Below are 144,179 nucleotides of genomic sequence, written 5' to 3'. Positions count from 1 at the left end.
GGCTTGTTCGCCTTTAATTGAACATTTTAGGCTTGTTCGCCTTTAATTGAACATCTTTAGGCTTGTTCGCCTTTAAGTGAACATATTAGGCTTGTCCGCCTTTCATCATTCATTTAGGTTTGTCCACCTTATAATAGGACTTCATCATTCATTTAGGTTTGTCCACCTTATAATAGGACTTCATTATTCATTTAGGTTTGTCCACCTTATAACAGGACTTCATCATTCATTTAGGTTTGTCCACCTTATAATAGGACTTCATTATTCATTTAGGTTTGTCCACCTTATAATAGGACTTCATTATTCATTTGGATTTGCCCCCCTTTTTAATGGGACGCGATGTTATTAGGTTTGTCCGCCTTATAATGGGATTTGATTAATTTATTTGAGACATGTCCGCCTTAAAATTGGACATATTAAGTTTTACAAAAACGCACTGATGTTGCACTTGCATTTGCACTACTTTTACCTTAAATAACTTTCGTACTAATCGCACACCAGCACCACTTTTATGTCAAATATTTTGTACCGATCTCGCACTTGCACAACTTTTATCTCAAATATTTTGCACTAATCTCGCATCTGCACAACTTTTATCTCAAATATTTTGTACGAATCTCGCACATGCACTGTTGCTTTCAAATGCCCTACATAAATGCTTTTAAACGCACTGCACATGTATTGCATTATTACTTTTAAATGTCTTGCAAACGTACTGCATAAATGCTTTCAAACGCACTGCACATGCATTGCATTATTACTTTCAAAGGTCCTGCAAACACACTGCATCAATGCTCGCAGACGCATTGCACCGCACCTGCATTGCTTTATTATTTTCAAATGCCCTGCGTATGCTCGCAGACGCACCGCACCTGCATTGCTTTATTATTTTCTAATGCCCTGCGTATGCTCGCAGACGCAGGGCATTTGAAAATAATTAATCAATGCAGATGCGGTGCAATGCGTCTGCGAGCATATGCAGGGCATTTGAAAATGATAAAGCAATGCAGGTGCGGTGCAATGCGTCTGCGAGCATACGCAGGGCATTTGAAAATGATAAAGCAATGCAGGTGCGATGCAATGCGTCTGCGAGCATTGATGCAGTGTGTTTGCAGGACCTTTGAAAGTAATAATGCAATGCATGTGCAGTGCGTTTGAAAGCATTTATGCAGTACGTTTGCAAGACATTTAAAAGTAATAATGCAATACATGTGCAGTGCGTTTAAAAGCATTTATGTAGGGCATTTGAAAGCAACAGTGCATGTGCGAGATTCGTACAAAATATTTGAGATAAAAGTTGTGCAGATGCGAGATTAGTGCAAAATATTTGAGATAAAAGTTGTGCAAGTGCGAGATCGGTACAAAATATTTGACATAAAAGTGGTGCTGGTGTGCGATTAGTACGAAAGTTATTTAAGGTAAAAGTAGTGCAAATGCAAGTGCAACATCAGTGCGTTTTTGTAAAACTTAATATGTCCAATTTTAAGGCGGACATGTCTCAAATAAATTAATCAAATCCCATTATAAGGCGGACAAACCTAATAACATCGCGTCCCATTAAAAAGGGGGGCAAATCCAAATGAATAATGAAGTCCTATTATAAGGTGGACAAACCTAAATGAATAATGAAGTCCTATTATAAGGTGGACAAACCTAAATGAATGATGAAGTCCTGTTATAAGGTGGACAAACCTAAATGAATAATGAAGTCCTATTATAAGGTGGACAAACCTAAATGAATGATGAAGTCCTATTATAAGGTGGACAAACCTAAATGAATGATGAAAGGCGGACAAGCCTAATATGTTCACTTAAAGGCGAACAAGCCTAAAGATGTTCAATTAAAAGCGAACAAGCCTAAAATGTTCAATTAAAGGCGAACAAGCCTAAAATGTCCTATTAAAGGTGAACGAGCCTAAATGCGGTGCTTTTGCGAACAATGATGATGTGCCTTTGCAGGGCATTTGAAAGTAATAATGTAATGCAAGTGCGGTCGCTTGCGATGATGCCCTTAAAAATTGTCCCAGTTACTGGCATAGCCTTATGCAGAACATCAAGAGGGCGGTGCTCAGCCCATGCAACATATAAAGGCGGTGCTCAGCCTTATGCAGAAATTCCAAAGGGGCGGTGCACAGCCCATGCAACATATAAAAGGCGGTGCTCAACCTAAAATGTCCTATTGAAGGCAGACTAGCCTAAAATGTCTTATTAAAGGCAGACTAGCCTAAAGTGTCCTATTAAAGGCGGACTAGCCTAAAGTGTCTTATTAAAGGCGGACTAGCCTAAGGTGTCCTATTAAAGGCGGACTAGCCTAAAGTGTCTTATTTAAGGCGGACGAGCCTAAAATGTCCTATTAAAGGCAGACTAGCCTAAAGTGTCCTATTTAAGGCGGACGAGCCTAAAATGTCCTATTAAAGGCGGACGAGCCTAATATGTCCTATTAAAGGCGGACTAGCCTAATGCAGTGCTTGATTTATGATTACTAAAATTAGTGCGGAGCGAAGAGCTTTTGTGATGCTTGATTCATATGCGGTGAGACGAGTTTGACGCAGTGCGTAATTTGCAGCAACGAATATTCATAATGCAGTGCCGGGGATTTGGGGACCTTCTACCCTGCCAAAATTTTCATCTAAAAAGTTCCCGCACTCAAAGAAATTTGTAAGTTTCAAATTTAATCAGTATTAAGTTGACTTTGCCCCTTGCTTTATCTGAATCTTGCGATTGCCGACTTGATACTGTGCGATATCCTTCAAGAATAGCTAAAATATGCCCCTGCGTTACTCAAAGAAAATTTGTTAGTGTAAAATAAAATGGTTGCCTTGCATTGAACACCAAAGCTTTGGCGTTGAATCTGCATTTCTCGTGGTGATGGCATTGCAACAATCTGGTGACGCTAATATATTGCTCAAGATTTCGATTCATGCTTTTGTCGAATAATGATAGGCCATTTGGAAAGCTGCCCCAATGTTGCTTTATGGGGAAAATGGAATTTTCAATATATTAAGACCGAACCCAACATGGGCGCCTACGTATCCCGCTACCAATAGGAATCAGGTCGAACGTAGTTCATACAAAGCTTTAGCAGAAATTACAAGAAGGAAAGCTGATCATGAGGCAAGTGGGTGGAGAATGCTAGTGACGGTAGATCCTTTCAATCATTTTAATTAGTTGCCCGCTTCCTTTTCAAATGTCTCGGTGCCAATTTTGATGGACCATCGGTAACAATAATTGCATTTGCAACTGGAGGGCCATCATTGTCGCACAATTTATTTTGTTGCACGCTTATCTTATCCTTTTCGATCATGTTCTGGATCTTATGCTTAAGTGCTGGGCAATTTTCTGTGTCATGACCTGGAATATTAGAGTGGTAAGCACAACTCTTGGACCAATCAAAATCTGGCGGTAGGATTTTAGGGATCCATCCTTTCTTTGGCTTCAGGAGTCCCATGACTTTCATTCTCTCAAATATGCTGGTTAATGACTCTTCAAGAGGAGTAAAAGTGCGGAATTTTACGTGCTCTGACTGTCGTAACCTAAACTTTGCTTGATCGGGTTGATATTGGAAGCCTCGTTGGTGAAGAGATATATGATCACGCGAAACTTGATAGTTCTGTCGTGATTGCGGCTGATATGTAGACCTGGCAGCTGAGTCGGTTTCTCTTTTTTTGCCTTGCAAGTTTTTGAATGTCTTAGCTTGAAAAGTTGCTTGTACTGATGAAGTGTCAACAAATAAATTCAAGAGCGAGCATATTACAAATAAATTCCAGTAAATCACTTAGCAAGTAAACACGTCCTAATATGCAGGGACCTCTTTATGCCAGAGGTAGGCCTAACGCCAAATATTCGAGATTATGATAGAGTAATCCAAGCCATTTAATTGAGACACTTGAGTTTGGAAATAAAAGGTCAAAATACATAAAAGGTGACAACCAAAATATGGAGAAATCTTAAAACTGGCCTACTTTTCATTGTATTGTTTGTTTGCTCGCTTATTTTTTCTCTTAAAGTTTATTTAGTTGTTGCTCCTAATGGAAAAACCATATATTCTTAAGCATCAGGATGAGACAGATTCTTACGTTTTCAGTGCTAAGCTCTCGTGTGCAAAGTTTTTTTTTTATATATATTTTTTTTTATGCTCTATATGGTACAAGGAACACATCTAGTCCACAATTCTTTTTTTTTCCTTACTTCAATGGAGGAGCATGAGTACCATGAGACAACTTTGGAATCGAAAGGAAAAAGTTTATCATGCGTATTGATAAGAAGAAAATAAAGTACACAGAGATGCTTCAGCTGTCAGTAGGCGTTTGTCCACGAAAATCAACATATAGCAAAATGTAGCAGAAAACTCAGCTCTACATATAGCCAAAAACTCATCCTTTTATGCTTGGCAATTACAGATCAAATACATGACATCAGGGACTTCAAAAGTAACAGCATCAAACCAACAGTCTTGTATAAACGTGCAGCCACAAGTTGGCTCAATGTGGCACCAGTATCTTAAAGTCATATGTTGCAGCAACCAGCAACCAAGTAGCAGTACTAGTTTAACTAAAAAAAATGGCTATGATGCTACATCATCTAGCAGTTTCAAAGTGTGGCATCTCAAAGGCAGTGGAAACTTTGCCCCAATTGTAGTAGACTCATGCCAATACATCAACAAATAGCAGTGGCAATCCTTCTTAGTTCAAGTGCAGCAACCACTGGATCAAAATACAACAATAGCAAACCAATCATAGCACTAGCCTTAACTTCCCAAATGCAGCCAACAGGTAGCTCAAATTCAGCCATATGCTTTACCTAAAGTAAGGCAACAATGACCTCTCATAATGATAATCACAAACCAAGCAGCAATAAAATATATCTTGAAAAGAAACATCAGCAGATTCTCAGATAAAACAGCAACAAACAGTAGCCTCAACTCAAAGGTGCATTGGCATTTATATGCCTTATCTGCTTCTCAGAGAACCATGGCAGTAGCAGTTGCCTCAAGGGATACGAGATCATTTGAGTTTTGAGATATCCCCTCAGGTCATGCAAAGAAAGAGGGGTGAAGAATGAGCATCCACAGATGGATTCCCAGCAAAACAGTAGCAAAATCAAATAAAAGTATAATTGCCTAGTCTTGGTTCAAAATAGGGCAGAATGACAAAGAGCTGGAGTTCCCAGGAAAAGATAAGCGCTTGAAAATTTAGTTTTAGCTTAACAAACATTATCTCAATCATGTTTTAAATCAAATCAGTGGGATTTTCACCAAGTATAGCAGTCTGTTCACTTTAAACTTAAAGGCCTCAAATACGCAATAAATAGTAGCAATAAGCAGCCATAGTGCGTAGCAGAACAACAATATTTCAAAAACAAATCAGCTCATTTGAGGAGAAGCAGAACAACAACAATATTTCAAAAACACCCACACACAGCCATAGTTGTTTGCCTCGAAATGTCTCATGAATGCAACTCTTTTAAACCTCAAAAGTGCAGCAGCTTATCCTTTGAAAGGTCGAGAGACTTTCATCTTTTAGCCCTAAAAAATGCAGCAACCATTTGCCAATAGTACAACAGTTCAACAAAAAATAAATATTAGCAGTTCACCCTCAAAAGAGGCAGCAGAAACACAACAGGCAATAGCTAAAGTGTGACAGCAAACTGTCTCTGAAATAGCAGCTCAAGTTCAGTATTTGTTCACTTCTTTTTCATTTCTGCCTCAAGCCCAAATCTCAACATACTGCAAAACAACTCGTTAAGATTGCAGCAGCAAATCGAGTGCAGTACTGTTCTTTGCACCGCACCTTCATTGCTTTATCATTTTCAAATGCCCTGCATATGCTCGCAGACGCATTGCACCGCATCTGCATTGCTTTATTATTTTCAAATGCCCTGCGTATGCTCGCAGACGCATTGCACCGCACCTGCATTGCTTTATTATTTTCAAATGCTCTGCGTATGCTCACAGACGCATTGCACCGCACCTGCATTGCTTTATTATTTTCAAATGCCCTGCGTATGCTGACAGACGCACTGCACTGCACCCCACCTGCATTGCTTGACTATTTTCAAATACCTTGCGAATGCTCGCATGTACATTGCACTATTACTTTCAACTGCCCTACAAACGCATCACATCATGCCGGCTTAGAAAGCCCCATTTCTCATAAATCATTCGGCTTAAATAGCCCATCCGATTTAAGGCCTCATTACTCATCACCCAAAAGGCCATCATTCTCTTGAATCATCGGCCTAGAATCTCATTTGCGTTAGCCTCAGCAAAGGCTATCATTTATTTTAATCATTGCAGTTTTATGGGTTTATTTTACACCGCTTTATTTCGATATTTATTTTACTGACTATTTTTATCTAGTTTAAAGTTTCGCAGGAGCTTTAGCGCAACGTGGAACTATTTTTTCGACAGCGAACTGGGGCAATGCGTCGGGAAGGAAAGCAGACTTTCCGACAAGGGTCAAAGATCTACCTCGAACACTCGGCTCCAACTCCAAACATCCCGCTCACATTCCAGCAGAATTTTCAAGTTGTACCATAATACCCAGTGTCATCATAATTCGACACTGGGACAATATTTTGCAAAGATTCGCACCAATCGGGATTTGTTATTCATAGGGGTCGTAGTCATCCCAGAACTACACACGGCCTGATTCTTGTGCAGCCCGAGATATGTACGCGACTCGGAGACCGGAGTTCGGCCGTAATTTTCTTTACCCTTAGTCCTCCAAAATCCTTTAGCCGGGACAAAATAGGCTACTAAGTCAACGTCTTTGCCCAAAAATTCTTTCATCATTACCGGGCAAAGAGGGACAAGTTGTTGACACCCAATTTTGTCCCACCTTTCCTCCGAAATACCTATTTTCGCTTCCAATATTTTGGCAACTTTAAAAAAAAAATTGCATTTTTTTTACTATAATTATTAGCTTTTATTAATACCGACATTTCATTATCCTGTCATTATCTTTTACTACCATTATTATTATTACTATTATTATTATTATTATTATTATTATTATTATTATTATTATTTGTTATTATTATTATTATTACCAGTATTATCATAATTTGCGCTTCAACATTTTTACCACCTTATGCATACGCATCGCATTTATTTCGCACAATTAAATAATAGCGTTTATTTATTTTTCAAAATATTATTGCACGACTATTACAACGTCATATAATTTTATTACCTGAGCACTAATAATTACATATTTCATTAAGTAGCACACTTAGTATACAATTAATTAAAATGAGTCTTTTATTTGAAATTTAACCCAAAACAATTTTTCATAGCCCACTACCCATTTTAATTCACCCCAGCCCACATTTAAAATCGACCCAGTCCATTAAATCATTTGACCCGACCCAATTCTAATTAAACAAAAAGGAACCACTAGGGTTCCTTTCATATTTTCCTTCTCATCCGCCGCACACCCCTATCCCCATCTCCCCTGTTCTCTCTCTTTCCCTTCCTCTCCTTCTCTCTCTCGTCTCTCCCTCACTCGCCCCATCCTTCCTATTCCCCATGCCTCTGCCACATCCACTCCTCATGTTCCCCACGTTGTCACCGCACACCCCCATTCCCTTTGTCCCCCCGCTCCTCTCTCTCTTCTTCACAAACGAAAAACCTATAAATCTTGGTTCTCTATAATAGAAATGGGTCCTCTTTTTTTAGCCGCCGGAAAACTCCATAGAATTTAGAAGCTTTTTTTTTTTGTTTTAGCCGCATAAAATTCCAAAAAGTTTTAATGCTCCGTGGTGGTAGCAGTTTCTGAATCGAGTGAAAAAAATCCGAGCATCGCAAGCTCATATTTAATGGTCTTCGAGTGTAGATCGGAGATTCGAGGCACCCACTTCGCTGCGCCCGAAGAAGCAAACGGAGTCTTAATTCGGGACTTTATCAAAACAAAGTCTCAAGATGAGACTCGGCATACCCGTCCATAGAGTCATCTCGTTTCGCAATTCTTAAATCACCTCGGGCAGGCGAAACTCGCTAGAGATCTCCTATAACATTTTATTCTTTTTTTCCGTTATCATTCATTTCCTCTCATCCATCTTTTACGATTGCTAATTTGTCTGTGTTTTGGATTGTGTGTGGTTTAAAATTAGGTGCAGAACCTATGATTCATGTGGGATTAGAAAGGGGTAGATTTCATCATTTAGGATTACCGCTCTGAACATTAAGTACTTATTTTCACCATATAGAGTGCATCATTCATATAATAACATTTTAAACTTTGTTAGTTATAAGTCATTATTTTTTTTTCAAAGCTATTTTCTTAAATTTTAAACCTTAATTAATTAACCTAAGCTTGGCCGGATAACCGTAGTTAACGGATTCTAAATGATGCCTAATCCCTTCCCTTTAGGATAATATAGAACCCTTTCCTAGAATCACTGATTAAGCAGACTATTAACGGAGGTTTAGTTAGCTTTACCTTAGTTAATAATTAGGTGCCCTAATTCACCTTAAAATAAATTAGGTGGCAACTCCTTAAAATAAAACAAATAGGAATCACCAAAATGTTGTACTCCGCTTTAACCCGGTTAAAATGCGGTATGACATCATACAGGAGCAATGGGGCACGGCATAGAAGAGTGCCACATATTCAAGCTCAAACTTGAACACAAGATCAGTACATGAGAGATCTTGGTCATCTTACCACCACAGTACAGAGAAGGAAGGAGAACGAGAAAGAGCGAGTTCGTAAGGACAGCGACTCGCAGAACTATATTATTGGGTAGATAATAGGTGTCCCCATTTTTGTATATAAAAAGTTACCCCCTTTCCCCATAAATATTGTAAGGAACTGCGCCGACATGATGTCCCTATGGGGGGATACGCAGGAAGCCCTAGCCGAGCCTGGTCTGGGGATGTCTTTAGTTAGGTTTAGCTTAAAGGATATTTAAGAAAGATATATGTCCTTCTTTTGTAAAACGAACTACCATAGGGCCTGATTTCTCCTGGTAGGATACGTAGGCAATCTACGTAAGACTCGGCCCCTACATAATATAAATTACAATCTCCTCCCCCCATTTGGTTAACAAGGAAGGTTTGCTAGAGTAAGTCAGTCATAAAGCCCATTGAATCAATATCTACCCAAACATCAAAAGCCCATAAACACTTGAACCTTTAGAACAAAGGATCAAGAGTGTTCAAGCTTAATATATGACTTTATGTGCTATGTGCGCTTTGAATATCAATATGTGATATCTTGTTTTTATACTTTATGCCAAGTAACTAACTTTGTCTACCGTTGAGTTATTCTTGTCTTATAGAACGAGGCCGATTAGTGCAGTACTGAAAGCTGACATACTTCACAAGATCCAAAGTCTCGTGAGCATCCTTAGCAGACAAAGGCAAAGAGAAGATGATAGAGTAATCCAAGCCATTTAATTGAGACACTTGAGTTTGGAAATAAAAGGTCAAAATACATAAAAGGTGACAACCAAAATATGGAGAAATCTTAAAACTGGCCTACTTTTCATTGTATTGTTTGTTTGCTCGCTTATTTTTTCTCTTAAAGTTTATTTAGTTGTTGCTCCTAATGGAAAAACCATATATTCTTAAGCATCAGGATGAGACAGATTCTTACGTTTTCAGTGCTAAGCTCTCGTGTGCAAAGTTTTTTTTTTTTTTTTATATTTTTTTTTATGCTCTATATGGTACAAGGAACACATCTAGTCCACAATTCTTTTTTTTTTCCTTACTTCAATGGAGGAGCATGAGTACCATGAGACAACTTTGGAATGGAAAGGAAAAAGTTTATCATGCGTATTGATAAGAAGAAAATAAAGTACACAGAGGTGCTTCAGCTGTCAGTAGGCGTTTGGCCACGAAAATCAACATATAGCAAAATGTAGCAGAAAACTCAGCTCTACATATAGCCAAAAACTCAGCCTTTTATGCTTGGCAATTACAGATCAAATACATGACATCAGGGACTTCAAAAGTAACAGCATCAAACCAACAGTCTTGTATAAACGTGCAGCCACAAGTTGGCTCAATGTGGCACCAGTATCTTAAAGTCATATGTTGCAGCAACCAGCAACCAAGTAGCAGTACTAGTTTAACTAAACAAAATGGCTATGATGCAACATCATCTAGAAGTTTCAAAGTGTGGCATCTCAAAGGCAGTGGCAACTTTGCCCCAATTGTAGTAGACTCATGCCAATACATCAACAAATAGCAGTGGCAATCCTTCTTAGTTCAAGTGCAGCAACCACTGAAATCAACTCATTCTCGGGCAATGGAGGGCGTATTTTTGAAGCTTCCAATCTCCATCGGATGGCATATTCCTGAAAAGACTCATGTGGCATTCTTTCTATCTCACGCATATCATAAAGATTTGGACTAACCCCGATGTTAAACTTGAATTGTTCTACAAAGTCGTGGGCCATGTCCTCCCATGTATACCATTTGCGAAAGTCTTGTTCTATGTACCAATCTAATGCTAACCCTGATAGGCTCTGAATGAATAATTTCATTCGTATGGCTTCATCTCGTCCAATTCCCATTAATCTGCTACAATAGTCTTTCAAGTGCGTAACAGGATTTCCTCCGCCATTGAAGGTGTTGAATTTTGGCACTTTGAATCCTGGCGGCAACTCAATATTTGGAAGCATGCACAAGCTTTCATATCTTAAACTTTGGACATTTCTTGCCCGCATCTCTTCTCCAACAATTCTCCTTGAATTGTGAAGCTCTCTATCCTAGTCATCCCAATTGGTTGCCTTCGTTTCATTTCTCAATCTCTTGTATGGGCATACCACTAGCTGATTTTGCTAGTTCTCTGTGAAGGGTGCTACAAGTGCAGGCTTTTGGACATTAGGCATCAACGTGACTTGCAAAGTTTCTGGTTTAATAGAGTATCTTGGCGGTATATATATAGGAGCTAGGTGAGGAGAAATAGTGAAGGAAATGTTTTGGGTTGAGCCGGAAGCCGAACTTATGCTAGGAAGAAGGCTGAAGGTATTTCCTAAATTGACCAACACGCTTCTTTGTACCACATTCTTCTCGCTATCCTCATTTTGCGCTTGCACCAATCCCACACCGATGCCGAATGATTCAAATCTTTTTGCCATTGTATCTTGTCCTTAACGCAGATTCGCAGCCAACACAATGTTCAATGCTAGGCAACCTCTAAAGAATTAAAACTAAACAAGTAGAAAATAAATTCAAGTAATTCTCTTAGCATCAAGTAATCGCAAATAAATTCAAGAGCGAGCATATTACAAATAAATTCCAGTAAATCACTTAGCAAGTAAACACGTCCTAATATGCAGGGACCTCTTTATGCCAGAGGTAGGCCTAACGCCAAATATTCGAGATTATGATAGAGTAATCCAAGCCATTTAATTGAGACACTTGAGTTTGGAAATAAAAGGTCAAAATACATAAAAGGTGACAACCAAAATATGGAGAAATCTTAAAACTGGCCTACTTTTCATTGTATTGTTTGTTTGCTCGCTTATTTTTTCTCTTAAAGTTTATTTAGTTGTTGCTCCTAATGGAAAAACCATATATTCTTAAGCATCAGGATGAGACAGATTCTTACGTTTTCAGTGCTAAGCTCTCGTGTGCAAAGTTTTTTTTTTTTTTTATATTTTTTTTTATGCTCTATATGGTACAAGGAACACATCTAGTCCACAATTCTTTTTTTTTTTCCTTACTTCAATGGAGGAGCATGAGTACCATGAGACAACTTTGGAATGGAAAGGAAAAAGTTTATCATGCGTATTGATAAGAAGAAAATAAAGTACACAGAGATGCTTCAGCTGTCAGTAGGCGTTTGGCCACGAAAATCAACATATAGCAAAATGTAGCAGAAAACTCAGCTCTACATATAGCCAAAAACTCAGCCTTTTATGCTTGGCAATTACAGATCAAATACATGACATCAGGGACTTCAAAAGTAACAGCATCAAACCAACAGTCTTGTATAAACGTGCAGCCACAAGTTGGCTCAATGTGGCACCAGTATCTTAAAGTCATATGTTGTAGCAACCAGCAACCAAGTAGCAGTACTAGTTTAACTAAAAAAAATGGCTATGATGCAACATCATCTAGAAGTTTCAAAGTGTGGCATCTCAAAGGCAGTGGAAACTTTGCCCCAATTGTAGTAGACTCATGCCAATACATCAACAAATAGCAGTGGCAATCCTTCTTAGTTCAAGTGCAGCAACCACTGGATCAAAATACAACAATAGCAAACCAATCATAGCACTAGCCTTAACTTCCCAAATGCAGCCAACAGGTAGCTCAAATTCAGCCATATGCTTTACCTAAAGTAAGGCAACAATGACCTCTCATAATGATAATCACAAACCAAGCAGCAATAAAATATATCTTGAAAAGAAACATCAGCAGATTCTCAGATAAAACAGCAACAAACAGTAGCCTCAACTCAAAGGTGCATTGGCATTTATATGCCTTATCTGCTTCTCAGAGAACCATGGCAGTAGCAGTTGCCTCAAGGGATACGAGATCATTTGAGTTTTGAGATATCCCCTCAGGTCATGCAAAGAAAGAGGGGTGAAGAATGAGCATCCACAGATGGATTCCCAGCAAAACAGTAGCAAAATCAAATAAAAGTATAATTGCCTAGTCTTGGTTCAAAATAGGGCAGAATGACAAAGAGCTGGAGTTCCCAGGAAAAGATAAGCGCTTGAAAATTTAGTTTTAGCTTAACAAACATTATCTCAATCATGTTTTAAATCAAATCAGTGGGATTTTCACCAAGTATAGCAGTCTGTTCACTTTAAACTTAAAGGCCTCAAATACGCAATAAATAGTAGCAATAAGCAGCCATAGTGCGTAGCAGAACAACAATATTTCAAAAACAACTCAGCTCATTTGAGGAGAAGCAGAACAACAACAATATTTCAAAAACACCCACACACAGCCGTAGTTGTTTGCCTCGAAATGTCTCATGAATGCAACTCTTTTAAACCTCAAAAGTGCAGCAGCTTATCCTTTGAAAGGTCGAGAGACTTTCATCTTTTAGCCCTAAAAAATGCAGCAACCATTTGCCAATAGTGCAGCAGTTCAACAAAAAATAAATATTAGCTGTTCACCCTCAAAAGAGGCAGCAGAAACACAACAGGCAATAGCTAAAGTGTGACAGCAAACTGTCTCTGAAATAGCAGCTCAAGTTCAGTATTTGTTCACTTCTTTTTCATTTCTGCCTCAAGCCCAAATCTCAACATACTGCAAAACAACTCGTTAAGATTGCAGCAGCAAATCGAGTGCAGTACTGTTCTTTGTCAAATCCCAGGAACACAATGGCATCCCCAAGCATAATATCTCACAAAAATACAGCAGCAAAGGTCAGCAGTATAGCATCACAGAGAAACATCAGCAACTATGTATAACAACCAGTCATAGTAGATGGGCATAACAACCCAAACACACAGTCAGGTTATTGCTTGTCAAGCATCAGCTTAAAATGGGCTTCAAGTATGAACACTCAACAGGTGGGCTTCAAGTATGCCTTAAAGTACAACAGCAAGTCCATTCAAAAGGTGGTCAACAAGTGTTTTATCATAAATACCAGCAATCAGATAGCACAACAGTCACAGAGAGCAGAAAACTGTCCACAATTCAACACACAACCCTTGTTCCTCAAAAGCAACCAAAGTACAATATTCTCAAAGGCGATAAAACGATTCACTTCATCTTAGTCAAGTAACACATTGTCACGCCCCAAAACCCACCCTAGACGTGACCGGCATCCGACGTCACGAACAACATCGGAAGAACCTAAACAACACAATAATGATACTTGAACCCGCCAGGTTCAACATTCGCCTCCAACAATTTATAAATTAAATGCAACACATCATGAACACATGAATTAAATCAGCGGAAGTCTTTATAAGTCATAGTCATAAACGTGGCAAACAGCCATTAAGTCGTACGAGACTTTGACAATCTACCCACAATTCTGACAACTATCTATGGAGCTTCTAAGAGACATAACAATCGTCAAACTTTGGGACGCAGCCCGGAAATCCAGAATAATAAACGAAACAGGAAGTGTCCCACGAACAAGAATGTGGGATCACCAAATCCACAGCAGTAGCAAGTCCTCTTAAGCGTCGAAAGTATCACGAACCTGCTCTTCTTCGTTACCTAACATACCATCAAAAACAACAATGGTATGCCTGAGTACTTTCATACTCAGTGAGTACCTCGGGGACAACAAGTGTTATGAAAATAAAATATAATAATATATAAAGAAATCAGTTCTGAAAAAGATAGCATAAAACAGTCATTCCGCTTTGTGATTCTCAATATCATTTATTAAACAGTTTACAAATCCATTAATCAATATATAAACAAGTATTCAACATATGCATCTCCATAAGAATTATCAAAACCGATTATGAAGTCTTTTGTTAAGTTACAACTTTTAATTATGCCTTTCAAGTGATCATGATTGTCAACAACAGTTCCATGAGATATTACGAATATTACACATGCCAACACAGGCCCAAGAATCAATCACATCGCGCATAGCGCACCACACATGAACATATATCATTTGTTTAACAGTTTATCAAGTCATTTCAAAATCCCAGTTGCAATTATGCTTAGTTCCATAATAAGGATGGATATCATAACCGCCCGTATAAGCCCAAATCAATATCAACAACACTACGTAATACACCGAAATATGAATTCACGGTGGCTACTCTTCCTCCCGAATAGCAAGGCACACTGCGCAATACACCGGAGTATGGATTCACGGTGGCTACTCTTCCTCCCGAATAGCAAGGCCATTAATGCACCCCAGGTAGCGAACCCGGAAGTGGCCACTCTTCCTCCCGAATGGCAAGGCAATTAATACACTAGGATCCATAGTGGCTACTCTTCCTCCCGAATAGCAAGGCAAACACATCGGAATATAAAAACCTCGGTGACCACTCATCCTCCCGAATGTCTAGGCATAAACATAACAATAAAGTCCATAGCATAGAAGCCGATTCACCAATTGTCTCAAAGCAGTCATACCGTCAATAACATTAAAGTTCATTACGCATATCGATCAACGAAAGACATATCAACTTAACTCTTTACCATTTACCATGCCAAACATTTCACTTACGAATCCAATATCACCACAAGCCACTCACAGGAAACAAGATATGAAGCAAGCCACTCATAAGCAAACTAATCAATCAATCGATACCCGGGTTAGGAAACCACGGAAGCTAATCGTCCTCTGAACTAGCACAACTTTCCTATACAGGCCCAAAAACATAAACAAAATACAAATCATGTCATATTACCAAATTATCAATCATGGCTTAGAGCCGAATCTCACTTCTCAAGTCATCATCTCAAATAGAGGCATTTCAAGTTACAACCGATTGAGAATCTTATTCAAATATCTTATTCAATTTCACGTTTAAGAAACCCATTTTACAACAAAACAAGTTGAAGGTCCAACCTTTTGAAGATTAAGATCAATAATCCAATAATGGGGAAAAAGCGAGTTTCACAAAGTAATATAGTTCGTGTAAGGTTCGATATGGGCTTGACCCTACGCACGCATGACCTTGTTTAAAAGAAATCATCTTTATAGTCAAATTATCATTACAGACCATTATGCCATATTGAAAGGATAAGTCATTCCAACCAATGTTTGAAAACGTATAACTTCTTTACGAAGGATTTCCATGTTTTAAATCATCAATGATAATATCATTACCAACCCTTAACCATCATTATTAAACATATCTTATAGAGGAAAACATTCATAATATCACATACATATATAGGGTTTGTTAAAATCTAGGTTAAATGTGGGTTTGTCCCCTCACACACATTAACCACTATTTAAACATGAATTAGAGTTCAAGGAACATGAAAAGATTGTTTTTTCCTTTCATTCATTAAAGAATCTTAAAATTTAATCCATCCTTAAATTACTCCCAAAATAGCCCAATATACCTTATATGCCAATGCTTGTATACACTTCTTTATTTCCGTATATCCATAGTATAACAATAACAACAACTACAGCCAATCCCACGAAACAGCTCATAACAACCACCAAACAGTTCCCAAAATATCATCAAAAAACAACCACGAAAATCATATAAAACAGTCCCCCAAAATATCTTCACAAAACAGCCCGGTATACGCTTTGTATACAATATCTTCATACACTTTATTCTTCCAAATTTCAAGAACAACAACTTATAAACAATATCAACAATTATTTTATATCAATATCCAACTAATCCTACCCATTTAATCATACCAAAACAGCCCACAAATCATTTGATATCCAAAAATTATAACCGAACTTCAAATGTCATTTTCTCTATTCTAACTCGTCAAATCTATCAATGATAAGGATAAAAACATCATTAAAATCTTAGGCATACCTTATGTGAGCAGATACCACGAAAACAATATCCCCCAAGTTCAATTTTTAGCTTAGAACGACGGCAACAACTTGTTCTACACTTTATCCTTCACGAGCCTCGGGATTCGGGGCCTTGAACTTGATCGATTCTCCACTTTCTCTCTCTAAATATCCTCTATCTCTCTCTCTAAAAATTCTGAATGTTTGGTATGGGACATGTGGCTGCTAGGGCTGAACATTTCCCTTAAATACCAAGGGAAATGGGCCTGACCCGGTTTTGAATTGGGTTGGGCCAACAGCTTGACCGTTCTGTCTTAAAACGTTCATATCTCCTTATCTCGATGTCACATGGAGTCCCACGACCTATGGTTGGAAAGGTATTTCAATTATCTACAACTTTCGTTCTTTGAGTTTTCCCAAATTCTCAATAAATAACGGGGTTATGGCCTCCCGAAGTCAGATCAGCCAAAAACGTACTTGACAGGCCAAGTTACGGCCCAAAGGGACGGTCCGTAACACGTGTTACGGCCCGTAACTTGGTGAAAATTTCCAGTGAGATTCTTGAAATTTTTGGGACGTTACGGCCCCAAGGGACGGTCCGTAACTTGTGCTACGGCCCCAAGGGACGGTCCGTAACGCAGACCAAATTTCCAGTGCGGACAGGCTTCAGTAAAACGGTCATAACTTTTTGTACATAGCTCCGTTCAAGACCCATAATATACCGTTGGAAAGCTCTTTCAAAGTTCTACAACTTGTATTTGAGGAATATTTTCCAAATTCTTAACAGATTTTCACGAAAATCGCCTAGAAGGCAGACCTATCAAAATTTAGGCGAATTTAAGAGCCCTTAAGAACTTCATTAGTTGGTTTGACTTCAAAACGACCATCCTCCACCCGAATTCATCAAGAATGGATTCATATAGATAAAATATCATCTTAACACTAGATATTTACATACTCACACCTAGTTCAAGTTTACGGGGTGTTACACACATGGTGGCCCCTTGTACAGCCACAGCGAAAACAACAAGAACTAATAGCAGCTATTCATAGCAAGTGCATGCCTCAGGAGGACAACAATTTGTATTAGTGGTCCCAGATTCAGTAGAAACTCATGATCATTTTGGGATTGGGATATTCCCCAAGTTATCCAAAGAAGAGGAGTGCAAGATAAGCATCCAAAGCATCATATTTTTTACCACATAAGACAACTCAAAAGAAACCTCAGTCATAACAAGAGCTATCAAAGAAGCCAAGAAATCAAAGCAAATTACTATGTAAAACAGTAAGCTTGAAAGGACGACATAGTGCATGGACAGGTAGATTGCAGAAATGGCCATTATTAGACTCTTATCATTTTATTCATCCAAGGACTTATCATTTTCTGGTATAATCAGCATAGCATGGGTATCACACCCTTTAGCACAGCAAGCCAACATCAAGTTCTTCTTTTAATCAAATGCAAATTATTGACAAAGATCAAGCTTCCCTATCTCCTAGCACACTCTTGCTTTTACTGGTTCAGACATCAGAAAATAGGGACATATGCTAGTGTATTGAACATCCTTGGAAGGAAGAAGGACATCAAATGGGGATTTTGAACATCATTAAAGTTATTCTTTACCCCAACATGATCTCAAACTGATCACAAGCAAATAAGTTGGTGATGAACACATTTATCATATTTTATTACTTTTGGCTAGACATGCTTAGGGAGGAAACTGTTTGAAAGAAATTTGTGTTCCAGAAAAGAGTCACTATTTTAAGATTTTAACATCAAATGCTTTGCACCATCAAACTAACATAGAGAACCACCCTGGTGTTCCACATTATTCACAAAATAAGAGGTAGCTAGGACTAAGCTTCAGAAGAAAGAAAAACTTGAGTGAAACTAGTGACTACTTATAAGCTGAAGTTTAATCCAGTCAGCACTTGTGCTGAATTAAGAGTTGTTAATCCATAAGGTCATTTAGCTAAGGATGAGCTCATTATGGGGGAACTTTAAAGGACAGTTAACTGATTAAACTCATCATACATCTTAAGGTTTCCACTAGATTGGTACTAAGTTAATCCTTCAAGCATATAATATACACGATTAATCAAACTTATCCCTACAGGTGGACTTTGGTCCTTATTGACACTAGGTGAATACACTTAGCAGGTCTTAAGACACACAAAGACTAAGTTAATCAAATTTGAAATAGATCACCATATGGAAATTAACAAATTGGCTACACTATCCTAGCAAGTGATCATTGAACAGTAGAGACAAAACCAATAAGGGCAACAAACTGATAGTAAGAATATTATTAATAGTAGGAGCAGTCATTGCAATCTTCATTAAATTGTTGCACAGCTAATTATCGCTAACTGGGCTCACTCAAAACCAAGATAGAAAAAACAATATTCTAGAGCTGGAAGGGATTTTGGAATGGTCATGAGGGCATACGCATACAACATAATAAAACTTTGACAAACCCAAACAAACTGGAAGCTAAATACCAAACAAACAAGCCATATTACATAGCTAAGTGACAATGTGAGGGAAGGAATTACACCATGTTGTTGACTACAGATTCACAATACCACCTTATAATCACATCACAAGGAAGAAATGAAACCAAGCTCTACAACTTCTAACTTAAGAAAAAATAGAACTACAATTACAACAGAACTAAATGACAGATATAGACTAAGATGAGGAAGAAAAGATTACTTTTTTTTTCGAGCAGCGACAGGGGCGACGAGAATTGAGTAGATCATTTTTCACCAACGACGACAACTAACTCGAACTCAAAAATATTTACTTGTTCCGATAATTCAAGGACTCGGTTCACAAGAGAAAATTTCATGTTTAAAGCCGAGCAATTACAAATTTCAGAAGTTGGGGGTGTGAAAAACCATCCTACAAAAGGAAATGATTCCCAAACTCGACATGTCATGGTTAGGCTTGGATCTTTCTATCATTATCACGTTACACATAATATGCTTGTTCGGTCGTTGGATTATGAAACCCGTCGACAATTTAGTAAGTTTCCTAATTGTGGAGTCGATACCAAGGACCGACCCACCTAAGGCTTATGCATGCATGACTTAATAAAATTGGTGGCAAAGCTCTATCTTAAGGTTTTTTAAGATTTGGCTTACTAGACGCAAGGTTCCCGAGCGGACTACTCGAGTGAGAAGGCTACGCGGTCACCGTTATTCGGACACCCCGCGCATACGCCAACTCTCCTAAAATTTGGATTCTACGAAGAAATTTGCGGGTGCGCAAAACACACCTCGCGTGTACGTGTGATAGTGTGAGTTTTCCAAAAATGGAGGAAATATGAACGGAATGCCAGTTTAAGGAAAGCAGTAACATAAAAAACTTGTCATAATAAAGCAGCCATTTAAAAGCACATAAGGAAATAACCAAGCAAAAATAAAGGCAAAATATCCAAACATCCGATTAATTAACCTAAGTTGTTATGGTTAAGAACCTGAGGTCCCCAGTGGAGTCGCCAAGCTGTCATACCCCATTTTAACCGGGTTAAAGCGGAGTACAACATTTTGGTGATTCCTATTTGTTTTATTTTATGGAGTCGCCACCTAATTGATTTTAAGGTGAATTAGGGCACCTAATTATTAACTAAGGTAAAGCTAACTAAACCTCCGTTAATAGTCTGCTTAATCAGTGATTCTAGGTAAGGGTTCTATATTATCCTAAAGGGAAGGGATTAGGCATCCTTTAGAATCCGTTAACTAGGGTTATCCGACCAAGCTTAGGTTAATTAATTAAGGTTTAAAATTTAAGAAAATAGCTTTGAAAAAAAAAATAACTTATAACTAACAAAGTTTAAAATGTTATTATATGAATGATGCACTCTATATGGTGAAAATAAGTACTTAATGTTCAGAGCGGTAATTCTAAATGATGAAATCTACCCCTTTCTAATCCCACATGAATCATAGGTTCTGCACCTAATTTTAAACCACACACAATCCAAAACATAGACAAATTAGCAATCGTAAAAGATGGATGAGAGGAAATGAATGATAAGGGAAAAAAAAGAATAAAATGTTATAGGAGATCTCTAGCGAGTTTCGCCTGCCCGAGGTGATTTAAGAATTGCGAAACGAGATGACTCTATGGACGGGTATGCCGAGTCTCATCTTGAGACTTTGTTTTGATAAAGTCCCGAATTAAGACTCTGTTTTCTTCTTCGGGCACAGCGAAGTGGGTGCCTCGAATCTCCGATCTACACTCGAAGACCATTAAATATGAGATTGCGATGCACGGATTTTTTACTCGATTCAGAAACTGCTACCACCACGGAGCATTAAAACTTTTTGGAATTTTGTGCGGCTAAAACAAAAAAAAAAGCTTCTAAATTCTATGGAGTTTTCCGGCAGGTAAAAAAAGAGGACCCATTTCTATTATAGAGAACCAAGATTTATAGGTTTTTCGTTTGTGAAGAAGAGAGAGAGGAGCGGGGGGACAAAGGGAATGGGGGTGTGCGGTGACAACGTGGGGAACAGGGAGGAGTGGATGTGGCAGAGGCGTGGGGAACAGGAAGGATGGGGCGAGTGAGGGAGAGACGAGAGAGAGAAGGAGAGGAAGGGAAAGAGAGAGAACAGGGGAGATGGGGATGGGGGTGTGCGGCGGATGAGAAGGAAAATATGAAAGGAACCCTAGTGGTTCCTTTTTGTTTAATTAGAATTGGGTCGGGTCAAATGATTTAATGGACTGGGTCGATTTTAAATGTGGGCTGGAGTGAATTAAAATGGGTAGTGGGCTATGAAAAATTGTTTTGGGTTAAATTTCAAATAAAAGACTCATTTTAATTAATTGTATACTAAGTGTACTACTTAATGAAATATGTAATTATTAGTGCTCAGGTAATAAAATTATATAACGTTGTAATAGCCGTGCAATAATATTTTGAAAAATAAATAAACGCTATTATTTAATTGTGCGAAATAAATGCGATGCGTATGCATAAGGTGGTAAAAATGCTGAAGCGCAAATTATGATAATACTGGTAATAATAATAATAACAAATAATAATAATAATAATAATAATAATAATAATAATAATAATAATAGTAATAATAATAATGGTAGTAAAAGATAATGACAGGATAATGAAATGCCGGTATTAATAAAAGCTAATAATTATAGTAAAAAAAATGCAAATAATTTTTTTTTTTTAAAGTTGCCAAAATATTGGAAGCGAAAATAGGTATTTCGGAGGAAAGGTGGGACAAAATTGGGTGTCAACATATGATACAGGTAAAATTTATTTCTGTTGGGCCCTAATGGCGCGGGCTCGTGGGGTGGGTCCATAGGTCTAATCTTCCTCAGACTAAACAGAGTTGAGAATATGTGGGCGTATGATTCCTCGAAGACCGTGAAATCGTATCGCTAGATCTGAGTGCCAGCTATGACTCCTTCTTCAAGGATAATAGGGCCATGAACTAGTAAGGTGTGCGGCCCCATAAAGTCCCAATGATCCTATCATCAATTAGACTACAAATTCTTCTCCTTAACCCTAGACACTCGTTCAGGTTATGACCAGCCTAGTTGCGGTGGAACGGACACCTTTTGTATGCGTACACCAACTCGGGCGGTGGAAACCTATCCCTAGTGGTGCAAGGCACTCTTGTGGCAACCATCCTCTCATATACCTCCTTACAAGTGACAGGCCGTGGGGCCACTCTAAATAGGGAAGAATGGGCTTTGAAGGCTATTCCCCACCAAGCAGGTTCAGAAGGGCCTACCCTTCCGAAATTCTCTGATGCCATGGTGGAGGTGGCAGGTACTAACATGGGTGAGGGTGCATAGAATTCAAATCCCTCGTTGGTTAGGGCATAATAATCAAATTCCTCATTGGCATCATTCTCCTCCTCTGCAAACTCAGGGAACATCCCAAATGGTTCTTCTTCCCCCTCAGCCTCTATGTCAATAGGCTCAATTTCCTCTTCCTCCATATTCTGAGGCTTTTCCTCTCCCTCTTCTGGTTGCTTCTCCTTAATGGTTCAGAGCTTCCTATTGGGGCTCTGACTCCTCTTGGGGGTTCGACTCTGTTACCGAATGATCTGATCTGGCTCTTTGGCTTTTATTCCTTCCTCCTGGAGTCCCTTCTCTAGGAGTCATGGGCCTCCTCTCTAAAGATATATAGTTCAGCACTAAATTCCTTGTTCCTTCTCGGACATTCCCATAGTATTGTTCCTGGGATATGCCCTCTGGCGGGTTTCCAACCATCTCCAACAATGGTCTACTCCCTCAATTTTCCTCCCTATCTCTTGGAGGTGCTTCTCCATTTGTAGTACTTTGCCTCTCAATATTTTCGCTGTCTTTCCCAGAGTCCGCGTCTCTTGTTCTCCTTGGTTTTCCATTGTAAGTCAACCTCTTATGGTGATAAATTTGGGTAAGTTTTAAGCTTTTGGTTTTTCTTTTGGTATGTGGCTTTAGATCATCGGATCAAATGTATTCAGGCCTTAATATACGATAACATACAAAACAAGTAGGCATGTGAAGCACGTAGAAAGAATTCATATAGTTCAGCAGATATTTATACTATTCGCGTTTCCAAAACCTTTTGAGTTAAGGCTCTTCTAATCGATTGAAGCATGCTAGTGCCATTTGTGAGAGTGAACCATTACCCCGAAAAATCATCATTAGTTAATAAACAAAAATATCTTTCCTGAAGGGATGATTACAAAGATGATGAAGCGACAAGGGGCTCAATATAAAGCAGTAAATCAGCAGGGTTCTCCTCCAGCGGCTGATGTCGAGGCCTGGCTTGTATTGGCCTTCCTGACCCTCCGAAGGGTGGTCTGAATCCAAAGTCGTGGTTGGTACATTTCAATCCTGACAATTACTGGATCTGTTTCTTCTAAATTATAGGCCAGGTGCTCATCCGTGCTTTCCAGACATTCCTTCAGAAGCTCCTCTTCTTGGGCGTCGTAAGGAGGTGTAGGCCTTAGGATAGATGCACGGGCCAGGTGCCCCAGTAGCCATTCATGATACCCTGGGTCGCACCCTGCTTCGAACCTATCTGAAGCTAAAGTGTCTGGACCCCAACTCACGTGGCCATTCCATTCTCTGAGGATCACCCCGGCGTTCTTGATCTTCTGCCCTGTGTGCTCAATGACGAATTGCTCAGGAATCCCTACCTGAAGTATCACTTGCCTCCTGCCAAATTGCCTTAAAACCCGAGATGGATAATAAGGACGGATTCCTCGAACTCCGGCTAATGGCACAAAAGGACAATTCTTGCCCCGAACCACCATATTTTATGATGAAGTTAGAAAACATCCACTGGATTCTACATTCAATCAATTCCTCAAAGAAGCTGGTTCACGATCCTTTGGACATGTTACCAAGGTTCGGGCAATAATTTGTAAGGCGGTCTATCGGGTGTGGTTGCTCAGATACTGAACTTCCTTAGCCATGTTGAGTGTTTGATAATCAACTATTGTAACAACATGCTACATCCTTGGAAGTATCAGAAACCATTCTGGCGTTTGTCCAAAGCCCAAAAAATATCTGCCAGGATGATGGGTGCTAAGTCAAAGTACCTCGTTTCTTGTCCTTAGTTATACCATAGAAGATAGCATGAGCTAATTAGATCACTCGGGTGTCTATTGCCATCGAGTCGCCCTATGGAAACACCATAATTCCTAGCAAGGCTATGGCGAACGCCAAGGGTCTAACAGCTTCCCACTCCTCTCTACTCTTGAACTCTATCTTATATAGAGTATATTCGGTGGCATCTCCGATACAGATCTCTAAAGGCTACGGTGGGCCCTCGCGCCCAGTGTGCTTCAGTCAGTGCATGGAACTTCATGATCTGGCCGACTGTGGGCCTTTGTGGAAATGACCTGTGGTGATTTGGTTTGTGTCGTCTCCTTAGGCAGGTTCATTGCTGTCTATGGCATTCCTAATCTCCACTAAGGTCGGAGTAATCTCAATTTCGCCGAAGCGGAACAATATTTCCTTATCGTCCGAATGTCTGGCTAACACCTCTATTAGTTCTGGGCGACTTTTCATCGTCATGATAGCTGGCAAGTGATCTAGAGTGCAGCTAATTGTCTTCTTGTAAGGATCCCCTAACCATGCCCACCAAACCCTCAAAAAATCCGGAGCTTCGACGATTATGTCAAAGCGGATGCGGCCTTCCATCTACAAAATAGGACACCGTTAGGATTCCCCCATCCCCACATGGTCAACGGTTCATCACATAGGCACTAAACATGCTTCCACATAGCATACAAATGAGATGCGGTGTTCTTCGGGTCATAGTCTGTCCGAGCACAAGGTGGTCTCTCTTAATGAGCTTTAGGTAGGTCTGAGATACCTAAAGCGCGTCTAGGTATGAATGCTCTGGTTCAATAGGGATTTGACTTAGGTCTATCCTAGTTTTACTAGAATGGGTCTTTCACAAAAGACCGGGAACCCGAACGGACAACTGTGGCTGAACCATTAGGGCTGTTGGACGACCACGAACCAACCCCACCTCATAACGGTTCCAAAAGGAGTATTTTGGTTTTTTAGTGAAGGTACGACCGCGTGGTCCGTGAAATCGCCTTTGGAACAAAATGTAAAATAAATGCCAGGAGTGGCGGAGTTATGATATGCATGCAATGATAGTTGATAATTGCGGGAAAGTAAACACATAAACAGTTAAAGCAAATATACCCACATTGTATTGGAACCCTTATGGTTAGAACCTTTAAGTCCCAGCAGAGGTTCCATCCGTAACGGTTCGCATTTTTGCGGGCGAGTTTAGCGCTCGAAAAATCTACTTCGAAATCGTTGGTGCTCTTTCGGACTTTGTTTTAAAAAAGTCACCACCTAATATTAGGAGGTTCCCAAATGAAAAGATAAGGAATTAATATCATGTATGCATACTTAGGAAAACATTTAAACAGACCATCGAATTAAAATAGAATGAGCCAAAAACCAGTATAAACTTTGAACAGCTTCAAGCTTTAAACCAAAACAGAGATGGGGATATACCTATGTATATCTATGGCATACATAGTCATACAAACCTATAGGGATTTTAAACTTGGTCAATTATAGGAAAGCTTTTACCCCTATATTCCCGATGCTGCATAAGATTCAAGGGGCTTCTTTGAACCCCAAGCATGGCGAACACCGGGGAGGGCTTAAGTTTGATCCTTTATGACCACTTAAACCTCCCTAATAATGTGTTAGATGGGAGTATGCTGTACAATATATATATATATATATATATATATATATATATATATATATATATATATATATATATATATATATATATATATATATATATATATATACTAGATGGCCTATGCTCGTGCTGTGCACGGGCCCAATACTTCGAATTATAGTGTATCTATGTATATGTAGTTGTGTTTAGATAGTGATAATACACATATATACACACACACACACACTGCGTTCAAAATACGATTAATATAACATTGTAGTTTGTGTTCCGTATCTAAAACTTTATTATATTCATGTTTGCTACAAAAATTTATTAATACTTTTTAAAAGAGAAGAATTGTTTAAAAGAAAACTATTTTCCTCTCTTTGAGATAAAATAATAGCAATATTTAAGCATCAGTTGATACTTTCAATTTTAATTCGATTAATTTAAAGGTGTAAAATACTTATTATTTTTTATCAAATTTTGATTTGGATAATTATAATTCAAATTATTGAATTAATTTTATATGTTTAAAACGAAACAAAGTAGAAATTGATTTTGTACTTAAACGAAGAAATGCTATTTTTTAATTTTTGATAAATATTCTCGGCTTACCTCATTTTACTTGTCATGTTGTCTTTTGCATGGTTTTTTAAGGAAATGTGAATTAGAATTGTAATTTGATTAATTTACCTTATTCATTATTTGACCTTCATTTGATATTAGTCTTTTTTCACATTTATTAGAGTAAGAATAAAAATAAAAAAAGTAATTAAATTGTATCTTATTTTTTAAATATATAAATTTTAAGTATATTTATTTTAGTAAACATAACAAATAAATGACATGGCGGAATAGCAAATACAACAATTAAATATTTTGAAGAAAAATATGGGGTCCATGTTTTTTGCTTGCAATAATTTCATTTGCTCTCACTAATGGGGTAATATGCATGTGGCAATGAATCCACTATTATTGACTTGATGAGGATACTTTGAGAATTACATGAATATTTTTTGATTTTTTAATATATGGGGTGCACGTTTTTTTTTTTTTTTTTTTGACGTTGCCTTTTTTTTTAATATGGGATCCACTTTTTTTTTCATGAGTTTGGAGAGAGTGGGGTCCACCTTTTTTTTCATGAGTTTGGAAAGGGTAGGGTCCACCCCTTTTTTTTTTTTAAGAGTGCCTGACGATGAAACATGGGTAAACCGAAACTTCTACATAGCCGAAAAATAGAAATATAATAAAGTATTTCCATCGACCTTTTAGAAGAGTTGGTAATATAAAATATAAAACATCATTTTTTTACCCTTAAATAAAAAAGTGGATGGGACCACAAAGCATTTTTTTGCCCTTAAATGAAAATGTAGGACCGAACACGGACGACGATCTTGCCTCTATAAACTGGATCTTCTATATAGTAGTAATAGTAAAGTAATACATATAATTTTTTTTTTATCAAATTTTGATTTGGATAATTCTAATTCAAATTATTATATTAATTTTACATGTTTAAAATGAAACAAAGTAGAAATTTGATTTTCTATTTAAATGAAGAACTTCCATTTTTTAATTTTTAGTAAATATTTTTTGTTTAACTCATTTTACTTGTCATGTTATTTTTTACACGGTTTTTTAAGGAAACGTTAATTAGAATTATAATTTCATTAATTTACGTTATTAATTATTTGATCTCCATTTAATATTATTTTTTCTTTTATGACATTTAATCTCTTTTCACATTTATTAGAGTAAGGGAAAAATGAAAAAGTAACTAAATTCTATGTTATTTTAATATATAAGTATTTTAAGTATGTTGTTGTACAATAATTTCATTTGCTCCAACTAATGGGTTGATACTCATGTGGTAATGAATCCATCATTATTGATTTAATTGTTTGATTTTCTAAGGACTTTCTTTTTTTTAACATTGTTTGTTTTTTTTAATATGGGATTCACTTTTATTTTATTTTAATGTTTCCTGATTTTGTTAATATGGGGTTCACTTTTTTTTCCCCGTGAGTTTGGATGTGGTGGGTTTTACTTTTTTTTCTGCGTTTTTTTTAATACTGGTTGGTGTTTAATATGGGTCCATGAAGAACTTCTATTTTTTAATTTTTAATAAATATTTTTTGTTTAACTCATTTTACTTGTCATGTTGTTTTTTACACGATTTTTTAAGGAAACGTCAATTAGAATTAGAATTTTACTAATTTACCTTATTAATTATTTGATCTCCATTTAATAGTATTTTTTCTTTTATGACATTAATCTCTTTTCACATTTATTAGAGTAAGGAAAAAATGAAAAAGTAACTAAATTCTATCTTATTTTAATAAATAATTATTTTAAGTATGTTGTTGTACAATAATTTCATTTGCTCTCACTAATGGGTTGATACGCATGTGGCAATGAATCCATCATTATTGATTTAATTGTTTGATTTGCTAAGCACTTTTTTTAACATTGTTTGTTTTTTTAATATGGGATTCACTTTTTTTTTTAATATTGCTTGATTTTGTTAATATGGGGTCCACTTTTTTTTCCCGTGAGTTTGGATGTGGTGGGTTCCACTTTTTTTCTTCTCTTTTTTTTTTTTTTTTTTTTAATACTGGTTGGTGTTTAATATGGAGCCCAAAATTTTATTTTATTTTTTAATACTGGCTGGTGTTTAATATGGGTCCATGAATAACTTCTATTTTTTAATTTTTAGTAAATATTTTTTGTTTAACTCATTTTACTTGTCATGTTGTTTTTTACACGATTTTTTTAAGGAAACGTCAATTAGAATTATAATTTCACTAATTTACCTTAGTAATTATTTGATCTCCATTTAATAGTATTTTTTCTTTTATGACATTAATCTCTTTTCACATTTATTCGAGTAAGGAAAAAATGAAAAAGTAATTAAATTCTATCTTATTTTAATATATAAGTATTTCAAGTATGTTGCTGTACAATAATTTCATTTGCTCCCACTAATAGGTTGATACGCATGTGGCAATGAATCCATCATTATTGATTTAATTGTTTGATTTTCTAAGCCCTTTTTTTTTAACACTGTTTGTTTTTTAATATGGGATTCACCTTTGTTTTTAATAGTGCTTGATTTTATTAATATGGGGTCCACTTTTTTTTCCCGTGAGTTTGGATGTGGTGGGTTTCACTTTTTTTCTTCTCTCCTTTTTTTTTTAATACTGGTTGGTGTTTAATATGGAGGCCAATTTTTTTTAAATATTAGTTGTTGTTTTTTAATATATATGGGGACCATAATTTTTTTTTTTTTTTAACTTGGAATGACGACAAAAAAGGAGCCAGTTGGACAACGAAAAAGGTGCCCAACCGGCTCTTCTAAATAGTTAGAATGTATGTATGTATATGCCAAAACTGCCTTGGTTAAATTCCAGGAAAAAAGGTACTTAAACTTGCAATGTAAAAAACAGTAGACAGAGATCAAGTAATGCATATGAGACTAACATATAAAGACAACTTAACACCTTGCTATTTCGTTATTTCACATTACCTAAACAGGGGACAAAAATGACCGTTCAATAGGTTGTCACAAGAACAGTGTAGGAAAGGAATATAAGTTGTGTTACATAAATGTAGGCATGGTTTTCAATAAAGAGAAAGACAATAACCAAACAGTTAGCATGGTGTTTAGAAACACTGAAGCTACATTCCCTACACCAAAATCACACATGTTTAAGGACTAAAGCATAAATTCCAACTTTGACACAGGTCATGCCCTTTATACAATCAACTAAGACCAACCCTTGCATTAATCAAGCTTAATTACAAACAGGATCTGACTATGCCACCCCTATATTACCCTCTAGAGTTTAAACAATAGCACACAATGATCAGCTCAACCATCAAAATAAAATAACATCTAGACAGCATATCCTAGAGCAGGTTCAACACATACAACAGCATACCTAGTGAAATCCCACAGTGTGGGGAAATCTCACAGGTTCAACGCATAATGATCTTATTTTAAGTTGATATCCCTACTAACAACTGAGACAACTTCTCGTTAGGTCTCCTATGTCACTTATAATTCAAGATTAATGCAACAGAACAGGTTGTAGCCATATCTAGAGCTATCAGAACACAACAAGCATATGACCAAACACTCTCCATAGCTTAGTTAATATGTCTAACTAGTCCTTTATAATCACCACCCCTCCTCGCCCCCAGCCTCCCTAGAAAAAAAGCAAGATCAAGTCTCATATTCAATCATGGAATAAATTAATGGGCATATCCACTAAAAAAAAAAACATGTCAACCACAAATTAGATAGGCATAGGATGATATAGATGATATTTAAATGTCATTTTTAACAAATATCTCATAAACTAGATCACAACACATGGTGTGCCTATTATGGACAACCCGGACTAACACAAGGACTATACTAACATGACTTGTGTATTTGACTGATCATGAGATTAACAACACACACTGATCAACAAACAATGCACTATATATAATAAAACTTAATCATTCAGCAGATTAAAGCAGAAAACAGCATAACTAAGATAGAACATCTTAACACTACATAAACAATAAACTGAATTATCATAAAGAACACATAGCACACGATAAATATAAAGAAATAAAGAGGAATAAGAAATTACCCTTTTGAGGCACAGCCTTGAAGAGATTGGACCTGGAATCAACTCCAAATGTTCCAAACCAACCAGAACACTCAAGAAAAAGATTTAAAAACTTTAAACTCACTGAAAAAATTTAAAGGTCTCAGGAAGAAGCTAGAACCACAGGTATTTTCAGTGTTTGCAAGCTAAAAAAAATTCTAGATTGCCGGATGCCTTTTTAATGAGAAAACAAGACCCTATTTATAGAATTCCCTGAACCCTTAAAACCCTAAATAATTCGATGTGGGACAATCCTCCAAGTTGGGATTTTTCCTCACAATCTGGTGTTGAAGGGCCAAGATCGGGTCAAACTATACATCAAAGGTCAAGATTCGACTAACAAAAACCCAACTTGAAAAGTTCATCATGAACCAATAGGATCTCAAAATTCAAAATCACAAACAAACAAGAATCATTAAAGGATTACAGTGTTAGACCGTTTAAAAAATGCAATAATAATACGAAAAATCAAATAAATAAGATCGTTAGCACCCCGTTTGGTCGATTCGTGGTGGTAACGGGTGAAAGCATTGAATGATTTGCCTTTTGAGGCCGTGCAAGACTATAGAAAGCAAAAAGCTTCTACCACTTTGCCAAATAGGGCTTCGCTGACGATGAAAGAAAAGGAAGCATATAGAAGCGGCTAGGGTTTCGAGGGGGGAGGGGAGATGGAAAAGAGTGTAGGGGTTGTTTGGACGAGGCAAAAATAAGAAAGGGGCCTTGCCCTTTCTCTTAACTTATCAACTGGGCTGGGTCTGGCCCTTGTTGGGTTGGACTCGGTCCCTTTCTTAAAGGCGAGTGGGGGCAGTCCTATATGTATATATATATATATATATATATATATATATATATATATATATATATATATATATATCACATGTATACTAATGTGCATATATGAGGGAAAAAAATGAAAATTAATGGGTAAGTGACAAAATATAAAAAAAAATAGAAATGAAAATAACAAATAATAAATAAAAAAAATTAAAGGGATTGATTTACTAAATAATTAAATGGGGACTAAATAATTAATTAATTAATTAAGGTCACGACTGATTTCACAAAGCACAGTGGGTCTGCAAGTATGGCTTTAATTGAAATAGAGCAATGAATTTTGTTATTTCCATTATGGCCCTATTTGACTAACTAATTAATTATTTCAATTGTAGTCACAATTATACATGTGATAAGAAAATTAAAAATATATTTATAATTAATTATCTGAATTAATTATAATCAATTTGGGAATTGCCCATATAAAATGGAGTATGCAGAAATGAAATTTTGAGGGGAAAATGATTATTTATTTCAATAAATCAATTTCCTTGAATTAAAAGTGGGGTAATTATTTGCTGATTAATTTATGGTAATTTGCACAATTTAAAAGATAGCTATTTTGCACTACTTCCTGATTGAAATTAGTAAAAAATGCATCGGTAATTGCTGTGAAATAATTTCCAAATGATTTATTATAGAAATTATTTTATCAAACAATAAAGGTAAAGTATTATCTACATAGTTTATAAAATCATCTTGATTTTCCCTATAAAAAAACATATATTCCCTGTTGACACCCAATTTTGTCCCGCCTCTCCTCCGAAATACCTATTTATACTTCTGGTATTTTGAGAAATTTTTTAAAAAAAATGCATTTAAGTTTTACTATAATTATTAGTCTCTTATTAACACCCACGTCGTATTATTCTACTGCAGTTATTATTATCATTATCATTATCATTATTATTATTATTATTATTATTATTATTATTATTATTATTCTTAAAATTATCATTTATTACTAATTGTCATTAATTATTATTATTCTTGTTATTTCCATTATTATTATTATTATTATTATTATTATTGATTACTAATCATTGTTATCAGCGTTATCTTTGTTATTAATTATTAATCATCATTATCATCGTTATGATTAATTATTATCATTATTTTATCAATAATTGTTATTTATTATTATTATTTTCATCATTATTATTTCTTATTCTTATTATCATTATTGTTTTATTATTACCACTATTATTGTTATTATTAATTATTATCATCTTTATTATTATTATTAATTATTATCATTATTCTTATTGTTATTTTTTTGTTATTAATTATCAATATTTGTTATCTACTATTATTATTATATCTATTATTATTTTTTATCAGCATTATCATTATTACCATTATCATTATTGTTATCATTATTAGCAGTATTACTACCGCTATTTGTTTGCTGCTATTATTTAGTATTATTGAAACTTGCATTTCTCAACGTTCTACCAACTTCCGCATACACATCGCATTTATTTCGCACATTTAAATGATAGTGTTTGTTATTAAATATTATTGCACGGTCATTGCAACATCATATAATTTTATTATCCGGATCTTTTATAATTACATATTTCCGTATTAGATGATATTCTGGCACCCTTAATACATCGTTAATTAAAATGGGTCTCTTATTTCAAATTTAGAAGCCAAACTATTTCTTGCACTCGGTCCGTATTTTGATTTATCGGACCCCGAATCAAAGTCCAATTAGCTCCTAAATATTTTGGGCTAGCCCATATTTTTATCTCAATTTTTAGACCAGTCCATGTTTTTAATTCCCTGGCCCAATCTCTTAATACCCAGTCCAAAAATCAACCCAGTCCATAAATGAACCGGGTCCAACCCGCATCAGCTTCAACATAAGGGAAACCCTAGGGTTTCCCTTCATTCTTTTTTCACTCCCTCCGCCGCTTCCTCCTTCTCCCTTTCCCGCCTCCCTCGCCGCCGCTCCCACTTCCCCCCTTTTCCTTCCTTCTTCTCCGCTCCCCACTCACCCTTGTCCCCCACTCCTCTCTCTCTCCCGCTCCTTCCCTTTTTCAAGCGCAAAAAAACAAAAAAAAAGGAAGCAGGCAAAAACCTATAAAGAGGAACCATCGGGGGTTTTTTTGATAAGGGGGAAAGGAGATAGAAGAAGTTTCAAACATCGAACCCCCAAAACTAAGAAGTTTTCAGCCATAGAATTTCTATCGAGTCCATCTTTTTTTTTTATCTTAATTTCTCTGTTTCCGTTTTCGTTCTGTTTAAGTGAGTCGAAACCTTAGAAACGAAGGTTCGACTTCGTTATAGACGAAAATCGCACTTAAAAGGGATCCTGGTATCTTGAGAATTCGAGCGTAGATCGGAGATTCAAAATCCCAATTCGCTGCATCCGAAGCAGGTGATTCTTCTTTCCCTTTCTTGTCTTCATTTTATTTTTCGATTTAGTGGTTCGGTGCTAGTTCAAATATTGCTTTTTATTGGATTTGCGTACATAGTCTGAATATCCGCGCATGTGTTAGAATGTTTGGTTTCCTGTTTTGTTAAGTTTATTAGGCACCATTTGTGTTAATTAGTCCCCTGTTTGGTTCAGTTTATTTCCTGGCAGTTACTTTCTTGTTTGGGTTTAGTTTTCATACGCTTTATGATTGGTTGCATTTGTTGTTCAGTGGACTTAAGAGATTTAGTCTGTTTAGCATAACCTGGTCCATTTTAAGTAGGTCTTTAGGCATTATATGAATATGATTCGTCTAGTTTAAATGCGTGTCCTGTGTCAACATGCTATTATGGTAAGAGTAGTTAGTCGATTATTACGTAATAAGGCCTAGGCATGATCGAATTCAGTTGGTTAGGCATAATAGTGTAATCAACCTGTCTTTAGCTTGTTGCTTATTTGAGTAAAATGGACTAAAGGACATAAGACATAAACCTGTTATTGAGGAGTGCTGAAATTTGAAACTATAATGCTTTATAATCTTGAACCTGTTGAGATATAATTTGGGATGTTGGCCATAACACACTATCACATTTTTCTTCCTTAATCTAATCAGGCATAGTGACCTAATTTGTCTAACCAACTATGTTATGGGATTAGCTTTTAACTTGCTTACCTTGGGAAGGTATTTATATGTAGTTTGACTGAGTTGCTATATTATGGGATGGCAACTTGTATTAAGCACTGTAAATCTGTTTGAAATTGTCTTTGTTAGTTGAATTTATACTTTACAAGGCTTTGTTCACCATTCAGTGTGTCTAACCAATGGAAAAAGGTCTTACAAACTTGGCTAAGTGTGAAATGACATCAAAAATGGGCTTGAAGCTGCTAACACTAGTTGTCCAGATTGTCCTGATTCTCACTATTAATCTTGATAAGTCTAGAAGTAGGCTGAACTGCCCTGGATTTGTTCACTATCTTTAGAAAAAGCTTTGCCTTTTCTTTTCCCCTCTTCTATGTGGAGTCTGGCTTATATGTTGTCTAGATGTATTTGAACCTGGCATCCCATCCCTGTGTCTGTAAATCTGTCCATTCGCAAATATGAGTATTTTTGCCAAATACCACTGTTATGGGTGAATCAGTGTTGACGTCAGTTGGTATAATCAAGCATGTTTATATTTTTATTCAGTCTTTTGGTTAATTTAAAATTGCTTTGCATAAGGTTTGGGCAGTTGAGTTGAAATAATGACATGGTCAAGATATTGTTTGTTGTTTTAAGCCCAGTTTCTCTACTTCCTTTTTCATCTGGGCATGTCATTTAAGTTGTATTGCCTTAGATATAGTTCCTAGTTAGTTTGAGCAAAACAGTGACCTTAAATGGTTTGAATGTGGTGTTGTAAAAATCTGAATCTGTTGAAATTTTCTTTAACTCGAGTTAAATATGTCAAATCAATGTTATTCTCCTCTCCCTGTAATTCAGTTGAGAAGTCGAGTGTTAGATTCTATTATTCGCACTTATTCTTGGAGTATTTTTTTTAGGCGTGGTTCCTTTTTTGTGCAGTTATCTGATTTTTTTTGTGGTTTATGATATATCAATGATAGTTTAAGGTCTGGCTTGTGCCTAAGTGTTGTTTGAACTGCTTTATACTTGTTTTGGCTTTTCAGTAACTTACTTGAGACTAGACGTCTGAGTCTTATGAGTTAAGGGCTTGCCCTGTTTTAGGTCAGAAAAATGTAGTTTAGTTTGAGTATTGTTTAATTATATGCTTATAAATGCTGCCCATGTTGAAAGAATAGTAGCCTGATTTTGAGCATGTTTTTGGACTGCTGTATGCTTTTATGCTCTGTTTGTTCAATTCTGTTTATCATACCCATTTTTTTAGATTGGTTCAGTTATATGCATAGTATCTAGGCTTTTCTTTCTTTTCTTTTGTTTAATCTAGTGATCATGTTTAGAATGATTGTGCCCTGCGGGCATCCTATATTTGCTCTTGTTTTAGAATGAAGCTAGCGAATCCTTTGCCACTGAATGACATTCATACTGGCAAAAGCATCTTTAAATCAGATGGCTACCTATATGTGAAATATGTATTTACTCTATTTTTATGGTCAGTATCATATAGACATATATCCCGTATTCAATTAGAGCCTATATGAGCATATAGGGATTTGGCTTAAAAGGGACATCGAATCGTAAAACATTGTAAGTGTTTATTGCTGCCATGTCTAGGAGTTGTTTGCCTATATACTATAAGTAGGCTGTCGTAGAATCATGAATGTGCGAAGTATGTTTGAATATACACAAGATACACATCACCGACTGGGCTGTCTTGGGTTTATATTTTTTTTATGTATTTAACCTTATTCATTGATTATATACTAATCCTTTCCTTTTGTTCTTATGCATGACTATTGCGTACGAGTCCGAGGACTCGTTCTCCTCCGCATTCGGTGTTGGGCTAAAAGCCCAACAAAATCCTCCTCTCGAGTCAGCCCCATCCGCAGCCAAGAAAAAAAAATTTTGGGTCGAGGCCCATAACAATGGCAGCAAACAGCAGCAATACGAAAATGGGCTGAGCCCATTCAAATCATTTTACTTCTTTATTTTTTATGTGCATTTAATTTGTAATTACCTGATTAACATCTTACTTGTTTATTTGTTTAGATTAGGCGAACCTTAGTAAATTAGTGGGTTAGATTAGTGTAATGGGTAGTTAATTTAAAGAAAACTAACAACTAATTCCATAAGTTTCATTTTCTTTCTTTTTATATTAAAGTTATTTATAGTATCTATAATATTTACTTTTAGAATAACTAATTTTTCAATAGCTTAAATTCATATTTTTGAGTTAAAGGAATCATGTTCTATTCTTATTATCTTGGAAATTTTAAACGCCACTAACATGCAAATAGGAACTAAGGAATATTTTGTAAACATTTTTAAGGTTTATCCATAATATGAATGTTTTAGCCGATGTAGTTAATGAAACATAATCTTGTTTATACTTCTAAAACGCAAAGTCAACTAATACCTCCGCGTTCAGTTGTTTCAAATATCTATTAAAGCGTTGTATAAACTCGCATTTTCGTCTACTCATATGTAAATTATCTTTTGCAAGTTTTTTTATTGTAAAAATAGCACTAGTATTTAAAATTATATCAACATTCATAAGTTTATTTTTTTAAATGGCATTTGAAATTTCCTTTTATGCAAATTATCACATTTTTCTACAAATCTTTTTCTAAATAGCATTTTATTTAAAACCTTAGCAATATTTGTAAACTTTGTTTTAAATAGCCTTCTAAAACCTCTTTTATGCAAACCAGTAGTATCATTTTAAATAGCGTTATTATTTGGAGTCTTTTACGAGTCTTATTTTAAACAACATTATTACTCTCATCCAAAATTTTAACAACATTTATAAGTCTCAACGTTTCCTTTATGAAATTACTATTATATTTTTTTTCTTCAAATGACATTATTATACTTTGTCTTTGAAGTCTTAGTAATATGCACAAGCTATTTCCTAAAACTTAAATACTATACCCAACATTGATTAATTAACCTAAGTTTAGTCGGATAACCGTAAGTTAACGGATTCTAAAGGATGCCTAACCCCTTCCCTTTAGGATAATATAGAACTCTTACCTAGATCACACTGGTTAAGCAGACTATTAACAGAGGTTTAATTTTAACTTTACCTTAGTTAACATTTAGGTGTCCTAATTCACCATAAAAATCAATTAGGTGGCGACTCCTTAAAAATAAACAAAGCATATTTAGGAATCTCCAATATGTTGTACTTCCGCTTCAACTCCCGGGTTAAAATGGGGTATAACATTCCCCATTTAATATTCAAGTATTTGAGCAATTAAAATATATAATGGGAGGTCAAAAATTAGGTGTCAACAACTGTCCCTTTGGTGTTCGGGGATGGAGGGACCATTCCCGAGCAACGCAATTTGACTCGTATTGCCCCTCATTTTATGCAATTTTCAAAATATATGGCCGAACCCTGATTTCTGGTCTTCCTACATATCTCAGGCTTCATGAGAATTCAGGTCACTTGTAGTTTGACTCAATTATGACTTCTAAATGCAAATTAAAGCAAATTCTCAGATTTTTGGGCTGTCAAGCTGGGAAGTCCGGTGTGACTGGTGAGAGTGTGACTGACCCTCTAACATCGAGTCCGCCTACATATCTCTGTTCTTGGGGATCAAGTCACTAGTAATTCGACTCAATCGGAGGAAAAGGGTATCCCTTATGTGGAAATGCCTTTATGTGTTCTGGTGTGTGTCCGATTGGTTGCGGAATAATAAAACAAATAAAGCACATAAGCAATAAACAATCTTGTGTGGCTGATCATGGTGAGGAGTGATCTTCCAAGTCCTGTCCGGAGATCTTGACTCTCATGGGCACCCTATCTCGACCGGTTTCGTAAGAAACAGTTTCACGTTTGCTTCGATATCCGTCTGGATTTGATTTGACTAGCCTGCTCTTTGGCGGCTACCAATCTGCCTCCATCCGCTGAGTAACTTTGACTTTTGAATGACGAATAATGCGGTCTCATGACCAGATTTATATCGTCTTGTCTTTTGAGCGAATACTGCGATCTCATGACCGGTTTTACATCGCTTTGTTGTCTTGTTATATCCCATAATTTATATGCATGGACTTCTCGACAATTGAAATAAAATACTCTCTTGACATGTCTGTATGGATGGCCTTCTTGGCGATTGAAATAAAGGGCCTTCTTGGCAATTGAAATAAATGGCCCTCTTGGCAATTGGAACAAATGGCCTCCATGGCATGTTTTCATGAATGGCCCTCTGGGTAGCAGGAGAATAGATATGCAATGGCCCTTTTGGCAGTTTGTATAAATGGCCCTCTTGGCAGTTTGTATGAATGGCCCTCTCGGCAGTTTGTATGAATGGCCCTCCTGGAAACAGGAAATAAACGTGCAATGGCCCTCTTGGCAGTTTATATGAATGGCCCTCTTGGCAATAGGAAAATAAATGTGCAATGGCCCTCTTGGCAGTTTGTATGAATGGCCCTCTTGGCAACAAGAAATAAACGTGCAATGGCCCTTTTGGCAGTTTGTATGAATGGCCCTCTCGGCAGTAGGAAATAAATGTGCAATGGCCCTCTTGGCAAATAAGAAGAAGAAATGTGAATGACAGATATGGCCCCTTCGGCTGAATCGTCTTTCTTTCATCCTTTATTCTGGTTGTGACCTTCTTGGTCGGATATACGGTGTTGTTTTACTATGACCTTTCTGGCCAAACATTTGCCATTGTGGCAACTTCCAGTCATTTTGTAGCCGTTGTGGCTTAATATTTTGCTCCTGTGGCCTTTCCATTCTTTTATAGCCCTCGTGGCTAGATATTTTTTCTTTTGGAATTCAAAACCTCATAGTCCTTGCGGCTGGATATTTTGCCCTTATGGCTTTTGACCTTTTATAGCCCTCGTGGCTAGATATTTTCCGTTTTGGCATTCAAAACCTTCTAGTCCTTGTGGCTAGATATTTGCCCTTTTGGATTTCAAAACCTTATAGTCTTTGCGGCTGGATATTTTGCCCTTATGGCCTTTGATCTTTTACATCCCTCGTCGCTAGATATATATATTCTGGATGCCGGATCTCAGTAGCGGTCTGGACCTTCTTTAGCGAAACGTTTCCTGCATATGGAGCAAAGTTAGAAAAAGGACCATCTTCCGATGTCCTGGGGACATGCATCAGAAATGGCTTAGTTTTTTCCTATTTTAAGTTGATCTGTGTTGCCGGCGCTATCGCGTCTTCGGCTTCCTGTACCCGAAACCCCTTTAGCTCCGGTATTCGAAAGATAAACCTATTTTCATTATGCAGAAGAATCATTTTTTGTGATGCTGTCATAGGGGTATCCAATTTGTGGAAAAATAAAAGCATTATTAATTGTCATGACATTTTCTTTGAATGAAGGAGATCCTTTCCTTCGTTACTGGGGTTTTGCTTCCTTACGTGGAATTGTTGAGACATTTTCTCAAAAAATCTGCCCCAGTTAAAATTTCGATCTATCAATTCTTATGCCTAATCTTCCGGAAAAATTTGAGGTCTCCTCAAAATTTCTGCCCCAGTTTAGAGTCCTGGGTTAGCTGAATTTTCTGTAGTGGCTTGACGGTGCGAATTTTTGAGATCACCTCAAAAAATTTGCGCCAGTTGGGCGTGCAGCAGTCCTTGCTCCTCTGTGAAATCCTATCTCTGAGACTTCCTAGGTGTTTCTTGGTTTTTTTTTCTTTTGATACGATCGAGATCAAAGAGTATCTATATATCCTGTCGCAGCAGGAATTCAGGTCGAACGTAGTTCAGAAGTAAAATAATGGACTTTTGGATTTTACTAATAAAGTGACCGGGTCCCAAATGGAATGCCCGTGTATCCCACTGTGGGGAAATCAGGTCATTACGTACTTCATATTACAAAAGACGTTTTGTTTATCCTATTGATTACAAAATTGTTACAAGTAAAAGGAAATAACTAATACAAGCAAAATAGAATAACTATTACAAGCAAAAAGTACTAGCACAAACTGAGAAACTCTTTCTTCATGCATAGTAGCGCTTGATTGCATCTGAGTTGATCGGCTTTGGTCAATCATGACCGCCCATTTCTGCCAATACTACCGCTCCTCCGGAGAGTACTTTGCGGATTACGTAAGGCCCTTGCCAATTGGGAGCAAACTTCTCTTTATATTCTTCTTGATGTGGAAAAATCCTTTTGAGCACCAGTTTCTCGATCTGAAAGAGTTTGGTTCTGACTCATTTGTTGAAAGCTCTTGCCATCCTTTGCTAATACAATTGCCCATGACATAGAGCAACTATCCTTTTATCGTCAATTAAACACAATGTCTCATAACGAGCTTGGACCCATTTAGCATTGTCTAATTCTGCTTCTTGAATGATTCTCAGGGAAGGTATCTCAACTTCAGCAGGTATGACTGCTTCAGTTCCATAGACCAGCAAGTATGGATTTGCTCTTGTTGAAGTCCTGGCCATAGTACGGTATCCCAATAAAGCATAAGTCAATTGCTCGTGCCAACCTTTATGATTATCAGTCATTTTCCTCAATATCCTCTTGATATTTTGTTGGCTGCTTCTACGGCTCCATTCATTTGTGGCTGGTAAGTTGTCGAGTTTCAATGGGTGATCTTGAATTGCTCACAGATATCCTTTATCAGGTGGCTATTCAGATTTGCTCCGTTGTCTGTTATGATGGACTCGGGTATACCGAATCTGTACATGATATGGTCTCGCACAAAGTAGGATACCACGTTCTTTTTTACTGACTTGTGAGACGTTGCTTCCACCCACTTGGTGATATAGTCAATGGCAACCAAGATGAAACGGTGTCCATTCGAGACTGCGGGTTCAATGGGTCCAATAACATCCATGCCCCGGGCGACGAAAGGACATGGTGAGCTCATAGCATTAAGCTCACTTAAAGGGACTTTGATCAGATCACCATAGATCTGGCATTGATGGGACCTTTGCATATATCTGTAGCAGTCACTCTCCATGGTCATCCAATAGTATCCGGCTCGTAGAATCTTTCTTGCTAGCATGAATCCATTTATATAGGGTCCACATGCTCGCGCATGTACTTCTTCTAGAAGTTTGGTGGCTTCGTAGGCATCCATACATCTAAGTAGACCCAAATCCTGAATCCGTTTGTATAGCACTTCTTTATTTAGGAAGAAATCATTCACCATTCTTCGGATGGTCTTTTTTTGTCCATTTGTAATACCTTTAGGGTATTCCCGTCCTTCCAGATACATTTTGATGTCGCTGTACCATGGCTTGCCATCTGGCCCGGCCTGCACATGGCAACAGTGGGCATGTTCTTCTTTCAGACTTATCCTTAGTGGGTCGATGTGAATGCTTTCAGGATGTTGGATCATTGATGCTATTGTGGCCAGTGCATCAGCAAATTCATTCCGAGCCCTTGGCGTATGTCGAAATTCAATCTTTCTTAACTTTTTGCACAATCTCTATGCCAGGTTCACATATGATAAGATCTTTTCATTCTTAGTGGCCCATTCGCCTTATACTTGATGAATCAGCAAGTCGGATTCTCCAATGCCCAATAAATCATTGATCTCCATATCTAGAGCCATTCTGAGACCTAGGATGCAGGCTTTGTATTCAACCATGTTGTTGGTATAGCGAAATTTGAGCTTAGCAGCCCTGGGGTAGTGTTGTCCATTTTTTTATATCAAGACCGCTCCGATTCGGAACTTTTGTAATTTACTGTTCTGTCAAAGAACAATTTCCAGCCAGTATAGGATTCTGCTGCTCATTCTTCTATAACCAACACCTCTTCGTCTGGGAAATGGGTACGAAGTGGTTCAAGTTCTTCATCCACCGGGCTCGCGGCTAGTAAGTCAGCCAAAGCTTATCCTTTGACGGCTTTCTGGGCTACGTATACAATGTCGAATTCACTCAATAGCATCTGCCATTTGGATAACTTTCCGATGGTCATGGGCTGACGGAATATGTACCTCAATGGATCCATCTTGGCTATGAGGTGAGTGGTATATGAAGGCAAATAATGCCTCAATTTCTGAGCTACCCAAGTTAGAGCACAACGAGTTTTTTCCACTAGTGTATATCTTACATCATAGGCTATGAACGTTTTGCTTAGATAATAAATGGCACGCTCCTTTTTCCCTTCTTCATCGTGTTGTCCTAACACGCACTCGAATGCCTTTTCGGCAACTGACAAAATAGCAAAGGACTCCCAGGCCTTGGTGGTACCAGGACTGGCGGTTTGGACAAGTATCTCTTGATAGTGTCGAATACCTCTTGGCATTCCTCCGTCCATTTTGTAGGAGCGTCCTTTTTCAAAAGCTTATGGATGGGCTCCACAATGATGGTGGATTGAGCTATGAATCACCCAATGTAATTTAACCTTCCCAGGAAGCTCATGACTTCCTTCTTAGTCTGGGGAGGAGGCAACTATTGGATTGCATTGATCTTTGTTGGGTCTAGCTCTATACCTTTTCGGCTGACTATGAACCCCAGTAACTTTCCAGCCGGTACTCCGAAAGCACATTTGGCCGGATTCAATTATAAATTAAACTTCCGAAGTCTGTCGAAGAATTTCCTCAAATGTATGGTATGCTCCGAACTTTCGTTTGACTTGATAATGACATCGTTCACATAGACTTCAATTTCATTATGGAGCATGCCGTGGAAAATGGCGGTCATTGCTCTCATATATGTTGCGCTGACGTTCTTGAGGTTCAAGGGCATTACCCTATAGTGTTACACTCCCCTTTGGGTGATGAAAGTTGTCTTCTCGGCATCCTCTCTATCTATTAAGATCTGGTGGTAGCAGGCGAAACAATCCACAAACGATTGTAGCTCGTGTTTGGCATAATTGTCTATGAGTATGTGGATGTTCAAAAGTGGAAAATTATCCTTTGGGCTAACCTTGTCAAGATCTCGGTAATCCACACAGATTCTTATTTTGCTGTCTTTCTTGGGCGCCAGGACTATATTTGCTAGCCATGTGGTGTAGAATGTCACTTCCACCACTCCAGATTCAATTTGTTTCTCCACATCGTCTTTGATTCAGATACTAAGATCCGGTTTGAATTGTTGGCTTTTCTGCTTTACTGGCGCAAACCCCTTATTGATCGGTAGGCTGTGAGATACTATGCTGGTGCTTAATCTAGGCATGTCGGCGTATGACCATGCGAAGACATCTGTGTACTCCCTCAACAGACTTATCAATACTACTTTGATAAAGGTATCGAGGTGTGCGCTTATACTTGTTTCTTTGACATCCTCTTCATCACCTAGATTTATGGCTTCTGTTTCATCTAAGTTCGACTTCTGATCAATCTCCAATTGTTCAACATAGTCTGTGAGACCCTCGAGTAGCATTGTGGTCTCGTCGTACTCCTCATATTCTTCTTCATCCATGCTGCCCGACCCATTCGATTTGCAACATGTCATGACATTTAAGGTTGCTTTATTGTTTTTATTACTGAAAAGAAATTCAAGGCGAAATATGTTAGTATAAAACATGCATGCAACAAATAAAACAGTTTTAATAAACCGAGGCTTCCGTTAATTAAAAAATATTTAGGAGTACAAACTGTGGTCCTGGCTTAGGTCAAACCATTTTCGTTTTTTGAAAACACTACGAGGTATGTAAGAGCAAAGAGGGTGATTAATCGGGCTTCGATCGATTCTCCCCATTTTCAAAAATAAATTCATCTTTCTCTACCGAAGAACCAGTAGCGGGGTAGAGGTCCAGTTGGACAGCTAGTCACCCGGTTCTCCCTCTCTGATGCTAGGTGCTTCAGCACATTCTTCCAGAATCACGGAGCAATCTTCCTCTTGGAATAGCATCCTTATCCCTTCTTCAATGTCAGCATCCTCAGGCATAGTCATTTTGTGAGGGAATGACTGGTACGGATTTGGAATGGGTTTGCAGAGATCTGCAACCTCTAGTTTCTTCTTGGTAGGCATCTCTTTCGCTGTTGGGATGAAACCAAGCCCAAAGCGAAAATTATCATGAAGGACAGGAATGAGTTCAGTGATGCCCTGCAAGTTTATCCCTAAACCTTTTCCGGGTTCAAATCCGTTCAGAATTATGGTAAAAGCAATCATTTTATAAACTGGCGGCATGGGAGTTTCCATAGAGTGTATCTTGTGGGCCGCTTATAGTAACTCCACGACATGGAAATCCGTTCCTTTGGGTGTGGCTTCAATGACAGGTACAGAATTGTCTGGATAATTGTGCATGCTGGCTTCTCCGTGGATCACCGATTCTTCTCCTTCCCAGACAGATTTTACAGATTGATGGACCGAGGATGGTACTGCCCCTGCCATATGGATCCATGGTCTTGTAATTGGCTGGTATTTCCATGACTTGGATTTTAGTGGTGAACTCGGCAGGTCCTATTTGAATATCTAAATCAACTACTCCGGTGGCGTTTCAACGTCCTCTGTCAAATGCTCTTATGTTAGTGTGGCTTTAATAAACCTTTCCAAGGTCATACCCTAGCTGAATCAAGGTGGATTCGGGGCAAATGTTAAGTCCTGCCCCATTGTCAATCAACAACCGATTTACCACGTTGTTGCGGCACATGATAGTGATGTGCAACACTTTGTTATGATTTATGCCCTCCTTGGGAAATTCTTTCTCTGTGAAGGCAATTTGATGTTCCTCCATAACGTGGGCGACCATTTCGGCCAGGTTTTCACTGTTTGTTCCAGCTGGGACATGAGCTTCCTCCAACACCTTCATTAGAGCCAAGCGGTGTTGGGGTGAGCTTTGCAGCAAGGCTAGCACCGATATTTGGGTAGGCATCTTCTTTAAGTGCTCAACAATGGAGTATTCTTTCGACTGCATTTGGCGCCCAAAGTCTTAGGCTTCACCTGCAGTGATAATGCTTTTCTAATTACTCTCCCTTTGGGGTGCCTCTTGGGCTAGGTCTTTAAGAGTATAACATATCCTTGATCTTGTGATACCATGACATCTCCCTGATCTTGTAATACCATGTGCGGCAGCAACTTGGACTACAAACTCTTTTCGCGATGGCGCTGGAGTCACCTGAGCAATGTGTGCTATCACTGGAGTAGGGATTAACACCTTGAATTGCAGGAGTTCTTGCAGGGACAGTGACGTTGCTGTGCGTTCAAGTTCTTTCACAGAATCAAGAATTATGGGCCTTCCCGCGACCCAGTCTTCTTCTCTCTCGATCATATGAATCACATTGTTGCCATGGTTTGGCAAAGAATTGGTGTTCACATTTGGAGGGGCCATTTGGAGCACAATTTCTTTCCGGTCAATCAGATCCTGTATTTTGTACTTGAGATTAATGCAATCATCAGTACTCTTTCCTATGCAATTGGAGTGATAGGCACATGTCTGGTCGGCTCGATAAAACTAGTCCTTTGGATCGACGGCCTTTGGCGGAAGTACTTGAATCATTCCAGCCGCACTTAACCGTTTGAACAAATCGGTCTGAGATTCCATTAGCGAAGTGAATACCCGATGGGATTTCTTCTCAAAATTGGGACGTGGCGCATTATAGGCGTTTGGTGGGGGTTGATTTTGGTAGGCATTGGGTTGGTTATATTTTGGGGTACGGTAAATAGGTGGGGAAGTCTTATAATGTGGTTGTGGAGCTTGATAATTTGGGGGAGGTGATTGGAAGGCATTTGGTGGATCTTGGTAGTTTTGGGGTGGTGATTGGAAGGCCGGTTACGCGTAATATACGGGCACTGTGTTGTAACGGGTGGGTACATAGGCGTTTGGAGGAGGTGAAACATTTGCTTCCATCGGGAAATCTTCCTTTCTTTTGGGCTTAGGAGTGTGGGATAAGCTAGCCACATCTTCTTCCTTCTTACGCACGAATCTGATTGAACTTAAACCAGTGGATTTTCCAGCCACGCTTACGATTCGATCGGTTTTGAGACTGTCTTCTATGGCTTCGCCCATTTTGACCAATTCAGAGAAAGGTCTCCCCTCCATTGAAAGCATTCTATCGTAGAAGTCCATCTCTTGTGAGCGGATAAAAACCGACACAAGTTTTTCCTGGCCCATAGGAGGTTGTACTCAGGCAGCCTCCGTTCTCTACCTGCTTGCATATTCCCGAAAGTTCTTGGTGGATTTCTGTTTCACATTCTCCAAATAATATCTATCCGGCACTGTCTCTATATTAAAGAAGAATATTTCCATGAAAGCAGCAGCCATGTCCCCCCATGTGACCCAACGGCGTATATCTTGTGTTGTGAACCATTCTGAGGCTTCGTTTGTCAAACTCCGATTGAACAGCCTCATGATGAGCGCTTGATTGTCTCGGACACCGACCAATTGCTTACAGTAGGCCCCCAGGTGTGCTTTGGGATTTCCCATCCCGTTAAACAATTCAAATCGGGGTACTTTGAAGCCTTCGGGTAAATCCAAATTGGGATGCATGCACAAATCGTCATAGCTCAGACCTGTGCCAGTGAAGGTAGTCCTCATAGATCGTTCCAATATTGTGGTCATCTTCCGCTCAAGCCCTTCTTCCTATTTTTCCTGTTCAGCCTTCCATGCCTTTTGCATCTCTTCATAGTTGTCAATTTCTTGATCGGGTGAGAAGGTACCTGGCGTGACAGGCGTGTGGAAAGAAATCGCAGGGCGAATTCAGGTACCAGGGGTGCTTTTGTCAGTTAGTAGTGGGGTCATGCTTGGCTGTATAATGATGTCAGGGTGGGTATTTTGTGGTGTCGGGTAAGAGGGGATAGAGTGGACGGTCCCGAGAAAGTGGCTGGCGTTAAGTGGTGGTGGGATGTGGCCTTAGGCACCAATGTGTCCATCAATCGGGGTAAATGGAATGCTGGTCATAACGGATCTAGTGGGGAAGTGATTTGGTAATGGTGAATTCAGAGATGGAAAAAATGGCAGAGGCTCAACAGGGGCCTCTCGGGAAACATTAGCAGCTTTGTTTCGTGCTACTTCCTCTTGAAGGTGGGCGATCTTATCAAACATCATTTTCATGAGTCTTCAGTAGGCGATGACTCAGGCAGCTCTCGCAGAGGCGATTCTCTAAGAGTAATATTAGTAGGGGTAGTTTCGTTCTCTGAAGTACCATTCATTTTCTCTTTGCCTTTCTCTTGTAGGAATAAGGATGCTATTGCAGCTTTAGACCTTATGAAGTATGCCAGTGTGAACTTGAATCAACTTCTATTTCTATAAGAAAACAATAACTCAAAGGCAAAAAAAATTAGTTTCGTCAAAATAAAGGAAAGAAAAGCGAGATATCATATATAAATGGCAGTTTAAAACACTTAGCACATAAATGGTCATATGCTTGATTTAAATGCTCAATTGATCTCTTGTATCGGGTTTGGGGTACTTGGGCTTTGTTCGAGCGAAGGGGATATAATATTTATAATATATAGGGATCGAGTCTTACGTAAACTGAGTATGTATCCCTTTGCGGGAAATCAGGCCCTTCCGTAATTCGGTTTACATCAAAATAATCTTAAACCTACCCGTGACTAGGCCTGATAGAGGCTTTCTGCGTATCCCTCCTCGGGACATCAGGTCGGCGCATTTCCGTTTACATAAAATGAGGAGGGGGGACAAATCTGTGTTAAATAAAAAAAATGGGGATCCCCTAAAACTACCCAAAAGAGACCGTTCTTTAAGGTCAATATAGGTTGTTTATCCGCTTAACCTTTCCTAGCCCTAAGGCTCCCAAATCCTAATACTGAGAAGGGAGCACCAACCAAAGGGAGCCCTTGTGCACCAAATTTTCCAACTCAAACTTGAACGCATCGCATTCTTCTATGTTATTTCCTAAAGCTCCAGAATGATATAGACACATTTTGCAGCGGCCGACTCCTTCGGTTTGTGCCCTTCTGGTTCTGATGGGGCTAATCTTCCCAATACTGACCAATTTCTGGAAGATGCTGGCATAAGAGTCTCTGAAAACTGTGAAGTCATAATGCCAAATACGAGTGTTCAGGATAATCCCTTCAGTTGGGATGACGTTGTCATGGACCAACAGTGAATGCGGGCCCCACATCTTGGTGATGCTTTTCTCATCTATCAACTGATGAGTCTCCTTTTAAAGGCTAAGCATTCATTGAGGGTATGCCCTGCCTGATCTTGGTGATAAGGGCATCTCTTATGTGTGAAGACCGTAGGGAAATGTAGCAGCTTGTCGAGCAAACACTGGCTATTCCTTTGCTTCGGAATTTCATCATCATCTCCTCATTCGTAACCTGCTGAGGCGAGACTCGGTAGGGACAATCCAATGTTTTGACCGTAATAGCCCACCATTCGGATGAAACTGGCCGAGCAAACTCCATTTTCTCTATAGACTCCTCCATAGGGCTTGATAACGCAGCAGAAGCTCCTTCCCCTTCGGGGCTTGACGGTGCAGGAGAAGTTTCTTCCCTTTTATACTTGAGGGTGCAGCGAAGGCAGCGCCCTTTGATGGTCATGTGGGCTCCTGTGGGTCTGACTCCATTTCTTTCTCCTCAGACTTTTCCATTATCAGGATGTACTCGAGAAGAATCCTTTTTCCTTGTCAAGGACATTTTCTCCTTAAGCTTCGACAGGTTTTTAAGGCGCGCTTTCCACCGAATCCAATAATTCATCCGCCTCCTTAATCATAGCCTTTACTATCCAGATCTGTTTCTCGAGACCTTGAATCTTTCATCACAGTGAAACCTCATTCTACTTCCTGACCTCGAGCTCAGGCGCAGTCTTGCTGTTCATCTTCAGATTCTGAGAAAGTTATTGGGCTTAGCGCGGGTATTTTTGTTCATTGTTTTTCTTTGGGTGAGTGGACAATATTCGAGACCAATTGAGCATTTAAACGAAACATATAGAAGAAAATAGAGTCACACAAAGCAGTTCATAAGATTATACTAGGCGCGTTCTTAAGCATACTAGACGTTGAAACATAAAAGTGCCATTTGAACCACACCATTGCCCCATAATCATTAATAATAATATTCTTCCCCGCTGGGGTACAAAAGATAAAGTAAACATAGTGCATAAAAATAACTCAGCAGAAATGTCTTCCAGTAGTGGATGATGAAGCCCGATTCCTATCAATCTTGGCTTTCTTTGCTTTCCAGAGGGTAGTCTGGATGTGAAGATGGGCCGATGTCAAAGTCGCCTCTATAAGAAACCCTTTCTGTGTGAAGGTCAGCGGAGCGAAATCGTCTAGAATCTTCTTCATTCGATCGTCTAGCTCAACCAAACAATTGTTGGTAAGGTCCAACTCATGCCTCAGACTTTCTATGACGGCCTTATCATGCTCAATTTTCTCAAAATACTTAGCATCTCTGTCGTCAGATCTCCTCTGAATCAAATGGGCTCGGATCTCGGCTTGCGAATCCTTGTCTTGGACACGGCTATAGAGAATAGGCCTAGGAGGATGTGCCTTGCAATTTGGCCCTCAACCAATCCCTATATTCTACGACACAACCCGGACGAAACCTATCTTTAACTAAGGTATCGAGACCCCAAATCATGCGACCCTTCCATTCTCGAACACGATCCAATGCTCTTGGAGGTCTATCAATGTCGTAGTCGATGATGAAATCTCTCATGCCTCCAATCTGGGGTACGACTTGGGCTTTCTCAAATTCTCTCAAAACCCGAGCGAGAGCATAAAGACGAATCCCTCGTATTCCCATAAGTGGCAAAAATGGACACTTTCTTCCCTTAACTACAACTTCAGTGGATACAAAGTCATGGAACATCCATTGAATGCTTTCTTCCTTCAATCTGGAAAAGGTGAATGTCCAACTTTGTCTATTTTGCTCTCCGAAGTTCGGGCAAAAATTTCGAAGACTGTCCCTTTCAGTCGGCTTACTTAAGTGTGGTTCACTCCTAACCTTGACCATATGTTTGAGGATCCACCATTGCAGGAGTAAATTACAACCTTGGAAGTATTTGTAATGATTCCGGGAGAGACTCAGGGCTCGGTATAAATCGGCTAATATGATCGGGTTTATATAAAAGTGTTTGGTTTCTTCTATTTGAGTTATGCCGTAAAAGATGGCATGAGTGACCGAAATGACTCGGATATCTATGACTAAGGACCAATCTTTGGGAAAGACCATAGTTCCTAAAAAAGAAAATGACGAAGGCCAAGGATTTGGTAGCCGTCCAGTCGGCATAAGTCTTGAATTCTCTAGGATGTTCCACAAATCCTTTCGGGCTTCCAAGCTTTCTGTACAACTCTCTGAAGGGTATCGTGGGTCCATAAGCCCGATTGGCGTAATTTAAAAAGAGTACCCTACAAATTTGGGAGTAAGTGAATTTTTCTGGGATCAAAGCATTCTGGTCGGGTTTCTTTCTTCTTTTCAACCTCGAGCCTACGCTAGTTAACACGTCCCTGAACTCCTCCAGTGTCGGTGTCATTTCCATGTCATCCCCAAATCTGAAAATCATCCGGTCTCCTTCCCAGAATCCGGTAACCACTTCTAGTAGTTCCTTGGAATCAGTCATAGTCATGATGGATGCCAAATTTCCTAAATGACATGAGATTCCTTATCTCTTTCGAGGACATTCCCTACAAAATCCGCAGCAGTTCAGGTGTGGTCAGGACCATATCAAAGTTCAAATTGATTGACATCTACAAAACAAAACCCAATGGTAATCCCCTGCCCCCCCCCCCCCCCCTCCCCAAGGCAATGGTTTCATTCATAGGCACATTTAAATGCTTCCAAATAGCACATAATATGACATTCGGTATTTTTTGGGTCATAGACCGTACTTGACATGGGGCAGTCTCCTTATCGGGTTTGGATACGTCTAAAATATCCAAATACCCAGTCTACTTCTTATTTGGATTTGGCTTAGCTCTATCTTAGGCTTATGCAAGAGTGATCTTTTTCAAAATGAGCTTGGACCCGAGCGGACTACTCGGGGTGAACCGTTGTTGGCCATTGGGTGACCGCACACCAACTTAACGTTCAACGTGTTCCAAAGAAAGGATGTTTCGGGTTTTTTCAGTGAAGGCTAGACCGCGATCCCGCATGTCCCCTTTGAAACCATGCTTTTTACCAGGAGTGGCGGAGTTTATGATACAATGCATGCTAATTTAAATTGTTGAAATAACACATAAACAAATACTTGCAAAATAAATCTTATTATAGTGAAACCCTTATGGTTAGAACCTAGATTATCCCCGGTTTTGGTTTAGAAAAATCCGCGCAAGTGTTTGACCCATTTCGTTTCCGGACTAGGACACACCCGGGATTGCTCCCGAGTAGAGTCGCTACCATTCTAGTACTTACGGATTTTATATAGGAAAATATAGGATATATTCTCGTTTTGATATATATATATATATATATATACTAGTTATGTGAGGCCCGTGCTAAGCCCGGGCCCAAACTCAAGATATAAAAGTAGATATTTTAACTAAAGAAATATAATTTGTGTTAGTACAAGTGTACAACAACAACAACCACCACCATATACCCATTGTAGCCCCACAAGTGGGTAGTTATAGGAAAGCAAAATTTTCATTCCACTCCTTTAATATTTTAACTTCCATTTTGATGAAATTATTTACTTCAAATCAAATGTGGAGCCAGAATTTGACATTTATAACTTATGTATCCTAATTTTCTGAAGTTATTTAGTTCTAAATAAATAATCTATACATAGTTAATAAACTTTTAAGACAAATACATAATTTAACTTGTGCAGCAGATAGAGCTGCTCCTCTCTTAATTACGAATTAGGGGTTCGGCCCGGGCCCAAACTCAAGATATAAAAGTAGATATTTTAACTAAAGAAATATAATTTGTGTTAGTACAAGTGTACAACAACAACAACAACCATATACCCATTGTAGTCCCACAAGTGGGTAGTTATATGAAAGAAAAATTTTCATTCTACTCCTTTAATATTTTAACTTCCATTTTGATGAAATTATTTACTTCAAATCAAATGTGGAGCCAAAATTTGACATTTACAACTTATGTATCCTAATTTTCTGAAGTTATTTAGTTCTAAATAAATAATCTATACATAGTTAATGAAATTTTAAGACAAATACATAATTTAACTTGTGCAGCGGATGGAGCTGCTCCTCTCTTAATTAGGGATTAGGGGTTCGAACATGGATATGAAAAAAAATCTTTGGAGGAAGCGCTCCCCCCGAATAGGCGCGATACAGTGTGAATTATCTGGATTAATTGGGCTCAAATGCAAATATCGAGCACCAACCAGAAAACTAAAGAACATGAAAAATGAGGTAGGAGGTTCGATAGCTTTTCAAAAGTAGACCTTAAAAACAAAAAACAAAAAAAAATTAATTGAATAAATAAATAAGATTAGGACCTAAAAGTAATTAATTAAAAAGTTTAAAAAAAAATTGGAAATTATTGTGAGGACTACAAAAGTCCCCAGGTTCGATAGCTTTTAAAAAGTAGATCTTAAAAACAAAAAACAAAAAAATTGACTTAAATAAATAAGATTAGGACCTAAAAGTAATTAATTAAAAAGTTTTAAAAAAATTAGGAAATTATTGTGAGGACTACAAAAGTCCCCAGGTTCGATAGCTTTTAAAACTAGACCTTAAAAACAAAAAATAAAAAAATTGACTTAAATAAATAAGATTAGGACCTAAAAGTAATTAATTAAAAAGTTTTTAAAAAATTAGGAAATTATTGTGAGGACTACAAAAGTCCCCACATTTGCTCTTATATATAATAGTAAAGTAATATATAAGTCCAATAAGTCCAAATCGTAGTCCACATAACCAGATCCATTCAACCTTAAATCAGGCCCAAAGTCAACTTCGGTCCAAGTTATTTAGTCCATAAAACGTCGCAACTTTTAGCCCAAGGGCTGGCCTTCAAAAACGTCATCTTTTATCCATGTAAAGTCCAATTTCCAATTTCAGCTCAAAGGTAAAATCCAGTTTTTTAGCCCAAATTTCATCAGGTCTAATGGGTTCAAAAATGTGTCTAGTTTTTCCAAAGAAAACGCAGCCCAGAAACGTGCCTCTTTCAAATAAGAACGAATGGTTTTGGTCCAATTTTGGCTGACTTCCAGGTCCAATATAGATCATTAGTTTAGCTCAGCAAAAACATTATGTCAAGGTACTAATTCTTGGTTGAAAAGATCATTTAGATTTAAAGCCATCATTTAATTTTTATCCAAAATCGTCTTTCACTTCATGAAATCAGTTGGAAATACTTTTCTGTTACTAGTTTAAAAATCCCATTTATCCCAGTTTTAAGACTATATTTTATCAAATCTTCACCATTTTATATCCCAAAATTGTTTAAAAGCCGAGCAAGAAAAAAGTTTTTTTTTCATAAGCAGAGATTTTGTAAAAGATTTATGCCCATTTAAAATAATTACCTACTTAGCTAAGTGTTAATCCAAATTCTATGTTCATAAGGGTTTCACTAATAGTAGAGGTTTAATTTTACAACCCATACATCAAATGATCAAATAAGAAAGTACAGAAATCTAGTTAATGGGCTTCCCGCACCCATTAACACTATTCTCACCCATAGTTGGGCCTTCACCATTCTCACCCATGGTCGAGCCTTCACAAAAATAATATTGGCTTCCCTTGCAAATACGAATGCCAGACTCAAGCAAAAGTGGGATTGGGCCTCAGACCAATCCTTGTATTTGAGAAGAAATGACCTAGAAATGCAAAAGGAGGTTCCCAAATGAAAAGACAAGTAATTAAAATCATGTATACATACTTAGGCAAACATTTAAACAGACCATTGAATTCAAATAGAATGGGCCCAAAACCAGTATAAAATTTGAACAGCTTCAACCTTTAAACCAAAACAGAGATGGGGATATATCTATGGCATATATAGTCATACACACCCATAGGGATTTTCAAATGGTCAATTATAGGAAAGATTTTACCCCTATATTTCCGATGCTGCACAAGATCCAAGGGGCTTCTTTGAACCCCAGGCATGACGAACACCGGGAAGGGCTTAAGCTTGATCCTTAATGACCACTTAAGCCTCCCTAATAATGCGTTAGATGGGAGTATGTTGTACAATACACACACACACACACACACACACACACACACACACACACATATATATATGCCAAAACTACAACAACAACAACAACAAGCCCAGTATAATCCCACCATGTGGGGTCTGGGGAGGGTCGAGTGTACGCAGACCTAACCCCCACCTTGAAAGGTAGGGCGGTTGTTTCCGAAAGACCCTCGGCTCAAGAGAAGAAAACAAGACAAAAGGTCAGATAGGGCCAAGCATATCGAAAACAATATGAAAACAAGGAATAACAAAAGCGAGAAAGTCATGGTAGAACAGTCTGGAAAGAAAGGAGCCGTAACTACTATAAATAAATAAGATAACCAAAGTACAACGGCCCCACAAATAAAGGCAGCAATCAAATGCAGAAATCAAATGGCAATAAACAAATGAGCATAACTACAACTACTATGGTGGAAGGATAAGCGACCTAGCCTTCTATCCTAATCTGAGTCCTCCACAACCTCCTATATAAGGTCATGTCTTCGGTGAGCTGAAACTATGCCATATCCTGTCTAATCACCTCTCCCTAATACTTATTCGGCCTCCCTTTGCCTCTCCTGAAATCGTCCATAGCCAACCTTGGTTATGCCAAAACTGCCTTGGTTAAATTCCAGGAAAAAAGGTACTTAAACTTGCAATGTAAAACAGTAGACAGAGATCAAGTAATGCATATAAGACTAACATATCACCTTGCTATTTCGTTTTTTAACGGAACCTAAACAGGGGACAAAAATGACCCTTCAATAGGTTGTCACAAGAACAGTGTGGGAAAGGAATACAAATTATGTTACATAAATGTAGGCATGGTTTTTAACAAAGAGAAAGACAATAACCAAACAGTTAGCATGGTGTATAGACACACTGAAGCTACATTCCCTACACTAAAATCACACATATTTAAGGACAAAATCATAAATTCCAACTTTGACACAGGTCATGCCCTTTATAGAATCAACTAAGACCAACCCTTGCATTAATCAAGCTTAATTACAAACAGGATCTGACTATGCCACCCCTATATTACCCTCCAGAGTTTAAACAATAGCATACAATGATCAGCTCAACCATAATCAAAATAAAATAACATCTAGACAACATATCCTAGAGCAGGTTCAACACATAATGATCTTATTTTAAGTTGATTTCCCTACTAACACCCGAGACAACTTCTCATTAGGTCTCCTAGGTCACTTATGATTCAAGATTAATGCAACAGAACAGGTTGTAGCGATATCTAGGGCTATCAGAAAACATCAAGCTTATGACCAAACACACTCTCCATAGATAAGTTAATATGTCTAACTCATCCTTGCTAATCACCCACATCCCCCCCCCCCCCCCCTCCCAAAAAAAAGCAAGATCGAGTCTCCTATTCAATCATGGAGTAAACTAATGGGCATACCCACTCAAAAAAAAAACACATGTCAACCACAAATTAGACAGGCATAGGATAATATAGATGATATTTAAATGTCATTTTTAACAAATATCTGATAAACTAGATCACAACACATGGTGTCCCTATTATGGACAACCCGAACTAACACAAGGACTATACTAACATGACTTGTGTATTTGACTGATCATGAGACCAACAACACACACTGATCAACAAACAATGCACTATATATAATAAAACTTAATCATTCAGCAGATTAAAGCAGAAAACAGCATAACTAAGATAGAACATCTTAACACTACATAAACAATAAACTAAATTATCATAAATAACACATAGCACACGATAAATATAAAGAAATAAAGAGGAATATGAAATTACCCTTTTGAGGCACAGCCTTGAAGAGATTGGACCTGGAATCAACTCCAAATGCTCCAAACCAACTAGAACACCCAAGAAAAATATTTAAAAACTTTAAACTCACTGAAAAAATTTAAAGGTCTCAGGAAGAAGCTAGAACCACAGGTTTTTTCAAGGTTTGCAAGCTAAAAAAAAATTCCAGATTGCCCGATACCTTTTTAATGAGAAAACAAGACCCTATTTATAGAATCCCCTAAACCCTTAAAACCCTAAATAATCTGATGTGGGACAATCCTCCAAGTTAGGATTTTTCCTCACACTCTAGTGTTGAAAGGCAAAGATCGGGTCAAACTATACATCAAGGGTCACGATTCGACTAACAAAGACCCAATTTGAAAAGTTCATCATGATCCAATAGGATCTCAAAATTCAAAATCGCAAACAAACAAGAATCATTAAAGGATTGCAGTGTTAGATCGTTTAAGAAATGCAATAATAATACGAAAAATCAAATAAATAAGATCGTTAGCACCCCGTTTGGTCGATTCGTGGTGGTAACGGGTGAAAGCATTGAATGCTTTGCCTTTTGAGGCCATGCAAGACTGTAGAAAGCAAAAAGGCTTCTACCACTTTGCCAAATATGACTTCGCTGACGATGAAAGAGAAGGAAGCATATGGAGGCGGCTAGGGTTTCGAGGGGGGAGGGGAGAGGCAAAAGAGTGTAGGGGTCATTTGGATGGGGTATAAATAAGAAAGGGGCCTTTCCCCTTCTCTTAACTTATCAACTGGGCCGGGTCTTGCCCTTGTTGGGCTGGACTCGGTCCCTTTCTTAAAGGGAAGTGAGGGCAGCCCAATATGTGTATACACAGATGTATGTATATACTTATATATGTAGATATATTATATATGTACATGTCACTTGTATACTAATGCGCATATATGGGGGACAAAAACAAAAATTAATGGGTAAGTGACAAAATTAAAAAAAATAGAAATGAAAATAAGAAATAATAAAAAAAAATAAAAAAATAAAGGGATTGATTGACTAAATAATTAAATGGGGACTAAATAAATTAAGGACACGACTGATTTCACAAAACACATTGGGTCGACAAGTATGGCTTTAATTGAAATAGAGCAATGCATTTTGTTATTTCCATTATGGCCCTATTTGACTAACTAATTGATTATTTCAATTGTAGCCACAGCTATACATGTGATAAGAAATTTATAAATATATTTATAATTAATAATTTGAATTAATTATAATCAATTTGGGAATTGCCCATATAAAATGGAGTATGCAGAAATGAAATTTTGACGGAAAAATGATTATTTAATTCAATAAATCAACTTCCTTGAATTAAAAGTGGGGTAAGTATTTGCTGATTAATTTTCGGTAATTTTCACAATTTAAAAGATAGCTATTTTGCACTAGTTACTGATTGAAATTAGTAAAAATGCATCATTAATTGTTGTGAAATAATTTCCAAATGATTTATTATAGAAATTATTTTATCAAACAATAAAGGTAAAGTATTATCTGCATAGTTTATAACATCATCTTGATTTTCCCTAAAAAACATATATTCCCCATTTAATATTCAAGTATTCTGAGCAATTAAAATATATTATGGGAGGTCAAACATTAGGTGTCAACAGCAAGTATGGAATGGGTGACTAGATTATTTAATATCATATTTAGGACGGCTAAAATGCCGGAGGAGTGGAGGTGGAGTAATATGGTACCGTTGTACAAGAACAAGGGTGATATTCAGAGTCGCAATAACTGCAAGGGTATAAAGCTTTTAAGCCACACAATGAAAGTTTGGCAGAGGGTGGTCGAATTGTGGATGAGGAAGAGTGTGTCTATCTCTAAGAATCAATTCGGATTCATGTTGGGGCGTTCGACTACAGAAGCCATCCATCTTGTAAGTGATTGTTCGAGAAATGTAGGGACAAGAAGAGGGACTTGCACATGGTTTTTATCGATCTAGAAAAGGCATATGATAAAGTTCCTAGGGAGGTTCTGTAGAGATGCTTGGAGTCTAAAGGTGTACATGTGGCTTATATTATGGTTATCCAGGACATGTACACTGGAGAAAAAACTTGGGTTAGGACAGCGAGAGGTGACTCGGAACAGTTCCCAGTCGACATAGGGTTGCATCAGGGATCATCCCTTAGCCCGTTCCTATTTGCCTTAGTGATGGACAAATTGACACAACATTTTCAAAGGGAGGTGCCGTAGTGTATGTTATTCGCGAATGTCATAGTATTGATTGACGAGACGCGTAGTGGAGTTAATGCTAGGCTGGAAGTGTGGAGAGAGGCCTTGGAGTTAAAATGATTCAAGTTAAGCACTACGAACACAGAGTATCTGGAGTATAAGTTCAGCAATGTGATGTCTGAGACGAAGGTGGAAGTGAAGATTGAGGCACTAGTCATTCCTAAGAGGGACATCATCAAGTATCTTGGGTCCACAATCCAAGGACATGAGAGATTGATAATGACGTAGCACACAGTACTGGGGCTCGGTTGACAAAATAGAGCATCGCCACTGGGGTATTGTGCGATAAAAAAGTGTCGCCAAGGCTTAAAGATAAGTTTTACAGAGTTGAGGTGCGACCAACACTTTTGTATGGGGCAGAGTGCCGGCTAGTCAAGAATGCCCACGTTCAGAAGATGAATGTGGTGGAGATGAGGATGCTTAGATGGATGTGTGGGCATATGATGTGCCGCAGATTTGTGGCACATTCGACGCCTTTTTACAATGAATTTTGGTTGTTTTCAAGTAAGTCTGGTTCTTGTTAATATGTTTTTGTTGTGTTTTAGGAAAACAATGGCCCAAAAGCAAAAACAAAGAACAAAGGAAAAATTGGCCAGAAATGAAAAATCGATGTCCCGTCGATCAGCCGACGGACCGTCCTTCGAAGCGTCGATAAGCTCGATTTTCCAGTGATGGCCTTAGTTGAAGACGATAAAGGACGGAGCCATCGACGAAGCGTCGAACTGATCGAGGGTTCGTCGTTTGTGTCGTCAACCAAGATCTATTAACAAGAAGAGAGAAAGACGAAATACTCGATGGAGCGTCGAACTGGTCGACGGCACCGTCGAATGGATCACATCGCTGAAGACGGAGGAATCGACGGATCGTTGAACGATCGACGGTCCGTCGATCTTGCTATCAGGGGCAATTTTGTCAGTCGCTGCTGTGCGTTTTTGGAGCCTATTTAAAGAACATTTTAGGTTATTTTTGGGAGCGAGTTTTCTATTGTGCACGTGAACAAAGTTCCATTGGTGGGTGAGCATTGATTACTCCACTTTTGGAGCTTAGTGAAGACAATAATATTCCATTTTCCATCATCTTTATCACACTTTGTAAGCTTTATTGTCTCATTTATTGCTTACTACTTTTGAGACAATTATGTGTGAGTAGTTTCTTTAATCAAAGTTGTGGACCCAAATGATGGGTGTTATGTAATGGGTGTCTAACATTGTATATATATATAGTGGGTTGTGATGTGTTTTATTATTTCTCACATTCATTGTTAGTTAGTGGTTGCAAACACTTGCTTATGCACAAACCCTAGTTTATTTGGAAAGATGAACTACAGTGTGATTTGAAATAATATAACAAGGACTTCGGGCGCTAACCCTCGTTTAATGAACTCACTTAGGGATAAGATGAGTTCTACTTGGCATATTTAATCGATCTTAGTTACAACTTTTCTGCATTTGGGAAAATCATGAAAAGAAATATTTTCTAACTATTGGAAAATATTAGGAAGTGCATTAGAGATTAAGTGCACACAAAACCCCGATCCATTAGAAATATATCATATTGATACCCATAGCATAACATCTAATCACCGCAGGGACACAACTTTGGTTTTTCCAATCCAAACAAATTCCAAATACTTAAAAATAGCGAATACAAACCGAATCGCTCCTCTATACTATTCAGAATAAAATTAAAGTTTCTAGAGATTAGTTACATAAATAATTAGTACCTTTTTCTCTCCATATTCCCTGTGGGATTCGACCCCAACCTTGTTTGGGTTACTATATTTGACAACGTCCGCTTTACGCCATTAATAGGTGTAATTTGAGCGTATCAAATTTTGGCTCTATTGCCGGGGAATACGGTTTTGAAATTACTTATTGTTGTGTACTCTTCTTTAAAACTTTTTTTATTCCATCACACCTTATTTGCTATTGTGGTGAACCAGTGGAACATGGCAGAAAGACAGAATCGAAATCAAGGAAACCAAGATGGACTCCAAGTGAACCCACCTACACCAGAAGAGGATGAAGATGAGAATATATTTGCGGAATTCATCAATGAAGCTGATTATGCTTCTGCTGTGGTCCCTCCTAGGACTGGAAATGCTACTATCAAAATTGATAGTTCTATCTATCAACTGTTGAAACTTGAAGGTTATTGCCGAAATTCTTCGGAGGATTGTCCACTCCGACATTTGAAGAACTTCCTGCACGTGTGTGCTCAACAATCCCAAGGTGTTGTTTCTGCTGATGCACTTCGATTACGGGTCTTTAAATATTCCTTGGCTCCAAGCAAGGGAATGGTATGAAAAGCTTCCCAACAATTCTATTCATACCTGGAGCGAGTTAGCCAATTCATTTTTGAAGAAGTGGTTCCCACCAAGCAAAAAGGCTGAACTTCGGGATAAGATCTTTGAGTTCAAACAACTTCCGGGGGAACAATTATATTCGGCATAGGAGCGTTTCAAGTACTATCTAGCTCAATCTCCAACTCACGGGTTTCCAGATACTATTCTCACCGAGAAGTTCTACAAGGGGTTAGATACAATGAATCAAATTGCTGTCAATACTGCAGCTGGGGGATGCTTCATGGACAAATCATTTGTTCACATCACCAGGTTGCTCGATAAGCTCACCACCCACAATCAAGCTTGGCACTCAAATGATAGTGAAATCTTGTCGTATGGTAGTCCCTCTGTTGCCGCGGTGGCCAAAGAAAATCATGAGCGAGATCATGCTTTTGATCAATTGCAAACCACTGTGGATTTGCTGTCAAAGATGCTTGCGGAGAAAGAAGCTAAAAGTGTGAATGTTGTTGAACAGATGACATCTCATGCTCCCGGAATGTACCAAGTCTCGGAAGAAACTTATCTAGAGGGGCAGCCACAACGTGAGGATGCTAATTATATTGATAACTCTCAAGGGGGTTATCAAAAGCAATGGAGACCCCAACAACAAAGCAATCAATATGGCCGAAATGAATATGGTGGTTCGGACAGGAGGTATTACAACAACAACAATTATGGTAATCGAAATTCAATTGCCTATGTTCCACCAAAGGGCCGTTCTTCTAACTCTCAAAATTGGCGAGAGGGTCCTTCCAATGATCAAGGGACCTCTCGAATGGAGTTTATGCTTGAAAAGATATTGGACAACCAAAATAAGAGTGACAAGAAGATGAAAAATTTGACCGAAGTGGTAGGCTCTCATACCGCTTCGATTCAAAAACTTGAGTCACAAATGCAAGATGTTTCTCGTGAGCAACATCCACCACAAAGAGGGGCCCTTCCTAGCGACACAATTCCGAACCCAAGAGGTAGTGGAGGTGATCACATTGCCTCGTGCAAAGCTATTTCTACTAGACGTGGAAAGATCTTTAATGCGGTAAATCAGAGAGTGGTTGAACCTATCATTGTGAGCCGATTGTTGATGAGGTTATTGAGGAAAAATTGAAGAAGAACTGGAGGCACCAATTGAAGTGCCTATTATTGTTGAGAAAGAGAATGAGGCACACCCTATTGTTCTCGAGGGTGATGAGGTGCCAAGTGTTGAAAAAGCAACCGGGGGTAGCACCCAAAAGAGCAAGGTCACGGGGACAATTAAACCCTTAACTCAAACATATGAATCTCCTCCCCCGTTCCCACAAAGATTGATGAAAAGAACGGAGAATGCCAAGTGCCAACACTTCTACGACCAATTGAAAGGGTTGTCAATGAATATCCCATTTCTTGATGCATTCCACGAAATGTCGGGATTTGCTAAATACTTAAAAAACTTGTTAACGAAGAAAAGACCAATCAAGCATGATACGGTGGGAGTCACCCACCGTGTGAGCGCTATTATTTCGTCATCAAAAGTTGAGAAGAAGGGAGATCCCGGGGCTTTCACTATCCCTTGCACCATCGGTCATCATGATTTTGCTCGTGCTTTATGTGATAATGAGGCTAGTATTAATTTGATGCCACTAGCCATCTATAAACAATCCGATTTGGGAACACCTAGACCAACGAGCATGCGTCTCCAAATGGCCGATAGAACTATCAAAAGACCGGTAGGGGTTGTTGATGACGTCCTTGTTAGAGTGGGGGAATTCATATTGCCGGCAGATTTTGTCATCCTTGATTGTGCGGTTGACAAAGAAGTCCCAATTATCTTGGGAAAGCCTTTTCTTGCCACTGGGAGAGCTCTAATGGACTCGGAAAAGAATGAAATAAAATTTCGGGTCAATGATGAAGAGGTAACTTTCCAAGCTAACAAGGGGTTAAAATTGCCTAGTGCTTATGAGATCATTTCGATCATTGATTCTTTCGATGTGGTAGACAAAGCGTTGGATCATAAGTTAGAGGAGGAGCACTTTGACGAAACACTTTCGGCTATTTTGGTGAACATCGAGGCGGATGACATGGAGGGGTATATTGAAACGGTTAATTCTCTTATTGGCCGGGGTTCGTACTCTTATGAGCCAAAACAATTATCTCTTGATCTTGATAAAAGAACCACTCCTCCGGCTAAGCCTGCGATTATTGAGCCTCTAAAACTTGAGCTCAAGCTATTTCCCTCTCATTTGAAGTGTGCTTTTCTTGGCCCAGATAATACTTTACCGGTTATTCTCTCATCTTTGTTAAATGAGGAACAAACTACAAAGGTGTTTGATGTGTTGCGGGATTATTGAAGATCTATTGGGTGGACTATTGCGGATATTAGAGGGATTCCCTCCGATATTTGTGAATATATAATCGAACTTGAGGAGGATAGTTCACCAAGTGTAGAGCATCAAAGAAGGCTAAACCCTCCTATGCAAGAAGTGATCAAGAAGGATATAATCAAATAGTTGGATGCGGGTGTTGTATACCCAATTGCAAATAGTCCATGGGTTAGTCCGGTGCAATGTGTGCCAAAGAAGGGGGGCAACACTATTGTCCCTAATTCCAAGAATGAGTTGATTCCTACAAGGACAGTTACCGGATGGCGGGTGTGTATGGATTATCGAAAGCTCAACAACGCAACTCGTAAAGACCACTTCCCTATGCCTTTTATTGATCAAATGCTTGATCGGCTAGCCGGAAGATCTTATTATTGCTTTTTGGATGGCTATTCGGGGTACAACCAAATTAACATTGCATTAGAGGACCAGAAGAAAACCACTTTCACTTGTCCTTATGGAACTTTTCCTTTTAGCCGCATGTCTTTTGACTTATGCAATGACCCGGCTACTTTCCAACGGTGTATGATGTCTATTTTCTCGGATATGGTGGAAGATTTCTTGGAAGTCTTCATGGATGACTTTTCGGTTGTTGGTGACTCTTTTAACAAATGTCTTGCCAATCTCGGTAAGGTATTGAAGCGGTGTGAAGAAACCAACCTTGTACTTAATTGGGAGAAATGTCATTTCATGGTGAAGGAAGGGATTGTCCTTGGCCATAGGATTTTTCGAGAAGGGTATTGAGGTAGACCAAGCAAAAGTTGATGTTATAGCCAAGCTCCCTCCACCTATCTCTGTCAAAGGAGTTCGTAGCTTCTTGGGACATGCCGGCTTCTATCGGCGGTTCATCAAAGATTTCTCCAAGATCGCCAACCCGATGTGTAAGCTTCTTGAAAAAGAAGCTAAGTTTGCGTTTGATGAGAAGTGCCTTAAGGCATTTAATGAGTTGAAGAAAATGCTCACCTCTACTCCAATTATTGTATCTCCGGAGTGGTCATTGCCATTTGAGCTCATGTGTGACGCGAGCGGATTTGCTATTGGTGCGGTGCTTGGGCAAAGGCACAACAAAATCATGCACCCAATTTATCATGCTAGCAAGACCCTCAATGGAGCTCAAATGAATTATACCGTCACCGAGCAAGAACTTCTAGCCATTCTCTATGCGTTTGAGAAGTTTCGGGCCTATCTACTTGGATCCAAAATGGTTGTTCATACGGATCATGTGGCCTTGAGATATTTGATGACAAAGAAAGATGCAAAGCAGCGGTTGATTCATTGGGTATTGTTTTTGCAAGAGTTTGACTTTGAGGTCAAAGATCGAAAAGGTTGTGAAAACCAAGTTGCGGATCATCTATCTTGACTTAAGGAAGCTGGGAGACCGAGTGGAGATCTTGAATTAAATGATGTTTTCCCCGATGAGAGACTCTTGGCTATATCTTGTGAGGTTGCTCCTTGGTATGCAGATATCGCTAACTTTTTGGTGACGGGTCTTATCCCCGACGACATCAAGGCTTATCAAAAGAAGAAATTTTTTAGAGATAGTCGTCAATACTATTGGGATGAGCCCTATTTATTTCGCACTTGTGCCGACAACATCATTCGGCGATGTGTGGCCGAATCCGAGGCCATGGAAATCTTGAAAGCTTGCCATGACTCTCCCGTAGGGGGTCATCACCGTGGGAACCGTACAGCGGCTAAAGTGCTTGAATGTGGCTATTATTGGCCAACCCTTTATCATGATGCAAATTTGATGGTGAAATCTTGTGACCAATGTCAAATCCAAGGGTCAATTGGGATGAAGCACGAGATGCCAATGAACTTTGTCATGGAGGTTGAGCTATTTGATGTGTGGGGCATCGACTTTATGGTCCATTTGTGAGTTCTCGTAGTATGCGATACATCCTTGTTGCGGTTGACTATGTGTCCAAGTGGGTCGAAGCTGTAGCATTGCCCAACAATGACGGCAAGAGTGTCACCAATTTTCTCAAAAGAAACATATTCACAAGGTTTGGCACTCCAAGGGCAATCATTAGTGATGGTGGCACTCACTTTTGCAACAAGCAATTCGCTAATCTCATGGATAAATATGGAGTGAAGCACAGGGTGGCAACTCCTTACCATCCCCAAACTAGTGGGCAAGTCGAAGTCTCCAATCGGGAGATAAAAAGCATCTTAGCCAAGACGGTTAATGCAAACAGAACTGATTGGTCATCTAAGCTTGATGATGCTCTTTGGGCTTATAGAACGGCATTCAAGACACCCATTGGTACTTCTTCTTATCGGTTGTTGTTCGGTAAAGCTTGTCATCTACCTGTTGAACTTGAACACAAAGCTTTGTGGGCATTAAAAAAATTGAATATGAATTGGGACGAAGCAGCCAAGTTGCGGTTGTTTCAAATGAATGAAATGGATGAGTTTCGGTATCATTCCTATGAGAGTGCGAGTTTGTATAAAGAAAAGATGAAGCAATATCATGATGTCAAACTTCTGAAGAGAGATTTTCAACCGGCTGATTCGGTGTTGCTATTCAATTCAAGGTTGAAGCTCTTTCCGGGCAAGTTGAAATCCAAGTGGTCCGACCCTTTTACTTTGGTGAGTGTGTCACCCAATGGGTCGATGGAATCGACGGATCGTCGAACGATCGACGGTCCTTCGATCTTGCTATCAGGGGCAATTTTGTCAGTCGTTGCTGTGCGTTTTTGGAGCCTATTTAAAGAACATTTTAGGCTATTTTGGGGAGCGAGTTTTCTATTGTGCACGTGAACAAAGTTCCATTGGTGGGTGAGCATTGATTACTCCACTTTTGGATCCTAGTGAAGACAATAAGATTCCATTTTCCATCATCTTTATCACACTTTGTAAGCTTTATTGTCTCATTTATTGCTTACTACTTTTGAGACCATTATGTGTGAGTAGTTTCTTTAATCAAAGTTGTGGACCCAAATGATGGGTGTTATGTAATGGGTGTCTAACATTGTGTATATATATATATATATATAGTGGGTTGTGATGTGTTTTATTATTTCTCACATTCATTGTTAGTTAGTGGTTGCAAACACTTGCTTATGCACAAATCCTAGTTTATTTGGAAAGATGAACTAGGGTGTGATTTGAAATAATATAACAAGGACTTGGGGCGCTAACCCTCGTTTAATGAACTCACTTAGGGATAAGCTGAGTTCTACTTGGCATATTTAATCGATCTTACTTACAACTTTTCTACATTTGGGAAAATCATGAAAAGAAATACTTTCTAACTATTGAAAAATATTAGGAAGTGCATTAGAGATTAAGTGCATACAAAACCCCGACCCATTAGAAATATATCATATTGATACCCATAGCATAACATCTAATCACCGCGGGGACACAACTTTGGTTCTCCCAATCCAAACAAATTCCAAATACTTCAAAATAGCGAATACAAACCAAATTTCTCCTCTATACTCGGAATAAAATTAAAGTTTCTAGAGATTAGTTACATAAATAATTAGTACCTTTTTCTCTCCATATTCCCTGTGGGATTCGACCCCAACCTTGTTTGCGTTACTATATTTGACAACGTCCGCTTTACGCCATTAATAGGTTTAATTTGAGCGTATCAGCATACTAGGAGGAATATGATAGGAATGAAGTTATACGGGATAAGGTAGGAGTGGCCCCTTTGGCGGACAAGATAAGAGAAACGAGGCTGAGATGGTTCGGTCATGTGGAGAGGAGGTGTGTAGATGCGCCAGTGAGGAGGTGTGAGAGGTTGGCTATAGCAGGAGTTAGGAGAGGTCAAGGTAGGCCGAAGAAGAATTAGGGGGAGGTGATTAGACAAGACATGGCAGCGCTCCAATTGACTGAGGACATGACCTTGGATATGAAGGTGTGGAAGTCGAGGATTAAGGTAGATGGTTAGTAGGTAATAGAGTGTTATCCTAATTTTAGTCATATGTTTTAAGGTAGTCATGTAGTTTATTTTTCGCTAATGTGTATTGATATATGTTACTGCATTTTTGTACATTTGCTATTTTTGCTGGCCCCTTTTCTTTTCCTAAGTTTCTGCATCGGTTACATTTCTTTTAAGCCTAGGATCAATCGAAAACAACCTCTCTATTCCAAAGATAGAGGTAAGATCTACGTACATCTTACCCTCCCGGAACCCTACGTGTGGGATTAACACTAGGTATGTTATTGTTGTTGAAATGGCAAAATTATCTTAACTAATTTATAAAAACCAATTTAACTTACAGAAAAGTACACATTTCACCTCGTTTAATATCGAAGGACTCTGGGTAATTGAAATAAATTATGGGAGGTCACAAATTAGGTGTCAACACCTGGTCTGCAATCTGTTCTGAATATACCGCGTGCACTCAGTGGCATAGCTTTAAACAGTTGTAAAGTTGGATCGTATAACAGCAGTGCTGCAGCCCATGCCTCGGGTCAAAACTTTGGATGAGAAGTCTTCACCATATCCCATATGTTCCCCAATATATATTCAACATGTCCCAACATATTGTGCAACATTTGGAAAACCTAAAATCACATTAAAAAGTGTAGCCGTCACAAGATTCCCAATTGTTCAACTAACAGAGCAGAGAACAAACTGAAGGACCAGATGCTAACTTTGAAGATATCCAAATATATTAGTTTATCTTAAGCTTTGTTTCATTTGTACTTGAATTATAAACCTACTTCTCTTGTTTGAGAAGCTGTTTGTAGGTATTTAAAAGTCTCAAAGTTAGCTTGTTGGAAGTGTGTTTCCACAAGCTCTTAAGTGGTACATTAGGCTAGGATTAGTCTAAGTGTATCAATTTCCTTAGCAAGAGTTAGTCAAGTGGAGGTGTTTGCAATCAGTGTATTGCAAAGGTTGAGGGACTATAAGAGTTAGTTCCTGGGTTGCAACTACTATAAGGGTGAGGGATATGGGAGTTAATTCCTAGTTTGCAATTGGTTGTAATCAGAAGTTGCTCAGTTAGTGGAGTTGAAATCCTACTTGGGTAGGTCGTGGTTTTAAATCCCTTGAGCAAGGAGTTTTTTATGGTAAAATCTTGTGTCCTTTACTTATTGTACTGTACAAAGGAACTGATAAACGACCAGGTCCCTTCATATTCTATTTGGTAAATGCAAGGCCTCTAACACAGATGTTATGGTCCGAGTGTTGAACCTGTTGAACAGTTTGACTGAGGCAGGTGTGTTACCAGTCGTTCCAGCTGGCCATGTAAGGTTGGTTGATTAGGCTCCAGATAGAGTCTGTGCTTTAGAGGCACAAAACGCCGCAGTTGTGGCCCTATGTTTAGACGACGCTTCAGGACCAGAGGTATTTCCTAAACCAGTGGCAGGGCCGGTGATGACCGGTGAAGAGCATGATTTATTTTGGAGGTTTACTAAGATGAAGCCTCCAGTTTTCTATGGCACTAAGACTGAGGATATGTATGAGTTCATCATTGACTATCACGAGAGGCTTCATAAATTGGGGGCAGTTGATAAGTATGGTGTTGAGTTCATGACCTTCCAACTCTTGGGTGATGCCAAGTTGTGTTGGAGGGCTTATGTAGAGTGTAGACCAGTTGGGTTGCCTCCATTGACTTGGACTTATTTCTATTCAATATTCTTGGAGAAGTACGTTCCGCGTACTTTGAGGGATAGGAGAGATGATGAGTTCAGTAACATTGAGTAGGTTAATTCATCAGTTGCTGCTTATAAGGCCCAGTTCCATTCTTTGTCTCGTTATGCTCTCCAACTATTACCTACTTTGAAAGAGAGAGTCAGGAGATTTGTGAAAGGGTTGAACACTGCTGTTTAGCTTACGGCTTCAGGTTCTTCCTTCCAGGAGGTAGTAGATCATGTTAGGACCGTCAAAGGTGTTAGGCAGGATGGTTATAATAAGTATGCAGAGATGAAGGCCCGCAAGGGTGATAGCGTTAGTGAAGATTCAATGGAAGAATCATCCCGTTGAGAAGGCTACTTGAGAGGCCGAGACCGATATGCAAAATAAGTATCCCTAGCTTTTCACCCAGTCAGGTACCTCTCCCCTTGTTTCCTTTCCTTGTCCGTTCGAGGATGAACGACTGTTTAATTGGTATCTAATACAGTGATCTACTTGGTCGTTATGTATGTTTTAATCATTTTACCCTTGCCCGTACATTTCTGAGACTAGGAGTGAGTCTAGTGAGAACTTAAAAATTCAGAATTCTAAAGAAAGGCATTTGATTATAGATGTGCACTTGAGTAAAAACATGTTTTATTTCTGTTGATGGGTCGACTTAGTAAATTAGACTTCAGTTGGGAATTCTGAAGCCATGGGTGAGTCCGTAGTGTGTTTTTACATATATGTGCATATCTAGTTTGGGTATGTAGGGCCTCAAATTGATATTGGGATTTCGGGTGGAAACTAAGTGAAAAACTAGAGCTTACTGGTTCTGATGCGATCGCTGCAGTGGATGGGACCGCTACAATGGGTCCGCCGATGTGAAAACTTGGCCACCACCATGGTGACTTGAGTTTAGGGGATTTCCGCTATAGCGGGTAGTGACCCACCATAGCGGGACCGCTATGCTGCTGTCTGGATCGCTATGGTAAGCCGGGCCATTTAATGAGGTCCGCCGTAGCGGGCTCTCTGACTACTATAGTGGGACGGCTGCAGCAGAAGTAGTGACCACTGCAGCGATCAACATGAGGCAGAAACCCACTTTTATATTGTTGATTTCGAGTCATTACCCACATAACTCCAAAAACAGTTCTAATAGAGAATAAGGACGATTTTTCTAAGGCTTGGGTGGATTCTTCTTTGAGGGTAAGTCATAATCATTATGTGGTTCATTCCCTTTTCTTCTTAAGTTCATATGCTAGTCTTAAGGTCCATTAATGGTGGATGAAATCCCTAGGACCCTAGCATTAACAAACCCTTGAATAAATGGTTGATTATTGATTTTAGTATTGTTCTATAATCTAGGAGTGTAGGTTATCACCTTCTAGGATGAGAAATTGATTAATGATGTTGAGAACTATGTATTGATACTTAGGGTTCCATCCAAAATGGGAACTTTGGACTAAAATCTGCTTTGAAAAGGTTAAATTAGTTAGAATCTTATATATTAGAGGATTATGATTATTGGGACTGAGGTTATGATAAATTAACCATTAAATGATGATTTCACCCATTCGAAAAGGGTTGGAGTAATTGGATCTTCTTAGCTTCCCCAATTGTTGTTCTCATGTTGAGTAGATGGTCTATTACTTACTTAGTGTTATATTGTTAGTCTTTGAGTGTTCCGAAGCACTATGAAAGGGGAAAGCTCTAGCGGAGTAGCTTGCTTTGTTCCAGTTCTGCACCTAAGGTAGGTTATGGTTTACTTGAGTTAGACTCTGGCTAGTTGATTGCATATGCAGTAGAATGATGGGGGAAATCATGATTATGTCTTCGGACATGACATCTGATTGGACATCACTTAGGTTGGTATGATTTCTGATTAAGTGGGCTTGTCTCCATTACTTTAAGTACTGTAACTTGAGGTGAAATTATTGTGTTATGAGAAGGAAGAAATCAATATATAATCTTCTTGTTGATTGAGATGGTTGCATATTAATGTTGTGTTGAGTTGATTATCTGAGTCCTGTTATGACTTGTGGCATGGTGCCTTGCATTTATTGACATTGAATTTATTGACTGATCATATTCCATGTTGACTGTTGGACTGAAAATATGTTGAGATGCATATTGTGATCAAATACAGAAAAAAAAAATATATATATAAAAATGCACATTTAACATGGGGTGAGGATGTGGCCTAAATAAGGGCTCGTGATCTGAGGTCAGTTCCGGAGGGAGTGGTACATGAACACCATGGGTCCCCTACAGGTCATGACTAATGAGCAAAAATAGTCGTTGTTATGTGTGTACGGTTGAGATACTGTCATTGGTTGCATTGCATTGGACTTATCTTATTTTTGTGATGCATTGTTGATATTGTTGATGATTGACTCTTGATACTTTTGTGCCTATCTGCCTATTTTGTTGATTTTATGAACGTATGCATGATACTAACCTTATTCGGCCTATGATGTCTACCAGTACATAGTGTTTGTATTGATACTACCTTGCTACACCCTTTTTGAGTGCAGATTGTATGCCGGAGACTTCGTCCAGACTTTAGAGGGTGAGCTCCTATCCATGCCATACCGCCTGAAGATCTTTCCTTGTTGATGTCTATTTCATTTCTAGACACTTATGTTAGTTCAAACAGTTATTTACTCATTAGACAACTTTATGTTTTAGAGTCCTTATACGATGACTTTGGGGTTGTAATAGTTAGACTTCCGTATCTTTATTTTATTTATGGCATGACTAGACAGTTTTATGATTATATTTCTTGTTATTAATTTATATTTAGTTAAATGAATGAATAATTGGTTAAGGGGATGGTTCGCCCACTAGGGGGGTGAGTGTGAGTGCCATCACGACGAGTTGGGTCGTGACAGGAAGAGTCAATAGGGAACACTTTGTACCAAGCTCATGTTCTCTACTTCTTGCCACCCTCAAACGGATGTTAAACCGAAGTAGTGAATAGGACTCTTAGGAGCATGCTTAGGTGTATGATTAGAGGAAAACCCACTTCTTGGGAGGATCGTTTTCCTTTGATTGAATTTTCTTATAATCGGTTCCTCCATTTATCTATTAGTATGACTCCATTTAAAGTTTGTTATGGTTTTAACCCCTTGGTTCCTTTAACCTTAACCCCTCTTGTCAACTGATGTTGTTGTGAGTTTAGATGCAAAACAAAGGGGTCCGACATGGTGAAGGTTCAAACCAAAGTGAAGGAAAGCATAAAGAAGATCAATACTAAGGTGGCAAAAAGGCTAAACCATGGAAGGAAGAAAGTGGAATTCCAACCCGATGATTGGGCTTGGGTGCACTTCCGGAAGGAAAGATTCCCTCAATTGACGAAGGGAAAGTTGAGCCCAAAAGGAGATGGCCCTTTCAAAGTCCTTGAGATAATCAATGACAATTCTTACAAGATCGACTTGCCAAGTGAGTATAATGTCCATAATATTTTCAATGTAAGTGACCTATCTTCTTGTGTTGGATGTGAGCCTTTAGATTCGAGGACGAATCTTCTCCAAGAAAGGGAGGATGATATGATACCAATGGGCACCACTCCTTTAAGGCCTTTCACTTGTAGCCAAGCCAAGGAGCTCCAAGACTTACAAGTGATGTTTATGAAGAGAGGGGCATTGGAGACGCTCGAAAAACACTTCTCAGGAGTGTATAACATGTGAATGATTGCTTGAGAGGATGTTGAAGATGAAGGGAAGCCATAAAAAGTGGCTAGAATTGCAATCGGCCAAAGAAGAGCTAATGTTGGCTATTTTCGGCCAACTTGTGACTAATTTTGCAAAAAGTCACTTTTCGGCCTTAGTTGTAAAAGGCAAGACTATATATAGTTGCCTTAGTCATTTCATTAGTTTTTTTAGCTTGATTATTGAAGAAAAACCTCTTATGAGTGATAGTTTGTTTAGTTAGTTAATTAGAGATTATCTTAGTGATTAGTTGTGTGAATCTTTGGTCGGTAATCTAAAACTCTTGTCCTTGATTTTCTACATTAAATTGCTCATTTGTGGATTCATTGAATCTTCCTTGTTGATTATCAATTAGTATAGGTTCATTAATAGGAATCAATTAGGAGAATTTAGGTTTAACATACCAAGATTTGTCTATAATTTCTTTACTAATTGAGTCTTGCTTTTATCTTAATTTTGCATTTTAATTCCTTTTTGAATTTCTAGAGTTTTCATTAGGAATCTTATTATAATTTGCGCGTTCTTGTCCTTCAAATACAAATTCAATTGTTATCTCAAGTTATAAATTTAGGTTTAAACAATATCCATTACGTAATAATTTGGTATTATGGTCATGCGGTAATTTCTTTCATTTCCAAGTTCACTACCACAAAACTTTCAAAAGTGAACAACCAAACAGCATTACGTGTAATCCACACACACAATGACTGTTTGATAAATAATCTTAGGAAATAATACTAAGTTAATGACAGAGTTGATGGCGGTTAACAGTGTTTTAAAAGGCGGGGGCGTAAGGCAGGCGTTTTACATTTGCCCCGACGAAGCGTAAGCCCCGAGGCATGGGGCGTAAGCCCCACGGGTATATATTTTTAGTATTCGTAAAATATTATAATTAAAATAAATATTTTTAAATAGGTAAAATTACATAAAAAATAAAAGAAAACTGTAAATAAATGATAATAGTAACATTAGTATTTATATTAGTGAGGATCAATTCAAGTCAATATGATATTAGCCATGTGTTTTAAAGACATTACCTAGGATGTTATTATAAAAACTTTATTTAATAATATGAAGATTTTGAGTAGTTTAGTTCAAAGTTTTAAAACGTAGATAGTGTTTTTTCTTTCTTTTATTATATATATTTTGTACTTCTTTTTACAATCTTCAATATTATTTAAGAAAAATTTAAACCATAAAATTCATCGGTAAAAATTTTTGGGGCCTCAAAAGTTTGAGGGTCTAAAACAAAAGCTTTACTAGCCTCACCCTTGAGCCACCCTGCTTACAACTTGCAATTATATATAACATAATTTTACAAGTATAAATAATACAATGAAATAAAAGTTATTATGTAATACAAATCAACTTTAACATCTTAACTTTTCAAACAATGAAAAAATCACAATTTCTCAAAACAATATTACTATCATACCATTCATTTTATATCAATAAACTTTATCAGTATTATAATCAAAACATAATTCCTTCATGAATAAAATGAAAATTACTTTCAAATAGCGAAATAATAAAATATGATAATTTTGATATATAGGATAAAAAACCAATGACAAGTGAAAATGTACAAATCGGCTATATATTTTTAAAAGAAATATTAAGTGATGTTCACCCTCACGATGTTCTCAAATAGTAAATATGCAATACTATGACTTGTTATTTGAGTTACACTCAATCTTCTTATTTCTATAGATGAAAAACTATATATTAAGTATCATTCATTTGTTAAAGAATTACAAGGGTCAATGGTTTTAATTAAAGAATTTAATATATAAATTGTGTAAGAACTGTTAGGCGAGCCCCGAGCGTTGGGCGTTAGGCGTGTTTAGGACATACAGTCGGGCGCTTAGGGCGTAAGCCTCACAGGAACTAAGTCCCGCACGTGAGCCCCGGAGCGTTTTGCTAGTGCCTCGTCCTGAGGCGAGTCTTGAAACTGTCTTTTAAAACACTGGCGGTTAAGAAAGTTTATTCTGTAAATGCCGTTAATCCACATAGGAAAGAGAAACTTTTGCGCAGACAGTGACAAAGAAAGACACAATTTCAAGAGTCAAACAACATCCTATATTTGACCTGAAACTTGCTAGTTTAAAATTCATATAATTTCCCAATCCCATAAACCATATCTAGTCAAATCATCGAACCCTGCCCCTTTTTCTTCTAATAAATCCCCTCTTATAAGCCCTTAATTTCCCACCATTTCTCAATACCAAACCCAGAGTTTTTAAACAAGTCCAAAATCTCCCATATATCTAAGAAGAAAAAAAAATGGGTTTATGTAAAGAAGAGAGAACAATTAGAGTAATGAGATTGTTCAAAACTCTTTTCTTCTTAATCACTATGGTAATATCACTTCTCCTTTTTTCTGCCCAAATTCTTCTCGTCATTGCAGACACACTTCTCCCTTCAGCATTATTATCTGCTTCCCTCTCCTTTCAAAATATTTCTTCTCATTTAAGTAACTATGACTTCCATTATTCCCTGATTGACATTCCCCTTATATCCATCATTAGGTCCGCCGTCATACTATGTAAGTATATACATTCACTATTTAGACGTTGTGTGTTCTAAGTTGAAATTAGAATGTGTTTATGGTAAAAAAAAAAATTGCGAGCTTCACCGCAACTTTCAGTTACTTATTCACTTTTTTTACCTGAATTATCACCATTTATGTATTAAAACAAATCTCGAAGCTGATTAGGCCAATTATGACCAGTTCCCTTTTCCTACCAACTGAACTATACCTAAGTCTGTTTTAATATATAGATGGTGATAGTTTATGTAGAAAAAGAACAATTGATGGTTGGGGTGTGAAACTCGAAAAAAAAAATGATAATTCAAATGTGTTTTTTTTACCATTATTTCTAAAATATTTGGATCTGATTTTTCTTTTTTGTGATGTTGATATAGGTGTTTATAGCTTATGTGATGGTAGGAGGCTATCAAGAGGGCCGTACTTGGGAGTTGCAACAATTTGTTCAGTGTGTTCTTTGGTGTTCGTATCATTGAAGGCTTGTTATGTATTTGGAGACAGTTGGAATAGTATGAACTATATGGAAATCTCGTTGTTTTTATGCTCGTGGACACTGGCCGTGGCACACGTAGTGGTGGCCTATAGAATTAGCTGCAGGGAGAGAAGAAAGCTGCTTCTTGTTTACAATATTGACATTGAAGCTGTAAGTCAATCTATCCTTAACCTTTTAGCTATTCAAATTTGGTATATTACGAAGTTTGCACATTCCTAATTTACATTGAAAAAAGATCACGATTTAATTTCTATCTTAATTCTATAACCAATTTCAATCTAAAGGGATTGTGGCCTTCTCTAATAAGTTCTTTAATTTTCTAAGGTGGTTGTGGTGTTGAGCTGGTAATTAATGCGCTATTTGTCCACATTTCTAGTTTTGAATCAATACTTATTGAAAAGAAATTATTTATAATTACCTTTTAACTAATTTGATTTTATAAGTTGTTCTTGCCTTATCAAGGCATAAAAGTTAAACTCAAATAAAAACAGGTAAAAGCACACTAATGTTTAAAGGTGGACTAAATCTCCATACTCCAAGTTTATGGAGTAGTCCAAATTAATGGCTGAATAAGGAAGACTAACTAAAAGTTCGGCGTTGATTATTTAAACAAGGATTCCACCACTTCTCCATTTCTCTTTTTCTACTTTTTAATTATTAGTCCACTTGATATACTCCATCCATTTTAATTTATGTAAATTTATTTGACTGGATACAATATTTAAAAAATAGTTAAGACTTTTGAAATTTATGGTTCAAAATAAGTCTAGAATATTTGTGTGGCTGTAAATCATTTCATAAAGTGAATTTGTTTTCAAATTAAAAAAAAATTATTTATTTTGACACAAATTTAAAAAAAAATAGATTCACATAAATTAAATAGAGAGAATAATAATTTAGAAAATAGAATAGTGGTTTTCTTCTAGGCGTTAGGTGAAATATTGAAATAAGATACCCTGCCCCGAGGCTAAAGGGACATGTTAATTACATGGAGCCACCCAATCCTTGTCTTTTGTTTCCCATGCCAATTATTTCAACTTTCTTAGGCCTTCTTTTTCAATCTTTTATGTTGTCCCTATTTTGGGATCTAACTAATTTCGTTTTGCGCTTATAATCATTTTTTATCAAAGACTAATTATTTATAGAGCTTAATTCGAGATTCTTGTTAAATATAGAGAGTTATTTACCGCTGGATGACACTCTTTGATGGCCTTTTGACTTGGCCGCAGCTTGTCTCGTAAAAAGAAGGATTAAATAAATTAAAAGTTCCCGTTTCTCAATAAAGGTTGAGAATCTTATTTTTTATTTACTGGTCAAGATTTTGTCATTAAAAAATCATAACGTGGCTAATCAAAACATGACAAGACAGAAGTTTAACTTTACTTACGAGCAGTAGCATGTTGTGGGCACATGTATAATTAGTCATCATTAATGTAGCTTTGATATTTCGTGAGTAACTTAAGATTGGCAACAACGTGTGAAAATATGCTTCGAACCACAAACCAGGAAGCAACGGGCAAGGGATAAACTCGAACTGAGTTATTCCTTCCGTCTCAAAATATTTATCGTCCTTACTAAAATACTTGTCTCAATTAATCAAAATAATATGAAGTAACTTTTTTTTATATTACCCTTGTATTAATTAGCAACATTTAAGGGATTTTCACCATTAATGGAGTAGATATTTATTGAGGAGAGATTACATGAAATATGTTAAGAGGGTAAAATAGTCAAATACTATCCTTATAAATATTTTCTTAAGGAACGTGTAAATAAAAAAAGCGACAAATATTTTGAGACGGAGGGAGTACTACTTAATAGAGTAAGGCCTCATTTGTTTGCACTTAATGGAGGTCTGAATCTTAACCATTCAGATTCAGCCCATTACGTGCATTTGTTTTTAAGGTCTGAATCTTAGTCATTAAGATTCAGCCCATTAAGTTCATTTGTTTTGTTTCCTTACGAACCTCTTAATAGATCTGAATGAATCAGATCTATAACAGAGTCTTAACACCATTCAGACTCATTTAAATAATACTCTTATTTCATAAAATCTTCCAAGACTTCTCTTCTCATGCCTCTAGCTATCCTTTCTCAACCAGATACCAATTTTTAACCTCTTGAACTGGTAAGTTTTCATAATTTAGTCTAGTATTTCTGATATCGTAAAATCTTGGGTGCATTGATGTTTATCAAGAACCCTTGAAAGCGCAAAAACTAACTAATTAACTGTAATAGCAAAATCATTTTTTTGAAGTTTTTTGGAGTCTCTTAAAAACTTTATTTGAAATCTCATGTATATCTAGCCAGTTCATGCTCTAATCTGCACCAGAAAAATTAAACATGAGTGAATCCATCTTCTCAATAAAATCCCTACCTCCACTTCTCAACCTTTGAAAGATCACAGTGATTCCATAAGACAATAACAACAAATTTAAAAAAAAAAAAAAAAAAACTTGAATACTACATAACCCTCTAATCAAAATTGGAACTTAATACATAATACAAGCTTCAAGAAACAATAGAGAACGTTCAGAAATTGTGTCAAGCATCGAAAAGTTTACCCTTTTTATCTTATTTCAATAAAGTTCCTTACTAGAAAATAGGTTGTGGGATTCAGCCATAATAGCTCTCTATCACTTTCAGTTGATAGAGAAAGGTTTACCATTTTAATAATAAGCACAAATTCTTAAAAAATTTAGTGTTACCTTGTTACATAATTTATTATTGATATATGGAGTAACTTTTATTTGCATTTTAGATTGTTCAAATTATTTATCAAATATAAATATTCAAAATACTTTTTTCTATCAAAAAATAAATTTATTTTGCTGAAATAAGATTTTTATAATATTTCATTGACATATTGGTTAATTCCACATGCACATTCAGATATTGAAAACAAACAGTCTTAATCGTTCAGTATTAAGATCTAGAGACAACATCTTAATATTCAGATGTGCATTCAGATTCAGACATCTAAATCTTAATGCACATCTTAATATTCAAATGTATATTCAGATTCAAACATCTTAATCTTAATGTAAACAAATGAGGCCTAAATGCAAAAGTCCTTTTGGAAAAGAACTTTCATTTAATGTTGTGATATTTTAACTGACAAACATATTGGTATCACATGGATGCAGGTCTCCGCATGCAAGACCGGATCATTTTCGAGATATCCTAAAGTACTCCAAGACGAAAGAATGAAGTAAAAAGAGCAAGCAAGCAAACAAACAAACAAGTCCATATATGTAGATTGGAACAAAGTCTAGTTTGGTTGGACAAAATCCAGTTTTGCCAGAGCCAGGTTTCAGGTAAATATTTCAAGAGGATCCATTAATTCCTGCTTTGCAAATCCTCTTTCTTTATAGCTTAAAATTCACTGCATTTAAATTCTAGATCTATCTTTTATTTAATATAGCAATATTGTTATTAGTAAGGTGTGACGAAATTTTTTAACACATTTTCACTATATTTAATTTTTAACTTTCATGTACTTTCTAAATTTATATATTTTTTTTATATAAAAATTGAGAAATTGATACTTAATTGCATGGATCGTAACTAACTATCCCTTATTTTCTGGTTTTCGCAGGTGTCCGAAGGAGATCTGTAGACTGATTGGTCAGAGAATAATTTATACGTACTAAGATTAAAGAAGTCCATTAGTTATATGAAAATATCGCAACTATGTATATTGTGCAAAAGTGGTGTGCCTATCGATATATAGAGGTCGTGATATAGGACAGGACAATTCAGCACCCATTGCTCTGCTTATCCAACTTGTACAGATTTTGTTTTCTATTTGATGCCCAATTATTTTCTTATCAGATTAGCAGATATAATTCTTTAATTTCTTTTTCCTTTGTTGTTTGTAGGCTTAAATCGTAAATTATACTAATAAATCTAAATGGTAAACTTTATTTAACTAAATTACTATGTCTATCACTCGGCAAATCTTGCATTTGGTATGAAGTACCTGAAAATACAAAGGAAATGGAATGGCCTAACGGAAGTATGTACAAATGTGGTGATATTAGCAGGAGTGTTTGTTTAAACCGCAAGAACATGTACATACAAAATATGAAATAATTTTGCTTTATTGATGATCTAGTGGTGCTATCCGAAGATTTGAATGTATAATCATTACCGTTTAGAAGGATCAAACTCGAATGAGATTGCACATAACTTTTGGTCTTGACGCAAAAACAAGTGAGCAACATATGAGAATTTAGACAAGAAGGTTGCAACAACAAAACAATATATGAGAATTTAGTCGTAGATAGTGAAATAAGAAAATATGAATATGTATTTAATACCAAATAATTCCACCCAAAAGAAAGAGAGAAATTCTCTATTCTAACGGATTCATTCATGGATTCCTTGCTGATAGAGTATATGATGCTGTAAAATTGTTGAACTATAGTCCCAGAAATATCCATATCAAGCTTGAGATGTGTTGTTGATGACACCGTCCTTAAGGATATTTCAACTAAGTTACTCGGACTCTTTGAAAGTGTTGCCGCACCCGTGTCGGATCCTTCAAAAATACACTACTTTGGAAGGATTTGACACGTACCCAAGGACATTTTAAGAAAATCCGAGTAACTTAGTATTTCAAATGGTGCAACTATATTCTACTGGATTCAACAAGCTCTCGTCTAATATAAACTAGGAATGAGAGACCGTTACACTAACTAAATAATAGTCATAACAGTCCAATGGTACATATGTATGAATTTGGAGGCCTCATGTATATCTTGCGCACAGGGGGCAAATCCAACTCTTTTGCCTTTAAGCCCATTTCTCGCATGTGCAAGCCGACTCTTTTTTTCTAAATATTTACAAGCCCACTAAAAGACAATTTCCTTATAATATAAAAAAGCAACCCGAAGAAAATATCAAAAAACATTGTGTAGATCCAATCCGAAGAAAAAGAAATAAAGAGATTAGACAAGACAACCAAAAACCATTGAAAGAAGAAATCTAAAAAAAATACATTCACACTTTCTAATTAATTTAAAACATAAAATAAAACTAAATAGATCCACTTCATTGATCACAATGAATTATATTTGTTCGATACACTATTGTCAATATAAATATTGAATATTGAAAAAAAAAAAAATTCAATTGAAAACAATAAAAAACATTAAAAAAAAAAAAAAGACTTGTGTTGGATTGGCACTACAAATCTAATCCAAATAAAATATATACAAAAAAATATAGATGGGAGAATAAATAAAGGCTAAAGTTATCCTAGTCCATGAGTGACACTTCCTGTTGAGATATCCTTTATTTATTGTGAAACTTACATCAACAGCTACCTTTTAATAGCTTCTAACAATTTATAACTACTTTTTCTATATTTACAAATCGTAGCTAGTTTTTGTTGTATTCGGTTGTATTTCGCGTTTTCGAAATACAGGGAAATACACGGAAATACAAAATCCGGCGGAGTTCGCATTTTTGAAATACACTGAAATACAAAATCTGACAGATTCAAAATAGACTGTATTTATGGAACAGATTCTCTTCTTTCATTTTAAATGGTAAGTCAAATTAAATCAACCATGTATCACGCATAACTGTTGAAGTTTCATAACAACCCACGTTTCTCTCTCCAAATTACTCCATTCCAAACTTTAGAAATACTTCCAAATACAGAAAAATATACACTGAAATACAATAAAATATGGTTGATTGTTTAAGAAATATAAAATTGTAGTATGCGTATATACAATGGAATACAATGAAATATATCATAAACTGTTTCATAAATTAGAAATACATTGAAATATACTGAAACAGTACACTGAAATATACTGAAACGTTTTATCAAACACTTGGTGAGCATGAAGCTCCACAACTCTCATCGGAGGTGGAGTATGCGTTGAACCACCGGTGAACCACCGCCGCCGCCACGGAGAAGAAGTGGCAGTGTCGGAAAAGTAAGGAACAAACCAAATCGTCAAAAAACCCGAAATTGAATAAGAGTAGAAGCTATTCAAGTAGGGCTTCAAGTATTTTCAGGAATTTGATAACTTGTGGGACTGTGGATACTGATGAATTTGGAATTGTTCCACTTAGAAAAAATAAGACTTCTTTAACTGCTTCTGGTGAAAAACCAGTGAGTTTTTCTTTAGAGATTTGTAAATCAGAGAAACATAGAAGGTCTCAAAGGAATTTGATTTATAGCAACATCAACAGTGAAGAGTTGCCTCCATAACTAAATCGAGAATTGCTATTAAAATCAGATTTCGTTTTCCAGCGAATTTCAACTTTTTTAGATTGAAAAAGATCTTTAAGAAACATTTAAACACACATTTCTTTGACATCAAACAATCACCAGACCTGTGGGCATTAAAATCCAATTATAGATCCAGAAACTTTTAGAAGCTTCGCAATGCCAATAGAAGAAAAATTGTAAAAGCAATTGGAATTGGTTGTGCCGCAGCTGAAGGCGTCAATGGAAGTAGATCTCACAGATCGAGGGCGGCATTCGGAGGGTCCAGGCAAGGGAAGTAGATTCCACAGATCTGGGAGCAGGAGAGGGAACGGAGAGAGAGAAAGAGAAGGGTGAGGGAGAAATAGATTTGAGAGGTGAGAGAAAACCAATTTAAAAGAGAAACTTGTGAAATACAGGACACTAGTTATGATGTGTAATTTAAGAAAATATTTTAGTTATGAACAATAAATAAAATAAAAGGTAGTTACTATTCATAAATAGGTTTTAGAAGTAGCTATGACAAGTAAATTTTTCTTACTTATTTTTGATCGGCTTAGAGTCCACCATGCAAACCAATGTAACAATTACTTGGCACAATCAACATTAATCTTTATAACTCTAATACAGCAACTAAACAACTTAATATTCTCAAATCGACTATTACCGAAAACAAATTAAGATCTATATAGCTACATTAAGTATCTAAGAATAGTTATACATCTGAGAACAATATGTTAAAAAAAAAAACGTACAAAGAGTTCTAACCCTTTTAAGTGTAGGATTCATGATTAAGGTAAACACGAGTTTCTCTCTGTGGGCTCAAATCTCAGGCAATCTCATCGAATCCAAGGAGTGAGGAGCGGGTTCATCATTTACTTGAGACAAATATGTCTTTGTAAAACATGTATCACTAAGGACTATCCTCTCCTAAACAAACTGAAAAATCTCATATGTAACGTACATTAGCAATTTACTTTAGCTTCAAATCTAACCTTTTAATTTGACGGTAATGTATGATAAACCCGTCAACCGGTCCGGTTTTACCGGTTCAAACCGGTAAAATCGGAACCGGTTGAACCGGTTTACCGGTTCCGATTAACCGTATATTTTGTACTGGTTCGGTTCCAATTTTTTTAAAACTGGAACCAGAACCGGTTAACCGGTGGAATTTAAAAAAAAAAATTAGTTTGTAGCCGTTGCGGCTTGGGCCCAAATTGGACCGTTGGGCAACGGTCCATTTGCAAAAATGGCCGTTGCCAAACGGTCCCCAACTCTTTTATTTCCCCCCAAACCCTCCAAACTTTTTTTTTAACACTTTAACTCATCCCTCACCCCTATATAAACCCCTCTCCATTTCCATTTTAATCCACACCAATTCACTCTTCTCTTTCTCTCAAATCTCAATCTCTCAATTATAGTTACTTTGCAACAATTAGCCACTTTAAATTTCTCTCAAATAAATATTATAAAGTCTTATTATAGTTTCAATTATTAATTTTGCAATTATAATATTGTTGGTGGAGTTGGTGATTTTGCAACAATCCGAAGTAGCTTTGGTGGATTTGCAATTATAGCGGCCTTCACTTTGTTGGAAATTAGTCCGGCAATTTGGTACCTTCGTTCCAACTCTATCTTTATTTTTCGCAATTTAATTTACGCAATTTAATTTGTTGCAATTCATTTTCTTGTGATTTATTTGAGTGTGATTTAAATTAATTCTATTTAATAATCAAAGAGATTTAGACGTGGTGCCGGTAGTAGTGGTATTGTTAGGCGTGGGCTTAATGAGGAAACATTTGTGGAAGAAACACCTAATTTAGGTATTGATATTGGTGGAAATAATCCACTTTTGGGTCATGAGGCAATGCAACAACATTATACCGACACTTTTAATGAAATTGATGATGATGATGATGATGATGATGAGACACAACCCCCCAAAAATCTCATAGGAGATACATGTCCTGCACAATCACATACACAAGACAAACCGCCTAGAACTCGTAAGTCAACCGCTAAAATTTGGAAATTTATGACTAAGGATAGGGAAAGCCAAACAGCTAAATGTACCCTATGTGGACAAATATTTACTTTTAAGCAAGAAACTAGTAAGGATGGTGGAACGGGTACACTAAATGGTCATATGAGAAAGAAACATATGGATGTTTGGGGAGAGCAAACGAGTTCAAATGTGGGGGGTATTCAAATGACAATAGACCCACGAACCGGTAAAAATTTTGTAGCTTATGATTGTTTACCATTTTCCTTTCCTTCGGGTTTGGGGTTTATTACTTACATTCAATGTTGTTATAATCCGTTATTTGAGGGTATTCCTAGAAGTACTTGTAGAGCGGATCTTATAGATTTGTATAAAAAATATAGATTTTATTTGCGCCATGTATTTAATTCTTTAAATTGTAATGTTTTTCTTACCGCTGATTTGGGTCTTAGTCTTAACAAGTTAGATTTTTTTGCTATTACATGTCATTGGGTTGATGACAACTGGGTTATGCAAAAAAGAATTATAGCTTTTTTATATGATGAAGGAAAAGGTCGTCACGATGGAAAAAATTTAGCGGATTCAATGTCTACTATTATGAGATTTTTTAACATTTATAGAAAACACTTTGTATTGCTTTAGCTAATGCTTCTAATAATACAAAGGCGATTGGCCTTTTAAAAAGAGAACTAAACCCTCCACTAAGAAATATGTTTCATGTAAGATGTAGTTGTCACATTTTAAACTTAATTGTTAAAGATGGGCTTGTGCGTTTTGACGATTCTATTCAAAAAGTACGAGATGCGGTTGCGTTTCTTTTTTGTAATGCTAATAGGGGAAGAATTAGAGATTTTAAGAATGCTTGTGTGAAAAATAACCTTAGACCTAGGAAAATTCAAGTAGAAATTGAGACTAAGTGGAACTACACTTACATTATGCTACAACAAGCATATGAGTATAGGATTCCCATACAACAAGTTCACAACAAATATAATATTAATAGTGATGATTGGTTAAATTTTACGGATTGGGAAGATGTTAAGGAATGTGTTGAACTCTTAGAAAAAATTTATAATGCAACTCTTGCTTTTTCTAGACAATTCTATCCCACGGTAACCGGAATTTTAGCCTACTTAGCGGAAATAGCTACAGTTTTACAAGAGTATAAATATAAACCCGGTTATCAAGCGGTTATTTTTGATATGATAACAAAATTTAAGAAGTATTCTTTTTCCATCCCAACTTTATTTATATTGGGTTCTCTTTTAAATCCTTGTTTAAAAGTGTCTTATACTAAAGTATTGGTTGGTCAAATGTAATTTATACATTTTTAGAAATTGAAGAGGGAGTTCAACCATCTTTAGCTGAAGCTGAAACCGCTATTGATGACGAGTTTAGAAAAGTTTTTACTCATTATTCTAATTTGGAAGAACATGCTACATCCGTTGCTCCACGCCCTACTACTTCTCAAAGTAGCAAAAAGGGCTTGTCGGGTTTAAAAGTTTTACATTCACATCCAACTCCTTCTTGTAATGCAAACTTTGATGAATAGCACTTTTATTTGATGCAGCCAAATGTGGATATCAAGGAACTAGATGAGCTAGACGTCTTAGCATGGTGGAAGAAATACAAGGCAAGTCATCCGATACTCTCAAGAATGGCTCGAGATATCCTTACGGTTCAAGTATCAACCGTGGCTTCGGAGAGTGCATTTAGCCAGGGAAGACAACAATTGGAGACCATAGACACTCATTATCCGGCTTTAGCTTGCAAGTACTAGTGTGCATTCGCGATTGGATTAGATCGGAGCAACGCAACCAAAACTTAGAAGCGGAGGAAGGCGAAGAGGAAGAGATTGAAGATTTGATAGCAAGTGGACCGGACCAAATGGAAGACTTTGAAGATATGTCCATGGCCGAATATGATATGGGGGAAATTAACCAAATGATTGAGAATTGGTGATTTTATTATTCTACTATTTCTTTGCAACTCATGTATTATTTGCAAGTTAAAAAAAACTACAACTTGCAAATAAATGTTATCCAAGAATGAATAAAATATATGGCTCATTGAGCTTTCTTCTATTTACTTGTGTTCATATTTTTAATTATATTAAGTTAAGAATATACCTAAAATATACTAAGAACATACTTATAATATACATGATACATCTACTTAAATTAAAAATTAGAAAGTTATATACTTGAAAAATAACTACAATATACTAAGAATATACTTATAATATATATTATACATATAACTTAAACACACATATATATATATATATACACGTATATGCTATATTGCTGACTTGCTGTTAGCCTGTTAGTCAGTAAATATATAAACTTTACTTATAAACTTATATAACATATGTAAATATACCTCCAATATACTAATAAATACTATAATATACATATATATATATATATATATATATATATATATATATATATATATATATATATATATATATATATATATATATATATACAAAAAAAAAAGAGGTTTTGGACGTTTTGAACCGAACCGGTTTTGATTTCGGGTTTCTAACCGGTAAACCGAAACCGATGACAGATTTCGATTTTTAGACCGGAAATCAGCCGATTTTATAATCGGTTGCCGGTTCAGTTCCGGTTCAAACCGGTTGACACCCTTAATGTATGACAATACTAGCTACCTAATTGGAGAAACGGGAGACGTCTAATCTCAAGTCAGTTGACTACCAAATGATCCAAATTGGAGATTAGTCTCAAATCAAATGGCAACCTAATCGAGGCAAACTGGAGGCTTTTAGCCTCAAACCAACTTGGGCCAAATTTTGAAAGCCCAAAAATCTGGCCACAATTTTAAGTCTGCTATGAAAGCATTCAGTTCACATATCATATCAAGTATTAGGAAATGCTAGTCATTTTTGTTGGGAGTATGCTCCAAGTTTTATTGTAAGCTTGTTGATTGATGATTCAGTTTAATAAACTTTTTTTGTCATTTGACCTCAGCTAGTGAAACAGTTTTAAAGTACACACAAGTTGATGAAAACAGTAAAGACAAAAGTAGAAGAAGAAAAACAAAAGTTAAGAGTCTGTTTGGATGGACTTAAAAAAAGCAACTTATAAATTGGATAAGCCAAAAAAAAAAAAAAGTTTGGGTAATCCAACTTATTTTTTTTGGCTTATAAGCTGCTTTAGATAAGCTAAGCCAAACGAGCCCAATTAATCTTTTTAGCTTATTTTAAGCACAAAATAGCTTTAAGTTGGCCAGCCAAACACTCAAAAAAGCTGAAAACAGCTTATAAGCAACTTATCAGTCAATCCAAACGGGCTCTAAGTATTTTAGAACAATTATTTTTTGAAAAAAAAATAACAAGTACTCGAGTAGATAGGACCTCAGATAACATAAATCTAAAATTGTTATAAACAGCTTGTAGATATTGTCCGCTTTGGAGCCTCAGCCCCTCACGGCTTTAAAACGCGTCTATAAGTAAAGGCTTCAGACCCTGCTTATAAGCACGCACACAATCCCGTGTGCGAGTGATGTGGGAACTTCCAGTTCACAACACACCCTCCCATCGCGAGCATCGTGCTGATAACGTGTTATAAACAGCTTGTAGATATTGTCCGCTTTGAAGCCTCAGCCCCTCACGGCTTTAAAACGCGTCTATAAATAAAGGCTTCATGCCCTGCTTATAAGTACGCACACAATCCCGTGTGCGAGTAATGTGGGAACTTCCCGTTTATAACAAAAATAGCTTTGTCCACCAAGATATCTTGCACCTTTGCTTCACAAAAAGGGTGACTTCTTTACTTTATTAGCACATTATTCAAAGAACTCCCTCACACATTCAATGACTTCTCTTTCTTGACGTTATTATTATGTTTCAACTGAAAACATAAACTATTACCCATATATTCATTGCGACATTGACAAAACTGTTGATCCATATCCTTTTCCCTTTTTTAGGATAACCCCAAACCTCTTTCTTCCTAGCTGTCTTCAAATTTTCTACCTTGATTCTTTGTCTTCAATTTTATAAAAGAGGTTTGATGGGGAGGCTATTTGTATTGACTCTTGAAGGCAAGATCTATAGCTGCAAGCACTGTGGAACTCATCTTGCCCTTTCTGAAAACATTGTTTCTAAGGTTATCCTCTATACACTTATATAAGTTTGATCACTCTTTTATTGTAATTCTTGAAATTGGGTTTTCTTGATTTTGCTTATTTTTGTTATAAAAATTCAATCTTTGGCTTGATCGGTGGTTGGGTTTGGTTTGGTTTATAGGACTTGTTCTCTATGTTCTTGATCTGTTAAACTAATTTTCAGGTGTCAATAAAAATTGGGTATTTTTAGATCAGCTATGTATGTGAGTGAAGAACATCTGAGATTGAGCAATTTGACCCTTTGGAGTAAAAGGGGGCATTTTTGTGAATTAATTATAAACTGTCAAAAGAAATAATAGTTAGTATTGCTGATAGCATTGTATACAATAATTCTTCTGCTTTATCCAGTTATGAATTTAGAGGGTCATTTCTGCAATGTGGAGGAGTTCTTTAGTTATGAAATAGAGGGTCATTTCTGCAATGTGGAGTTGAGTCGTATAATTGGAGTATACTTGTTTAGCGTTTTCCATTTGTTCCATGTCTTTGCGCTAATGGCTTCAATATGTTATGCCCATTCCATTGATCAACTTGGTATTTGTTTGGTGACTTTATTATGCTTAATTTCTTTGAAATGTGCATTCATGACTTTCTTTAGTTATATTAGTTGACTTTCTAGGTCATTCTATCCTATGGAGAATTCCATCTGTCTTCTATAGCATAAAATTCAGGGGCGGATGCAGCCTAATAGCACCAGGTTCATCTGAACCCAATATTTTCGACGGGAAGTATAAATTTATGCATAAAAAATTTATTGAAATTGATAAATAATAGGTTTGAACCTGTAATTTTAAAATTTTAGCAAGTTCAATGCTAATAAACTTACCGGTTGAACCCATAGAGTTCAAATCCTGAATCCACCTCAGATAAAATTAGAGCATGTTTTCAAGTGCTGTAGCTTCGAAACTTCTGTTTTTAGAAAATTCAAATGCTTTGAATGGAAAGAAATGATGATTAGGCAATTCTAATTAGTTGAAGTTTATGTTACTTTCTTCTTTCAGCCCTTAAACAATGTATGTTGTCATTCTGAGTCATGAAGTTTATGTCATCTGACTCGATGTTTTCCTTCTGATATTTCCTTCAGTCTTTCCACTGCCGACATGGGAAGGCTTATCTCTTCAGTAAGGTGTAAGTCTCTTTGATTCTGCACATCCAATCATCAGAAATCTTTTGTGACATTTTCACGTGTCCAATCTTTAAACTTGCTGCATTAAAATCACAAGTCCCACAAACTTGTACAACTTCTATTGGTTTTATTCTCAGTAGAATATGAAAACCATTGCCATTCTATTTCCTGTTATTGTTGTTAAGCTTTTCTTGGCATTGATGGGGCATGAGTTATTTGTTGCTTGGTTTGATGAACAATGTTATTGCTAAGGTCAAGCTTATCCATACCTCTGCTACAAAGTTAGGATGCAATGAGCTACTGTGTAAATCCTCCTTATTTGACTTTATTCCGCTTCTTTTACTGGTGTGGAGGACACCGTTCAACTAGAATGTGAAAAAAGATGAAGTATTGGATTGGGAGGATTCATGTTTGTAGTAGTTAGCCAAATGTTCCATGAATTGAAATGAAAAAGACTCACATTCAAAAGTTGAGTGCAACTGGAGTATGTGCAAACTATTTGGCTTTTATTTGGGCCCTCTACTCTACTTGGGTCACATTGCTCTCAGGATCTTTGATTTTGTTATTAGCTCCGAGTCAGTGATCACTGTGGAATGTCACAACCAGCCTATAATATTTGAGGGCACATGAAAACTTATGAACAAGGTAGACTATACCTTTTAGGTTTAGTTTGTTAAAGATCATGGTACAGTATGTGTATATCTTCATGCATTTGTGTCAAAGTATAAAATTAGCTGGTCTGTACTTTATTCTGTCTGAATCACTATAGAACCTTATGGGATTATACCAGACTGATGTATCATGTACGTTTAAGAATATTTTGCTGGAGTACAAATATTACATTAATATTTTGAAAAATCTTACTTGACTGTATTATGCTGAAGTTGATTGCTTTCCTGCTCAAGAGTTCTGATCTTCTCAAATCTCCTCGTTTCATTTCATCATTTAGCAGAAACATACAATAAAAATGCACTTTGTAGTTCAGTATATTCTATACGCCCTTTTCTTCTTCTTTGACAGAGTGAATGTCACTTCTGGCGAGATAGAAAATAGAATGATGATGACTGGTATGCACACTGTGGCCGACATTTTCTGCGTCTGTTGTGGATCAATTGTTGGATGGAAATATGTGAGTACAGAGTGCTAAAATGGTAGACATTGTCGTTTGGCAGTTACCAGACAGCTTTAGTTAGTTAGTTGCTAATAATAATTCTTTTGCAGGAGACTGCCCATGAAAAGAGCCAAAAATACAAAGAAGGAAAATCAGTGCTTGAGCGGTCAGTTGTATACTGCAGTGTTGTTTAGAATTGAGTTAGAAACATATCATAAGTCCTCTCTGAGGTACTTTCTTTTATAACTCAACAGGTTTCAGATTTCTGGTCCTGATGGAAGTAATTACTGGGCCAGTCATGAAACTCATGTTGCAGGAAGTGATGCTGATGATGTTTGATCACCATCTAGATCAAAAATTCTATCCCCAAATGTACATTCTTACCCACCACTCGGTTAATTGTTTATGGACCATTGGATTCTTGAACCTGACCTCTATCATGTATAATAATATGGAAGCAACCCATATATTGTTGCAAATTAACATGACCATCTGCCTGTATTTGTTTGCAATGACAAGATGTTACTACTAGCGATGACTTTTGCTTTTCAATACTTCACTTCCTTACTCCTTTCCTTTTCAAAATCTCTCTGTATTTTTTGATATTCACTTATTTTTAGGACTGTGTGGTAAAGCAAGTAATCCGGTTATGAATATTAGAAATGTTGAACTGCTTCTACAGGAAACTGCGTTTCATTCACCAGCACTTGAAGAGAGTAAACAAACACTTTTCTGTTGGAGCAAAGGCTAATGTGTCCAAGGTTGCTCATCAAAAGATGAAAAATAACATTAAAATTAAAGTAGGAGGCGGAATTTGACAAACCATGCGTTGTTAAGCTCAACACATCGTTAAAGCCAATGCACAGGAACACAACATTTCAGATTGTAAGAAGCTTTCCATACAAGTAAATATTATTGTAATTTAATCGCAATCTAAATATGCTAGCCTAAGAAGGTGCTTCACTCGTCCAAAAGCGAGTATGTTATGGATCAGTTCCACCCAATCTGAGCTACTATTTATACAGTATCAATTCTACAGAGTAAAATACAACTGAGAAAGTAATCAAATCTGTTTCTAGTTACCATTACTCAGCGACCAACAGCTATGTTATTGAAGAGCAAACTAGTGGAAAACATTGCTTGGTTCTTATTTCTATCAACAGCTTGGGATTAAGGTGCAGGTTGATTCCCATCGAGTACACAAAATTAATTTGGGAGTGAAATTCAAATTATTCTAGACATAATTGTGGAATCATCTCACTGGAAACAGAAGCTTCGCGCAAATCCTTTCAACAGGAAAGAAAAAATTCAGTTTCATTAAGCACATAGGTTCAAATTAGACTTGCAAAACATCATACATCAGAGTTAGTAACTGCTTATTTATTAGCATTACGAGTAGGTAACATCCTCAAGAACAGAGATTTATCAACTGCACCAGCTAATTAAGTCTATCCAATCCATCAAGGCGTGGTGCTTTCCAATGGGATAATCAAACTTCTTTCCTAAGTAATGCTTTCCATTTCTGTTTCTCTTGTCTGTTATTCGTTGTTTCCGTCCCAAAGTAAAGAATTTTAGTCAAGGGGTCTTCCATAACAAACAAGGACTTACCAGACAAACTTTTTTTGTTTATAAAGAGTACTGACTTTAAACAGATAAGTAATCAACACGCCATATCAATTACAAGTGCAAATATGTAATGTGACAGGTCAATGAACATCTTATTTTGTATCTCAGACGATCTTCTCCCAATACAATCAGAATGTTACCAGCATCTCCGTCTTCAATACCAGATAGTTCGATGTCACTGCTTTCAAGGTCCAATTTATCGTCTGAATCTTCAGAATCAAATTCAACATTTCCTCATCCGTATCAGCAATAACATCACTTGATCCTTGCAAGTGTTCATCTTTTTGTTCCTCATACTTTTCAAGGAAACTATTTGGTGGTTCTCCATTTTGTATGGAAAAATCAGATAGCACCACATATGATTCTCCGTTGAGCAGTGCCCTGCCAGTACCTGATTAAAAGAGATTGTCAGTTGGAACAGAAATAATTCTTACACCAAATAGAAACTCCGTCCAACAAGGGTCATTGCAACACCAGGCCATGGTAAGGTTATTATTACCAATGAATCCTATAAAATATGATTGTCCAGTTCTATTCTATCAGACCTGATTTTGAGAATAAAATTAGTATAATGAGGAATTTTAAAATTAATTTTCTAACCTTGCCGTATTTGTAATTTTGTATATAGTGTTGTCGCGTTTCATAGTAGTATATAATTACTTTTATTTATTCTGATATAAACAACTTGGAAGTGAAAAAGGGTAGCCCGAGAAGATTAATTGAGTAGGTCAAGGGTTAGTTTAGTAAGAACGTTTGACGTTTGGTCACATATGGTAGTAAGTAGCTACATATGGTGTCAAAATTTATTCAGAGATGTCGGTGAAATTGGTCAATGTGAACTCAGTGCGCTTTGTTCTTCTCCGTGACTTAAGAGTTCACACAATTTGGGGTAATTCAAAAATGTCAATTTGTCTGCTTGAATTGCACTCTTCAGGTAAACTTCGTGGAAATTAGAGCCCATCCCCATGGACGGACCTAGGATATTGGAAGGGGTTCATATATGAACATTACACTATATATTTTGATTTTTTTTTAAGTGAAATTTTTGACTCTGTCACTGTTCATCCTTAGAGTTTAGAGCAAAGACACCTTTTCATGTAGGATGGATAGAGCCAAGTAAACCTGTTAACCGGTTCGGTTTAACCGGTTAAAACCGTTAACCGGACCGGTTAAACCGGAACCGGTTAACCATTTAAAAATTACCGGTCCGGTTCCGATATTTTAGAAACCGGAACCGGACTGATTAAACCGGTTTAACCGGTTAAATTAAAAAAAAAAAAAAAAAAAAGAGTCGTTGGGCCGCCGCCCGCCTGTGCGTTAATGGACCGTTGACAACGGTCCATTTGCAAAAATGGTCGTTGCCAAACGGTCATTTTGTTAATTTTTGGCCCCCAATTTTTTTTTTTAACACTTTAACCCATCCCCCACCCCTATATAAACCCTTCTTCATTTTCATTTTCATTTTAATTCACACCAATTTACTCTTCTTCATCTTTCTCTTAAATCTCAATCTCTCAATTATAGTTACTTTGCAATAATTAGCCACAAAGTGTTATTATAGTTTCAACTTTCAATTATTAATTTTTCAATTATAATATTGTTGGTGGAGTTGGTGATTTTGCAACAATCCGAAGTAGCTTTGGTGGATTTGCAATTCTAGCCGCCTTCACTTTGTTGGAAATTAATCCGGCAATTTGGTACCTTCGTTCCAACTCTATCTTTATTTTCGCAATTTAATTCTAGCAATTTATTTTTCGCAATTTAATTTACGCAATTTAATTCTAGCAATTTAATTTGTTGTAATTTATTTTCTTGTGATTTATTTTCTTGTGATTTAAATTAATTCTATTTAATAATGTCTAAGAGATTAAGACGTGGTGCCGGTAGTAGTAGTCGTATTGTTAGGGGTGCGCTTAATGAGGAAATATTTGTGGAAGAAACACCTAATTTAGGTATTGATGTTGGTGGAAATAATCCACTTTTAGGTCATGAGGCAATGCAACAACATTTTACCGACACTTTTGATGAAGACTTAGATGATGATGATGAAATGCAACACCTCGAAAATCCCATAGGAGATACATGTCCTGCACAATCACATACACAAGGCAAACCGCCTAGAACTCGTAAGCCAACAGCTAAAGTTTGGAAATTTATGACTAAGAATAGGGAAAACCAATCAGCTACATGTAACATATGTAGACAAGTATTTAGTTTTAAGCAAGGAACTGGTAAGGATGGTGGAATGCGTACACTAAATACTCATATGAGAACCAAACATATGGATGTTTGGGGAGAGCAAACGGGTTCAAATGTGGGGGGATTCAAATGACGATAGACCCACGAACCAGTAGAAATTTTAAGTATGACAAGAAAAAAGAGCGTGTAGAAATAGCTAAAATGGTAGCTTATGATTGTTTACCATTTTCCTTTCCCTCAGGTTTGGGGTTTGTTACTTACATTCATCGTTGTTATAATCCGTTATTTGAGGGTATTCCTAGAAGTACTTGTAGAGCCGATGTTATAGATTTGTTTAAAAAATATAGATTTTATTTGCGCCATGTATTTAATTCTTTAAATTGTAATGTTTGTCTTATCGCTGATTTGGGTCTTAGTATTGACCATTTAGATTTTTTTGCTATTACATGTCATTGGGTTGATGACAACTGGGTTATGCAAAAAAGAGTTATAGTTTTTTTATATGACGAAGGAAAAGGTCGTCACGATGGAAAATTTTTAGCCGATTCAATGTCTACTATTATGAGATTTTTTAACATTTATAGAAAAACACTTTGTATTGCTTTAGATAATGCTTCTAATAATACAAAGGTAATAGGTCTTATAAAAAGAGAACTAAACCCTCCGCTAAAAAATATTTTTCATGTAAGGTGTAGTTGTCACATTTTAAATTTAATTGTTAAAGATGATCTTGTGCATTTTGATGATTCTGTTCAAAAAGTTAGAGATGCGGTTGCGTTTCTTTTTTGTAATGCTAATAGGGGAAGAATTAGAGATTTTAAGAATGCTTGTGTGGAAAATAACCTTAGACCTAGGAAAATTCAAGTAGAAATTGAGACTAGGTGGAACTACACTTACATTATGCTACAACAAGCATATGAGTATAGGATTCCCATACAACAAGTTCACAACAAATATAATACTGATAGTGAGGATTGATTAACTTTTAGGCATTGGGAAGATGTTAAAGAATGTGTTGAACTCTTAGAAAATTTTTATAATGCAACTCTTGCTTTTTCTAGACAATTCTATCCCACGGTAACCGGAATTTTAGCCTACTTAGCGGAAATAGCTAGAGTTTTACAAGAGTATAAATATAAAACCGATTATCAAGTGGCTATTTTTGAAATGATAATCAAATTTAAGAAGTATTTTTTCTCATCCCAACTTTATTTATATTGGGTTCCCTTTTAAATCCTTGTTTAAAACTGTCTTATATTAAAAATTTGGTTAGTCAAATTTATACATTTTTAGAAATTGAAGAGGGAGTTCAACCATCTTTAGCTGAAGCCGATCTCGCTATTGATGATGAGTTTAGAAAAGTTTTTACTCATTATTCTAGTTTGGAAGAACGTGCTACACCCGTTGCTCCACGCCCTACTACTTCTTAAAGTAGCAAAAAGGGCTTGTCGGGTTTAAAAGTTTTACATTCACAGCCAACTTCTTCTTCTACTGCAAACTTTGATGAATATAACTTTTATTTGATGCAGCCAAATGTGGATATCAAGGAACTGGATGAGTTGGACGTCTTAGCATGGTGGAAGAAGTACAAGGCAAGCTATCCGGTACTTTCAAGAATGGCTCGAGATATCCTTACGGTTCAAGTATCAACCGTGGCTTCGGAGAGCGCATTTAGCCAAGGAAGACAGCAAATTGGAGACCATAGACATTCATTATCCGGCTTTAGCTTGCAAGTACTAGTGTGCATTCGCGATTGGATTAGATCGGAGCGACGCAACCAAAACTTACAAGCGGAGGAAGGCGAAGAGGAAGAAATTGAAGATTTGATAGCTAGTAGACCGGACCAAATGGAAGACTTTGAAGATATTTCCATGACCGAATATGATGTGGGGGAAATTAACGAAATGGTTCAAAATTGGTGATTTTATTATTCTACTATTTTTGTACAACTCATGTATTATTTGCAAGTTAAAAAAAAATACAACTTGCAAATAAATGTTATCCAAGAATGAATAAAATATATGGCTCATTGAGCTTTCTTCTATTTACTTGTGTTCATATTTTTACTTTTATTAAGTTAGGAATATACCTAAAATATACTAAGAATATACTTATTATATATATATATATATATAAGTATATATAGTATATAAAATATATATAGTATATATATTAATTATATATAGTATATAAGTATATATAGTATATAGTACATATATATGTATACGAAAAGCACTATTATGTATTGTTGACTTGCTATTAGCCTGTTAGTCAGTAAATATTTAAACTTTAATTATAAAGTTGTATAACATATGTAAATATACCTACAATATACTAATAAATACTATAATATATATATAATACAAAAAACAAAAAAAAAAGGTTTTAACCACTCCAAACCGGACCGGTTCCAGTTTAGAGTTTCAAACCGGTTAAGCGGTTTCGGCTTTTTAACCGGAACTGACCGGTTCCCTAACCGGTTACCGGTCCGGTTCCGGTTGCAACCGGTTGCCAGGTTTAGAGCCAAGGAAAGTAAAATATCCTCTCTCTATCATAAATTGGCTAGTTGATTTCTTTAGCATTTATGTCTGTTAAAAATTACTAGATGTATATCCCGATCTTCTGTGATGAGCGCCATTAAAAAAATGTTATTCACTGATTGGTTTCTAGATTTACAATTTTTTTTAATCTTTTATTAATTAATTATAATAATAGAAGAGTTAAGTTAGAGGTTTGGTTAACTGAGCTAAACAAAGACCCAAGGACAAAGTTGGGAAAAAGAGACAAAAGAAGGAAGAAAAGGGAAGACTGGGAACAGTGGACCATGTCTGATGCTGATTTCCATGAGGTTTCTTAATGAACTAATTTTCCAAAAATAAGCTGACAAGAAATTTAAATAACTGTGGTGAGCTATGAAAAGAAGCTTCTTTCTCAAACTGGATTCAATAAGTTTGGTCAACCATTTTCCATTCAAATAAAAAAAAATTCAAGTTGAGATAAAAAATAAAAGAGAGATTCATCATTAGCAATTAGCATATCAGTTTTAGGTTTCCCACCATCTACGTCTTCATTTAACATTTGGGTCTTCGGGATTTTGCAAAGAAATTTCTTATTTGTATAATACACATACAGTTTATTTCATCCATAAAGTCCATGACATCTTTTGGCTTCAGCATGCACTTATTTCCAAGATTATGTGAATATAGTCCACTACAAGTCCATGTTATGTTAGGGTCACTCGCTCAAATGCCCTTATTCGGGGGTCATGTTATGCTGGTTTTTAATTTTTGTCCTTAGATATTTTAAGTTGCCGAAAATATTTCTGAGATTTTAGGTTTGAACTCCAGCAGAGTATAAAAAAATCGCAATCCAGAATTTCGTAACAAATTAGGTCTATTCACTTTTGTAGAATTCTAGCAGAGTAAAAAAAAAAATTATGCCTTTTGTTTTAAGGCATAACTAAATTTTGCCTTATAAGGCAGAATTTTCCCGAAGTTTTGCCTTGTAATTTTTTTTTTTTACTGAGCGGGGGTTCGAACCCAAAACTTCGGTGTATTTTCGGTCACTTTTTTAAGCAAAGGGCAATCCGCGCAAAAAAAAAAGTGTTATGTACTGACTTCCTCCCAATTGATGTAAAAGTATTTGACTGAGCACCGAGTTTAAAAATAAAAGTAGACTTTTGAAATTTATAATCTAAAAGAAGTCATAGATATTTGTGTAGCTATAAATATTTCATTTACGGCAAAATGAAAAGTTTAAAGTCAAATTATTATTAAATAGCAATGCGTCATTCTTTTGAAATTTACTGAGAAGGAAAAAATGTCATGTAAATTGAGACAAATGAAGTACTAATAATATAAGGTTCCAAAGAATAGTACATATTAATTTCTTTTTCCTTTTTCTAGGTCTGTAAGTACTCAATGTAGCGTATCTTCTCTTCTGATGTTTCTCATGGAATGGAGCAAGAAATTGAAATTTGATGTGCAAGTTTTAAAATCTAAATCACCAAGAAGTCCAAGAACTAATTAATATGTTTTAATATTTATTTTGCCTTTACTGGCAGAAGGAAATTGGAGTGAACTACTTGCGAGTCAAACTCCACATCCCTACCAATAATAGCAACCTTTCAATTGGTGGTACTGAAAAACTTGTAGCCTCAAGAATTCTAATCATAAAAATTCGTAGTTGAGAGATTTCTTACCAGTCCATGCTTCTTAATTCTTATGGTGTCTTGTCAATTGTCATAGACACTAACGAGTACGATGTACATTTAACGGCTTCAGCAGATGATACGTTATTGAAGAACACACTTGTGACAGCATTAAGTTTCATATTTCTATCAACAGCTTGGGATTAAGGTGCAGTTGAATCCCATCATGAACATTGTTTACCCCAAATTTGAATAATCAATTGAATTTATGAGTGAAGCATAGGATATGTGGCTAAGCCTTGATCTATTTAATAGAGAAAAGAAATATACGAATGAGCTGTGAAGAAGCAGCTAATAATCAGTGGTTTGCTATAGATTTGCGTATCTAGCAATATATGAATATTGTTTGATGACATAGATTTAGGAGATGGACACAATAATCCGGACCAAAATCAGATGTTGAGAGGGAGAAATCTTTATATTATTGCTATTACAAATGTTCTTGATATGAGGAAGCCAACCCTCTAAAAGTGGGGCAATGACCCCTATTTATAGTATTGCCCCATGGGCTTCATACAACAAGTGTTTCTAAAAAATAAAGAAAAACTCTGAAATGGATTAGGTTGGATTAGGTTGATTGTACGATCTGACACCCGTACGATTGGCAGTTAACCATGGCAGGACGTTATCGACGCGTGGCAATCGCGTAACGGATCTCCCGGACCAACGACCACGATCAAACGGACTAACGGCCACGATCTGTCACGACCCAACTCCGTAGGCCGCGACTAGTGTCCGTGCTGGACACTCAAACGTACCCAATAACCCAAATTAGCAAACGACAGAATATTTTCAAATATAGAAGTCGCTTGGCGTTAATAATAACCATAAATGAACCGACACCGTACATGGAAGCCGATGAGGCTGTCACAGATCATATCATACCCAAACATATACAGAACCCACACAAGTATGTCTATAGACCTCTACAAATCATAACAAAATCATAAGACGAGACAGGGCCCCGTCATACCCCTGAATCGCATACATATATATAATATAACGGCAGACTGTACCAATATACAGGCTCTGAACAAAAGAGCGCTCCCAATATAGCAGAATAGATGTCCTAGGCAGGCGATCAGCAAATCTGTCTTCTGTACCTGCGCGGCATGAAAACGCAGCCCCCGAAGAAAGGGGGTCAGTACGAAATATGTACTGAGTATGTAAAGCACGGAACGTAGTAAACAAAGTCATAATCAAAGTAGAAGGTACAGAAAATGGACAAAATGTACAGATTAGCAAAATGCTGATCATAAAGTATAAATAGTATTTGTTGAAAACATATGTCGTACCTGGTCCCAATACGGAACAAGATCATAACCGAAACAGAACTTACAGAGAAGTGAGTGTGACATCCGAAGTATCAAATGCATATTTTCAAAACATGAGGAGTGTGTTCAGAAACATATACCATATCATGTCCGGCCCCTGCCAAGGGCTCGGCGAAACAGAACGTGGCCACCCCCCGACGCTGGTGCCACCATACATAAGGAACAGAGTAGGGGATAACCCCGTAACATAACATATCATATCATATCAGATCATATCATATCAGAATGTGTGTACATGGCACAACATACTCCAAAACCCATGTACATATATACCTGCCCCCTCACATCGAGGCACGGCGAACAATGCATTGGAATACGCTTGACAACATATCCTGGCCCGGGCTCAGTGTGGGAAACATTGGGGCATCCACGAATGGAGTAGTGAGAGACTAAATGCAACAAAAAATATCATAGATTTCCAGAGACTCAATGAGGCATATCGAAATGACAAATCAAATCAATGAAGTCGGACAGAATCATAGTAGGTGTATGTCGTATGTCATAATGAGTTACGGAAGAATAATCCTTTTGGGGTCATTCTCATATTCCAAAATAGTTTACCAGACTCGAGGGAATCATTAAAACAATTTTCCTTAGTAGTTAAAAGGATAGTTAAAATGTTTCATTTTATATTGTTCGAAAATAAGGCAATAGTAAAATAAGAGAGCAAAGCGGGAATAGTGGAACTAAATGCAATACAAAATATCGTACCTTTACCGAGGCTCAATATAGTACCCCGAATAAGCATCATTAGTAGTTGGAAAAGTAGATAAGACGTTTCCTTAAAAATTGCTTGACATCAAGTTACAAAGGACCATAAGGGTAAAATCAGAAATAGCGGGCCCACCTCGGGACAACCAAAGCGGCGGGCTCAAATTACGTGTATTAAGCTTATGGGGTCACCTACAGAGGTCCTAGGGCATTCCATAACTTCCTAAGTGATTTGGAGAAATTTTGCATAATTTTTCATTAAAGCATACTAAAAGGGTTCAATTCTATTGAACGAAAATGTGACAATTTCAGACGCGGATTCCGATGAGCAGAATATGCTCCGAGGCGTGAATCCGATCCTAGTACATCTAGGACATGCCAAAAGAAGAATCGGGGTGGCTTTACATACCTTTTACGCACTTTACGCCTTTCCAAGTTCACTTCCCGTTTCGTCCAAAATCTGCAAATGGTCACATTTACCAAATGTTAACCATAAGGCTTTAGGCTTAAATCTAAAGTTAACACTTTTCTACAGAAATTTGGGCAGCATCTCCCCTATACATATAACATCCCCGAGAATTCAACTCGGCCAAAACAATCAACAACAACCCAACAACAACACCACCAACAACAACAATCACTATAAAACACTCAATATGGCACAACTAGTTCCCTTTCCAACATAGTGCAATATCTTCCATTTCAACTTCAAATTTCCAAACCAAGCTCGATGGTTTCACATTCATCATTAATCTAGATCATCACAATATAATTTGGAAGCATTTCATATCATTTCCACAAAATGTTCACAAGATATACAAAATATACAAACTTTCCACCAAAGTCATAATTCATCCAAAACTTCTAATCTTTAACATACTTATTCATAACATGTTTCCATCTTCCTATTACATCAACAATCATCATTATTTGCACCTTAACAACTTCATTTCCATAATGTCATAAAATCATACTAAAATGACACAAACTTCTACATTCCATTACAATGCAAACTTATATCATTTTACCTTCATTTACATTGCAAGGATCACCACAACACAACTAACATATTAAACAAAATTAATTCATTCCCATTCCAATTTCAATATACCACTCGGCCAAAACATATAATTCCAACTTCAACCAAATTCAATCAACTTTCATTTCCAATATGAATTTCACCATAACCACAACTAGAATACAACATAAAATTAACTCATCTTTGACTACACAACCACACATGTACACGGCTACATTCATACATATATATATTCATGCAACTTCCATATTTTCATGAATTTTAACCCTTTCTACTTCCCACAACATAAACCAAACCTTCATAACACATAAAAAGGAATTAAATCTTACCCTTTCTCTTCAACTTCTTCACTTGGCCAAAGTGCGGAAACAATGAAACGGATGACTTATCTTCCGAAACAATTATACTATGTTGTAGAGGACCCTTGAATTAGTGGAAATACTACAAGAAAATAATTTTTGGAACAAAATTTAAAGCACCTAATTTCCATGGTCTTGGCCGAAATGGCCCCTTTCTCTTGCTCTTCATCTTTTGTCTTCTCCTTATCTAATTTTTCTTGAAGCTTCAAAAGGATAAAGACCCCTTTTTAATATAATTGTCACATGACTAATCACATGACAATTTCATATTGTGGGTTTGGGCCAAGGCTTGGCCGGCCTCCCTTCAAACTTGGGCCTAAATTTTTTTCTTTTCATTTTTTTTGGGCCAATTCGGTTGGTCCCGAGTTGGGCCTAGCCCACTGACCTTTCGACCTTAAAACGTCCATATCTCCTTGTACCAATGTCACCTAGGAACCCACGACCTATGGTTGGAAAGATAATTCAATTATCTATAACTTCTATCTCTTGATATTTTTCCAAATGCCAAACTTATAATACCGTTTTTGCCCCTCCAAGTCAGGTCACCCGGAAACGTTTTCTTAAAAATATTCGTTTGGAGGGCTTCCACTTTGATTTGGCCCAAGGGTCCTTCATGAGTTGTGTTTAACTTTACATATGTGATTCATATAGCTTGTCACATGTTCCAAAAAAACAAATCTTGATGTGTGGGCCCCACCTCAGCTTACAAATAATCCGACGTTCAAAAATACGGGATATAACACGATCAAACGGAAGAACGACCATGATCAACTCGGCTATGGGAAAATCGGACCAAACGATGTTCTTCCCTTTCCTCGGTTCGAGCACTCCCCCGATCCAGAAGGTAAGTCTCCATACCCGTGTTGATTTCTTTCTTCCCTCGGTCACCGGTCTTACCGGCCTAACATATATACGAATTTTACCATATACAGATAGTCCCCACACTTTCCGGACTGAAGTTTTATCAGAGTAACGGGAAGTGGATGAATCAAGAAACCGGTGACTCCATTTGTCCGTTGTTATCTTTTCATTTTGGCGGGAACAGTTGTGTCACGTCTTTCTGCCATCGGCCACGTGTCTTATCCCGGATGGTCCTCTCTGACAACCGCCGCAACGCACGTCGCTTCAAGTCATTCCTCATTAATTATGGGACACGTGGCACCCGCCGGTTGGCCGGGAACCGTAACCGCCTGGATCCCACGTCTATAAAACGTCTTCCAACACTTCATTTTTTCATTTTACGATCCCCTCAATCTCTATCTCCAATCCTTCACTTCTTATACATTCAATTCTCCACTTCATTTCTTACTGCTTCAGTTCGTCATTTCTTCTTCACTTCACTTTTCATTCCATATTTCTCATTGATTCATTATTGACATTACGCGAACGGAAATAGCTTTGTCAACTCCTTCATCTAACCATTTTTTGTTGAGTGTGTTGTTGCTTCTTCCTCTTGCTCTTGACCATTTTTGAATTCTGACTGTTCCCTTCACCTTTTAACTTCCTCTTCGAAATCACCCAATCTCTCTTTTACATACTTTCAAATGTCTGCCAACACCGAACCCACTTCCCATGATATTCCCTCGGTTTTGTCTCAAGGAACCGAGGCAACTTCACCACCTAAGGCAAAAATCACCTTCGAGCCCACTGCCTCAGACATTATACTGGCCAAACCTATTTTCAACAAAGATTTTGAGGTTGAAAAACCTTCTCCGGTATCCGATAGAGGGTTTGATGTGCGACGATATCCCTCATCCATTACCGAGGGAAAACTCGACTTAGTCCGGGCTGATTGCGGGTGGGACACCCGTTCAGTTCAAGTTTTTTCTCCCGGGCCAAGCGAATCAGTCAATGACCATCGGGAAGGTTTCTTATACGTTTATGCTTACCCTTTCACTCTCAAGCTCGACCCCCTGGTCGATCCGGTCATCTTAGACATGTGCCAGACCTATAACGTAACCTTGGCACAGATTGTTTCGATTGTTTGGAGGGTCGTGGCCTGCCTCCGACTGTTGGCCAATAATACCGGGAAGGAGTTCACGCTGGCCCACTTGATACGCTTATATTCCCCGAGGTTGTTCCGGGGTGGCGTAATAAAACTCGCAAAGCGTAGCCGGAATCCATTTTTCTCAAAAACGGACGAAGATAGAGACAGGGGCTGGTTGGAGCGATATGTCCAGGTGCGGACCTCGGGCATTATCCCAGACAACTACATGCCTTTTCCGGAAAGGTGGAATAATAATCGTAAGTCTGAACTCTTTTAATAATTGCTTGTGTGTTTTGTCGAACTTTAGTTCATCGAGCTTCTCACTACTCTTCGTATTTATGTTAGCCGTGGGCTGGATTCCTCCGGTCGTCCGGGATCTCAACGAATGGGTTACTGCTCTCCTCAGCCAACACGTCCATGACGATCGGACGTGGGGACACCTGTCACGTGGCCGATGGGTCGCCCAGAACCACGGTAATACTCGGCTTATATCCATCTTCTTTGCATCTTCTACCCTTCTGTAATATCTTCGATTTTCAGGTTTATCTAAGGACTCGGTGGATCCAAGGCCAGAGTCAGTAGCAGAACCAGCAACGTCGGCACCCGAGTTCGATTCAGCAGGTACCTCTCGTATCCTTGCTGCCGCCGCCAAGAGAAAAAGGCCCTCGGACAAAGGGCAGAAATCGAAGAAAAGGGCGAGGAGTGTCGTTAGGACTTTAAAGGACGAAGCAGAGCCCGAGCTCCTCGTTCGGAGGATCAGCGAGGCCCCTTCCATGGCTCCCATTCCGGAGGAGGATATCACCGTGTCACCACTTCCTTCAGCCGGGGAAGGACCTTCGGCTCCGGCATTACGCACAGGTGGGGAAGAAATTCATTACCCGGCTCCTTTAAGGTCGATTGAATTCGTTGATATTTCAGGTGATGCTTCTTCCGAAGAAACCCCTCTGCAAAGGACAAGAAGATCCGGGGAGGCACTTGCTGCCGGAGCCGGTCAAAGGACCGAGCTGGTCCCCGAGACCGAAGCCCCCACGGATGTTGATCTGCTGCCCCACTACGAGACTGCCGTAACTTCGGAGATACCTGCCTTTGCCGAAGCTGTTGAAGTCCTTCCGAGTTCTCCAACTCCGGCCTTAAGACCGGATGAGTTTGATGACATTTTCTCGGACACTCCTCCTGCTACCAGCGAAGCTACTGGATTCGGACATCTCCCAATCCCTCGGGCCACGAGGGCGGCTAGTCGGACCACCGAGTCTGGTGCCCGGGACAGCTTGGTGCGCACCTTTCCGGCCCCAAGTGTGGAACCGAGGAGGACAAGGTCGGCTGTGATCACCGTTCCCGAGGATTGCAGCTTTCTTTCTCGCCCGGTGGGTGTGGCGAGCTACCTGAGGCCTCTTGTCTCGGACTCGGACAAACAAAAGATGAACGGAGTCCCTTGGCAGTGCCTCATCAACGAGGGTATGCACGCGGGCAATCGGGTAAGTTTATCACCCATCTTTGCATAATTTCATTGAGAATTTTAATCTTATTTATTCAAGTTTTTGACTTCATTTACAGAGTGTGGTGCTTGTCAACGAAGCCTTTGTTCGTGCTCAGCAAGAGGTGGACGATCTCAAAGGCCAACTGGATGCTCAAAGCCATGAAACGGAGAAATATCTGCATCTTCTGCTGGTGAAGGAGGATGAGTTGAACCAAGCAGTTACTCTTTCCAACCTCCGACCCGAGCTCGATGCAGCAAAGGCTGAAAATCGTCAATTAAAGGGTGAGCTGGCCGACATGGTCGAATATAACCGCCGTCTCGAAGCGGACAAGATCGTCCTTAGCCGAGACAATGCTCATTTTTCCTCGAGGCTTGGTGAGCTCGAAACCGCCATCTCTCAACTCCGGGGGGAGCTGGATTCGATGAAGTCCGATGCTACGAGCTTGGTCGAGAGGAATCGGCTGCTCGAATCTGAGAGTGCCTGGTACAAAGAGCGTATGAGGGTGTTTGAGGAGAAGGCGGAGAATAGGGCCCAGATATGTGATGATCTAAAAATCGAGCTTAAGGTGACAGTTGATGCTAATGACACTCTCAAGGCCGAGTTCGAGTGGGCCACCTGAATGCAAAATGTCCTCGAAGAGGCTCGGGATGTTCTGGCGGCAAAGTTACCCCAGGCCGAGGCCGATTTGCTTTGTTTGAAGGTTTATCACGACTTCTGCCAGAATTGTCGGTCCGCATTAAGGAGTCATTATTTCTGACCGTTCCTGAATATCGACTTTTCTCTTCATCCGGTATATTTTATTCGGGAATTTTATGAAGTTTTTGCCCGTGGATCTCATCTTTATGCTTTGTGAATTCAGACGTCTCTGAAATACGGCGTTTTTAGGGCCGGTATTTTTCGGCTATTTTTTAGGGCCGGTATTTTTCGGACACGTGACTCTCAGCCTTAGCTAAATTTTGATGTAACAGTCCTCGTTTGAGGGATTAACAATTTTGGCTCGGTTCATTATGACCTTGTTGCCTTTGTCGAGTTTTGACCGTAGTTCCCGGAATAGGGTATATGAATGAAGTAATGCCGAAATACGGTGATAATCATCGGGGTAGAGTGTTTTAACAAGAAGACATCCGAGATATCGTTATCCGAAGTTTCAATGAGTTTTGTATTGCAAGTATTTGTACAAGATATGAGAATTTTTCCTTCCGCTTTTGCCATAGCAAATACTAAATGTACACGATTCATTCTGATCGTTTGGTCCTTACATCGAAACCTAATGCGGAAGGTCCGGCCTTGGTTTTGCCGTAGCAAATATTGAGTGGACACGATTCATTCTGATCGTTTGGTCCTTACATCGAGACCTAATGCGGAAGGTCCGACCTTGGTTTTGTCGTAGCAAATATTGAGTTTCTCCGTTTTCCTTTGACCGGGGTAAACTTCGATGCGGGCGTAATAGTCCCCTAGCGCTTATCCGAGCTGCATGGTCGGGTGAGCGCTATTAAGTCCTCACTCGTAGGGTGTGACCCCGAGTTTCCGGGCGTTTGTCCCTTATCTTCGTCGAGTAACACGTTGTACTTGTTGCCTCATTAAAAACCTTGTCGGAAAACCCATTTTGGGACAAAACCGTACTAAGGAAAAGAGTGCAACACGTGTTTTCAGACCTAGATTCTAACTTTATCCGGTACTTGACTCCCTGCAAAAAGGAAAAGGTTAATAGAAAACACGGGGAGTTCATGCCTTAGCAGTAGTATCTTTTCAGATGAGCCACATTCCAGTTATTGCACAACCGTTGACCGTTTATGGATTCTAACTGGTACGATCCGTTACCCGTTACGTCGGTTATCTTGTACGGTCCTTCCCAGTCGGACCTAGTTTTCCTTCGTTGGGATTCTTGGTGTTCAAGGTAACTTTCCAAAGCACCAAATCCCCAACTTGGAAATTCCGAAAATTGGCTCTCCGTTTGTAGTACCTTTCCATTCTCTGTTTCTGGGCTGCAATACGGACCAACGCGTTTTCGCAAAGTTCATCCGTGAGGTCGAGTTTTATGGCCATGGCCTTGTCGTTTGACCCCTCGGTGGTATAGCTGAACCGGAGAGTCGGTTCTCCAACTTCTACGGGAATAAGGGCTTCGGCCCCGTAGACCAACGAGAAAGGAGTTTCTCCCGTGCTTGATTTCGATGTGGTTCTGTAAGCCCACAATACCTCCGGTAATATTTCCCTCCAGTGATGCTTTGATGCTTCAAGTCTTTTCCTCAGATTTTGGATTATTGTCTTGTTCGTGGATTCCGCCTGTCCGTTCGCACATGGGTGATATGGAGTTGATACAATTTTCTTGATCTTCAACCCTTCGAGGAAATTGTTGACTTTGCCGCCCACGAACTGGGGACCGTTATCACAAGTTATCTCGGCAGGGATGCCGAAACGACAGATGATGTGGTCCCATATGAAGTCAATGACTTCCTTCTCTCTGATTTTTTCGGAGGCCTGCGCTTCAACCCATTTGGAGAAATAATCAGTCATAAACAGAATAAAACGGGCTTTACCTGGTGCCCATGGTAATGGACCGACAATGTCCGTTCCCCACTTCTTGAAAGGCCAAGGTGACACCACCGAATGCAGCAACTCCCCGGGCTGATGTATCATCGGAGCATGTCTCTGGCACCCGTCACACTTCCGGACAAAAATTTTCGAATGCTCCTCCATCCGGTTCCAGTAGTAACCGGCTCTTATAATTTTTCGAACCAAGGCTTCTGAACCGGAATGGTTGCCGCAAGTCCCCTCGTGGACTTCTCTTTAAACATACTCCGTTTCTCCGGGACCCAAACACTTGGCCAGGGGGCCGAAGAAAGATCGTCGATATAATTGGCCATCTACCAAGCAGAAACGCACAGCTTTTGTCCTTAGCGACCGGGATTCTTTTGGGTCACTTGGGAGCTTTCCATCTCTTAAGTAATCGACGTACTTGTTGCGCCAATACCAAGTTAAACCGTCGTGTTTATTTCGGCATGCCCGTTCGCTATCGCCGTATTCATCAAGCGCACCGTAGTACCGGGATTAATTTCTCCCCCTTCGACCGAAGATCCCAAATTGGCCAACGCATCGGCTTCGTTGTTCTGCTCTCTCGGTATATGCTGCATAGTCCATTCTTTAAACCGTATAGTATCACTTAGACCTTCTCCAAATACCTTAGCATCTGTTTATCTTTGACCTCGAAGACGCCATTCACCTGGTTAACGACCAAAAGCGAGTCGTACTTTGCTTCAATTATTCCATCCCCCATACTCTGGGCTAATTCCAAACCTGCAATCATAGCCTCATACTCGGCTTCATTGTTAGTCAATTTAACAGTTCAAATGGATTGTCAAACGGCATCCCCGGCCGGGGTTCTAAGGACGACTCCTAGCCCGGAACCTTTGAGGTTCGACGCTCCGTCCGTGTGTAGTGACCAAATACCCGAGGCTTCCCCCGAGGTTAGCAGAAGTTCTTTCTCAACCTCGGGGACCATAGCCGGGGTGAAATCGGCCACAAAATCGGCCAGGATCTAGGACTTGATGACCGTTCTAGGTTTGTATTCAATATCATACCCGCTAATTTCTACGGCCCATTTAGTTAGTCTACCCGATAATTCCGGCTTGTGCATAATGTTTTTTAAGGGGTAAGTAGTCACTACACATATCGGATGGCATTGAAAGTAGGGCTTGAGTTTTCTAGAAGCGCTTACCAATGCCAATGCCAATTTTTCCAAGTGGAGATAACGGGTCTCCGCATCCCCCAATGTTCTACTTACATAATAAATAGGGAATTACGTACCTGATCCTTCTCGGACCAAAACGCCACTTACCGCTACCTCGGAAACAACAAGGTAGAGAAAAATTTGCTCGTCCGCTTTCGGTGTGTGCAGCAGCGGTGGGCTGGACAAGTATCTTTTTAATTCTTGTAAAGCTCTTTGACACTCCGGTGTCCAAACGAAGTCGTTCTTCTTCCTCAGTAAGGAGAAGAAGCGGTGACTCTTGTCCGAGGACCTCGTTATGAAACGACTTAGCGCCGCTATCCTTCCGGTGAGCCTCTGCACTCCTTTGACGTTATTCACTACCTCGATATCCTCGATGGCCTTGATCTTGTCTGGGTTGATTTCGATCCCCCGGTTTGACACAATGAAACCCAAAAATTTAATGGACCGGACGCCGAAGGCACATTTTTCTGGGTTGAGCTTCATGTTATACTTGCGGAGCACGTCGATGGTTTCCTGCAAATGCTTTAAATGGTCCTCTGTTTCCAGGGACTTAACAACCATGTCGTCAATATAAACTTCCATTGTTTTCCCTATTTGTTCTTCGAACATTCCGTTAACTAGGCGTTGGTAAGTTGCACCGGCATTTTTTAACCCAAAAGGCATAACATTATAACAGTAAGTCCCATATCGGGTAATAAAGAATGTTTTCTCTCGATCCTCCGGGTGCATCCGGATTTGGTTATACCCGGAGTAGGCATCGAGAAAACTTAACATCTCATGCCCGGCCGTCACATCGATCATTCTATCGATGTGAGGCAACGAAAATGAATCCTTCGGGCATGCTTTGTTTAGATCGTTGTAATCAACGCACATTCGAAATTTATTACCTTTTTTCGGCACCACCACTACATTAGCTAGCCAGCCCGGGTACTTTACCTCCCGGATAGAGCCTATTTTTAAAAGCTTTGTTACCTCATCCTTTATGAAGGCATGTTTTGCCTCTGCCATGGGCCTTCTCTTCTGCTTCACCGGGGGAAACCTCCCGTCTAGGCTGAGTTTGTGAGTTGTCACTTCTGGTGGCACACCTGTCATATCTATATGGGACCATGCGAAGCAATCGACATTAGCTCGAAGAAATTCAATTAACTTGTTCCTGAGCTCCGAGGTTAACCCCGTGCCCAGGTATACCTTTCTGTCCGGTAGATATTCGAACAAGATGACCTGCTCCAGCTCCTCTACTGTTGACTTGGTTACATCTGAGTCATCCGGCATGACGAATGATCTGGGTACATCGAAATAATCCTCTTCATATCCCGGGTCCAACCCCGTATGCTTTGATTTCTATTTGGTGTCCGTTCCTCCGGTTGAATCTTCTTCCTTGTGATCCTATTTTTTGGGCTGAGGTGTCGCCTCCTCGACTGCGAACATCTCCCTTGCAGTAGGTTGTTCACCTCAGATGGTTTTTATCCCCTCCGAGGTTGGGAATTTCAGCAGCTGATGCAATGTTGAGGGCACGACCCTCATGTTATGTATCCAAGGTCTACCCAGCAATGCATTATACTCCATGTCCCCTTCGATTACATAGAACACCGTTTGCTGGATAGTGCCATCGATGTTCACAGGCAATGAGATCTCCCCTTTTGTGGTTTCACTCGCCATGTTGAACCCGCTGAGTACCCGGGCTACCGGTACGATCTGATCGAGTAGCCTTAACTGTTCGACCACTCTCCACCGGATGATGTTGGCCGAGCTACCTGTGTCAATCAAAATACGTTTAACCTGAGTTTTAAAATAAGTATAGAAATTACCAATGCATCATTATGCGGTTGAATGATGCCTTCTGCATCCTCGTTGCTGAAAGAGACAGAACCCTCGGGTATATAATCCCGGCTACGCTTCTCGCGAACAACCGAAACCTTGGCCCGTTTCATCACCGGCCCTTGAAGGGAATCGGTACCCCCGACAATCATGTTGATTATATGCTGGGGTTCTACTGGCTCGGCCCTTTTATGAGTCTCCCTTTCCTTGTAGTGACCTTTGGCTCGTTCACTCAGCAATTCTCGGAAATGGCCATTCTTCAGTAACCGGGCTACCTCATCTCTTAGCTGGCGATAATCCTCGATTCTGTGTCCATGGGTCCCATGATATTCACACATCATGCTCGGGTCCCGTTGGCCCGGATCCGATCTTAGAGGTCTCGGCCATCTTACATCCGGGATACGGCCAATAGCCGAGACGAGGTCCGAGGTGTTGACGTTGAAGTTGTACTCCGATATCTTCGGCAAGTCTTTGTTACCGGCAGAGCTTCCGGTATCGCTCCTGAATGAGAGACCTCGACTGTTCGACGGGCGCTCGGCTCGTTTATCACCCCGACCGGAGAAATGGCTCTGGCCAACCCTGGATTTCTCCGACCTGAAGCTTGGTTTCTCCAAATGGGAATATGGCCGATACCTTTCCCTCGACGATCTGGCCTCCGGTTCGTAATTTTTCCTTGCTCTCTCAAAACTTTTGTTCATATTTATTGGCCCCGGGGGAAGCTCGAGTTGGTCATCCTCCACCCGAATCTTCGACTCGTATCGGTTGTGGACATCTGCCCATGTCACAGCCTCGTATTCTAGCAAGTTTTCCTTTAATTTGAATGAAGTCGTCGAGCTCCGAGGGTTGAGCCCCTTTGTGAAAGCTTGTGCGGCCCATTCCTCGGGAACCGGTGGGAGCTCCATTCGTTCTCTCTGGAACCGGTTGACAAATTCTCGCAGCAACTCATCGTCTCTTTGGGCTATACGGAAAGTATCTGCCTTACGGGCCTGCACCTTTTTGGCACCGGCGTGAGATTTTATGAAAGCATTGGCGAGCATTTCGAAAGAAGTGATTGAATGCTCGGGTAGATGGTCGTACCACGTCAATGCTCCTTTTGACAGAGTTTCCCCGAACTTTTTCAGCAACACTGATTCAATTTCATCCTCCTCCAACTGGCATGTTGAACCTCTACGGGATCAATTTTGGCGCTGCACTCAGAGGAAAAGGCCTTTGGATGTACCTTTTCGAGTCCGACCCTTTTCGTAAAGGCGGAGCCCCCGGGATTTGATCCACCCGAGAGTTGTATGTCTCGGCCCTCTTTTCGGTTGAGTCTAACCCGCTTCGCCAAAGTTTCGTGCATTTTTAGAACCTCGGTGGAGGAACCAGCTCCGGACCCATTGCTCTCAACCATCTGTGCCTCATCCCTTCTAGTTTCAGCAACACCCTTTGCCTTCTCCGGGGTCATTTTATCTCTTCCGCTTTGCAACTGGACAATTGTGATTCCTTGTTCGGCGATCGCCGCTCTCTGTTCCTGCAACATTTTAAAAATTAAACGTAAGTCAATATTGTCATCCGGTGTATCCGGTTCTTTCCGACCCTATGTCCGGGACAAAGTAATAGAGTTGTGAGTATTTAGAGGATCAGTGGCCGGTTGGGCGGCATTTTCCTGGTCCACGATGTTTTGCCGGTTGAGGCCCTCCCTCGAATTAATTGGGTTCGGCTCAGCGGGGTTTGGTAATCCTCGTGGCCCGTTGCCTTCATTTTCGGCCACAATCTCGTTGTTGTTGACGTGACCAGATTGTCCACTGTTAGCCATTTGGTCCGTTTTTTCAGAGACGAACAGAAGGTATTTTTGATTTTGATGGGTAAGGTAGAGATCTAGATCAAATACCACTATTATCCTAGCCCCACGATGGGCGCCAAACTGTTTACCCCAAATTTGGATAATCAATTAAATTTATGAGTGATGTATAGGATATGTGGCTAAGCCTTGATTTATTTGATAGAGAAAAAGAATATTCGAATGAGCTGTGAAGAAGCAGCTAATAATCAGTGGTTTGCTATAAATTTGCGTATCTAGCAATATATAAATATTGTTTAATGATATAGATTTAGGAGATGGACACAATAATCCGGACAAAAATCAGATCTTGAGAGGGAGAAATCTTTATATTATAGCTATTACAAATGTTCTTGATATGAGGAACCCAACCCTCTAAAAGTGGGGCAATGACACCTATTTATAGTATTGCCCCATGGGCTTCCTACAACAAGTGTTTCTAAAAAATAAAGAAAAACTCTGAAATGGATTAGGTTGGATTAGGTTGATCGTATGGTCTGACACCCGTACGATTGACAGTTAACCATGGCAGGACGTTATCGACGTGTGACAATCGCGTAACGGATCTCTCGGACCAACGGCCACGATCAAATGGAAGAACGGCCATGATCAACTCGGCTATGGGAAAATCGGACCAAACGATGTTCTTCCCTTTGCTCGGTTCGAGCACTCCCCCGATCCAGAAGGTAAGTCGCCATACCCGTGTTGATTTATTTCTTCCCTCGGTCACCGGTATTACCGGCCTAACATATATCCAATTTTTACCGTATACAGATAGTCCCCACACTTTTTAGACCGAAGTTTTATCGGAGTAACGGGAAGTAGATGAATCAAGAAACTGGTGACTCCATTTGTCCGTTGTTATCTTTTCATTTTGGCGGGAACAGTTGTGTCACGTCTTTCTGCCATCGGCCACGTGTCTTATCCCGGATGGTCCTCTCTGAAAACCGCCGCAACGCACGTCGCTTCAAGTCATTCCTCATTAATTATGGGACACGTGGCACCCGCCGGTTGGCCGGGAACCGTAACCGCCTGGATCCCACGTCTATAAAACGTCTTCCACCACTTCATTTTTTCATTTTACGATCCCCTCAATCTCTATCTCCAATCCTTCACTTCTTATACCTTCAATTCTCCACTTCATTTCTTAATGCTTCAGTTCGTCATTTCTTCTTCACTTCACTTTTCATTCCATATTTCTCGTTGATTCATTATTGACATTACGCGAACGGAAATAGCTTTGCCAACTCCTTCATCTAACCATTTTTTGTTGAGTGTGTTGTTGCTTCTTCCTCTTGCTCTTGACCATTTTTGAATTCTGACTGTTCCCTTCACCTTTTAACTTCCTCTTCGAAATCAGCCAATCTCTCTTTTACATACTTTCAAATGTTTGCCAACACCGAACCCACTTCCCATGATATTCCCTCGGTTTCGTCTCAAGGAACCGAGGCAACTTCACCACCCAAGGCAAAAATCACCTTCTAGCCCACTGCCTCGGACATTATACTGGCCAAACCTAATTTCAACAAAGATTTTAAGGTTGAAAAACTTTCTCCGGTAGAGCTGTCTCCGAGGTAGCGGTAAGTGGCGTTTTGGTTCGAGAAGGATCAGGTACGCAATTCCCTATTTATTATGTAAGTAGAACATTGGGGGATGCGGAGACCCGTTATCCCCACTTGGAAAAATTGGCATTGGCATTGGTAAGCGCTTCTAGAAAACTCAAGCCCTACTTTCAATGCCATCCGATATGTGTAGTGACTACTTACCCCCTAAAAACATTATGCACAAGCCGGAATTATCGGGTAGACTAACTAAATGGGTCGTAGAAATTAGCGGGTATGATACTGAATACAAACCTAGAACGACCATCAAGTCCCAGATCCTGGCCGATTTCACCCCGGCTATGGTCCCTGAGGTTGAGAAAGAACTTCTGCTAACCTCGGGGGAAGCCTCGGGTATTTGGTCACTACACACGGACGGAGCCTCGAACCTCAAAGGTTCCGGGCTAGGAGTCGTCCTTAGAACCCCGGCCAGGGATTCCGTTAGACAATCCATTAGAATTGTTAAATTGAATAACAATGAAGCCGAGTATGAGGCTATGATTGCTGGTTTGGTATTAGCCCGGAGTATGGGGGCTGAAATAATTGAAGCAAAGTGCGACTCGCTTTTGGTCGTTAACCAGGTGAATGGCGTCTTCGAGGTCAAAGATAAACGAATGCTAAGGTATTTTGAGAAGGTCCAAGTGATACTACACCGGTTTAAAGAATGGACTATGCAGCATATACCGAGGGAGCAGAACAACGAAGCCGATGCGTTGGCCAATTTGGGATCTTCGGTCGAAGGGGGAGAAATTAATCCCGGTACTACGGTGCGCTTGATGAATACGGCGATAGAGAACCGGCATGCCAAAATAAACATGACGGTTTAACTTCGGATTGGCGCAACAAGTACGTCGATTACTTAAGAGATGGAAAGCTCCCGAGTGACCCAAAAGAATCCCGGTTGCTAAGGACAAAAGCTGCGCGTTTCTGCTTGGTAGATGGACAATTATATCGACGATCTTTCTTCGGCCCCCTGGCCAAGTGTTTGGGTCCCGGAGAAACGGAGTATGTTTTAAGAGAAGTCCACGAGGGGACTTGCGGCAACCACTCCAGTTCAGAAGCCTTGGTCCGAAAAATTATAAGAGCCGGTTACTACTGGAACCGGATGGAGGAGCATTCAAAATTTTTATCCGGAAGTGTGACGGGTGCCAGAGACATGCTTCGATGATACATCAGCCCGAGGAGTTGCTGCATTCGGTGGTGTCACCTTGGCCTTTCATGAAGTGGGAATGGACATTGTCGGTCCATTACCATGGGCACCAGGTAAAGCCCGTTTTATTCTGTTTATGACTGATTATTTCTCCAAATAGGTTGAAGCGCAGGCCTTCAAAAAAATCAGAGAGAAGGAAGTCATTGACTTCATATGGGACCACATCATCTGTCGTTTCGGCATCCCTGCCGAGATAATTTGTGATAACGGTCCCCAGTTCGTGGGCGAAAAAGTCAACGATTTCCTCGAAGGGTTGAAGATCAAGAAAATTTTATCAACTCCATATCACCCATGTGCGAACGGACAGGCGGAATCCACGAACAAAACAATAATCCAAAATCTGAGGAAAAGACTTGAAGCATCAAAGCATCACTGGAGGGAAATATTACCGAAGGTATTGTGGGCTTACAGAACCACATCGAAATCAAGCATGGGAGAAACTCCTTTCTCGTTGGTATACAGGGCCGAAGCCCTTATTCCTGTAGAAGTTGGTGACCCGACTCTCCGGTTCAGCTATACCACCGAGGGGTCAAACGAAGAGGCCATGGCCATAAAACTCGACATCACAGATGAATTTCGCGAAAACGCGTTGGTCCGTATTGCATCCCAGAAACAGAGAATGAAAAGGTACTACAATCGGAAAGCCAATTTTCGGCATTTCCAAGTTACGGATTTGGTGCTTCGGAAAGTTACCTTGAACACCAAGAATCCCAACGAAGGAAAACTAGGTCCAAACTGGGAAGGACCGTACAAGATAACCGAGGTAACGGGTAAAGGATCGTACCAGTTGGAATCCATGGACGGGCAATGGTTGCGCAATAATTGGAATGTGGCTCATCTGAAAAGATACTACTGCTAAGGCATGTACTCCCCGTGTTTTCTATTAACCTTTTCCTTTTTGCAGGGAGTCAAGTACCGGATAAAGTCAGAATCTAGGTCTGAAAACACGTGTTGCACTCTTTTCCTTAGTACGGTTTTGTCCCAAAATGGGATTTCCGACAAGATTTTTAATGAGGCAACAAGTACAACGTGTTACTCGACGAAGATAAGGGACAAACGCCCGGAAACTCGGGGTCACACCCTACGAGTGAGGACTTAATAGCGCTCACCCGACCTTGCAGCTCGGATAAGCTCTAGGGGACTATTACGCCCGCATCGAAGTTTACCCCGGTCAAAGGAAAACAGAGAAACTCAATATTTGCTACGGCAAAACCAAGGCCGGACCTTCCGCATTAGGTCTCTATGTAAGGACCAAACGATCAGAATTAATCGTGTCCACTCAATATTTGCTACGGCAAAACCAAGGCCGGACCTTCCGCATTACGTTTCGATGTAAGGACCAAACGATCAGAATGAATCGTGTCCATTTAGTATTTGCTACGGCAAAAGCGGAAGGAAAAATTCTCATATCTTCTACAAATACTTGCATACAAAAGTCATTGTAAGTTCGGATAACGATATCTCGGATGTCTTCTTGTTAAAACACTCTACCCCGATGATTATCGCTGTATTTCGGCATTACTTCATTCATATACCCTATTCCGGGCACTACGGTCGAAACTCGACAAAGGCAACAAGGTCATAGTGAACCGAGCCAAAATTGTTAATCCCTCAAACGAGGACTGTTACATCAAAATTTAGCTAAGGCTGAGAGTCACGTGTCCGAAAAATACCGGCCCTAAAAAATAGCCGAAAAATACCGACCCTAAAAATGCCGTATCTCGGAGACGTCTGAATTCACAAAGCATAAAGATGAGACCCACGAGCAAAAAATCCATAAACTTCCCGGATAAAATATACCGGATGCAGAGAAAAGCCGATATTCAGGCACGGTCAGAAATAATGACTCCTTAATGCAGACCGAAAATTCGGGCAGAAGTAGTGATAAACATTCAAATAAAGCACAGAATCAAGAAAAATGCATGTTCCATTTATACAAAGGATCTTACTTCGGAGACTCCTGCAACGACAGAAAATAAAAGGCTAAGTACAGGCCCTAATCTATCCGGTATGGCTGGATCTAGAGTGCTCGGACACTGTCCGCTCGGAGTCAGCCCCGAGGGCACCCTTAGCCTCTTTCTCGACTCTTTTAGCCTCGAGTATCAGGGCCGGAAGATCCGCAAAGCCATGCTCGGCTTGCTCAAGAGTGATCCTTCGAGACTTCCACTTTCCATACTCGGCAGTAATAGTAGCATGAGCCTTGGCGGCCTTCATGATCTTTAGAGCTTCTTCCAAATCGGCCTCGGCCTGGGCTATATCCGCCAGAACATCCCGAGCCTCTTCGAGGACCTTTTGCATTTGGGTGGCCGACTCGAGCTCGGCCTTGAGAGTGTGATTAGCATCAACCGTCTCCTTAAGCTCGGTTTTTAGATCATCACATATCTGGGCCCTATTCTCCGCCTTCTCCTCAAACACCCTCATACGCTCTTTATACCTGACACTCTCAGATTCGAGCAACCGATTCCTCTCAGCCAACTCGTAGCTCCCCCCGGAGTTGAGAGATGGTGGTTTCGAGCTCACCAAGCCTCGAGGAAAAATGAGCAGTGTCTCGGCTAAGGCCGATCTTGTCTGCTTCGAGATGCCGGTTATATTTGACCATCTCAGCCAGCTCACCCTTTAATTGACGATTTTCGGCCTTTGTTGCATCGAGCACGGGTCGGAGGTTGGAAAGAGTAACTGCTTAGTTCAACTCATCCTCCTTCACCCGCAGAAGATGCAGATATTTCTCCGTTTCACGGCTTTGAGAATCCAGTTGGCCCTTGAGATCGTCCACTTTTTTCTGAGCACGAACAAAGGCTTCATTGACAAGCACCACACTCTTCAAATGAAGTCAAAAACTTGAATAAATGAGATTAAAATTCTCAATGAAATTATGCAAAGATGGGTGATAAACTTACCCAATTGCCCGCGTGCATACCCTCATTGATGAGGCACTGCTAAGGGACTCCGTTCATCTTTCGTTTGTCCGAGTCCGAGACAAGGGGCCTCAGGTAGCTCGCCACACCCACCGGGCGAGAAAGAAAGCTGCAATCCACGGGAACGGTGATCATAGCCGACCTTGTCCTCCTCGGTTCCACACTTGGGGTCGGAAAAGTGCGCACCAAGCTGTCCCGGCCACCAGACTCGGTGGTCCGACCAGCTGCTCTCGTGGCCCGAGGGATCGGGAGATGTTCGAATCCAGCAGCTTCGTCGGTAGCAGGAGGAGTGTCCGAGAACATGTCATCAAACTCATCCGATCTTGAGGTCGGAGTTGAAGAACTCGGAAGGACTTCTGCAGCTTCGGCAAAGGCAGCTATCTCCGAAGTTGCGGCAGTCTCGTAGTGGGGCAGCAGATCAACATCCGTGGGGGCTTCGGTCTCGGGGACCGGCTCAGTCCTTTGACCGGCTCCTGCAGCAGGTGCCTCCCCGAATCTTATTGTCCTTTGCAGAGGGGTTTCTTCAGAAGAAGCATCACCGGAAATATCAACGAATTCAATCGACCTTAAAGGAGCCGGGTAATGAATTTCTTCCCCACCTGTGCGTAATGCTGAAGGCGAAGGTCCTTCCCCAGCTGAAGGAAGTGGTGACATGGTGATATCCTCTTCCGAAATGGGAGCCACAGAAGGGGCCTCGCTGATCCTCCGAACGAGGAGCTCGGGCTCTGCTTCGTCCCTTAAAGTCCTAACGACGCTCCTCGCCCTTTTCTTCGGTTTCTGCCCTTTGTCCGAGGGCCGTTTTCTCTTGGCGGCAGCAGCAAGGATACGAGAGGTACCCGCTGAATCTAACTCGGGTGCCGACATTGCTGGTTCTGCTACTGACTCTGGCCTTAAATCCACTGAGCCCTTAGGTAAACCTGAAAATCGAAGATGTTACAGAAGGGTAGAAGATGCAAAGAATACGGATATAAGCCGAGTATTACCGTGGTTCTGGGCGACCAATCGGCCACGTGACAGGTGTCCCCACGTTCGATCGTCGTGGATGTGTTGGCTGAGGAGAGCAGTAACCCATTCGTTGAGATCCCGAACGACCAGAGGAATCTAGCCCACGGCTAACAAAAATAAGAAGAGTAGTGAGAAGCTGGATGAACTAAAGTTCCACAAAACACACAAGCAATTATTAAAAGAGTTCAGACTTACGATTATTATTCCATCTTTCCGGAAAAGGCATGTAGTTGTTCGGGATAATGTCCGAGGTCCTAACCCGGACATATCGCTCCAACCATCCCTTGTCTCTATCTTCGTCCATTTTTGAGAAAAATGGATTCCGGCTACGCTTTGCGAGTTTTATTACGCCACCTCGGAACAACCTCGGGGAATATAAGTGTATCAAGTGGGCCAGCGTGAACTCCTTCCCGGTATTATTGGCCAACAGCCGGAGGCAGGCCACGACCCTCTAAACAATCGGACCAATCTGTGCCAAGGTTACGTTATAGGTCCGGCACATGTCTAAGATGACCGGATCGACCGGGGGGTCGAGCTTGAGAGTGAAAGGATAAGTATAAACGTATAAGAAACCTTCCCGATGGTCAGTGACTGATTTGCTTGGCCCGGGAGCAAAAACTTGAACTGAACGGGTGTCCCACCCGCAATCAGCCCGGACTAAGTCGAGTTTTCCCTCGGTAATGGATGAGGGATATCGTCGCACATCAAACCCTCTATCGGATACCGGAGAAGGTTTTTCAATCTCAAAATCTTTGTTGAAATTAGGTTTGGTTCGGTGTTGGCAGACATTTGAAAGTTTGTAAAATAGAGATTGGGTGATTTCGAAGAGGAAGTTAAAAGGTGAAGGGAACAGTCAGAATTCAAAAATGGTCAAGAGCAAGAGGAAGAAGCAACAACACACTCAACAAAAAATGGTTAGATGAAGGAGTTGGCAAAGCTATTTCCGTTCGCGTAATGTCAATAATGAATCAACGAGAAATATGGAATGAAAAGTGAAGTGAAGAAGAAATGACGAACTGAAGCAGTAATAAATGAAGTGGATAATTGAAGGTATAAGAAGTGAAGGATTGGAGATAGAGATTGAGGGGATCGTAAAATGAAAAAATGAAGTGTTGGAAGATATTTTATAGACGTGGGATCTAGGCGGTTACAGTTCCCGGCCAACCGGCGGGTTCCACGTGTCCCATAATTAATGAGGAATGACTTGAAGCGACGTGCGTTGCGGCGGTTGTCAGAGCGGACCATCCGGGATAAGACACGTGGCCGATGGCAGAAAGACGTGACGCAACTGTTCCCGCCAAAATGAAAAAATAACAACGGACAAATGGAGTCACCAGTTTCTTGATTCATCCACTTCCCGTTACTCCGATAAAACTTCGGTCCGGAAAGTGTGGGGACTATCTGTATACGGTAAAAATTGGATATATGTTAGGCCGGTAAGACCGGTGACCGAGGGAAGAAAGAAATCAACACGGGTATGGAGACTTACCTTCTGGATCGGGAAAGTGCTCGAACCGAGGAAAGGGAAGAACATCGTTTGGTATGATTTTCCCATAGCCGAGTTGATCATGGCCGTTCTTCCGTTTGATCGTGGCCGTTAGTCCGTTTGGTCGTGGCCGTTGGTCCGGGAGATCCGTTACGCGATTGCCACGCGTCGATAACGTCTTGCCATGGTTAACTGCCAATCGTACGGGTGTCAGACCGTACGATCAACCTAATCCAACCTAATTCATTTCAGAGTTTTTCTTTATTTTTTAGAAACACTTGTTGTATGAAGCCCGTGGGGCAATACTATAAATAGGGGTCATTGCCCCACTTTTAGAGGGTTGGCTTCCTCATATCAAGAACATTTGTAATAGCAATAATATAAAGATTTCTCCCTCTCAACATCTGATTTTGGTCCGTATTATTGTGTCCATCTCCTAAATCTATATCATCAAACAATATTCATATATTGCTAGATACTCAAATCTATAGCAAACCACTGATTATTAGCTGCTTCTTCACAGCTCATTCGTATATTTCTTTTCTCTATCAAATAGATCAAGGCTTAGCCACATATCCTATACCTCACTCATAAATTTAATTGATTATCTAAATTTGGGGTAAACAAATAGAGAAGATAATTAACACATAGTCTTCTTTCCTAAGTAATGCTTTCCATCTCTGTTTCTCTTGTCTGCTGTTCGTTGTTTCCGTCCAAAAGTAAAGAATTTTAGTCAAGGGGTCTTCCATAGTATAAGTTTTCTTTTTGTTGTTTATAATATAGGGTAGTGACTTAAACAGATAGGTAATCCACATATTTTAAAGTTTTAGCTTTTTTTTTTTTTTCTGGTGGTGTGAGGGGGCGTTAGATTTTTGGCAATTGTAAGAGGCGATATTATTACAACCTCAAAAATGTAATGTGGAAGGTCAATGATTATCTTTGTATCTCAGACGAGCTTTCTGAATCTTCAGAATCAAATTCAAGGCCATGAGACCACTTTGATCTCTCAGACACTAGGCCCCAAGGCCATGAGACCACAAGCAACCAAGCAAAGGATTGTGCTTGAACGGTGTCAAAATGGTAATCAGAAATTGACCTGGAAGCAATATCCATCAAATCTCTGACCTGGTTGGACAAAGGGACTCAAAAGTAACATGTATCAAATAGAAAATGCCCTTGCACCCCTAGAACCAAAATACATGACTACCAAAGGTCTCATCCAGGCATTCACTAGCCTACATCAGATACATTCTCAAGGCAGCATAGTACTCATAACCTTGGAGCACATGTAATACTAATACATAAAAATTGTTTAAATCATTATCCGCGTGAAATTAAATATAACTTAGTGAAGTTCTAATTTATCCATGTGGTCAAATAGATTCAGCATACTTCAAAATATTTCTTACTATCTTATCGATTCAATATCTCCTACTATTGGTGCTTAAGATACTGATCCAAATAAGATAAAAGAAGAAGATATCAGTGAAAAATTCAACAAGTTGTTCACTAATAGAGACTTGGTCATTAAATTTTAATGCTGCTAAATTTTTCTCGTTTTGAATTACCAAGACAAAAAGATTGGATCAATTAGTCAGGTTAAAAGAACTAGCACCAAAATGGTTAAGCTATCTCAGCAAATGAGTTGGATTGCAATCTCAAATGCCAAATCCCATATTCCTGTTGCTTCTAACAAAAATACTTGTGAAGTAAGTAAATGATGAAATACGTGCATTTTTACCCCACATAAAACATGGATCGTAAAACAATTTTTTTTAAAAATGTTTCTATAATATTTATAGGCGTTATGCTCTTTATCGTTTAAAGCTGAAGATGAACTTACTGATACCGCAAAGGGTAGACCAAATCATAAGGCCGATATGCTTCTTTATACCCCATTTTGCCGCAGGAGTGGACGTAATAACCCAAATAATACTACTGAAGACTGGGACAATATACTTGATTCTCTCTAACCCACCTTATTTCTTGTAGGGCTGTGTATTTACCTAACGATAAGAAGGCAAGATCAGGATCAAAAAATAAATACTTAATGGACAACAATTTGGGAGGATATCAATTACACCAACTGCAACTAGCCGCCCATCTATCAGATGCTGCTAATGGAAAGAGCCAAAGCCACAAGGAGGAACTGTGACATTCCCTGTCGAAGGAACAAATATTAAGGGTATATCAACCAAAAATCTCCTATAGGAACTCTCAGTTACTGTATCCGGTGGATCATTGTGCACCCTAAGTTTGTATCTTCTATACAAGGAATATTCTTCAGGGTCAAATGCAGACCTTTTAAGATTAATTTCAAGCCTCAACTTTTTGAACTCAGGGTTTCCATGGATTCTTGTCAAGCAGCTCTCATTACCTGAGCTTCCTGATGAGGATTGCTTTGACTCATGAACAATGTTGGCTATACCGTCTTCATCAACTTGTCTTTCAGAAGAATAGAAGTTCGTGTGTCCGTCACAAGCTTTAACTAACAAACCAAATGATTCGGCAAAACGGTTTAGATCGCTAACTAGTCTTTCAACAATAACTTTTGGGGTATCAACAATCCGCTTGCTTCCCTCAGCCGCCGATTCTGATGATTTTTCAACATGAACTTCCTTTGTACGTCGCCTTAAAGTAGCTGCAATATGAAATGAGAAGCTGCTGGTAAATAATAGATCCGCTGATCCTTTAGCTAATAACTTCCTTTTAGCAGGTGCAACTTTTTTAACGGAGGCTTTCTGAAATTGAACGTCAGAGGAAAGCTCCCCATTCTTAATGCATGTTTTTACTGCATTTTGTATCTGATAAGTTATGCTATTTCATGTTTGATGATTTGACAAACTTATTTGAGGAACCAGATATGTTTTTAGAGGAACCAAATGGGATCAGGTTCTAGACGGAATAAGTCAACTCTACAGCTGTAAAGTTGCTGACACTGTATTGACTGTCAGCAGTGCAGCAGCACAATTGTTGTTCACTAGTGGCCAAAGCAACATGAAATGTCACTTTCACATCAAACCACTTGCTCCACCTATATAAACATGTTACAAGTTAAAACCTAACACTTGCAAATCAAAAAAATTACTCTCATCTCAAGTGCTAGCCGCCGCAGCTCCAAGTGCTCTCAAGAACAAAGCTACGACAAACAGAAGGATCAGTTCCCAATCACTGAAGTTTTCCTAATGTTATACCCCGTATTTTATACGCTGAGTTTCGCCGTAAGATAGCCAACATGAAGTTAGTAAGTGAGGATGTTATTAAAGTTACAAAAGATTCTACGTGATTATTTCACATATGCGGGAGTTTAATTTGTGTACAACAAGTATCGGAAGATTGGATGCAAAATAAACCAGAAAAATCTGAGTGTTGCAGTAGAGCAACTCGACGGCCAAGTCGACGGACCATCGACTTGTCGACGGGTCGTCAACCCGCCCGTCGAAAAACTCTAAGAGATTCAGGGGCTTCTACAGGTCGACGGTGCCGAGTCGACGAACCGTCGACTGGTCGAATCGCAGGCAGTGGAAATTTTCTCTCTCCTATATATTGAAAGACCCACGACTTGAATCATTTATTTCACCAAAAATCAGATCCCTCTGGACTTTTCAAGTTCTCTCTACACTCTCTACTCGTCCATACACTTCCTAAGCAAAATTCAAGTGGAAATCAAGCTTTGGAACCCTAAATTAGTAATGGGTGATGATGGTCTTTGCTTCTAGTTAAATTTTATGGTGGTTTTGGTTTGGAACAAAGTTGGGTGAGCTAGGGTTCTTCAAGATTGAGGTATGCTCTCTCTTTATTTCTTATATTGAGTTGCTTTAGAGATTAATAAGTCATAAAAAGTGAAGAAAATGGTGGTTGGAAAAGTTATGGGACATTGTGTTGAAATTGTTGATTATGAATGGAATTTGGAAGGAAGTTTTGGATTGTTTTAGGTGTAAATTGAATATAATCTCCTATATATGAAATTGTTGATGTTGTTGTTGTTGTTGTTGTTGGGAGACGATTTGGAATTTAGTGGATGTCGATAAAACAGGGGAAGTGCTGGCCAAATTCCGCTAGCCCATTAGTTACTTTAGTTTGAACTTATGAGTGTTTCCAAGACTTGATCTTAGTATAAATCCTCTTGAATGTAGATTTGAGAGCTCGGGAGGAGAACGTTAAGTAGTTAATGAGGCGAAAAGGTATGTTAAGGCTAACCCTTTCTTTCTTAAGGCATGACTCTTTTATTGTAAATCTTCACACGATATCCATAATATCATTATTCCTAAAAATGCTAGAAACTCATGATTCTCAAGGTTCTTATGATGTTGTTGATTAATGCCCTTCATGATGATGATGATGATTTCCTTTCCAAATATACCAAAACTTATAGTTCTTGATGTTCGCATGTTGTATGATTACAGATTTTTACTCATTGTTGTTGATCTCATCTTATGATATTTGTTCCTTCAAGGTGAGATATAGCGATGATGATGATTCCACAATGACACATCGGAGTTTACCGACCTTACGTCACTCTGATAGATTTATAGCTTTTATTTGGGATCTTAGTCATGCTTTATATATGTATGTATTTTCTCACACCGAGCCGCTCTATAGTCAGCCGGGTACGGCACGTAGTTGTGCACAACACTGTGGTGGGTAGGTTATGATGTTACCCCGAACGCGAGATGCCCCAGACGCGGGATGACATGATATATGGATCGGGCTGCACATTCTGCAGCACTAACAGTTATATTATATATGTATGAAAAATGTTTTTTCTAAAAGCTAAGCATGCATCGTATCCGCCTTAAGAGGCAATCAGATGTACAGGTTATTCTCTTATCTCATGCTTCTTTCATACTTTTATTATGTTATTATTCATGCCTTACATACTCAGTACATTACTCGTACTAACGTCCTTTTATTTATGGATGTTGCATTCATGCCCGCAGGTAGATAGGGAGACGGGTCGGACCCTTAGGCTGCTTCATCAGCGTTTGCACAGGAGTGCTCCATTTGTCCTGGAGCTACAGTTTAGCCGGTATTATTCTTTTGTGTACATATGGGCGTGGCAGGGTTCTGTCCCGTCCTTATGATGTTTTGTACTCCTTGTAGAGGCTTGTAGACAGACGTATATAGTTAGAGATGTTTATATAGATGTGTTTTATCTTTGAACTCATGCTCTTATAAGTTATGATAATTATGAGTTAGCCATGTGGTCCACCTAGATATGAATATGAGAAGTATGTTAAGAGGTGCTCGGTAGGTTAGCTCTGGATGCCCGTCATGGCCCTCTGGGTTAGTCGTGACACCTAAGTTCATAGGTTTGTTGAGTCTTTGTCTTTTGTCCTTTATCTTGTATTCCTACACTGCTTTCAAGAAGTGTCATATTATGACAGATTTTCAACCTTTTTGAGTTGTTTACTTGGCTAGAGTTAGTAAAGGTGTGTTCTTTGCAATAGAGTTATTGTAAATGTCTTGCAATAGAGTTATTGTAAGGGGGAGGGATTAAGAGTTTAATTCCTAGGTTGCAATAGGTTGTAATTTCAAGCTTGCTCGTTTTTAGTAAAGTTTGAGCAAATCCTACTGCAGTGGGTCGTGGTTTTTAATCCCTTGAGCAAAGAGTTTTTCACGTAAATATTTTCTGTTATGTACTTTCTGTCTTACTTAAGGGAACAGATAGAGAACTAGGTTCTCTATATTGTTTGGTAGACTCGTATATTCTATCAATTGGTATCAGAGCAGGTTATTTCTAAAAGGTTAACACCTAAAAATGATCTTTCTCGTGGCTGCTCCACCAAACCTAGAGGAAGGACAGTCTATCACAAGACCACTAACATTCAATAGAAAGTATTATGGATGGTGGAAGGAAAGAATTCATGACTTTATCATGACTGAGGACTCTGAATTGTGGGACATCATTTATAATGGTCTTCATGTTCCTATGAAGACAGATCTAGCTGGTTTCTTAACAGATCCAAAAACGAGGGAGGAGTATGATGAGGCTGACTGAAAGGCTGTAGAAAAGAATTTCAAAGCAAAGAAAATTCTTGTTTGCGGCATTGGACCTAATAAGTACAATCGTATCTCATCATGTGAAACTGCAAAGAAAACCTGGGGAGCTCTTCAAACCGCTCATGAGGGAACAAGTTAAGTGAAGCACTCCAAGATAGACATGCTTACCACAGAGTATAAGCTTTTCAAGAGAAGAATGGTGAGTCTATTCAGGACATGCATATAAAGTTCACTTCTATAATCAATGAACTCCATTCCCTTGGTGAAATCATTCCAACAAACAAAATGGTGCGTAAAATACACAGTGTACTGCCTAGTTCTTGGGAAAGCAAATTTAATGCTATCTCTGAAGCCAAGGACCTGCAAACACTGACCATCGGTGGCCTCATTGGAAATCTTAAAACCTACAAGCTAAAAAGACAACAAGATCTGGAAAGGAGGGAGCCAAAGAAAGAGAAGAACCTGGTTCTCAAGGCTGCTACTAAAAGTGACTCTAGTGATGATGAGTATAACATGACTTATCCCACTCGAAGATTCTAAAAGATTGTTCGGAAGAATGGTGGGTTCCAAAAGAAAGGAAACTCAAGGAAGAATCCGAAAGGAAATGACTACTGTCACAAGTTTGGGAAGCGTGGGCATTTCATTAAACAGTGTCCTCTCCACAAGCAGGACTATTATAAGAACAACTCTGAAAAAGTAGCAAAGAAGAACCTGGTTCCTAACAGAAAATTCAAAAGAAGAGATACAGCTGATAACTTGGTGAAGCAAGCTCTGGATGCTTGGAGAGACTTCTTTAATGAGTCTGAAGATGAAGATGATCTAGGAGATGCTTTTATGATGGTTGTTGATGATGGACCATCAGAATATGAGTCAATCTTTGCACTCATGGCTAAATCTAACGGTGGTGATGACAATGAAGATAAGGTAAACTTTCTTGATGTTCAGAAAAACTTAAAAAATTACTCTCAGAAAAATTGATGTCATTAGTCAGTGTGTTAACTGATGCATATCACAGTCTCATAAAAGAAAAGGATGTTTTAACTGAAAAATTTGGTGAAATAGAACAAGAGAGGGATGACATGGTAGACACTATCACAATTTTGAAGGAATTGGTTGATGAAGTGTCTAGAGAAAACTCTTTGTTGAAAAATGAGATTAAAAAATGGATGGATCCCCCGCTAGAGGAAAGGAAACAGCCAGTGAGATTCAGTTCGAGCTTGAAAATGAACTTAAAAAGGCCAAAATGAATCTCACTACTGATCTTGGAAGAAATAAACAACTTCAAGAGAACTTAAAGAAGGTCAAAGTCACTTCCCTGGACCTGGTCCTCTGATGTGGTTGTGTCTATGTACAAGAACAACAGAGGAGGTAGGGAAGGTATTGGATTTCAAAAACCCAAATCTCCTTATAATCCATATAACAAGTATGTTACTACTTCTGAAAATTGGTTATACACTCATTGTGGTTAAACAGGTCATTACAAAAATAAATGCAAAGCCAAATTTCAAGTTGTTGAGAAAAATAAGAAATTCATTGCGAAGGAATCTGAAACAGGGGGACCTGGTTCCCGAAAAAGAAAATCTGGATTACCTGCATGGACTAAAAGAAGTCTGATTCATCCTTTTCATTGTTCCTAAATCTAATCAATGACAGTTTGCAGGCTAGAGTGAGAGGAAACAGTCAAAAAATGATACATAGATAGTGGTTTCCTAAAACATATGACTGGAAATATGAAGGATTTTCTCTCACTCAAGGCCTTTCAAGGAGGGAGTGTGTCGTTTGGGAATGACAAGAAAGGTTACATTCTTGGCGTTGGAAAAATTGGCAAGACACTCTTCCATGCAATTGAAAATGTATACTATGTGAATGGCTTAAAATACAGTTTGCTGAGTGTTTCTCAAATCTGTGATAGAGGAAATGAAGTGAAATTCACATCTGGTTCCTGCACTGTCACCAACATCAAATCTGGAGAAGTGGTCCTGATAGCAAGAAGATACAAGAACATCTATGTGGCAAATTTTGATTCTCTAAATGGGAATGATCTAACATGTCTCAGTGCTCTTGATGATGATACTAATCTATGGCACTGACGCTTGGGGCATGCAAGCTTTTCGTTGCTGAATAAATTAATTGCGAAGGACCTGGTTTGTGGCCTGCCAAAGATCAAGTTCGCAAATCACAAGGTGTGTGACGCTTGTGTAAAAGGAAAGCAGGTTAGATCTTCATTCAAATCAAAGAAAGTGGTAAGTACCTCGAGGCCACTTGAACTTCTTCATATGGATCTTGGTAGGCCAATGAGAATTCCAAGTAAAGGAGGGAAAGAGGTACATTTTTGTTATTAGTGATGACTACTCTAGATTCACTTGGACCTTGTTTCTGACAACCAAATATGAAACCTTTGGTGTCTTTGCTGCCTTTGTGAAACAAATTCAAGTGAAACTAGTTATCAGATTGTCAGTATCAGATCTAATCATAACACTGAGTTTGAAAATGCAAAGTTTGATGAATCCTGTGCTAAAAATGGCATAAGTCACAATTTCTCTGCACCAAGAACAACTCAGCAAAATGGTGTCGTTGAGAGGAAGAATAGAACTATTGAAGATATGGTTAGAACAATGCTAATAACCATTGGTGTTCCTAAAAGTTTTTGGGCTGATGTTGTTAACACCGCCTGTCACTTGATAAATAGGTGCATGATCAGGTCCCTGCTTGAGAAACTCCCAATGAATTACTCAATAGGAGAAAACCCAAGTTGACTTACCTAAGAGCCTTTGGTTGCAAATTCTTTGTTCTTAATAATGGTAAGGAAGCTTTGGGCAAGTTTGATGCTAAAAGTGATGAGGGAATTTTTCTTGGTTACTCTTCACACAGTATGGCTTACAAGGTCTACAACAAGAGAACTCAATGTATTGAAGAAAGCATGCATATGATCTTTGATGAATCAAACAACTTGGGTGATAAAGGCACACATGATGATGAAGCAGCCATTAAAATTCCAAATGGAAAGACTGATCTAATGAGTCAAGTCAACCAAGATGATAAAGATGGTAGAGAATCCCCAAGAAGCACGCAGGAACCTGGTTCCTCCATTACTCCACATGAAGCTAAGGATCGAGTAGCTGATGTAGTATCAGGTACTACTGAGGCTGGACAAATCAATCATAAAGGTTAAGTATCTGATGAAGACAATGATGGTGCTACCACAGAGAAACCAGGTCCCTTGAATCCTCAAAGAACTGGCCAACTTGAGGTGCAAGTATCAAAAGGAAGCACAAGGGATCTCATCCACTTCATAATGTGATTACTCCCTTAGATTCTGGTATTCAAACTGGATCTAGGGCGAGAAACATGTTTGCCTTCTCAGCCTTCCTGTCTCAAATTGAACCTAAGAATATTAAAGAAGCATTGATAGATGCTGATTGGATAAGAGCTATGCAAGAATAACTCCATCAATTTGAGTAGAATAAAGTATGGCACCTGGTCCCTAGACCTTCAGGCATAACTGTGATAGGAACCAGGTGGGTGTTTTATAGCAAGCTTGATGAACTTGGAAACATGTAACACCCTGGACCTAATTCACACCCCAAAATCTAGCTATTAATGTGGGAGAGCCCAAGGCTATTTAAACCCATATAAGCACACATCCCACTGATATGGGACCTAACAAACCACCACGCTCCGCATCTGTCGTCTTCGACGGCTGTTCGCTAGACATTACTAGCCTCGAGCTAACACTGCCATGTCAGCGTCACCATCCAAGGCACGATAGACATGAAGGGCGGTGGGTGGCTCTGATACCATTTGTAAAAACCTTGGACCTAACTCACACCCCAAAAGCTAGCTATTAAGGTGGGGAGATCCAAGGCTGTTTAAACCCATATAAGCATACTTATCCCATCGATGTGGGACATAACAAAACACAACAAGAGACAAGGAAAGGCTTGTGGTTCAGGGTTACAATCAAGAAGAAAGAGTAGTCTATGATGAAACTTTTGCTCCTATTGCAAGAGTGAAAGTAATCAGGATTCTTATTGCTTTTGCATCTTATAGGGAATTCAAATTGTTCCAAATGGATGTTAAAAGTGCTTTCTTGAATGGGTATATGAAAGAGGAAGTCTTTGTCAAGCAACCTCCTGGCTTTAAAAATCATAACCATCCTGAGCATGTTTACAAGCTTGACAAGGCCATGTATTAGTTTGAAGCAAGCTCCTCGGGCTTGGTACGAAAGATTGTCAAAATTCCTTCTTGAAAATGGCTTCAAAAGGGGGAAGATTGACAACACCTTATTTCTGAAGAAAAGAGGCAGAAACCTGTTGATTGTGCAAGTTTATGTTGATGATATCATCTTTGGTGCCACAAATGATTCTCTATGTGAAGAGTTTGCGAAGCTCATGGGAAGTGAGTTTGAAATGAGCATAATGGGTGAGTTAAACTTCTTTCTTGGGCAGCAGATCAAGCAAACTCCAAGAGGTATCATGATTAGTCAGCAAAAGTACATTAAAGAGCTGCTGAAAAGGTTTGAACTGGAGAATGCTAAAATTATTGATACTCTTATAGCCACTTCTACCAAGCTAGACATGGATGAACCTAATTCTCCTATGAATGAAACTATGAAGACACAGATGAACCTAGTTCTCCTGTGAATGAAACTATGTGAATGAAACTATGTATAGGGGCATTATTGGCTCCTTCCTCTACCTGACTGCAAGCAGACCTGACATTGTGTTTAGTGTTGGTCTGTGTGAAAGATTTCCATCTAGTCCAAAAGAATCTCATTTGCAGGCTGCAAAAAGAATCCTGAGGTATCTTAAAGGGACTCCGGACCTGGTCCTCTTTGTCACGACCCGACTAGGGGCCATGATGGGTACCCGGGGCTAACCACCTAGCACCACTCATTCTATTACTCATCATACTCATTTTACGCTTCTTCATTATTCTTGTACTCATAATCATAGGAAAACCATTTTTCATTTGAAACATGCTTACCTTTATACACATAAGCCCTTTGGCTATCAAAATATATATACATACATATACAATGAGGATATCGTGAGACTATACTACCCACATATATATATCTACGAGCCTCTACTGGAGTACTAGACATATGGACGGGACAGGACCCCGTCGTGCCCAAATATGTATACAAAATAATAAATCAAATAGCACCTTCGGAATAATTGAGTGCTCCTGTAAACCTGCTGATAGCTCTTATGGATCTGCACCATCTCCCTGTCTACCTGTGGGCATGAACACAGCGTCCAAGAAGAAAGGACGTCAAAACGAACATTGTACTGAGTATGTAAGGCATCAATAATAACAATACATCAATAGAATAAGAAGGCATCAAATGAGGAGCAACCTGTAACTGACTATCAATTATAAAAGAAATAATGCATGCTGGCTTACTTCATAATCATCATCATATCATGTATGCATATATGTATAAGCTGCCCGACTATATAGGTACGGTGTGATAATCATTAGCCCGCGTCCAGGCCTCCCGCGTCCGGGGTACCATCTCATGCTGCCCACTAGTGGTGTCTGCCAATGCCATCAGAACATGGTGTATACGCTGCCCGCTTTAGCGGTGTCTGCCCGGCCATATAGGCGCGGTGTGATATCATCATGTACATCTCATAGACTTATCATAATCTTGTCATACTATTATCATAATACATGTCTAGGAACTCAAGACAACTATACTTTATTGGGGTGACATAAGGTCGTGAACCCCCGATTCCGTTATGGAGCATTCATAAGCATTCTGCCTCACCTTGAAGGAATTAGCATATAAGGTGAGTGTATTCAATGAACAACATCAATGGATCGTAGTTAACATCATTAGCTTTGTAGAAACATCATATTCGTGAACTCTAGAATCTTTGGATTTAAGCTCACCATCATCATGTTCATAATATCTCTTATTTTTAACTCATATGGCTATTCATGAACGTAGACTCTTAGTTTTACAGAATGTAGGAAAGTCATGGAGAAGGAGGGAAAATCATGCCATAAGATTCATGCCTTAGAAAGAAGGGACTAGCCTTACATACATTTTCGTTTAGCTACTCTATTGCTTGAACGTTCCTCTCCAATATTCACGTTTCTACCTTCAAGAGAGTTCATACTCATATTAGATAATCGATAACATAAGCGTGTTTGAACTAAAGCTAGAGAAAATTAAGTAGCATCTCCTTTGTTTCTACTACTTTCTCCGTATCATATATCAACACCCAAACTTCAATAATAACATTCATAATATCATCATCAATAACTTTTGTCAAATTCATCATTATCCAATCCCCACAATTTCCTCTCAAGGTCATCCATAATCATGATCATAATACAACATTACATTCATTCTCATCTAATGTTTCTCTCATGCTCTTAACATCATTCATAAATTAATTACAATAACAACATATCATTATTCATGATTCACTCCAAACTATTACTAAAAAATGGCACTATTCTTATATTCATGACCCATTTCTATATCCTTCTACAATCCAAGTGTTTTAACTTTTCAATACTTTAAACAACATGGAAATACCATAAAACTTACCCTTGATAGTGTGGGAATGAGCTTTAAGTGGAAATACTTCACTTGAGTAAAACCCTAGTTCCACTTCCCATGAGATTTCTTGCCTCAGATGAACCCTAGTGAGTTTCTTGCATTTGTTTCTCTTGATTTGATGAAGTTGATCATTAGTTTCTCTTGGGTTCTTGTATATGAAGAGTGTGGAAGGTTCTAGAGAGCTCTTGAGTCGTGGAGAGAAAGAATGGAATGAATTAAATGAACTTGGGGTGTTCTTTTATAAATTAAAAATCTGTCCTGACATCATTATACGGACACTTATACGGTCCATATAAACTTATACGGTCCGTATAAGTGACCGTGAAATCGCTTCAGCAACCATCCCTTTCTGTGACCATTATACGGCACATTATACGGTCCGTATAATTTTATACGGTCCGTATAATTTTATACGGTCTATATAAGTGACCGTATAGTTCTATCAGTGAGGGACCTTTACTGTGATGATTCTGCGGACCATTATACGAACTGTATAATTGGTCGTATAATCTGTCTCTTATCTGATTTTGTTCTCGTCACTTCGCTTGATCTCAAATCCTTATGGAACCTTCTTATCACTTTTTTAACACCTCACTAATAATCTAAGGGACGTTATAGCTCTTCTCCAAAACATCATTAACTTGTTACTCAAAAATCCTTTCCGATACATATCGTATGCCTTGCCTTCTCTTGGCAAACTTTCTTCCCCTACCTCGAATGTCTTTAAAATCTTAATTAGGGTCATCAAATGTTATTTCTTACTTATCAAAACATTGTATACGTCGTACCCTTCGTTAGTCTATTCCCTGTACGTTTACGGGAAATTTTTTGGGGTGTAACACTCTTCTATCCTTCAGGAGATAATTTTGACTTGATTAGATATGCTGATACTGATTATGCTGGATATTTGGTGGATAGAAAAAAACACCTCTAAAAGGGCTCATTTTTTTGGATCATGCCTGATCTCATAGGGGACAACTAAGCAAAATTCTTTTGCTCTTTCTACTGCAGAAGTTGTCTCTGTCAATTACTTTCTTTCGCTCTGTGTTTTTAGAAGCTTCTGGGTTTTCATAGTGATTTATGCTAAGGTACTTTTTGTTTATTGCTTTACTTCTATTATCTTGTTCTGTTAATTCATTTTTGGAGTCTCTTTTTTGGGTTAAAATTTGAGTTTTATTTTGTCAATTTAATAAAATGATGCTAATCATTGTTGTTGACTATTGGAGATAGATGTTTGTTGATTTCTTTTGAGTACTGACCTTTAGATGTCCTATTTCTTCGGTTTTCTAGGTTCTTCTATTTTCTCCATCACTGATGCTATTTATGCTGTTTTGAAACACAAAGTCCTTCAAACCCGAGAGAAAGATGAGCCTTCTGACATCACTGATGATTCTTGGTGGGATTTCTTCTTGAATGTACTCAAAAGGCAAGTGTATACCTCCATATGAGATAAGTGAAATTACTTTAGATGGATATGAAGCTTTACATGAAATTTGAAGATCATAGATTTTGATTGTGTAGATGTTGAGTTTTCAGAGCTCATTAATCACTTTTTTCATGTCTAAGTTTAGTGTAATTGACAGCGCCCACATTATGTTTGAGTTTTTTCCTGTATGGTTTCTCAACTTTTTCTTAAGGGTAGTTGAGGTATACATGGTAATTGGTACTCCTATATTTTAGTGTTGTTACAAATATATAGATGAGAGAAAACACGCCATGGCTAAGTATTATTATTAGGTGGAGCTTTCCTAATTCAAGCTAGCTAATAGAAGAAAAGAAAAATAGGAGATCTTATACTCTATCTTTACATAAGCTCTTTTACCTTTTCATATTGTTTTATAGTAATTTTTAAGTTCTTCCTCTATTTTAGCTGTTTTGATGAGGTAAATTATATTTTTCAGTGTTTACCCCTAAAAAGGTAACAATTGAATTTGTATGCGATTTAATCTGTCGTTAACGCAATGAAATATGGAAGAGCAAACAATTATATATAAAGAACTAGGATAGAAGTAGCCTAAATCTGTTATTGTTTGCCCCTGTAATTGGTCTGGTACAGAGCGTTAGCTTTGTGCCCGAGCCAATTTGTTATAGAACTTATGACTTGAATATGAAATTTTACAAAGTGTGAGAGTACAAAATCAGATCATGCTAATGAGAGTGTTTACCCATATTTATAGTACAAGGGCCATAACCCTAATTTTCTGTTAAATATGGTAAAATACGCTAATTACTACTGCTGGCGATGCCATAACGGCTGTAGTGTAAGGGACGTCGGAATTGGCGGTGAGAAATCCGACCCGTCACGAATTTCTCACGTTCATGCTAACCGGCGTCACTTCGGCCTAACAGACTAACTACCCCTCGGACTTCATTTCATCTGAATCACCGAGCTCAAACCAACATCATATTTTGAAGTCCACATTCCTATTCTATTCCGACCTCTCGTCGGAAGGTCATAACTTTTTACCCCAGTTTTTATCGTATACAGATAGTCCCGACTCTTTCCGGATCGGAGTTTATCGGAGTGATGGGAAGTGAAATGATAACATCGGTATCTTCTCTTGTAAGCTTCTGTTCGAAAACAAGCCGGGAAACCAAATGTCTTTTCATATCACATCTTTCTGACTTCGGACACATGTATCTTCCTGATTGGTCCGCCCATTCGGTTCTCGAATTCGGAATGTCTCGCCATTATTACTCTTCCTCTATAAAAGGTCAATTTTCCACTTTTCATTATTTACCACTCGATCAATTACTCCTCGAGATTTTTCCGAATCTTTAACCTTATTCTTGCCTTCCTTCAAACCTTCATCTGCCAATCTTCAAATCTCCATCCCAATCTTCGAACCTCCAACCCAATCTTTAAATTTTCATCCCAGATCTTCAAATCTTTATCCCATTCAAACCTTCATCCTAATCTTCAAATCTTCACCCAGATCTTCAAATGCTCACCCAAATCTTTAAATCTTCATAAGAAATGGCAACGAATTCCAGATCTTCTTCCAGAAACGCTTCACTGGCCGCTTCTCCACCTCCGGTGACCGACGTCGTTGCTAGGCCCGAGGTTATCCCACAAGCCGGTCTCTATGAACCTCAGGCTCAAGATATTTTGCCCTCGAACTATCATTTTGACACGGAATTTGCGGTCGAGGCTGCTCCCCTCGAAGTCCGACAGGGACTACGATGTCAGGCTTTACCCCTCCTCGATCAAGAAAAAGGACCTCTCGTGAGTCTGAACTGATTGTGGCTGGACGGTCCGGCCTTTTGAGATCGTTGTTCTGGGTCCGAACGATGACACCACCTTTAGGGATGGATACTCAAACGTATACACCTATCCCTTCACACTCAACCTTGACCCTCCAATCGACCAAGTCATCCTCGCTATGTGCAAAACGTACAACTTATGCCTCGCACAAATTGGTCCATCCGTCTGGCGGACTGCAACTTATCTCCGCTTTTGGCAAACAACGTCAATGCGAAATTTTATTTACACCATTTGATCCGGCTATACAGTCCGCGAATCTTTTGCGGTGGGGTTGTAAAGCTCTATAAACGAGGCAAATACCCCATCCTTTCCAGCATCGATGAGAACAGAGACCGAGGCTGGTTGGAATGTTTTGTTACGGTTAAAATCGTGAAGATAATCTCGGCGGAATCTTTTCCATTCCCCGAGCGGTTGAACATGAAACGTAAGCATCGTAGAACTTTTTTATTTTCTCCACACGCTTTCAAATTATGCCTCTAACGTTTTCTTACACTTCAGCTGTTGCATGGATTCCAGACGAAAAAGAGAACTTCTTTGATTGGATAGAGAATATCATATGCCAATACTCGCACCAATTACGCATATGGAAAGATCTATCCGACAAGAAGTGGATAGCAAAAAATCATAGTAAGCATCGTTTTTCCTGTTTCGCTTTGTGTTCTTTCCTTCGCTCATCTTTTTTCTAACTCCGTCATTATCTTTTTCTGGTCTGCCGAAAGGTTCGTCAATCCCAAGGCCTGAACCAACAGATGCCCCTCCCGCGCTAAGTTCGGTGTTTGATCCGTTGGACTCAGGGCGGCTCATTGCTGAGGCGAAGAATAAGAAGAAGAATATCAAATCCTCCAGGCCCCCGAAGTTACCTTCGGTGGTCACAAAAGAAAGAAAAGTTCCAAAGCTTATGGCGGCTCTTCACAAGTTCGGGGTCTAAGAGACTTCCCGAATGATTATATCCTGGTAGTAGAAGTCAGGACCGGTATCGCTATTACTGCTGCCGCCGGGGCGGATCCTGTACCGGTCGATGTTTTGGAGGAAAATGTCATGGCTGGTTCAACCGAACCCATTGCCGTTGACACGGCTAAAACTGTATTAGTCCCCATCGCCGAAACCTTCCAAAGACCTGTTCCATTAAAGGTCATCATTCCTAAAGCGGATACTGTCATCATTGAGGATGGCACGTCTTCGGAAAAAGAGCCAGCGCCAAGAAGGCCAAGCAAATCGGGTCAATTTCTTTTCTTGCCCATACTTTCGGGCAGGAGTATTTCGATAGTATGTTCCCTGATAAAGGGCTTGTTACCGCATCCGATGTGATGGCAGGTGCCTTAGGGTTTGGCCACCTTTCCATTCCATAACTACCGAGGAGGTCTCCCAGGGAATCCGAATCTAGATCGCGATCAAAGCCCGTGGGGACCTTCTCAGCTCCGAGCGTTAACCCAAATAGGATGAGGTCAGCCACTATCTACATCCCCGAGGATACCAATTTTTTGTCTCGGCCTGTTGGGGTAGCCAGCTACCTTCAACCCCTCGTGTCGGAATTCGATAAGGAGAATATGGGGCGAGTCTCTTGGCAATGCCTCTTCAATGAGAGTATGCATGCAGCCAACCGGGTAAACATTCCATTCTTTCAAAAGTTTTATTTGTTTTGAGTAATTCCAATGGTCTGCTGATCTTTGGCTCCATTTTCCCTTTGTAGTCTATTGTCCTTGAACACGAAGGCTTCATTCGTGTTATGCGGGAGATGGACGATCTGCAGGCCCAACTGGATACCCAAGGCCGAGAAACCGAGAAGTTCAGACTTCTCCTGCAGTAAAAAGAAGATCAGCTGCAGCAAGTAGGTGATCCTTCGGTCCTCCGAGCTGAGCTTGATGAGGCTAAAAAGAAAACCCTCTGATTTGAGAAAGACCTCAAGCCTATGACCGAAAAAAAATGAGGTCCTTGAGGCAGACATCATGAAGCTTGTTGAAGATGCCTCCACCTCCACCAAGCAGTTCGAGGAGCGTGAGGCAACCATCGCAAAGATTAGGTAAGAAATAGACTCCCTCATAGTTGAGGCTGTTAACCTCGGGACAGGTTTGGCCGGATTAAGGCTGAGAGGGCCTCCGAAAAAGAGATCTTGAGGGTGGCCCAAGAAAAGGCAGAAAATCGGGCCAAACCTAACGAAGAGCTGAGGTGACACGACCCAACCCCGTAGGCCATGACTAGTGCCTGTATTGGACACCCAAACGTACCCAATAGCCCTAGCTAGCATATTAGCAGAGTATATCAATATAAACTTCAATTGGCGTTACTAAATATCGCATAGGCACAAGTATAACACGTAGAAGCCGATAAGGCCATCATAGATCATAACAACCCAAAAACATATACAGAACCCACATATGTGTCTACAGACCTCTACAGAACATAACAGAATCATAAGACGGGACAGGGCCCCGTCGTACCCCTGAATGGCGTATATATACACAATAACAGAAGGCTATACCAAGATGTAGGCTCCGGATAAAAGAGCGCTCCAAAATAGCGGAATAAAGTCCTAAGCGGGCGGATCAGCAAACCTGTCGTTTGTACCTGCGCGGCATGAAAACGCAGCCCCCGAAGAAAGGGGGTCAGTACGAAATATGTACCGAGCATGTAAAGCAGGGAGTGTAGTAAACAAGCCAGAACAGAAATCGAAAATGTGAGTATGAACATAATAGGTATAGAACGTACCCGGCCCAATAGGGGTCTCGGTGGTATAAGTACATCATAATCATATGCATGAACATATATATATATTTATATATAAATACCGTACCCGGCCCTCTAGTGAGGGACTCGGTGAATGGAATCATCAGATGCCCTCCTGGCCGCCGTAGCCCGTCATCACATCAACACATCACCACATCCTCATCAGATATACATATACATACCGTACCCGGCCCTCTAGTGAGGGACTCGGTGAATAATGCAGTAGAAAGTGCACGATAACATACCCGGCCCGGGACTCGGTGAAATAGATCATAGCACATGCACGAGCAGAGTAGTGAGAAACTGATGCACATAATCAAGACTCAATGAAATGATCGAACGTATTATCAGAGTATTCATAGCGGATCTCTCACATCACATATTTTTGTCAGAATACTTATACCGGAACACTTGTATCAAATACTCGTATCAGATGATTCATATCAAAATATTCATACCAGAATACTTATGTGCGAATGCTTATGTCGGAACATTTACATCAAACTACTTATGTCAGAAAACTTATATCAAAATGCTTATACCGGAATGTTCGTAGCGGAGATCTTATGTCAAAGAGGGCGTACAATTCATAACAAACTTGGAGTGGTTAGAATACCACCATTTAGTAGTCGGAACGGTAACCAAGAGTTTCCTTTAATTATCGTATAGAAGTAAGTCAAGTAGAACAATAGGAAGGGATTCGGGAATGGTGGACCCACCTCGGGTCAAATGAAGTGGCGTACATAATTTTACGTATTTTACACTTCCTAATATCCCTTATGAAAGTTTTAAAGTAATCGAGTCCTATTTGCTCAAGTTCTAGGTGTTTAGACAACTTTTCTAATCATTAGCAACATAATCGATTCAATTCCACTGAATGAAAAAGGGAGAAATTTAATCGTGGATTCCGAAGAGTAGAGTCATCCCCGGGGTCCAAATTCAAACCTAACACGTCTAGGACATGCCAAGAGAAGAAAAGGTGGAGCTTTACATACCTTTCTTGCGTTTTACGATCGCCAAAGCTCAAATCCCGTTTCGTCAAAAACCTACAAATGGTCACATTTACCAATTACTATTCATAAGGCTTAAAGTTCCAATTTTGATTTAGTATTTGTCTACCAAAATTTCGGCAGCACCTCCCCTATAAATACAACATCCCCGAGAATTCAACTCGGCCAAATTCATCAACACAACACCCAAAGCAACACCAACAACATCAAGAATCACAACAAAAATACATTCTAACATAAATGTTCCTCTTTTCTACATTGTGCAATAACTCCCATTCCAACTTCACACCTCCAACCCAATCTCAATATTTTCATGTTCATTATTAATCAAGATCATCACAATGTAATTTGGAAGCATTTCATATCATATTTACAAAATATTCACAAGATATACAAAATATACAAACTTTCCACCAAAGTCATAATTCATCCGAAACCTCTAATCTTCGACATAAATATTCATGACACATTTTCATCCTCCAATTTCATTAACAATAATCATAATTCACACTTTAACAATTTCATTTTCATCATTACTTAAATCTACCATAAAATCATAAAACTTCCCATAACAACTTAACAACCAATCTTTCATGCCAATATGGATTAGTATCCTTCCAAATCCATCAACTAACATAATAATCCACATTTAGAACTTCACTCCCATAATTACACAAAACTATATTAAAATCACATAATTTCCCATAACCATTTTTCTATAAATTTTTATACCAACTTGAACCATTATTCTTCCATTTCCATCACAAGGCCACAACAATACAATTAACATAACAAATAAAATTTTTACCATCCTTCTTCATCCACACAATTTTTCGGCCATACACACATATGCCTATATCTCGGAAACAGCCATCCTACCTTGGTAGGAGTAAGGTCTGCGTACATTATACCCTCCCCAGACCCCAAGATGTGGGATTTCACTGGGCTGTTGTTGTTGTTGTTGTTGTTGTACACACATATGCCTATAACACACAATTTTTCATACTCTACATTCCTTTCCTCATTCTACAACACATACATATATATATATATATATATATTTCTTTCAAGACAAAAGGAGTAAAATCTTACCTTTCTCAAGAAATTTCCACTTGCCAACACAAGCACTTTCTTTCCTTAAAAATTATACCACGTTGAAGAGGGCCCTTAAATTAGTGAGAATACTAGAAAATTATAATTTTTGAGTCAAGAATTGGTGGCCTAAATTTTTTTCCTTTCTCTCCTTGCTTGGCCTAAATTCTCCTTCTTTTTTGCTCTTGTTTCTTGTTTTCTCTCCTTCTAGTTTTGTCTTGAAACTTCTAATGTTTCATGACAATTAAATGGTCCTTATATTTAATTACCACATGGATAATTTCCATGGGCTTGGGCTTGGCCATGTTGGCCGGCCACCCCTTGCAAATTTAGGCCTAATTTTGTTTTTTCATTTTTTTTTGGGCCAACCCGGTTGGTCCCGAATTGGGCCTAGCCCACAGACCTTTCGACCTTAAAACGTCCATATCTCTTTGTACCGACGTCACCTGGGAACCCACAACCTATGGATGGAAAGCTAATTCAATTATCTACAACTTCTATTTCCTGGTATTTTTCCAAATTCCAAACTTATAATACAGTTTTTGCCCCCCAAAGTCAGGTCACCCGAAAACATTTTCTTAAAAATATTCGTTTGGAGGACTTCCACTTTGATTTGGCCCAAGGGCCCTTCTTGAGTTGTGTTTAACTTCACATATGTGATTCATATAATTTGTCACATGTCCCAAAAAAAAATCTTGACGTGTGGGCCCCTACCTCAGCTTACAATTAATCCGACGTTCAAAAATACGGGATATAACATGAGGGGTGAACTCGAAACTTCTACCCATGCCCTTGACACCCTGAGTCAACAAAATGTCAAACTGATAGCCCAACTGTAGCGAGCTTTGGATGAACGGGACCAGGCCCGTGCTGATATTGATGTAGCCAGGGCTAGGTCTGTGTTAACGGCCGAGCATGTGAGATGGAATTCTTGGAGGCTCACTTTGGAAGAAACTCGGGGTGATATTGAGGATATTGCTTCCAAGATTGAGCTGGCGAGAGTAGTTGAAGATAAAGCTCTGAAAGCGCTTCTCGGAGATAGCTCGGAAGATGATCCCGAAGGCTCTGGCTCTGATTTCTCTTCGGAGGATTTGATAGCCCGATTCGTTCCTATTGTCAGCGACTTGAACTTCCCTACGGACCGGTTCGCCGACTTGGCTCGGTTCCTCCCCACTTATGTCGCTGTTTTTCTTTTGGAGTTGAGTTATAGCCACCCGTTGTTCCTACAGCATATCAAATATTAAGCATAAGTTAATTTCTTCTCCCGTATCACCATGTGTTTTTCATACAGATGCCCGTGGTGAAATCACGGGGTTATTGCTATTGAATGGATCAACGGAATGATTGTCGTCGACATTCAGGTCGACAACGTCATTTGAATTGACAGAATTTGGATCAGCGGGGTGAACGCCATTTGGATCTTGGGGTAATACGTCGACCGACACCCTGCTGTTGTTGTTTTCGCCATGGTGACTTGGTTCATCGTTATTGTTCAAGTGAATTGATTGGCTGTTGTTTGACAGTTTAAAGTTAACCTGAAATCACAAACTTCAAGAGAACAAGTGAAAGTAGAGTTGTAAATAAATCACCACCATTATCCTTAGCCTCACTGTGGGCGCCAAACTGTTAACCCCTAAAAAGGTAACAATTGAATTTGTACGTGGTTTAAAGGATATGTGGTTTAATCTGTCGTTAACGCAATGAAATATGGAAGAACAATCAATTATATATAAAGAACAAGGATAGAAGTAGCCTAATTCTGTTATTGTTTGCCCCGGTAATTGGTCCGGTACAGAGCGTTAGCTTTGTGCCCGAGCCAAATTGTTACAGAACTTAGGACTTGAATATGAGATTTTACAAAGTGTGAGAGTAGAAAATGAGATCATCCTAATGAGAGGGTTTACCCCTATTTATAGTACAAGGGTTAAAACCATAATTTTCCCTCAAATATGGTAAAATACGCTAATTACTACTACTGGTGGCGTCACAACGATTGTAACGTAACGGACGACGGAATTGGTGGCGAGAAATCCGACTTGTTACGGATTTCTCGCATTCATGCTAACCGACGTCAATTTGGCCTAACGGACTAACGACCCCTCGAACTTCATTTCATCCGAATCACCGAGCTCGAACCAATATCACATTTTGAAGTCCACATTCCTATTTTGCTCTGACCTCTCGTCAGAAGGTCATAACTTTTTAACCCAATTTTTACTGTATACAATAACGCAATACAGTTGTTCTTAGTTTCTACTTTCTTTTATCGTTTGATATTTGGCTTCATCATCGCGCTCTTTATTTCAAATTGATTCAGCAAAGCCTCCATTATTTCTTGTTTTAAGCTCCTTTTCTCTTCTTCGACTGGGAGTTGAAGAGGAACAATATGGTACTTTAGGAATTCAATGTATTGGGAAAACTTTGGTATTAAAGTTACTGGCATATATGAGTTTTTCAACTTTCTCAAATTTATTAATGCCAAAGAAAGAGAAAAGAAGCTTGGCTCTTGCGTGCGTTTTGATAACCTGCTACATTGTTATCAAAAGAGAGACGACTATAAGACTCTCTTACTTCATATATATTCCGCTTGAATCAATTTATTTTTCCTAAAATGAAATTGTCTGATTTTTAATATGAAAATCAATGCTTATGCCCTTCTCACACTTATGCATCTTCCAAAAGATGTAATATTTTTATTTTTCTTGGTTTTTCAATTGCATGTCGGTTACTAATTTTCTGTTGCTATAATTTTCTTTGTCCAGCTTTTTGGTGCACTTTGCTATTACTGATACTTTTGTTCCTCTATTTTGTTTCATCTTTTTTATTTCAGTTTTTGCTGTGTCGTGGTAGTCCATTCATGTGCCTGTTCTGTTCAACACTTCGGAGTCTGGTATTGCTCTTCTATTGGCATTGCAACACACTTTGTTATGAATAGATCCAAGTAAGGTGTTGTTTATTATACGGTAAACCTCATCTATATGACATCGAAGTCTATGAATCCAGAGTATATACACTTATTTTATCATATCGTTTCTAGCTTTATTTTATCTTTTTTTTTTAAAAAAAAAATCTTTCTTTCTCTGTTGGTTATTGATGACTACCATTATAATTTAAATGCTGAAAAAGGGTGTTCCTGATTGCAATTTATTCATTTTCAAATTAAGGAGGACTCTTTCTTATTTTCTGAGCTTCTATTGTAGATTTAATATTTCAGGCTCTTCTTTCTTTCGGTTGGGGATG

The 144,179-nt window shown here is 38.7% G+C and overlaps 2 protein-coding genes, 1 long non-coding RNA gene, 1 other non-coding gene and 1 pseudogene across 4 annotated transcripts in view; 3 read left to right on the top strand and 2 right to left on the bottom strand.

Moving 5' to 3' along the window:
- Nucleotides 1–60,485: 60,485 nt before the first annotated feature.
- On the bottom strand, nucleotides 60,486–60,591 carry LOC132619157 (small nucleolar RNA R71). Its single transcript, XR_009574548.1, has one exon. It is a non-coding gene; the product is annotated as a small nucleolar RNA R71 (small nucleolar RNA).
- Nucleotides 60,592–74,218: 13,627 nt separating this feature from the next.
- On the top strand, nucleotides 74,219–78,965 carry LOC132602972 (uncharacterized). Its single transcript, XM_060315829.1, has 4 exons — nucleotides 74,219–74,625; nucleotides 75,006–75,271; nucleotides 78,268–78,438; nucleotides 78,720–78,965. Exons 1-3 carry the CDS (start codon nucleotides 74,364–74,366, stop codon nucleotides 78,334–78,336), a joined length of 597 nt encoding a protein of 198 aa, XP_060171812.1. The 5' UTR covers nucleotides 74,219–74,363; the 3' UTR covers nucleotides 78,337–78,438; nucleotides 78,720–78,965.
- Nucleotides 78,966–87,128: 8,163 nt separating this feature from the next.
- On the top strand, nucleotides 87,129–90,293 carry LOC132637902 (protein yippee-like). The gene is made up of 5 exons (XM_060354920.1): nucleotides 87,129–87,488; nucleotides 88,589–88,632; nucleotides 89,651–89,759; nucleotides 89,852–89,907; nucleotides 89,996–90,293. Exons 1-5 carry the CDS (start codon nucleotides 87,393–87,395, stop codon nucleotides 90,078–90,080), a joined length of 390 nt encoding a protein of 129 aa, XP_060210903.1. The 5' UTR covers nucleotides 87,129–87,392; the 3' UTR covers nucleotides 90,081–90,293.
- A 1,052-nt stretch (nucleotides 90,294–91,345) lies between these two features.
- Nucleotides 91,346–125,642, bottom strand: LOC132614253 (arginyl-tRNA--protein transferase 1-like; annotated as a pseudogene).
- A 17,427-nt stretch (nucleotides 125,643–143,069) lies between these two features.
- LOC132602915 (uncharacterized) overlaps nucleotides 143,070–144,179 on the top strand; it is a 2,801-nt gene continuing 1,691 nt past the window's right edge. The window contains exons 1-2 of the long non-coding RNA XR_009567900.1: nucleotides 143,070–143,623; nucleotides 143,770–143,880. This is a non-coding gene — a long non-coding RNA (uncharacterized LOC132602915). The remainder of the gene's footprint in view (nucleotides 143,624–143,769; nucleotides 143,881–144,179) is intronic.

This window comes from Lycium barbarum, chromosome 1 (genome assembly GCF_019175385.1).
Source record: "Lycium barbarum isolate Lr01 chromosome 1, ASM1917538v2, whole genome shotgun sequence".
Classification (NCBI taxonomy): Eukaryota; Viridiplantae; Streptophyta; class Magnoliopsida; order Solanales; family Solanaceae; genus Lycium; species Lycium barbarum.
Note: the sequence above shows the minus strand (reverse complement) of the source record. Positions and strands in the feature narration are given on the sequence as shown.

Coding starts and splice junctions, on each gene's coding strand:
- LOC132602972 (XM_060315829.1), top strand. CDS start 74,364: ATGGGTTTATGTAAAGAAGAGAGAACAATTAGAGTAATGAGATTGTTC. Junction 74,626..75,005: donor TAGGTCCGCCGTCATACTAT/GTAAGTATATAC, acceptor ATGTTGATATAG/GTGTTTATAGCTTATGTGAT. Junction 75,272..78,267: donor ACAATATTGACATTGAAGCT/GTAAGTCAATCT, acceptor ACATGGATGCAG/GTCTCCGCATGCAAGACCGG.
- LOC132637902 (XM_060354920.1), top strand. CDS start 87,393: ATGGGGAGGCTATTTGTATTGACTCTTGAAGGCAAGATCTATAGCTGC. Junction 88,633..89,650: donor GCTTATCTCTTCAGTAAGGT/GTAAGTCTCTTT, acceptor CTTCTTTGACAG/AGTGAATGTCACTTCTGGCG. Junction 89,908..89,995: donor GGAAAATCAGTGCTTGAGCG/GTCAGTTGTATA, acceptor ATAACTCAACAG/GTTTCAGATTTCTGGTCCTG.